We start from the raw sequence: 144,179 nt of genomic DNA, 5'->3' as shown, positions 1-144,179 counted from the left end.
AACTGATATTAATTTTGATATTAGTTTGGTTTAAATATTTGTAATGAAATACACCTCTTTTGTCACGTCTATCTCCATTCAAGATTTCTTTAAATATGTATACTTGGAAACTCTTAATTTCAGATATAAATTTTTACCTATACTTTCTTTTTTAAGTTTTTTGTTGTTGTTGTTGTTTATTTGGTTTTAAATATTTAGTCTACCTTGTATTTATTTTGGTTTGTCTTCATCATCCCTTGCCTGGATTATAAAATAATAATTTATTTAGTATATCTCTTCTGATTCTACTTTCCTTACATCTATTCACTGTCTTGCTGACAGCATGATCTTCCTAGATTTATAGGTCTGATCACTTCTCTCATTCTGTGTTTCCTAAAGTTTCAAGTTTAAGTGCTTTAGGTTATAAGGCAAGCCCATGCTCAAGATGGACTATCTAACAATCCAGTCATATTATGCTCCTCCCCCTTCACTAAATATCTTTCAACAACAGGGAGGGTTAATTATTAAACATGTTATATTGTTTCAAATTTTAATGTTTTCTCATACTGTAACAGATTCAGTGCTTCTTTTCTTTTTTTTAATACTTGGTCTCAGCTAAAATTCAGAAGGCATTCCAGAGAGGTAAACATAGACTTGTTACTTTAAAATTTTGAACATTTTCATTTCACTTAGAGCAACATTCTCATTAATGCATCTGAAAAAGAAAGGTTTTATTTTAAGGACATAAACTTGTATTTTTTCATAGTTTTATTGTTTTTAACTTGTTCTAATCATCTTTGGCCAGATTAATTTTGTTAATTTGGGGAACTAAAATACACATTTTCTGGCTAAAAGAAAACACACATTCAATGTTACATCTCAAGGATGTTGACTTGCAGAATGGATTCGGATTGACCTGGATCTGAACACTGTCAAATGAATAGTGAATTGGCTGAACAAGTCTAAACATAAGATAATGATAAATGGCAACTTATCAAGACAAAAAGAACTCCATATTGAACTACCATAGGGATTAGCTTTAGAGAGTTCTTAAATGAATTTAGGGCAGCTTAATGATGTTCAAAGTGGATACATATTTTGATAAACAAATAATATCAAATTTCACAGCTTCATTGCTGTAAATTGGAATAAAATGTTGTTAAAACAAAGAGATTCCCTAGAGGAAGACTGATCTATCTATTACAACCATGACAGAAATCTTAAAAGAATAGACCCTAAATAAGATTCTAATGTATCACCTCCTTGTCAATCAATTGTTTATGCAACATACTTAAAGAGCAAGAATAAATTTAATTAAATATATTAAATGTTGGGTCCATAAAACCTGGGAAAAAAAACCCTTTAATCTCATAATTCAGATTACAAAACATTCAAGTTAAAAATAAATTCAAAAGTGTATAGGTAGCATGCAGATAAATTTCCCACATTTCTTCATAACTTTGTTGACATAGCATAGATAAATTGTAGTCTTACTTGCTAGTTCATTATTAAAATACATTACATTTCAATTTATAAATGTGTAAAATGTACAACTTGTATCATTGTATAAAAATTGTCATCTGTTTGTATTAAATTTGAGTACAGTAGGAGACTTAACATTTAAATTACCTAATAGCAAAATTCTTTGCTAAGAGAAGTCCCTTAATTTACTTGTTTATGAATGAACTTTTAGATTTTTCTTTTTTGGACAACCTACTGAATGGGAGAAGATATTTACAAATGGCACGCCTGATAAAATGTTAACATCCAAAATATATAAAGAACTTATACAACTCAAAATTTTAAAAATCCACTATAAAAATGGGCAGAAGACATGAACAGACATTTCTTCAAAGAAGAGATACAGATGGTCAACACACACATGAAAAGATGCTCAATATCACTCCTCATCAGGGACAGGCAAATCAAAACCACGAGAGGTCACCTTACATCTGTCAGAAATAGCTAAAATAAAAAACATAGGAAATGGGGCCCCTTGTTGGCTCAGTAGTTGAGCATCTGTCGTCCTTTGGCTCAGGTCCTGGGATCGAGTCCCATATCAGACTCCCTGCAGGGAGCCTCCTTCTTCCTCTGCTTGTGTCTCCGACTCTCTCTCTCTGTGTCTCTCATGAATAAGTAAAATAATAAAATCTTGAAAAAAAACTTAGTAAACAATTAGTGTTCGTGAGGATGTGGAGAGAAAGGAATTCTTGTACTCTATTGGTAGGAGTGCAAACTGGTGTAGCTGCTGTGGAAAACAGGATGAAGATTCCTCAAAAAATTAAAAATAGAACTACCATATGGTCTAGTAATTAAACTATTATTTACATAAAGAATATGAAAACACTAATTTGAAAAGATATATGTACTCATTAAAGCTGAATATTACTCAGCCTTGAAAAATAATGAAATCTTGACATTTTCTACAATAGGGATGGATCTAGAGTATAACATTAAGCAAAATAAGTCAGAGAAAGATAAATACAATATGATTTCACTCATACATATAATTTAAGAGAACAAAGAAAAAAAGAGACAAAAAAACAAACTTTCTGTGTGTGTGTGTACGTGTGTGTTGCATGAGCTGATTTTTTAAATTTTTATTTATTTATTTATTTTTAAAGATTTACTTATTTATTTATTCATGATAGATATAGAGAGAAAGAGAGAGGCAGAGACACAGGAAGAGGGAGAAGCAGGCTCCATGCTGGGAGCTGATGTGGGACTCGATCCTGGGACTCCAGGATCACGCCCTGGGCCAAAGGCGCTAAACCACTGAACCACCCAGGGATCTCTGAACTGATTTTTTTAAAAATTTAATTTGCCAACATATAGTATAACACACAGGATCATCTCGCCATGTACCCTCCTTAATGTCCATCACCCAGTTACCCCATTCCCCTGCCTAGCTCCCCTTCTGCAATGCTTTGTTTCCCAGAGTTAGGAGTCTCTCATGGTTTGTCTTCCTCTCTAATTATTTGCCATTCAGATTCCCCCCCTCCCTTATGGTCTCTTTTACTATTTCTTATATTCCACCTATGAATGATATGAAATTGTCTTTTTCCAATTGACCTATTTCACTCAGCATAATACCTTCAAATTCCATCCACATCAATGTAAATGATAGTATTCATCCTTTCTGATGGCTGAGTAATATCCATCATATATATGTGTATATACATATATATGATGCATATATGTGTGTGTTTATATTTATGGTGTGTGTATATATATACATACATACCACTTCTTCTTAATCCATTTATCTGTCAGTGGACATCATGGCTCCTTCCACAGTTTGACTATTATAGACATTGTTTCTATGAGCATTTGGTGCAGGCATCCTGTCGTTTCACTATATCTGTATCTTTGGGGCAAATACCCAGTAGTGCAATTGCTGGGTTGTAGGGTAGCCCTATTTTTAACTTCTTAAGGAACCTCCAGACTGTTTTCCAAAGTGGCTGCACCAGCTTGCATTCTCACAAACAATGCAGGAGTGTTTCCCTTTCTCCATATCCTAGCCAACATTTGTTGTTTTCTGTCTTGTTAATTTTAGTCATTCTCACTGGTATAAAGTGGTATCTCATTGTGGTTTTGATTTGTATTTCCCTGATGGCCAGTGATGTGGAGCATTTTTTCATGTGTCTGTTGGCCAATGTGTAGGTTTTCTTTGGAGAAATGTCTGTTAATGTCTTCTGCCCATTTCTTGACTAAATTGTTTGTTTCTTGGGTGTTGAGGAAAAACCAGACTCTTAACTATAGAGAGCAAGCTGATGGTTACCAGAAGCGATGTGGGAGCTGATAAGTGGAATAAGTGAGGGAGATTAAGAGTACACTTATCATAATGATCACTGAGTAGTGTATAGAATTGTTGAATCATATATGGTACACCTAAAACTAATATCACACTGTATGTTAACTATACTGGGGTTAAAAAATTATCTTTTGTTGACTACATGTGTGTTAAGTAAAACAGAATAAAAGAACTGATACAAACCAAAAATATTCCTTTTGATCTTGCTTAGAGTTTACCTTACATAACAAAAAATCATTACTTCTGGGTTGACAAGATTCTAAAACTAAATTCCACAAGTTTTTCAACTAAGGAAAATACTAAAAATAATGTTATTTAAAAAGGGAAGACTGTAAATAATTAGCTTCTTTGTAGTCTTATTGTTTTAGCCAAAATACATTTCAATTATTTTTAAAACTAATTTAAATCAATATTCAAATTTGTGAGAATAATATTAATTTTGTTTATTCTAAAAAGAGTCAAATTTAGTAATTCTGTCTTCTTTTAACTAGAAAGTTATCTCAGTATAAAACTCTCAAATTTTAACCTTTCACTTCTTTTCCAATTATATATATACAGTCAGTTGAACCTAACTTGATATTTGCATATTAGTACATAGGGAGAAAAAAAATAACATTCTCATTTAAGATTAATTTTTTATATATATAGTAACTAATGCACAAATCACTAGATGTGCTTTTTTCGCTATCAAATTTCAGGAACTACATGGAAAGCCACAAAGAGGGGATCCCTGGGTGGCGCAGCGGTTTAGCGCCTGCCTTTGGCCCAGGGCGCAATCCTGGAGACCCGGGATCGAATCCCACGTCGGGCTCCCGGGGCATGGAGCCTGCTTCTCCCTCTGCCTGTGTCTCTGCCTCTCTCTGTGTGTGTGTGTGTCACTATCATAAATAAATAAATAAATAAATAAATAAATAAATAAATAAATAAATAAAGGCACAAAGAGAAGGTGTTTTCAAATTACAGAAAAACTACCATATCGATAATAATAGCAGCAAGAATTTGTTTAGATTTCCTATATCATAGAACCTCTTCTATTTGCCACGTACATATATTACAGCATTTGACACTCCAGGAAACCATATAGGGTGTTGTCATTTTCTGCACCTTATTCATGGTCACATAACTACTAAATAGTGCATCCTAGATTTGCATGCATGTTTACCTGATTTCAAAGTATATGCCATTTCTCATCCATGTCATTCCTTAATTCTAAGTTGTCCATTCACATTAGCATTTTCTAGAAAACTGATGGTGATGATCTCAGGTATATAAGAGAAAATCATATATTCCATCAGAGATTTGGGTTCAGAGAAGAACTGGTGAATAGTGCTGATTCTGGGAATAAATGTTTATCATTCTTAGTCCTTCTACAGATGGCAGTAAGTGTCTAGACTTCAGATTGCTATCTTTCAGAAAGGGGGAATCGAGTTTCGAATTAGAGGAATCACTACACTCATTATTCTCCAAAAAGATACTCTTTCAGATTAGCTCAATAGAACCATAGAAAATCAGAATACAACTCTAAAGCTACAACCTAAGGTGATTTGCTAGGGACTGTGGTCAGGGCAACCTGCATCCACTTTGCCACCAATAGAACTGACTCGTGTCATGTTGCTTTAAACTATCAAACAATGACAACATTTCAAAATATTTTTATTGTAATCTTGCTATGAAAGTGAGAGGTTATCCCTATGATATTATTCCATGATACCATCAATATATACATTTATGTTATACTCATAAGGTCCAAAGAAAAATGCTCTTTAAATATGAGCAATGTGATACTTCTCAAATTGATATTCTATTAATCAAAATGATGTGTCCCAGTGCCTGAAAAATCTGAAATGAAACACGGGTCGTGTATGTACCCACATCAAGACTTAGACAAAACAATGAATAAAAAAATCCAGCATCCAAAACAGCAAACGATGTTTCATGGAAAATCAGGACAGCAGAAAACTAGCAGTTAAACATCTAAATAGAAGGTAAAATTTAATAGCCAATAGTAAATAAAGAATGGCATATCTAGTTGTGCAATACTATTTACAGATAGACCTCTAAACACAAGGTTCCAAATTTATATAAATTGATTCTAATAATTCATTTTAAGTGAGTAACTAGAGATGAAAATATTAATTCCATTTTAGACTTACATTGCCATTTGTTTTAAAGTATAGCTATTTAAGAAAATACTACATACCCTTTAGTGAAAAACAGTAAAATTAAGACAAATAAAAACTGCAAATGTTGATTATGATATAACATATTTACATAATCAGAAAAGACAATAAAGATATTTTATCTAAGTATACTTGCAAGGAGGAAAGTTAGTCACATGTTGTACTATCAGTAATGCTGCTGAATATAAATACCCAGACCATTATTTAGTTTTGGAAACTGTTAGAATCTCCATACTGTTTTACAAAATCAAATTATTTAAAGAAGAAAAATTACCACTAGCTGAGCACCCTTAAATGCTATCAGTTTATGAAATAGTCTCTGAAGTCACTGACAATGACAAATCTTATTTATGTACTTTCACAATATAGTTCAGTTCCTTTCTGAATGTAGGATCTTCATAATGGAATTCAATATTGATTAAACACACAATTAATAAATCAATTTAATTCTAAGGCATTGATATTTTTGTTTGTTTGTTTTTTCAGTGAGATATCTTTTCTCAGTTGAGAAATGTGAATATAAGAGTGCCTGTCCTTTGTTCTTAGAAAAATCGGTGATTTATAGCTTGTTGTTAAAATTTGAGTTTTCTTTCTAACAGATGGATTCCTTTCCCTTCATAGAAAATATATCTGTTTTAAAATTATATGTACATTACATACATTATATATAACATGTGAATTATTTATGTGTAATATATATAGGCGTATAGGCACCTACATACACAAATAGTTTTTTTTTTAAGATTTCATTTTTTAGAGCATTTTTAGTTTTAGACCAAAATGGAGAGGGGAGTACAGAGACTCCCCCTTTACCTCCTGCCTCAACACATACATAGCGTCCCTCATTATAAACATCACTCACCAAAGTGGTCCATTTGTGCAATTGATGGAACTACACTGACACATCATAATCACTTAAAGTCCATAGTTTACCTTAGGTTTCATTTTTGCTGTTGGACATTCTATGAGTTTGGACAAATATATAATGACACCCATCCATCATTATACTAACATACAGAGTATTTTCACAGCCCTAACAATCCTGCCTATTCATCTCCCCACTCCCATCCTTATTCCTGGCAATCACTGATCTTTTTGTTATCGACAGTATTGCCTTTACTGGAATGTCATACAATTAGATTCATACAAAATGTAGCCTTTTCACATTGACCTCTCTCATTTAGTAATACGCATTTAAGATTTCTCCTTGTCTTTTCACAGCTTGTCTGCTCTTCCCATTTTCCTTTTTCTCTTTCTCCTCCTTCCCCTTCCCTCCCTCTTTATCCACTACTCTTCTCCTCCTCTTCTCTCTCTCCCACCCCTCTTTCTTTGAGCACTGACTATTAATCCATTGCCTGGGTAAATCACAATTTATTTATATATCCGTTCACCTACTGAAGGACATCTTCGTTGCTTCCATGTTTTGGCGAATATGAATAAAGCTGCCACAAACATCTGTGTGCAGATTTTTGTATGGACTTAAGTTTTCAAATCCTTTGGATAAATACCAAAGGGTACAATTGCTGGGTTGTATAAGAGTACATTTAGTTTGGCAAAAAAGTACCAATCTCTCTCCCAAAGTGGCTTCAATATTATGCATTCTCACCAGGAATTAATGAGAGTTCCTGTTGCTCCACGGCTTCACCAGCATTTGGTGTTGTCAGTATTTCAATTTCAGTAATTTGAATAGATGCGTAATGGTATCCTGTTGTTGTAATTTGTATTTCCCTGATGATATATGATGTGGATTATCTTTCCATATGCTTATTAGCCATCTGTATATGTTCTTTGTGAAGTGTCTGTTAAGCTCTTTGGACCATTTTTTAAGTTGAGTTTTTTTTTTTTGTTTTCTTATTACTGAGTTTTAAGAGTTCTTTGTATATCTTAGATAACAGTTCTTTATTGGATGTGAATTTTGCAAATATTTTCTCCCAATCTTGGGCTCATCTTCTAATTGTCTTGGCATTGTCTTTTGGTTTTGATTGGTAAGTATAGCTTATTAATTCTTTCATGTCTTTCATGGGTCATATCTGTGGTGTTGTGTCTAAAAGGAATCACCACACCTATGATTTTCTCCTATGTTACCTTTTAAGAGTTTTAGTTTTGTGTTGTACATTTAGAACTATAGTCCATTTTGAGTTAATTTTTGTGGAGAGTGTAAGGTCTGTGTCTAGTCTTTTCTTTTCTTTTTCTTCTTCTTCTTTTTTTCTTTTTGGTGCATAGATATCCAGGTTTTCTAGCACTGTTTCTTGAAGAGACTGTCATTGATCTATCACACATACTTTTTTTTTTTATAAAGTGATTTATTTCAGCCTTACCAAGTAAGAGTGTCCATAAAGACATCTAAAAATACCTTTATCTATTATAATAACAATGCTCAGGAAGACTACTTGATTTTAGTGTTCAGCCTTTTTATTTTTCTCCATCAATAGTAGATAATCAATTCAAACCGATTTTCTTCTTTTCTAATGCATTTATTTTCCAGTGATTTATGTGCTCATTCCAAACAATTGGACCAAAGAAACCTCCACCCCTGAGCATTAAAGATTTGATCAATATAAGAGTTTCATTGTAGAAAGTAGTGTTAAAAGTTTATTCATTCAGTGCACTCTTTAGAGATGATTAACTGTCTTTATTATATTAAAGCAAACCCAAAGCCATCTGCCAAAGGCGATTGTGTCCAAGCACTGAAACCATTTCATGTGAAAACTCATTTTCAGGCTCCTAATTATTTTTCATTATAGTGGCAGTGTGGAATAGATTGGAATTGGACAGTAATTGCCAGGTCTGAGCAGTGTGGACCATTGCAATGTATCAGTTTAGATGAAGTGTGACAAGGATACATCTAGCTACTATATAACTTCCATTAACCAACTTCCCTGTCCCTGATCATGTAACACTTCATAGAATGTGGTCAGCACAAGGTCATAATAATGGCTTTCTGACTGACTTCAAGTATTTTGTATAAGTGCAAGCTGTTAACCCCCTGTGTTAGCATTGTTCCAGGAATGTCCAGTTATTACAGTTGTCAAAAATAGCTATTTCCTCAAGAGGGACAAGCAAACTTTTTTAAGTACAAATTTCAAACTCAAGTTTGACTTCTTTCATATGTAATGTCCCTAAAGGGAAAGCATGACTAAAATTGCAATAATTTCAAATAATGTAATTTTAAGTGATCAATATTTTCCGTCAGTCCAGTATACTGATCATAAAAATTTTACCCAAGCAGAAAACAGTCTCAAATTATTTCTAAATATGCAACCAAGTATATATCATTTTTAAGCAAACTGACTAGTAAAGTAAGACAGCCATACCTACAGATAAACCCTTTCCATAAACAACTTTTCTCTATGGCAGTAACACTAATGGAGTACATGAGTGACTTTCAACCAGTCACTCTCAACCAGGTGATCTTGCCTCCTCCCCACCACCAGACATTTTTTTGCTCATTGCAGCTGGGGGCAGGAGTCCTACTGGCATCTAGTGGATTGAGTCTAGGCATGTAATTAAACAGCCTACAATGCACAGGATAGCCTTCCCACAACACAGACAACAAAGAATTATCTGGCCTAAAATGTCAATAGTGTCAAAATGGAAAACCCTAGAATATATGTGTTAATGTCCTATTTGTTTCCCTCTTCCCCAAAATATAAAAATTATTTTTTGTTTAATGATTGACTTTTCCCGCCATAGAACATCAAGTTATTAATATCGTTTAGTAATAAATTTTCCCTCTATCTTAGATTTTATTTTACTTATTGCAAGTTCACACAAACTACAAATTGGGATTTTTAAGCCATAGTCCTTTTTTACCCTCAGTTTTTTTTAAATTTTATTTATTTATTTATTTATGATAGTCACAGAGAGAGAGAGAGAGAGAGGCAGAGACATAGGCAGAGGGAGAAGCAGGCTCCATACACCGGGAACCCAATGTGGGATTCGATCCCGGGTCTCCAGGATCGCCCCCTGGGCCAAAGGCAGGCGCCAAACCGCTGCGCCACCCAGGGATCCCTTTTACCCTCAGTTTTATTTCAAAATAATTAACCTGATTCACTGTGTAAGTTTAAGGCATACATTTCACATATATTGTGAAACGTTTACCAGGATGGATTTAGCTAAGATGTGTCTTCTTATATGGATACAATGAAAAAAAGGAAAACAAAATTTCTTTGTGATGAGATCTCTTAGGATTTACTCTCTTAGCAACTTTCCTACATATCATACAACAATTTTAGCTAGAGTCATCAAATTGTACATCATATCCCTGGTATTATTTCATCTTGTAGCTGGAAGTTTGTACTTCTTGACTACTTTTACCCTCACCCATTCTTTGCCTCTGGTGGCCTGAAGTCTGATATCTTTTTATATGAGGTTGGGTTTTTTGTTTTATTTTTTTAGATTCCACATTTAAGTGAAATCAAACAGTATTTGTGTTTCTCTGATTCATTTTGCTTCGCATAATGCCTTCAATGTCCATCCATGTATCACAAAAGGTAGGATTTCATTTTTATGGCTGAATAATATTCCATTATGTATATACACCATAACTTTTGTATCCATTCATCCATGGATAGACAATTTATTTCTATGTCTTGGCTATTGTAAACAATGCCACCATAAACATGAAAGGCAAATACCTTTTCAAGTTATTATTTTCACTTCCTTTAGATTCCAGAAGTGGAATTCTGGATCATATGGTAGTTCTAGTTTTCCTTTGTGAGGTCACTACATACAGATTTCCTTTGTGGCTGTACCAATTTACAATCCCATGAACAGTGTACCGACAGGATTTCCGTTTTTCCATATCCCCACCAGCATGTGTTATCTCTTTTTGATAATGGCCATTTTGACAGATGTGAGGTGATATCTCCTGGTTTTTCATTTGCATTTTCCTAATGACTACTGATGTTAAGCATCTTTTCATGTCCTTGTTGATCTACTGTGTATCTTCTTTAGAGAGTTTGCCCATTTTTAATTGAATCTTTTCTTTTTTTCTTTTTCTTTTCTTTTCTCTCTCTCTTTTTTTCTTTTTGCTATCAAGTTGTATGAGTTCTTTATATATTTTGGGTATTAATTCCTTATCAGAAACATGGATTGCCAATATTTTTTTCCCATTTCATAGTTTTTCTTTTCACTTTATTGTTATTTATTTATTTATTTATTTATTTATTTATTTATTTATTTACAGAAGCTTTTTAGTTTGAGGTAGTTCCACTTGTTTATATTTGATTTTGTTGCTTACGCTTTGTCATATCCAAAAATCATTACTGATATTTTTATGTTTTCTTCTAAAAGCTTTATGGTTTTATGTCTTACATTTAAGTCTTTAATCCATATTGAACTAATTTTTGTAGGTGGTGTAAGATATAGGTCCAATTTCATTCCTGTACATGTGAAAATCCAATTATCCCAGCACCATCTGTTGAAGTGTCTTTTCTCTATTGAGTATTCTTGGCTCTCTTGTCAAATATTAGTTGATCATATATGCTTGGGTTTGTTTCTGAGTTTTTGATCCTGTTCTGTTGGCTTATTTGTCTGTTTTCATGCCAGCATCATACGCTTTTGATGACTATCAATTTATGGTATAGATTGAAATTTGAAAAACAATGCCTCCTGCTCTGTTTTTCTTTCCCAGAATTTCTTTCACTGTTCAGGATCTTTTGGGATTCCATATAAATATTAAGAGTGTTTTTAGTTTACTACTCTATAAAATACCACTGGAATCTTGATAGACATTGCATTGGATCTGTAGATAGCTTTTGGTTATATTGACACTTACTTGTGTCTTCTTCAGTTCTTTCATCAATGTCTTATAGTTTTCAGTGTACAGGTCTTTCATCTCCTTGTTTAAACTTATTCCTAGCCATTTAACCTTTCTGATGCCATTGTAAATGAGATTGTTTTCTTGATTTCTTTTTCTGATAGTTTATTATTGGTGGATAGAAATGCGTGAGATTTTTGTATATTAATTTTGTATCTTATTGCTTTACTGAATTTATTTATTCATTCTAACAGTTTTTTGATGGAGTCTTTAGGATTTTCTCTTATAGGGATGCCTGGGTGGCCCAGCAGTTTAGCACCTGCCTTCTGCCCAGGGCATGATCCTGGAGTCCTGGGATGTAGTCCTGCATCGGGCTCCCTGCATGGAGCCTGCTTCTCCCTCTGCCTGAAGACTGCTTCTCCCTCTGCCTATGTCTCTGCCTCTCTCTTTGTGGGTCTTGTGAATAAATAACTAAAATCTTTAAAAAAACACACACACCAAGATTTCTCTTATAGTATCAAGTCATCTGCATACAATGACAATTTCACTTCTTCCTTTTAAATTAGTTTTTTTTTTTTTGGTCTAATTGCTATGCCAAGGATTTCCAATACTATGATGAATAAAAGGGACAAGAGTGGGTATTATTATCTTAGGGTATTTGATAAAAGCTGCCAGTGAAGCTGTCTGGTATTGAGCTTTCCTTTATTGGGAGATATTGATTTTTGATTCAATCACCTTCCTTGTAATTGACCTATTCAGATTTTCTATTTCTTCTTGATTCAGTCTTAGTAAGTTGTATTTTTCTAAGAATTTTCCATTCCGTCTGGGTTGTCAAGTTTGTTGGTATATAGTTGTTCATAATAGGTCCTTATGATTTTATGAATTTCTGTCATACCTGTAGTAATGTCTACTTTTCATATACAATTTTGTTGATGTAGGTCCTTTCTGTTTTCCTTAGTCTTTAATGATTTGTCAATTTTATCTTTTTTTTCTAGAACCAACAGTTAGTTTTTCTTATTGTTTTTCTATTCTGTACTTCATTTATTTCTGCTCTAATTTTTATTATTGACTTTCTTCTGCTAACTTTGACCCAGTCTGTTCTTTTTTTTTTTTAATTTTTCTTTACTTATTTAAGGCTTAGTTAGGTTATTTGAGATTTTTTTTTTTGTTTCCTAATGCAGATATTTATTGCTATAAGCTTCTCTCTTAGAACTACTTTTTTTTCTGTGTCCCTGAAGATCTGGTATTTCCAATTTTGTTTGTCTCAAGAAACTTTTTAATTTCCCTTCAATTACTTCTTTGATACCTTGATTGTTTAATGCCATGTATTCATGAATTTTCCTCGTGTTACTGATTTCTAGTTTCATGCCATTGTGGTCAGTGAAGATACTAGGTATGATTGCAATTTTCTTGAATTTTAAGGCTTGCTTTGAGATCTAACATGTGGTTTTAGAAAATGTTCCATGTGCTTGAAAAGAAGGTGCACACTGTTGTTGATTAGAATGTTCTGTATATGTCTGATAGGTCCACTACGTTTCTACTGTTGTGGAAATGTGCTGTTGCCTTAGTAATTCTCTGTCTGAATGGTCTCTCTATTGCTAAGACTATCTGATGGTAATGAACTTCCTCAGCTGTTGTTTATTCAGGAAAGTCTTTCCCCCTTGCTCATTTCTAGCTTCACAGTATTCAGAATTCTTAGTCAACAGTTTATTATGTTTCAGTATTTTGAATATGTTATCACATTCTCTCCTGGCCCAAAAACTTTGTGTTGAAAATCCACTGATAGTCTTCTGGAGGTTCCCTTATATATAATTTCTCTCTTTCCTCTTGCTGTTCTTAGAATTCTTTCTTAGTCCTTTGACTATTTATAATGTGTCTCAGTGTAGTCCTAAATAGGTTCAATCTTTTTGGAATCCTTTGGACATCATAGATCTAGATGCCTATTTCTTTCTCCAGGTTTGAAAAGTCCTCAGCCATTATTGTTTTAAATATACTTTCTATCCCTTCCACTTTCTCTCTCTCTTCTGGAATTCCCAAAATGTGGATATTGTTTTTTTTTCCCCATTGTTACCCATAATTCCCATAGGCTTTCTTTACTCTTTTTCATTTTTTTATCTTTTTGCTCTGCTGACTGGGTAATTTCCAAAGTATTATCTTCCAGGTCACTGATTCTTTCTTTTGCATGTCTGAGTCAACTTTTGAAACTCTATTGAATTATTCAGTTCAGTTATTAAAGTATTCAACTTTGGGACTTCTGTTTTTCCAAGGACAGGACCTGGGACCTATATAGCTTATTGTATGGAGACTCAAATCAGGTCAGTGCGTGCACTGAATTCTCTGGTCAGGAGCAGCCAGGTTTTGCTCTAAAGATATGAAAAGCCACAGGCTCCACTTTCAGTTCAAGTACAACTGTAGGTACTGCTGATTGGGCTCCGCAGCTTCCTGTGGGTACTGGTTAGGTTCTCTGCTCAGACAGGCTGAAGGCTGTACTCATTGATGAACAAGGCTACAAATTAGATTCCCTCCCAGGCACAGCAGGAATGGGTGACGGGCACGGAGGGGGACACTTGACGGGATGAGCACTGGGTGTTATTCTGTATGTTGGTAAATTGAACACCAATAAAAATTAATTTATAAAATAAAATAAAAAAAAAAAAAACAACACAAAAAAAAAAAAAAAAAAAAGAAAAGCAGCTCTAAAGCTAGTAAAGTTCTTTCTTAACTCCAGCTGACTCACATCCCAAGTTCCTAACTGAACAGGGCCACTGGCTTTGCTCTGCCAACTATTAACTCTGCCTCCCATCTCTCAGCTGAAGAACCACTGGGCTGCACGTTTTCCAAGTGTTGTGGCCAGCCCTTCTGGTCAGATGGGGGCAGAAGGACACTCTCTGCAGCACGAAGAGCTCTGCCATCACCTCCTTGTCTTGGGAGAATGGGCAGGGGCCACTTCAAGCTACTCTCAATTTTCCAAATAGGCTCTCTAGTTGGAAGTGCCTTGAAGCTGCCCTTAGCTTTGTTCTGAATGAACTTTCCCACCTATGTGTAAATGGGAAGGATCCACACCCAGTACTGGATTTGATCTGAGTGAGGGCATTTGGTTCTGCCCACCTGTCTCTCAGTTTGAGTGCTGCTGGTCTACACTGCTTCCAGGACTTGTCACCAGCCCTTTGTGCTCAAATGGTGCTGGAAGACACCTTCCATGGTGGGTGAGGCTATGCTTCAGCATCTTCCATGGGCATGGGCAAATTGAGCTCTAGGGCCAGCAAAGCTCTTTGAGGATTTCAATCAGGCAGATCTGCAACCCCTCAAGTTTCACGGTAACAGTGCAACACTGAGTTGATTTTGTGTGTGAGTAGAGACACTGGGTGGGGTTAATATTTAGGCAATTTGGCCTGACAATGTCTCTGTGCTGGTTGTTGCCAGTCCCTCCCCATTTCTCTGTCACAGTCAGATTCCCAGGGGTTGAGCCCTGCAGATATCTTTGCAATCTCCACGGTGTGAAATCTCAATAGGGATTGCCACAATGAAGCCCACAATTGTGAGGGGAATCCTGGTTGTCCCACTCAGGTTCTCTTTCTCTACTGGAGTAACTGCAGGCTTGGTGAGACTTCTCTGCATGGTAATGTGCTGGCCTGGGACAAGAGCAATACAGTTAATGTGTAGCCTCTTCTTTTTTTTCTCTTCCCCTACTCATGCAACTTGTCTTGGTCTCTGTGGCACAAGGTGGGAGGATTCAGCCTCACTCTTGTGTTCTAGGATTCTCTCAACCATGTCCTATTATTTTTTTAATATTTTATTTATTTATTCATGAGAGACAGAGACAGAGAGATAGAGAGAGAGAGAGAGAGAGAGAGGAAGAAGCAGGCTCCATGCAGGGAGCCTGACATGGGACTCGATCCCCGGTCTCCAGGATCAGGCCCTGGGCTGAAGGCAGCACTAAACCACTGAGCTACCTGGGCTGTCCCATGTCTTATTCTTAAATAGTTGTTTGTGGTTCTTGTTGGGAGAACAAAGTCAGGAACAGCTTATGTCAATGTCTTGGTGACATCACTTTCATCATGGTCCTTTAATTCCCTTTCTGGGCTAATCATTTCACATGATACTGTATGTGTACCAGCAAGAGACTCCTAATGAAAGGCTTTCTTTTCCAAACAGAGTTGAATCATACCCATCTGAGAAAAGCAGCCTTTCTAATTTCATGTGTGTCTTTAAGATGTTCTATAAGTAGTGGAGTGGAATAATCTACATTTAGGTTCTGGATGTGGCCATGGAAACAATCTTGTAACTTAGGTATTTTTTAAACAATTTTTCTTTGTATGTATTTCTGTAATAGTCAAATAGCCAAACACAGTTATCCAGCATTATAAATATTTCTTTTATGTGCTTGGTGTCTTAGAATAGTTATTTTTTAAGCGGAAAAAAATATCTTGACAGTTATTCTGTACCTTTTAGAGTGACCAATGTCTTTGTAAGTATTTCACAGGGTGTTTACATTTATAGTCTCCTCCATCATGCTTCAAATTATTTTAAAATGTTCAAGGCATCTAGATATAATTATCTTAAAATCTATTTAAAAAGCTAGCTTGTCCCATATAGGTTTAAAACTTAAAACATGCTAAACTTTGAGAAATGTCTTCACAAATTTATAAATGAAACATTTTTTTTTCCTTTGCAAATAAGCTTAACAAAATGCTGGAATTTACGTAATTGCAACTATTTGAATAACTCAGTGAGAAATGAACTATTTGAACCACTAATTGAGGAGACTAGTTTTGATGAATAGAACTGCCCAAGTTTGAGAGCCATAAATCCCCACTTTCATTTAGTATTTCCAACTCTCTTCTTGACCTTATGCTCTGTTCTGGGCAGTCTATTATGAGTTTAATCATAGGTTATAAATATATGTCACAACTGAGCTGATTAACACGTAGATCTACCAATGTATAGCAGAAAGGAACATGACCACATGACCTAGCTGGAGTGCTGTAGTCCACAAAATGCACATTATAGACCCTGTACACTATTCAGTCACTTTTAATTCCATTTTATTCAAATAAATCTAGTCATATTTCTTACTTGATGTAAATTATATTTGTCTTATTAATGTATAGCTTATGGATTCATCATCATTTTCATACAGACACGTGTACCTATGCACACACACATCAAGTAACTATTTGTACTTGGTACTATGTTAAGCAGTTTAAAAAGACATAATTTCTAACCTCTAAAATTCCCAATCTATAAGATACAAGTAATGTTTTTAAGAAGGATATGCCTAACTACAATAAAAAAGTGAGTAAAGGGCATAACTTAAGATAATAAGGGAGTTAATATCAATATATTTAATCAACTTATTTACTCTAACATATAAACAGAAAAGACAAATGGTAAATAGAAAAATTGCTGTGTAAGATGAACAATGATTTTTAGGTCAAATAGATAGACATGACAAATAAAAACATGAAAGTAATTCATATCATACTAGTAACCAGTAAATCGCAAATTAGAATTAAGAAATAATCATTTTTATTCATTAGAGTGAGATTATTGAAAAGATAAATACTAACTAAAAAAAACTAAAAAAAAGATAAATACTAACTAGTGTTTGATAGACTATAGGAGTATAAACTAGTAAAACAGTAGAAGTAAAGTAACTTGACAATATATCTATCAAGCTTGAGATACATATAATATTTGATGTAGATAATGTAGTCTAATAGTATATTTTCAAGAATACTTACCCATTTTCAGAGAGATTATTATCAAATGATATTTAATGCAGCATTATCTTAGTAGCAAAATAACATAAAAACCGGAAACAACCCAACATGTCTTTCAGTTAGATAAAGTCAAATAAATTACAGTTATATCTATTTAATGGAATGCTGTATAGAAATTTTTAAATAAGTATATGTTTCAGCAAAACTGTTAGTGTTTTTTATGGCAAGGAGAAAAATATAGTGAGAAAATAATGATAGAAAAGAATGTTCACTTTTTTATTAGCTCTCATTTTTAGTTTCTTTTTTTCACAATGAATTTGTTTCATCTAAATTGATAGATGAAAAGGGAAGAATGATGTGGTTCTTATACTTGCAAATGTGACTTTAGTGATCATATCCAAGTAAAAAGACAAGAGTCACTTGTTCCCTGGCAGGCCTTTTGGCTTCCTTTAAGCCTTTAGAGAACAGGGCCTTAATGGAAGAGTAAAATCCCATGTTCTTCACCTGCCTGCTTCCTATAGCAGACATTTCTTACTGGCAGAGAGGTCAGCCTGTATTTTTATCCTAATATTTCTTTGCTTTATCAGTTCAACATAACTCTTCACATGTAAAACCACAAAGTAATATTGAAAGACGATATATATCCAGATATACAACTCATCTCCCCCCACATTTTAACTATTATAAACAAAGTTAAAATTCATCCTGGTTTTATCTAGACTTGAGTAGAATGCTTCTTTGTAATTTATCCTAACACTTAATTTAAGATTAAAAACTCTCTCTGGACTTACAGCTTCACTTATACATAAAGCAGCCTTTGACCATGGTATTAAATCAGAACACAATGTCCCCTTGGCAACAGTACTTTGATGGCAGTGTTATGGTACACTTTGGCTTTTTTTAAGGAAACATTTTCTTTTTGGTAGAAAACACTAAAAAAAAAAAAAACACCCTAAAAGGAGAGAAAAAGTGACTAAAAAAGGAATGCATTATTATAAGGAATATCTCCTAACTCTCAATGTTTCGGAAATAGAAAATAAATGGAATTACAGGGAATGGTTTGGTACTGAGTTGAGCTGCTGAGGAGGATGTCATAAACATGGTGCACATATGTAAGTAATTCTCCGATGCCTGAAAACAGAGTTTTAAGTTCAGTGAGTTCCTGTGTCAGAACCTTGGTTCACAGATTACCCCATTCCTGGGATGATTGGTTGATCTTGACCAAGAAAGTGTCTAAGACTCACTTCATCAATTGTCATAAGTAGGTAATGCCAGTGGGTGCTTCTGGGAGTATTAGGTTTAGGGAATTGTGAGAAAAATTGAATAAACATTTTTACCATTACAATGATTACTCGAAAAAAGTTTAAAGCAGAGTAAATACATTTTCAAATGCAAATCTCCCTTAAAGCAATGGGGGGAAGTCTGGAAAAATATATTCTGCTTTCAGGGTACTATCCTAGAAATAAATGGGTTTTCACCATAAAATAAGTCATATGAGAGAACTACAAATGTTTTGCCAATTTTTCAGTTTCTGTAGTTACTTTAGCTACTTGACAAAAGTCATATTTTAGAATAAATAAAACTCATGATGAAATGTCCATTTTTTGTAATATTTACAAACTTCCTAGAAAGAATTGCAATCACTGGATTAAAAATAATCTTGGACAGCCGGGATGGCTCAGTGGTTTAGCGCCACCTTCAGCCCAGGGCCTGACCCTGGAGACCCAGGATGGAGTTCCACGTTGGGTTCCCTGCTTGGAGTCTGCCTCTCCCTCTGCCTGTGTCTCTGCCTCTTTCCCTCTCTGTGTCTCTCATGAATAAATAAATAAAATCTTTAAAAAATAATAATAATCTCAAAATTGAGTGATACTTGCATTTTTGGGAGATCAAAACAATAACAACAAACTACTATCACCAACAATAATAGCAGCAAATCTTAGGCCCTACCAGTACTCATTTCCCCAGTGTGGACATGAAACATGTAATAGTATTTGATGCCAATGTAATTATAAACAAGTGTTAGTGTACTTCTGAATTCACGTAACTGTACTTAATCAGAAGGCAGCTCTCCTTTTTTTTATTTTTTTAGAAGGCAGCTCTCCTGATGTTAGCCATGTATATTAGGTTTTTAGATATTTAAGAAATGGACTATACATTTTAAAGTTTCTTACAGCTTATCAATTGTTCTTGGAAATAGTAGTCTTCAGCAGAGCTGCAATGGGTTATCATACCAAAGTCTGTCTCCGTATAGTTTTTTATAAAAGTTATTCTCCTCCTAATAGGAATATTACATATGCTGTCTGTAAATAATCCTACAGACCCAAGCCATCTCTTTAGTGACACGGTTAAGGAGGGGAGCCAGAGTAGTGCCTGAAAGTAATGCTCAATATCTAGAAGACCTTTTTCAGGGTAGAAATGGATCTCTGAGAGGAGGGAAAAAGAGAAAAATAAATGTTTGAAGGTAGAATGGGGGCAGTGGGAGAACAGAGCTAAAAAAGGACTGTCAGAAGCTCTTTCTAGATTTATATGCATTAAAAAGTGATTTGTGGAATCAGTGAAGAAATAATTTGGATCATTTTCTGGATTTCTTGTTTGCTCATGACTGACTTTCTAGAAATAGATTTTTAACTGTAGGGTCTTTAAGACATTGAGGCATAATAAAGAGATTAGGTAGTTTAAGTGAGCCAGTAGAATATTTGTTAACTAAAACATCCTAGAATTTTAGTCCTGAGAGGACCCAATTATTGAATAACTCTTTCTCTTAAAAAACAAAACAAAACAAAACAAAAAACAAAAAACAAAAAAAAAAACACAAAAAAAAACCTTTACTCTTTTTGGAACTATGCAAATCAATAGATTGGGTAGATTAATTTAAATAAGTAAGTTTTACAGAGAGAAGCTATTTTCACAGAAATTAAAAAAAAAAGGTATACTACACTATTAGTATGATCCCCTCTGTTGTGTAGCACATAATACAACAAAAGCAACTGGTGATAAAGAGAGCAGTCTACTGGATATTTGGACCTAGTTTATTCCATTCTCTAAATCTTAGTTCCCTGTCCATAAAACAAGATGAAGATACAATTTATAGGCTCGTTACAAAGAAAGAGAAAAAAATACCGTGTGTGTGTACCTATATATATATGTGTGTGTATACATATACTCATGTACCTATAACTATATATAACTATATATATAGTTATATATATATATATATATATATAATTTTTGATATACAGTATGCTGCTGAGCCACCTGGCAGATAAAATAACTTCAATAAACTTTATTCCTAATTCCTCTTCTACAACAATGATCAATTTGTTCTTAACTACCTGACATTACATAGTATTCTCCTTTGGAAATGATCTTTATGAGCATCAAAATGTGCAGTCTTATCTTGTCTTATTTAAAGAAAGAGTACTTTTAAAAAGAATTTTCCTTTAATTCTGTTACAATGAGTGGAAAAACATAGATTTGAAATTCATTCGCCAATATATACATTTTCTTTAATGTTGAAGAATGCAAAAACTGATCCCAAAATGCAGTTAATGAAATAATCAGTCATCAATGATCCTGCAAATTGGAAATATTCACAGATATGCAAGATAGCTTGTGAATTCATTAAGATATTTTAAATCTATGATCAGTCAATTTTCTCAATAGTTTAACCACCGTAGCATTTTCAGAAAGACTTTTCTAAATAGATAATTTCATTAGTAAGCATTTACAAAAAAAAGTTATCTAAATGAATCAGAACACAAGTATAGTGTAGTTATTACCAAATCATTTCTGAAAAGTAGTATTTTCTAACTTATCCAATATAAGAATCTGAGAGAAATATCATTTTATCCGTTTAAAGCTTATTAATGCTTATATTATTCACTAGAAGAATATAGTTTAGTATATCCTGTATCCTCAATATGATAAATAATGCAACATCATTCTTGAAAAATGCATTTCTTTTGCAGAGATGTCTGCTGCAAAAATTAAAACTTAGACAACAATTAATATAGGAAGGAGTAATATTTTTCTATTCCTCATAATAAACACACATTTACAAAACTGACCAAAAAATGTTTCCAAAGTTTCTAAGAAGTTACTGATTTAGCCACTAATATTTTCCATAAAATTCCAAACCCATTATATAATTTTAGGGTTCCAATTAATTCAAACATAAATATGGAGAAGAAAAATATGTTCTATGGTGACCTTTATGCTCAAGGGGCTTATTCAGCCCCCAAATAACCTAGACTTAGAATATTGTTATTCTTTAATACACTCACACCTAACAAATGAATGCAATGGTATAGAATGCAATCTTGTAATAATTACAGTTCCAGAGTGCTGAATAATGGTAATAGTTGTCACCACCACCACCTTTGCCTGAGAAAGTCAACCACTGAGGGCATTCCATCTCTGTTTTTAACCTTGGAAGAAAAAATATCCTTGTGGGTCAGCATTTAGACTTTTTATTCCTGACTAGCTTCTCTTAGAAGTTATTCTGTATTTCTTCATCAAAACTATTGGTAATAGCAAAGGTCAGTGCAAAATTTATACAGAGAGAAATAGTAATTTTTATCATTTTATTCTACCCAAAGTATTATCAGCATGACTCTTCCATTTTCCTGTGACCTAATTGTTCTAAAACCTTGAAAATTCCCGTATGTTCTTGGCTATATTAAAATTGATTATATGTGCACATCAACAAGGTATCAAGGTTTACATGCAAAATAAAATCCAGTTTCTTCCTTTTAAAATTGGCTTTAAGAAAAATTAAGTTAAAATATGTGTATATATATATATATATGTATATATCATTTATCATTATGTGTGTGTATATATATATATAAACATATATATGTATATCATTTATCAAAGTCAATAAATCTGGTATCCATAGAGATTTGCTAGTCATAATCCAGACAGCTGTATATACAATGTATATGTTGAAATTTCTATTAATTGTTATTCTCAGCATGTATTGAGAGCTAAATGTTTTTCCTACAGCAGTTCTTCAAAGTCCTGCAAATTTTCCAAATGAAAAATGAAGACCACATATTTGAGTTGATTAAATTCTATATCTGTATAAACAGGGCAGGCCAAAACAAATATTGATCTTCCAAAACCAAAAACTTAACTTCTTGATAATGAAAATGATCATTTTCATAAAAGACTGACTTTAAATGGAAACATAACATCAAATTCACAATAAAACTTTAAGAGAAAAGTTTATGAAAATGGGAAGGAAAATATAATTACATTTTATTAATTTATTTTTTAAAGATTTTATTTGTTCATGAGAGACAGAGAGAGAAGCAGGCTTCCCCCAGGGAGCCCCATGTAGGACTAGATTCCCAGACTGGGATCACACCCTGAGCCAAAGGCAGACGCTCAACCGTTGAGCAACCCAGGAGTCCCAAAGGCTATAATTGCATTTGAAAATAATTTCCTAGGCATCCCTGGGTGGGTCAGTGATTTAGTGCCTGCCTTCAGCCCAGGGCGTGATCCTGGAGTCCTGGGGTCGGGTCCCACATCAGGCTCCCTGCATGGAGGCTGCTTTTCCCTCTGCCAGTGTCTCTGCCTCTTTCTGTGTCTGTCATGAATAAATAAATAAAATCTAAAGAAAAAAAAAAAGAAGAAAAGAATTTCCTATGTAAGAAAATCATTTCATTTTTAAAACTTAACGATTTTCCATAAAAATCTTTCTGAAGCAAAAGTAGTGCTGCTGATTAGAACTTAACATAAAATTTTAATTTTTGTTTCATAAGCACATGCATGTCAAATTTATTTGAAAACTTCAAATTCATGAAATCTCTAGTGTTTTTAATTATTAAATATAAAATATAGCATATTTTAATACCAAATTTCTATTTGTTTACACTTAACCTTTAAAATGATTGGAAAAGTACTAGATATGTTTGTTTTAAACTGAGCCCTGAGTTTCATTATTGGAATGTATTGTAATATCTTTTCACTTTTTCTATTTTAGTGAATCTTCATGGCTATAATGACCACCACTTCTACAGTTATTTCAAATGATCTCCCAATTGACACTGTATTCTTATGATCTGCATTAATTTTTTGCATTAATTTTTAACATGGTTTGAGCTACTCCAACTGAACACCTTGCCTCCACCTCCAAGTCAGCAGTCTGTCACCATTCTTACCAAATTCCTCTTAAAACTAATTACTAACTTCTTTATTTTTGTGATTGCACTGCTTCTCTAAATCACAAAGTTTTAACTACTTAATTAATATGTAAGTAAATACATGAATAAATAAGTTCTAGTTCATTTTAATATGACCTTGTCAAGCAGTCCATTGGAATTTAAGAGTAGATCTCTATTTATATTATTTTTGAGTTATGTTACATCTTCATGTGATGGAAGCATGAGTATGCACAACATATGTAGTGTCTGCTAGGTCTTCATATAGTGTCAATTTAATCTGGATCCGAATACTAGGGAGACAGACTTAAACTGTTTAACCAACCATAAATGTCTCCAGCAAGCCTAGAATACTCTTCCCTGAATGGTGCTCAGTTAAAGTTGGTTGCAAGAAATATTTGCACAGGATTTGGAAAGTGGAACTGCAGTAGACAACATATTTATGCTGAGAAGGTCTTTGTCAGCTCAGGCATTGTTGCAGTTCACCCACACTGTGATGAATGTGCTGACTCACTCAGCCAGCAGGCACCAGTCATGTCTGCAGGTCCTACAGCTCCAGTCAATTTATCTCCTTCGGCCCCACTGGATCACAGTTCCAGAGCAGTTAGAGCTCTGTAAGGAATATATTAGCCTATTTGCAGCCATCTGCATCACCCAAGATGGAGGCTTAGAAGATGGGGCAGGTGGTTATAGGCTTCAATGTGTCCTCTTGAGTTCCAGTTTGTCCTTAGAGGTTCTGATGTGTCCACACTGTCCTCCACTTCATATTTAGGTACATGGGGCAAATGATTTCAATAAATGGTCTAACCAGCTCCCAGGATCTTCAAAATGAATCCCAATGAAAAATCTTTTGTATCATTATGATACACTTGCTTCTCTGATTGGATTATAACTGATGTAATTGCTCAAAAAAGTTAGTAATGAATGTAGACAATTTGGATTTTAAAACCATTCTTCTATGTAATTTTGTAGTCTATTCCTTCCCAGTCATTCCCATGAGCAACCACTTTAGAGTCTGATCATCTTTTCACCTGGATGACTGTGGCAGTTTCTTAACAGATATTTCTGTTTTCACTTCTGAAAATTAGGGATAGATAAACAGAATCTCATTAGATATTCTTGGAGGATTAGAGGTCACATATGGGCTTAAAGCCACAATATTTGGACGATCACAATGGACTAACCATGAGTGAGTGGGTAATGAGACTTATCTGTTGAAAAATTAACCATCTTTTTGTTTTCTACCATGCTTTAGCAAAAGAAACAGGAAGACTGATGTTTTAGTAGTAATACAAACTTGCTGCTTGAGGCCAAGAAGAACAAATCAGATGTTTTATCCTCTCAGGATATCATCAAGAGCTTTGTGTATTTGCCTAACCATTTCATACCTATATTGTGTGACGGCCATGCTTTCCTCTTTCTGGTTAAGTGCTCAATAAACTGTTCTTCCATTGCCAAATATCCATAAATATCCATGTTCTTTTCTATCACCTATCCTCAGACTAATCTAAAAACTTTTGTTAGAGGGGAGAGGGGTGGAAAGATGGATGAAGTAGGTGAAACGGATTAAAATATATAAACTCCGAGTTATAAAATAAATTAGTCACAGGGAAGTATAGTATGTGAAATGTAGTCGGTACTATTTTAATAATTTTGTAGGTGGCAGATGGTAACTATACTTACCATGGCGATCATTTTGTAATATATATAAATGTTGAATCACTATGTGGTACACCTGAAACTAATATGTCAGGTATACTTCAATTTAAAAAAATGTAAGGGCAGCCTGGGTGGCTCAGTGGTTTAGCACCATCTTTGGCCCAGGGCGTGATCCTGGAGTCCCGGGTTAGAGTCCCATGTCAGGCTCCCTGCATGAAGCCTGTTTCTGCCTCTGCCTCTGCCTGTGTCTCTGCCTCTCTCTGTCTCTCTCTGTGTCTCAAATAAATAAATAAATAAATAAATAAATAAATAAATAAAATATTAAAAATATACATATAAAGCAAAACAAATATTATTTTCCTCTATTTTTAAAATATTTTAACACCAACAAACCTCTTTAGCAAGGTAGATTAATGTGTTTGCTTTCTTTCCATTCACTTGCACAGGCCATGTCCTCTGCTCTTTCCCTGCCAAAACATAGCTCAAAACCTTCATCATAAATCATTGGTGATTGACCCAAATGTGAGCAATATCTGACACAAATCAATGGGCATATGAGTTTATGTTGGAGAATATGAAGAGTGGTGAGAAAATAGAGGAATTAGTTATGTAATGTCCTACTTCTTTAGTCTTTATTTCAATCTAAGTTTATAATCTTTGTGATATACATTTAAGTGAAAAATTACACAGATTTTAAATTAAGGAACTAGCACTAGGAAATAAATTTTAATAAAAATAATTTTTAAAATATGCAGAGATGAAAATCATAGAAAATGTGTACTAAAGAAGTAATTTCTTGGGAAAATATTAATGTTCAGATGTACATTTATTTTTTTCTGTATAACTCCCTCTCCCAGGATGGATTGTGACAAGAGATATATGTTCAATAAACACAGGCCGACTGAATGACTGAGTGGGTAAATCATGTAGAGCTAAGTATAAATTAATCTTGTAACTGAAATTAATGATATAACAATTACTTAAATTTAGGCTGCAAATAAAAACATCAAGAATTCCTTTGTATGATGACTTTTCCACTGCCTGTAAAATAAATCCAATGCCTTACTCTGGCATCCAAAGCCTCTCGTACCATGGATCTAATTTTATGCAAACCTTGCATTACTATCGTGGCTAGTATTATGGGCAATTTCCTTGCACTTGGTCATGTCTTGTGTTATTCAGCCTTCAAGCATGCACTCATTCTGACTGCTTTACTTTCATCCTCCTACGACTCCTACTCATTAAATTATATATGTGTGTATGTGCATGTGTGTACACACACAAATGTGTAGTTATATGTTGATGTATATATAGGCTTGATTGTATTTACATGGTATATTTAAGGAAATCAATAGTCAGAAGACAACTGAGTACATATGGGAGAAAGAGAATGAAACAACTAGTGAATAGTTTTTGAGGATTTAGGAGAAAATGAGATCAAAAGTATAAGAGGGATAATTAGCTTTGAAGGGTGGAAGTATTCCATTCAACTGAGACTAATAGGCAATGATGGGGATTGGGGAAGATATGAAGATCATTAGCTTGAGAATAGGACTTTCACTATATTAACTCTGAGAAAATGAGTTTGTGTTTTCTCTATGAGTTATGGGGAATGTCCTCTTTAGAGTGAGGGAAGCATAGATGGGCTTAGATATTATGTTGTCATTGAGAAATATCTGGAAAATATTAATGTCCTAAAGGCACTAGGAACTACACATATTAGAAATGAATTAGAAATTTCCCCTAAAATTTTTATATTCTGATTAATAACCCCAGTTTCCATTCAATCAAGTGAGAAAATTATCACAGCCCATTTCTTTTTTCTTATCTCCATATTGAAAAAAAAATAATAGCATATATTTTCATGGATTTGTAGATTGGCTTAGGGGGCTGAACTAGGCAGGACATGCATGGGTAGTTTTGCTGATCTTAGCTATGATCACTCATGTGTTTGCAACATGATAGCCCTGACTGGGTGGATTTGTTTCGTGTATTTTTCATCCTCCACTAAACCAGCAAGTCATTCTCATGGTGCTGACAGAGGTGCGTGAGGATAAGCCTAGCCTTGCAAGTGTTTTCAAGTTCATGCCTATTAATATTGCATTTGCCAATGTAAGTTCTATGGCTAAGATCAGAGTTGAGATAGGGAGCCCTAAAAAGTTACATGGCAAAGGCATACATGCAAGAAACAGTAAAGAATTGGGAGCTGCATGACAAAGGACAAAGACTTTGTCAAAAACAAGGCAAAGACAAGAAGCAATGAAGAATTGGGAGTATTAATACAAATTATCACTAAGAAATAGATCATACTTTCATTCAACATTTGTACCATGGTACATAAAGCTGAAAAGATCAATGCTTTTGGAATTTAAACAAACCTGGTTTCGTATCTTGGCTCTTCTCTTTATCTGCTCAGTTTCGATAACTATAAAATGAGGAGAAGTAATAATACCTACCCTGCTATTCCCCTACAACTTTATTGAGATATAATTGACATGTAAAATTGTATATATATTTTTAATTATATAAGTTTAAGGTGTACTACTTGTTCATTTAATACACTTATATGTTGGAAAATCATTGACATCATAGCTCTAGCTAACACTTCCATCATGTCACAGAATTATCATATTTAAAAAAATATTTATTTATTAGAGAGAGAGAGAAAGCATGAGCAGGAGTGGGGGCAGAGACAAAGGAAGAGGGAGAAGCAGACTTCCTGCTGAACAGGGAGGTCAACACAGGGCTCATTTCCAGGACCCCAAGATCATGACTTAAGCTGAAGGCAGATGCTTATCTGACTAAGCCACTCAGGCACCCTTTTTTATGAGAACATTTATCTACTTTCAAGACTATAATACAATATTATTAGCTAAAATTACCATACTAAAGCTTCAATCCCCAGGACTGGAAGTTTGTACTCTTTCACCACCAGTATCTCCCCATCTTCCCCACCCCTTAACCCCTGGTAACTACCACTCTTCTTCCTGTTGCTATGAGATCATCTTTACAGATTTCACATATAAGTATCATACAGTATTTTTCATTCTCTGTCTCATTTATTTCACTTAGCATATTGTTCTCGAGATTCATTCAAGTTGTCACAAATGATAGGATTCCCTCCTTTCTTATGACTAAATGAAACCCTTTGCCTCATACCATAAAGCTCAATACATACATCTCAACCTCTTTATTTATTCATCTATTGATAGACTTGAATGTTGTTTCCATATCTTGGGTATTCTGAATAAAGCTTCAATAAATATGGGAATGTAGATTAAAACTGCAATAAATGTGGGAATATCTCTTTGAGATACTATTTTCATTTCCTTTGAATAAATACCCAGAAGTAGAATTGCCAGATCATATAGTAGCTCTATTTTTAATTTTTTGAGGAACCTCTATACTATTTTCTATGGTGGCTATGCCAATTTATATTCCCACCAACAATGCACAAGTGCTCCCTTTTCTCCACATTCTCTCCATCACTTGTTTATCTCTTGACTTTTTGATGATATCTATTTATCAAGTGTGAGATTATCTTTCTTTGTGGATTTTATTTGTGCTTCTCTGATGATTAGTGACATTGAGAACCTTTTCATGTACCTGTTGGCCATTTACATGTCTTCTCTAAAAAAAAAAATCAGTTTTTCTGCCCACTTTTAAATTACACTATTTGTTTTTGTGGTTTTTGCTACTGAGTTGTGTGAGGTATTTATATATTCTGAATTAACTCCTTATCAGATATATGATTTGCAAATACTTTTCTTTTTGTTGATCGTTTCTTTTGCTATGTAGAAGCATTTGGTTTGATGTAGCTCCACTTATTTATTTTTTTCTTTTGTTGCTTGTGCTTTTCGTGTAATATCCAAAATAATCATTGACAATGCCAATGTCAAGGAGATTTTTGTCTATGTTTTCTTCTAGGAATTATATAGATTCAGATCTTATGTTTAAATCTTTAAACTATTTTGAGTTATCTTTTGTAAATGGGTATTAAAAAAGTGTTGAATTTCATCTTTCTACATCTGGTTATTCAGTTTTCCTACTTATTGAAGAGATTATCCTTTCACACTGTATATTCTTGGTTTCTTTGTTATAAATTAATGAGTATATATGCATGGGTTGATTTTTCTTTCTCTATTCTGTTCTCTTGGCCTATATGTTTATTTTTAAACCAGTAGCAGGCTATTTTGATTACAATAGCTTGTAATATAGTTCAAAATCAAGAAGTATGATGCTTTCAGCTTTGTTCTTTCTCAGAGTTTCTTTGGCCGTTAAGGGTCTTTTGTGGCTCCATATAAATGTTAGAATTGTTTTTCTATTTCTGTGAAAAATGACAACTGAATTGTATTGAATCTATAGATGGCTTTGGGTAGTGTGGACGTTTTAACAATATTCCTTCCTCCAATTCCTGAACATATCTTTCTATTTGTGTTTTCTTCAATTTCTCTCATCAAAGTCTTGGTCTTAAAGTTTTCATTGTGCAGATCTTTCACTTCTTTGGTTAGATTTATTCCTCAGTATTTTACTGTTCTTGATGCTATTGTGAATGAGATTGTTTCCTTTGTTTTTCAATTATTTTGTTGTTAGTGTATAGAAATGCAAATGACTTATGCTTGCTGATTTTGTATTCTGCAGCTTCACTGAATTTGACAATTAGCACTAATAATTTTTTAGTGGAGTCTTTAGGATTTCCTTTATATAAGATCATGTCATCTAAAGGGCACAAGAGTGGCTTAGTCAGTTAAGTGTCTGCCTTTGGCTCAGGTCATGATCTTGGGCTCCTGAGATGGAGCCCCGAATTGGACTTCCTGCTTAGTGGGGAGTCTGCTTCTTCCTCTTCCTCTGCCCTCCCCCTGCTGTCTATCTATCTATCTATCTATCTATCTATCTATCTATCATCTATCTATCTATCATCTCTCTCAAATAAAAAATAAAATCTTAAAAAAAGATTGTGTCATTTACAAATAAATAGTTTTCCTTCTTTCTTTTCAATTTTGGTGTCTTTTATTTCTTTGTCTTCCAGATTGCTCTAACTAGGACTTCCAGTGCTGCGCTGAATAGGACTGGTGGAGTGGTCACCCTTATCTTGTTCCTGATCCTAGAGGAAAACTTCCAACCTTTCACTATTGAGCATAAGATTGTCTGTGGCCTTGTCATATAAGACCTTTATCATATAGTCTAACTCAATTTGTTGAGCATTTTTTATCATTAAAGGATGCTATATTTAGTCAGATTTTGTGCATCTATTGAGATAATTGTATGTTTTTTAAATGTTTTATTTTATGAATATGGCATATCATACATATTGATTGTCATATGTTGAACCATTCTTGCATTCTGGGGGGTAAGTTACACTGAATCATGGTGTATAACTTTTTTAATACACTGTTGAATTTGGTTTGCTAACACGTTGTTGGGAATTTTTGCATCTATATTCACTTAAGATATTCATCTGTGATTTTGTTTTCTTGTAGTATCCTTATCTGGCTTTGGTATCAGGATAATGCTGGCCTTAGGAAATTTTATCTCCATGACTAATTCATATTTGGATATTCTTAAGTCTTTGCTAACTTGGCTTATTCCTACTATCTATCTGCTCACTACTTTCTGTGCTCCCAAACAGGCTTGCATGGATATATAATTCCTGCCTAGAGTATTGCTGCTAGTCCCTATTTCATCATTGTCTCATTTTCTATCCCAGACTCCTTATCTGGGGTAGAACTGAATATTCTTTCCAAGAGGAATTCTGCTAACAATGGTTGAGATAATACATTTTTGACCTTCGATACATTTGTCTATGTGCCTATCACCTCCATTTGAGTTTGTCTTCCTTAACAGGTGTTTTTCGTGTCATATATTTAGCATCAAGTACATGATAGATAGTAAAAAAAAAATGTTAAATAAACAAAAATATGCATTTTTCAGTTCTCATATTTCAGGTCTAATTATGTTGCAGAAAGATATTACAAGACTACAGCTAAAGTAAAAAAAAAACTGACTTCATGCTGGTGAAGTATAAGCAAGAAGCTACTTTCTTTTAATATCTTTTCTGGATTGAAACACCTTATCTTGCTGAATAGTGGACTCTATTAATGATCGAGTCCCATAATTTTTAAGTCTTATCAAGTCTATTTTAAAACTTTAATTTCTACCTCCAGGATAGGCTAGACCTTTAAAAGAGAAGTGGAGAGACGGCTTTTATTGTTCTCCAAACACTGTCTTCTTCTTTTTGCCTATGCCTCTCCAAAGATGTTTCCTTTTGTTATTGCCCTTGGCAAGTAAGCTGTTCGTTTCTTTTTAATTATTCCTCACTTTAACTGACTTATTTTAAAAATCCCAAATGAGCAACTGTGAAGCTGCTGGGCCCTTTTTGTTTGTTATCACTGTCTATTTAGATGAGTAAGCATCAGACATAAGGGAGTCAATTCTGAACAGCTCCTTTTGGCATCTGTAGTCTCCACAAAGATTTGTTGGGACTTAGCTACCTTCTAGCTGACAGCATCAATCCTCCTTTTTCCTAATATCCAAATAGCTTCCCTCCATTCTTCAGTGATGTCCACTAATCCTGTATCCTTATTTTCATTGACTTTTTGGGAACTAAAAATCCAAGACAGTGATCCTTACTCTTTCCCTGGACTCACCACAATTTCCTCACAAATCTTAAAACATAAGAAAGCCCAAAATTAAATTGTCTAACAAAATGAAGAGGGAAATTATAGCTACTTTGAGATATTTTCCAAATGAAATTCTCTTATGGTCAATATAATGAACAATAATATATCAGTTATGTATTAAATAAGACAGCATGTCACATATTTAATATTGCTAAGATTTATTCTTTTAGGGTTTAAGGCTATGCAGACAGATGTCAAAGGAAAAAAGCTTGACTTTGTGAACCTCTCCTTTTTAATGTTTAATTCCATCCCTATTTTAAAGGAAATTTAATTTAAGAGAATTATATCCATATGATTCAAGTTCATTTGTATTTAACTGATCAATGTGTTGTTTTACAAGGCCTGTTTGATGTCAAGAAAGCAAAGTGAGTCCCTCTTCCCCCTAGGCTTTGAAATGCATTTTTTCCCCTTAGAAGTATTTGGCAGTTTATAAATCCCAACTACCAAAGACTGAACTTGGGTTTAAAATTCAGAGCATTAAAACATGGAACAACATCCAAAAGGGCAGTAAATTTCAATTGAGAAAATAGCCTTTAACTTAATGATTTTTCATGTCTTTCTGCTTATTTTAATTTTTAATTACAAAACTAATTTCTTAAGCAAAAAAAATTCTTAGTGAAAGCATTAGAGAAAAGAGAGCTCTATCATATTAGAAAAAGAAGAGTAATAAATAATTCATTAGATAAGAGAACTTTGAAAAGTTGGTGTCTTTCCCTGTTTTAATTATCTCTTTCTATGAAGAGAAAACATGTTATATTGAGAAAAACACGGACTTTGAAGTGGGACAGTTTATGCTCCTCTGACTTAAAAGACACAAGACTTCAGAAGAGTTTCAACCTTAGTTTCATCATTTAAAAAATGTGATAATATCACTAATATCTGAATATATTCAATATGAATTCATGCCTTTCCCTATTCCTAAATTTTCCTTTACTTACGTGTTTTTGTTATGTACTATAGAGACTATCAGTCTTAAAGCTGATTGTGTGTTCTCCATTGATTTTAGTGCAGGGATGTTCAAAAGTATACTTCAAAACAATTTTTAACAACAATTTTTAACACATCATTTTATTTTTATGTACTGATTTTAACCTTTTCTAGTCTTGATTTTCTTTGATTCCTGTAACAATATATCATTGGTTTGAATCAGAAATATTTTTTAAGGTTTTTTGATTAGTCAGGTTGAAAACATACGGACAGATGCACACATACATACATAAACAGTTCTGAGGCTATACCTATACAGTGCAGAGGAGCTACAACTTACCTTGAGAATTCAGATTATAATGGAGCAAGGACAGAATATCTGAACAAAAGTGATCGAGGCCATGTTCATATTTAAAGATAATATTAATCTCTCCCATCCATGATTTACCAAAACATTTTTAAACTTACCTTAAAAATTCTTTTTCTTTCTAATATATATCCATGTTGCCACAATTTTACATGGTAACTGACTAACCCCCAAATTCACATAGTTCAAGTTATATAAGCAATCAGTGAGTACTATATTAGACGTTTTTGCAGGCTTATAGGGAAACAAATATCTCAGATACCATGTTTGTGACAATTCTACTTGGGTTGGGACAAGAAAAGAGAAGCAGCTGTCTCTCTTCAAGATTTCTTTTTTCTTATATTTTTCTCCTTGGCCTCAATTTATTATGGTTATCATATTGCCAAGTCAGCAAGAGGAAGAGAATCAACACTGATCAAATAAAAAGAAATGGTTACCAATGAGAGTATTCCTACTGTCAATATGGCTAGAGTTTCAAGAATCTAGGCCCCAGGAAAATAAAAACATTTGACTCATTGCTCAATATTCTAGTCCAGAGAACCATGAAGTTTAATGTAGGAGGAGATACAGGATAAAATTAGATCAAATTTGGGAATTCTGGAAGTGGAAGATCCATTTCCTAAACCACTTTTTATGTTCTAGCAGCTTTTTCTTCTCTTCAATTACCGTTCTTTGTCTTATTCCCTCATGGTATTCCCCAGCCCTTCTGACCTTTCAGTGACTATATTGCTGGTGCTGATGTGTTTGAAGTAAGGAAATAGGATATTTAGGAGCTGTAATTATGTTATTTACAGCTGTCACTGTATACTACGACATATCCTAGAATGTGTAAATACAGTAGGATCTCTTATCCCAATTCCATTTAAACAACCTGCCAGATTAATCAATGCTCTCATTTCCTAACTTAAATCATAGTAACCAAGACCAATAATCCAGTTAGCAGGCAACTTGTTAGTATAGCTACACATTTCTCTTAGCCATTAAGTTGTACTTAAAAAAAGACAGTGCCTATACCAGATGTAGTCAGTATTATAATTAGCTAAATAGTTAATGAATGAATGAATGAATGAATAAATAAATAAATAAACAAACAATGTAAATAAACCAATGGAATATAAGTATGACAAGAAAGGCTATTTCAATTAATTGGAATGATTTGGAAAAATCTCAAAGCTGAGTCACTAAAACAAAACAAAACAAAACAAAACAAATAGTATTGAATTAGATGTGGGTGAGAGAACTAGAAAAATACATTAAGATTGCATCTTCTTTCTTTGTAAAAATCCCCTGTGTTAGCCAACTTTTTGCTTAACTGACCAACCAGTGGTCCCAACTGTGCTGTTTAAGATACGTACTCTAAGTATTTGGTGATGGAATGAAAATAATTGATTCAATCCATTCATCCAAACCAATGGAACAGACGCTCAGTAAGCAGTTGATTGTATCAGGGCACATTTGCTCTCTTTCCAGTCTTAGACAGTGTCTGATTAGGCACAGCTCAACTGTACCCAGCCATGCATTTCTGAAGCCATAAAAATGAGCATTATGCATAAATATTACTCTTTTCAAGAGATATTTTTAAATAGAAGATTTTTGAAATTTAGATCAGATTTTGGAGTGTTTTCTTTTTAGTCTCAAAGCAAGTAACAGTTTTATGTTCCTTCACTCCCATACAGTGACCCCTTTTGATTTCCTTCTTGCTGTCAAAGGCATCCCAGTTATACACACTGGATATCTAGAGATCCTTGGAACCCTCCTTCCATTGCACACATAACACTTGTGCATAGTTGGATTCTCTGGGTTTAGACTCCTTATCTGATACCACTCACATCTTACTGTTTCTTTCTGTTCTTAAATCTTGTTAGGCTCTTGATTTTCTATGGAAGACACAAAAATATCAATTGGTTTATACATGTAAATAGGCATAGAGATGGTAGAAATATGTCCAGAAATAATCCAACAAGGAAAACATGTATGAGAAAACACTATCTAATTTCAGCCCTGATATCTTTGAGCATGTTCTTTTTTTTTCTGTTCGCCTAACCAAGTCAATCCTCCCAATAGCATGTTTCCTACCCAAGGCCTTGCACATGGCTCCTAGTGATGGGGCCAGGAGAAGCTTTATTCCAATGTCTCATAACATCTTTTCAGCTCTAGCTCACCATTGAATCACTTAAGTTCCCATTCTGCTTAAAAGCTCCATAGCCATAAGCTAGCTTCCCCAATTTCCCTTCCCTAAGTTTATCTTCTAAAATCCTGATGAGTATGGTTCTCTTCATCCAGCTTTCCTAAGGTAAGTAATAAGAACAAGCTTTCTGAAGGAAATGGTATCCAAAGTAAATTTAACAAGTAAAAGTCAAACACGATCTTTAAGGAAAAAGGAAAGATAGATATCTCTGTCAACTCAGTCGTATTGACAGACTTTCATGTGAACACGGTGCTTCTGTTAACATTAAAATTCTCTTCTTTCTCTCCAGTTTGGCTCTGTGAGATCACATTTATTTTCATAGCATTAAATACCATCCATAGGATGAACACTCTCCTTTGAGTATATAACTTTATTCTAAATTCCTCTTTAAGATTTTCATTTGGATATCTCTCAGATCTCACACTTAATACATCCCATACTGAACCCTTAATTTCCCTGAAAGTTTATGTTTCACTGATAACTTTCCTTTCTCAGTAAATGACACGACCATCCACACTATGGGCACGATCCAATCCCAAATCTAGGAGTCATCTTTGATTATTATCATCCAAACCAATATGCCAACAAATCCCAAAATTAAGTCTCCAGGGTAGATCTCGAATCTATCCACTTCTTTCTATTTTTTAAAAGATTTTATTTATTTATTCATGACAAACACACACACACAGAGAGAGACAGAGAGAGAGAGAGAGAGAGAGAGAGAGAGAGAGAGAGGCAGAGACACAGGCAGAGGGAGAAGCAGGTTCCATGCAGGGAACCTGAAGTGGGACTCGATTCCGGGTCTCCAGGATCACACCCTGGGCCTATGGTGGTGCTAAACCGCTGAGCCACCGGGGCCGCCCTATCCACTTCTTTCTAATCCACTGTCACATTTTATATTCTTCATAGGAATTATTCTTATGAGAATTATTATCATCATCATCATTATTATTTTGCTTTATTGTCCATTTGTCCCAACTAGAATGCAAACTCCTAGAGAGCAAGGCTTCAGTCTGTACTGTCCATTTGCAAATTGTAAGGGCTTTAAAAAAATGACATACAATAGATGTTCATTGATAACTATCGACTGATTGGGTATTGCTATCCAAGGCAAAGTTGCCATCATCCTCCCCGGGATTTCTGCATTGGCCATTCCATATTCCTACTCTTATACTTGCAAAGCCATTCTCCACACAGCGAACAAAATGAACTTTCTATGGTAACAGAATGTTTAACAGGAACATTTACTGTTACCTTAGAAAAAGCATAATGGCCCTGGGCCAGAGGCCACAAACTAAATAATAAACAAAAAGCAGGCACCAAAATCCAAAAAGAGTGCCCCTAAACCGAGTCTGACTAATTAGATGCTTATGGTGAACTACCAGGACTGTCCTGACCAACATCAGTTCCTTCACCAGCCTCCTGCTACCAGATCTTTCGAGCCAAGAGTTGTTGGCCTAATAGGAATTACAGTGACTTTGGTGTGGAAAGAGAAAAAGTATGTTCCCAGCATCATAGAGCCAAGTTGGTCTGTATCCTATCCGAGGATGCTTGTTCAGCTTAAGGGAATACAACTGTGAGTGGGAGTTTAGGAGTCTGAGGGGCAGGATGAAAGTGGATTCCTCATGTGTCTGGACATAGCCATGGACAAACTCTCTAGAGCCCTTTGAAGGGTTCACAATACCTCTGAACATGCCAGCACTGGAAGTTCTGCCCTGAAGAGGGCATCGAGGCCCAGTTCCTGGTGACCAGTGAAGCAGCAAAAACTACTGATGGGCGAAGCAAAATAGCCCGTGGAAAGAAAGGTCTGGAGTTTGTCCCACAACCACTGAACCACTCCCCTTGCCCCCAACTGACTCTGTGCCTTCAGGGAGCTGGTTCCAGCCCACTCTCAAATCAAGGGAGAAGATGCAGGCTACAAATCTGAGAACAAAGATTTAAACTGGCCTAGACTTTAGGATCTGAAAGTGAGGGGTTTGATCAGGGTTTTTGTTTGTTTTCAAAGGAACACAAAAGAAGGAGTTACCAGAGTATGATCAAAGAATAGACCAAACTCAAGGTAAAGTTATATGATCAATCAATAAATTAGAAAATAAAATCAGGTTATTCCATGCTTTTGCTCAAAACTCTATGGCTTTCTATTACTTTTAGAAAAAGTCAATTTCCTGGTCTGGCAGTGCTGGGTCATCTGGACCCTGGCAATTTGTACATTTAGCCTAAACTCTGTTTTCTAGCCAGACTGGCATTCCGGCTTCCAGTTCCTACCACCTTCTTTTTCATCTCAGTGGGCTTTTGTCATACTTTTCCACTAACTGCATTGTCCTCCTCTGAAGCTTTTTAAGACCTACTCCACTAGGATTTAGCTTAAAAGGATCTTTCAACTCCTTTATGTGACATCTTTCACCCCTGCTTGCACCACCACCAATCTTCCCATTCCCCAAATACATCCTCATTTCCTAACATAGTACCCAACACGATGTACACATTCAATGAATAGGCAATAAATAAAAGACTTCTATACTTACCACCGTGAACAAAAAATTACCAGAAACTTCATGTCTCATATAACTTTTTAATAGAATCTACTTTTCAAAACTCTTTCTTGGAAGAGATTGGCATTTCTAATAAAATATTTTATTTTCTGATGGAGCTAAATGACATTATGACCAAATAAGAAGTTAACAACTCACCCATCCAGCTGACTCTCAACTGACCATGACCTTTTACCTTTTACCTTATTTTTTTTCCCTTATCTTTCACCTAACTATTATTATCTAACCATTCCCTTGTCCCCAAAAGAACATCTTTTTGGAGAAGAAATTTTGAAACAGACCTGCATGATGCTCTCATTTTGCAGCAGGCTGGAAATAAACATTGAAATGTACAAAAAATAATTTGTCAAAAAATATTTTTGAATTATTGGAAGTATTTCACAAATGTTTGCTTGCCTCATGGGGACCCATTCAAGTAAAGCCAGTGCCATGACTGAACTGAAGTTTTAAAAAGTCCCAACAAATTTGATGTTACGATGATTTGTGTCTCTCCTTTTTTTTTTTTGATGCTGTGATCAATTAGTGAAGTTTTGCTGCTACTCAGCAAACGGAGCTCATTTTCAGAGTCCTTGTTTATTAAAATTTTGTAGCTTTCTTAAGGATGTTTGTTCTGTTGAATTTGGGATCAGTCCAAACTCAGGATTTGAATTATGGTTTTGGTCGGGAGGTAAACAAACTTCAGAGTGAGAGTCTACAGAAGTGGTTTGATATTGGGGGGGTCTCCATGGGGAGCCAGGGCTGTACAAAAGGTTTCTTGTCAGTGCTTTATGTCTGAAGAATTCCTGGATCTTTGAAGAATCACATGACTAATTATAGTTGACCACTGTTTTATATTTGAGAAATCTCATGATTGTTTTTGAAGAATCCCATGGCGGGGATTATATTGTGACTGAAAAATGACCAACTCTTTCGAAAGGCTGGGATGGTTGTGTAATTAATTCAGAAATGTTTTGGCTGTGGGAAGTTATTTGTGTTTTGCCTGCGGGGCTTTTGTTTGTGTATGTGTTTATGTCTGCTTTTGCAATTATCTTTAGCTAATTGTATAATTGCTTCAGCAGTTTTTTGTATATTTGCTTGTCTCTGAAAGTAGTTATTTAGAGTCCTTTATTTTGATGGTCAATGAGATTCTTTGGGCAGTCTTATACTTGGAAGTTAGATCCTCACCTAACGAATTGCATAGAGAACTAGAATAAGGAATTCTAAGGGTTTTTAGACTTTCCTTTTTCATATACACTTTAACAATGATTAGCTAACCATTCTCTTCTATGGAAAATGTCCCTACTAAAGAACATTTTGATTTGGCCTCTTCAGCCTTTTCTTCTTGTGGCATTCTGGAAATGAAGCATTTATATATGCACTGGTTTCTCTATGTACCTAAAATGTATTGTTGTTTGGCATTTATTTTGTTCTGTTTCCTTCTCATTTGTATGTCCACTTACTGAAATGAGTTTTGCAACTCTATTTTCTCAGAGTATGAACTCCTCAATGTCAGAGACTTTATTCATCATTTACCTCTGACACATAGTAGATACTCAGTAAATATTTATCATATAATTTAGGTCTACCTTTTTCACATTGTATCCAATGTTCAGCGCAAAGCTTATAATACAGAGAATAACTTGTTTTTGAATGAAAGATCTAAAATGAATTCTTGTAATCTACATAAATCTCATCTAGTGCCTACATAAATTTGTCTACCTACATAAATGTCTTTGCTGATACATTAACATGAACTGGAAATAACTTTCTACATCACCTTTCTTCACTTTCTTTTCTGACTACAGTCAACAACTCATCAACAAACTATCTGGAGTCCTAATGTTTACTCTAGTTTTAATATCAGCTTCTGGTCCCTTTAGTTTGTAGAATTCTTGAATTATCCTCTTTCCTTTTTGGACTTGGCTCTAGCTCAGCTCTTGGTTCTGTTTACCTGTCTGGCTTTGCTACCTTAGGTGTTCTCCCTCCAAACCATAATCTAAGCCTTGAATCTGTGGTAATCCACAGCCTAACGTACTGATACTATTTCCAGAAATTAAGTACTAGCAAATAAAAAAAGTAGACTTGGTTGTCCACTGATGACACAAAATCCCAAAAAATTTTCCATGTAATGACAGGACATAAATCCTACACTTTTTAATGAAAACGACCTTCTATAAAAATTCATATTTTTAAAATTTCAAAAAGTCTTAGTACCCTACAAAAAATAAGTCTTAATTTACCTTCAAGATAAACTAATTTTCTTACTCCACAATTACCCAGAAACAAAATAAATAAGTCTTTATTTATAAAAATATGATGCAATTATTTTTTTAGAATAAGGACAAAAACAACTTTTATTTTAAAGTATGATATTCAAAATAACTAAAATGTGTGTCAATTGATAAGCCTTAGAACGTGCATTGTCCTATGTATCATTGTCCTATTTGTTACTTTACTGAAAATCCAGGCATTTTTTTTTAATGTTTCAAGTTTTTATTTAAATCCTAGTTGGTTAACGTCCAGTATAAGATAGATGAAGGTAAGGGACTTTGGGCCTATGATTTCAAGGACAAATTGTACTATATAGTAATATAAAAAAAGTTTTTTCATTAAGGACAGACTTGCAACCCTGAAAAACAAATTTTCCTTAGTAAAACATTTATTTTATAAATTTGTCTATGGAGTTCACAGTCTTTAAAATTATTTTGTTTATAAGAAAAAATATAAGTATATATTTGTGATTATTTCTTTGCCTCACATTGTAGCACAGTACTTGTTGCATCTCTCATCCTCTCATTTTTCTTAGAATATTTCTGCTACTCCATTAAAACTGCTCTTGTCAAAGTCAACAGAGACCTCTGTGCCTCTAAGCCTGATACTAACTTGTCATTACACAAATTATTTGATTTCTCAACAGCATTGGCACAGTTTATCATTCCCTAGTCCCTGATAAACTTTCTTCTCTTAACTTGAGGATATCATTCTCTTTTCTGGTTTTATTCCTATATCCCTTGTCTCTCCTCAGTCACCTTTCCTGGCTCCCATTTCTTTCAAATCTCTGATGTTCTAAAATTGCAGAGCTCCTTTTGGTTCTCTTTTTCATCTACTTTCTTGTCCCTCTTATCCCTTGATGGTCTTGTCCAGCATTATGAAATTTAGTGTCCAGATATGTCTCTCCAGACCTCTTTTCCAAGCTTCAACTTCATTTCTCCATCCAACTTTCTGGGCTCTTACCCTATTGTAAAATAGATATTTCACATTTTTCATGCAATGAAAAATGCAATGTCTTCCTAGCTCCTCTGGATGCCTCCACCCTTCTTCTGCTAGAGTGTAATCTTAAAAACAATCAGAGTTATTCATGAAAAATGCATGCCAGGTTATGCCAACCCTCTTCACAAAATTCAACCATTTCACTCAGAATAGAAATCTAAGTTCTTAAAATAGCTTATGAACCCCATATAGGTGTTTTCCATTACATCATTGAATTTGTTTCCTTGTGCAGTCCCCCTTGTTTGTCATTAGAGTTGATTTCAACTCCTTTTTATTTTCCAGACACATCAGGCATGCTCTCACTTTAGGGTGTTTGCATTGCCTGAACAGTAGTTTTCCTTTATCTGAGGTTTCGGTTACCTGGGGTCAACTGCGGTTCAGGCAGATGGTCCTCCTCTGACTTATTGTCAGAAGATCAATAGTAGCCTAACGCTATGAAACAATGCCTATGTCATTCACCTCATTTCATCTCATTACAGGCATTTTATCACCTTACAGCATCACAAGAAGAAGGATGAGTAGAATATAGTAAGATATTTTGAGAAAGATATAACTTTTATTACGGAATATTGTTATAACTTCTATTTTATTAGTAGTTATTGTTGTTAATCTCTTACTGTGACTAGTTTATAAGTTAAACTTTATCATGTATAGGCAAAAACAGTATACATGAGGCTCAGTACTATTGTGGCTTCAGTCATTCACTGAGTTCTTGGAACATGTCCTTTATGGATAAGGGGGACTATGGTATCTATGTTTTACAGTGCTCTGTCTCCAAGTATTCGCTATGTTAACTCCCTCAGCTCTTTCAAATCCTCTTCAAAAACTACTTTCTCAAATGGAGCCTGACGATCTTCTTTAAAATGTATCTTTTTCAAATGCTCCTTAGAGCCTTACTTGGCTCCATTCCCTCCACTTTCTTCCCCATATCACGTAATACCTTCTGAAAAGCTAAAAAATTATGTATGTTTATTGTCTGCCTCCTAGCATCAGAATATGAATTCCACAGGAAGTTGTTATCTTCATTGATTGTGTTGCTGTTACATTTCAAGAGCTAGCAAACATTCTCACAACAAGTAAGTACTTCATAAATATTTTTTACATGACTGCATGAATGATGTATTCAAACACTTTTTCACAAGAGCCATATCCCCAGCATGCAGCCAAAACTTTATCTTTGAGTGGGAGGAGAAACTGTTAAAAAAAATGGAAACATACTGATCTTTGATGTCCTATGTGTAGTGGTATTTAAGACTGAATCCCTTAGATCTTTGTGGAGGACAGTGATATATTGGCTTTCTCTTATTTATTGTATTGACTGATTGAAGCGAAGTAACACCTCAGGGTAATGGCAGGAGTTTCCTCAGGAAAAAGCAGATACTTGTATGAAGAAGTATATCTTGAGAGACATAAGTAATAAGGCTCTGGCCCTACTTACTGGTTCTGACAGAGATAAGAACTTAGATGGTAACTAGATTCTGAGTAGAAGCATGCTGAAAATTGCTTCCATTTTCAGGTAAACAAGTCACTTCCAAGAGCAGGTTCATGAGCTTAAAATATAGTCATAAAATGAGAGCAGGTAGGGAACCGATCTGATCAGAGGTAGGCAAGCTAGGAGCTGGACACAGAAGCACCTATTAGTGGAGCCCTATAAAGGGCTTGCACTTTCAGAATAGAAAAGTAGCACTTTTAGTGGTTAATTATAAATGTATTTATAGTGTCATTAAATTTTTAAAATCTTTCAGCTTTCAGGTAGGTTTTGTTAACTCTTGTGTAGCCTAGATTTTGTTTTCACTATGTAAATTGGAGAAAATAATTTTTTGCCTACATATAAGCCAAAGAAATATAGGGGAGGACAACTACAGCCTGAGTAAATCTAAATTAAGATGGTGGAGATATCACACTGCAAAAAAGGATAAGCAGAACGTAAGTCTACAACCAGATAGGAGGCTGTGAATGCAAATATGAGCCAGGACAGGTTAGTGGAACATGTTAACACTACCTTGGGATTTCCAGGAAGATTATTGGAGAAGACTGATGATCCATTAAGCTTTTTATAGAACAATGATAAGGAAGTTCAGGTTTTTATGCTTAGGCATTGAAAAGAAATATGGATGATGAGCTGATTTTTTGAGAAATTTGTATTATATTTAGAATGAAAAACCTTAAAGATATGTGTAGGCAGAGTATAAGCATCAAGTTAGAGTGACAAAATTGATGACCTGAGAGAAAATGTCATTGTATGATGGGTAAAAAATAAACAAAAAAAAAACTTAATGAAAGAAAATAATAGAAACAAAGCAAATCTACTTTTGAAACTGTTCAAAGAAAAACAAAAGCTACTATAAGTATGAATGTTAGAATGTAGAGAGATGAGATTTAAGGTAAATCTGAGCCTGGTAACCTCCATTCTCTCAAAAAAGGAGGTAACATTAGCAGAATAAAGAAAGGGAGACAAGGTAATTCCTGGAAAATTAGATGAGCTGCTAAAATGAAAAAAAAAAAGAAAAATATAATCAGATTGAGGAAGAAAAAATATAATCAGATTGAGGATTTAAACTTGAAAAAAAAACTTCTCAAGATACTGTAGTGAGGAATAACTTCCTTATCTAATATCCCCAAATGCTTTGCCACCTATCTATATATAAAGATATATGTAAAAACACGTGTAATAACAATAGTGTATATAAGCAGTTATGGAGACTAATATTCTATTATACCAACAATTTTATGTGGCAAAATGCTTACAAATATTTTTACACAAAATATATAAAATTTGGCAAGATATAACTACTCTCCCAGTTTTTTATAACTTGTTCCCTTTATTATAAAACTGTATAAATGAGTCAGAGGCACCTTAATGTTGATACCAATACCTTTGTAAAGACAATGGAAGAAATCAAAGTAAATATGCTACAAGCACTCCTTAGGGTTCTGCATAATCCCTGGGTGAGGGGAGGTAAGAATGATTCACAGCTAACTGATGGTGGATGTTGAAGTGAATATTTCTGGATCCCTGTGAGCCATTCTGTCTTTTTTATTGGACTTTCTTACATAAGATATTGTTTCAAAGGCTGTCTTAAGGAAGGATGATAACCATGGTATAAAAATAGAGCAATACAAATTCAGAGGAAGTCTGAATATATTTGGCATCTATTAAGAAATTAATGATGTATTAGTGCAACTTTTTATTTTTTTAATTTTATTTTTAATTTTTTTAAATTTTTTTATTTATTTATGATAGTTACAGAGGGAGAGAGAGAGAGGCAGAGACACAGGCAGAGGGAGAAGCAGGCTCCATGCACCGGGAGCCCGACGTGGGATTCGATTCCGGGTCTCCAGGATCGCGCCCTGGGCCAAAGGCAGGCGCCAAACCGCTGCGCCACCCAGGGATCCCAGTGCAACTTTTTAATTTAAAAATATACATGTTGGGCATCCCTGGTGGCGCAGCGGTTTAGCGCCACCTTCATCCCAGGGCTGATCCTAGAGACCTAGGATCGAGTCCCACGTTGGGTTCCCTGCTTCTCCCTCTGCCTGTGTCTCTGCCTCTCTCTCTGTGTGTCTCTAATAAATAAATAAAAAAAATATATGTTAAATAAATAAATAAATAAATAATATACATGTTAATTTTACATTAAATTTTTTCTCAGCCATTTCTATATGGATTTAAGTCACTTCTAAACTTCCTTCTTTTTCTTCCAAAATTAGTGATTAAGCTCATATGTTTGGACTGACAACTAATTTAATTATCCCTCAAATGACTTCAGGTAGATTTAGCTGAGTAGACTCAGGAACAGAACTTAAACAATTATTTTGAACTCTGGGTAGTCATATCCATACAAAGTACTTGCTTTTACCATTTAATGGTAAATAATTTCTTGCTAAAATTTTATAATAATTGAATTTAACATGTAAACATATAAATTTTTTGGATATGACATTTGTAAAATAATTTTAAAAGTCAACAAGCATCAAGTGAGTAGTCCATAAATGTTAGCTCATTATTTTTTAACTCATTATTAGGATTTTTGAAATTCAGACTTGGTACAATTCATTTATTATTTTCAAATTCACATGAATTTCTTCTCTCATTGAGTTTATCATTTTTATGAAGACTACTTCTAATTTTCACTTTCACTGAATCAATTTCATTTAAATATCAATAAAGATTGCATTGTAATATTTTAACATTTATATGAATAAATAAATTTTATAATCATATGCACTCATTTAAAGGACCACAGGAAATGTTTTTCCATCGTGCCTTCTGCATTATGCTTAATGTAATGTGTGCCCTGCAGAAAGACTTCTTGGGAGCCTGTAGGTCACTGATCTGAGAAACAAATGAGACAGAGGTTGAAAGCAATAAAAATGATGTGCATTATTTATTATTTATTTTATATTTATTTTTAATATTTGCAAATATGCACTGATGGGAGAATCTCTGAGTTTATTTGCAAAAATTAAATGAGAATAATATCAAACAGAGATGCTGTATCGCTACGATAAATAGAATAATAGTTTTTTATAATTCCCTCAAATGGAAAGAGATCAACAGATACTAAGAAGCAATTAGAAATACTCTCAAATTCTTAGAAGTCAAAAAAACAATTCATAATAAGTTCTTTTACATTTTCTTCCTTCAAAGTAAAAGGATACTTTATATGTACTTTATGTAAGATAGAACACATTTGCATACATGTTGTCTATTTTATTTTTGTTTTTCTCAATGCTCTGTGTGAGAAAGAGCTTGCTCTTTGTTGTAATCATGTTATTTTTATGGGGTTCAGGTTGTGTTAAGGAGCTTACCAGACTTCAATGCATATCAAAAATGGTATGAGAACTAAGAATTTGGATCTTGAACCTGCATTTAAGAGATGTTCCAAGTTAGGCATAATTTTTTATATATTCTGGTTTTGGGAGAGATCAAGATTACTGTTAAACTGGGAATACAATTAATTAGAAGGCATCAGTGAGTGACTTCTAACAGTTGAGCTGTTTTGATATGATCCACCTCCTGTGATCAGCCTTCCCATAGTCCTCACGCTCTTTTTTGCTTCTCCTAAGCCTGTTTTCCAACACTATTATTCTGATCAATGTGTGTCCAGGTCTCTCCCTGTTACCATCTTTGAGGAATCAAAAACCCTTGTTCAGTTTGAACGCTTTTGGCTATAAGAAATAGAATGCCCAGCCAAAAGTGGCCTAAACAATGAGAATGTTTCATTAAACTCATACTGCAATAAGCTAGAAGGTAGACAGTTCCAGAGGTGGGCAGTGGCTCTCAGCCTTATGGTGTGTCCTGACCTTTCCTTCAATGGCTGCTGTCTGAGGTGCCCACCTAGGGGACAACCCGTCATGAGGAGCTACCTCGATGGCCCCAGCTGTTACCCATGGTGGAGTTGGATTCAAGTGGATATAGCTAGACCACTGGCATTTCACAAACTACCCATTTAGTCCTTTAGTTAATTTGAATAGAACTTTTTCACTTTAACCCTAGATTTATTTTTTTTTATTTGTATTTATTTAAATAATCTCTAGACCTCATGTGGGGCTCAAACTCATTACCTTGCAATCAAGAGCTGCCCACTCCTCTGATTGAGACAGCCTGGCACCCCCTTACCCTTAACTTCTTAAGAGCAAAGGAGAATAGGATTGTCAAACCCTGGTGACCATATTTCTTGAGCAAAAGTTCCCCTTAATACCTAAGTATATATAGAACAGAAAGATAGCTATCATGTTAACTAAAACTGGATGGCATAGATCAAAGGGCTGCCAATGATGGACAATACTAAATGTCAGTGGTATTTACTCCTAAATTTGCATTGGCTGATGAAAAGCCACATGCATGGTGAATTGAAATACTGTCCCATATGATAAGATTGTCACAGAAATTTCAACATTATGCAAAGCTAAATTTTCTCAGGGTCATCATGCCAGGTTATCATTTCTCTACCTGTGCTTGAGGGATTATTTTAATAAATAAAGTCTCCCTAGCCTATCGACACAGTAATTCAAGACCATATCCAGGCTCTGGATGTTTCTGAGAGGCCAGATAATCATGGGAGTTTGTTTGTTTATTTTTACAAAGTTTTCATTAGTTGTAAGCCATCATTCAGTGGAACAATTCTGCATTATTAGTGATTGCTCTAAACATTTCTCTCCAAGGCAATTTGACAAAAAAATTGGGAAAGCTTCTTTAGAGTAGATTTCTTGACTGTAGACCAGACTTCAAACATCCTTTTGGCTGTAAGAGCTCCTCAGCACTTACTGTGGATAACTCATTCTAATAATGACTGTACCTGATGTAATCAGGTCAATTGGAAAATTTGAAATAACTCACGGAGTTTAGAACAGTGGAAAAATATGATTTTGAGTGCCCTAATTAATGAGGAGTACAAATTAGATTGGATCCTGTAAAGGGAGGAGTGCTGATTGGTTTTATTTATGTATTTGTTTATCTATGTATGTATTCATGTGTTTACTTTTATGTGCTTTGAGCAGAAAAAACTTCACTGTGTTCATCGGGGAGTAAAGATGCTGCATATCACAAAACTGCAACTGAACTGGCTTTTAATATTGAAATGGATTTATTGGCTCAAGTGACTGAAGAACCCAAGGTTATTTGACTTCAGCTGACTTGATCCAGGGCTTAACTGATGTCACAAGGAACTCGTTTCTCTCTCTCCCTCTCTTCCACTTACTCCATTTGAGTATTCTTTTTAGGTCTCAAGCAGTCACAAAATGAGCTGTGTAGCTCTTGTTGCTATTGTTCTTTTAGGTTGCAATTTAATGAACAGAGAGTGAAGTTCTCCTTTCTAGAACCTCCAGCAAAAGTCTCATTTAATTTCATTGGTTAAAGAAGCACATGAGTAATCTGCCTATCCCTATCAAATCAGTATATGAAATGCTTTGATCGTTTATGCCCGAGTAACCAAGGATAAGGTCAAGTCCCTTGCAAACACATGAAATAAAAATGGGGATAGACTTGACCCTAGAAGAGAAAACTACTAAAGAACAAAAAAGAGAAGACTGAATGGTATGTGACACAAACAGAAGTTATTTGTAGCTTCCATATTTTTATTGTTTCTCTCATACATACAAAGGTACATGCACACACATTCTTATGTACGTATCTGTAGAAACACACACACACACTTCCCATAAATATGCCAAAACTGTTCACATCTCTAAAAAGCATTTGCTGACTGCTTAACCGAGACAAAAGTCTTACTCCATTCCTGTGCACAACTCCAAATGCCAGAGATTTCAACATCATGCCACGTAGTCTCTGCAGGCATCCCATCCCATCCAACATACATGGTAGAAAGATAATAATTAAATATGATAAAATCAACTCCATGTGAAATAGGGGAGCATAGGAAATGACACAGTAGTCATCAGGGCACAGCACATATTTTGTCATGCTGGACAGATAGTAAATGATTTAGGCTTTTCTGGCCACATAAAGTCTCTATTGCTTATTCTCCTTAGTTTTACTTTACATTTGAAAAATATAAATGCCACCATAAGCTGTGGGCAGTACACCGCAGACTTATGTGGATACAATTATTAGGCTCATCTCTTTATCCCAAGGTTGCAAAAGTTTCATTGTATTTAAGTACCTCTGATTGGGTCCTCTTTCTATCCCTATTCAAATCACTTTGGCCATAGGAATGGGATGTTCTCCCTTATTAGGTCTAAGTAACTTTCCTGGAAAAAGGGAAAGAACATTGTCCTTACCACATATGGACTGAAGGTTGAAAGGGAAAGTTATGCTTAAATGGAAAAATGGAGTATTGTTATCAGAATAACAATAAGAATAATAACAAACATTTATATATTGCTTGTTATGGGTCAGGCACTTGTAAAAGCTCTTCATAAGCTTTGACATATTTAATTCTCACAGTAAATTTAAGAAATATTACTATTACTTTAATCATTTTACAGCTGAGAAAACTGAAGGTAAAGAGGTTAAGTAAATGGCCTAAGGCCTCACGGCTGGATAATGCCAGAGTTATAAAGAACCCAGGGTGGCTGGTCGTAAAGTCTATCCTTTTATCTAGGGTACTTGCCCATTCAGAAATCCAGAAATCACAATATACCTAAAAGGACTTTAAAACACAAGACTTGATGAAATTACAAAATGATTTATTGAGGATGATTAACCCTATATTTTATTTTAAAAGGGATACATTTCCACATTAATATCAAATTCAATAAGAATAGGCCCAGTTCCAATATAAGTCTGTAGTTACCACATTAACACAATATAACAAAAGGAATAATTTCTATATGATCACAATTTGTTTATTCATTATTAAGTTGTTGACAGAATTTGGATTGTTTCCAAACACCATCTGTGTTTCTGATCTCTTGGTTAAACACCTAAGAGTAGAAGGGCTGGATCATATAGTAGATGGATATTTAACTTTTTAAGGAAACTGCCAAACTGTTTTTCAAGGTGGTTGTACCACTTTTACATTCTTACTAGTATTAAATGAGAGTTCCAGTTCTTTCACATCCTCATCCAAAGTTAGTATGGTCAGTCTTTCTTATTTTATTCCTAATGGTATATCATTATGGTTTTAATTTAATTTAGTTTATGAAATGATTAATTATATCGAGTATCTTTTTATGTTTATTGATCATTCATGTATCTTTTTGATAAACTTTCTGTTCCAATATTTGTATGTTTATTGTTGTTTCCTTAAAAATTATTTTGAGTCAGTTATATATGCTAGATACAAGATTTTTTATTACATCCATACTTTGCAAATATTTTCCCCAATTCTATAGCATATCTCTTCATTCTATTTGTGTTTTAAAGAGAAGTATTTAATTTTGATGAAGTCGACTTAATTATTTTATTTTATGGATTGTTATTTTGGTGCTATATCAAAAAAAAACTTAGCCTGACTCAGGATCAAAAAATTTTTCTTCTATATTCCACTAGTTTTATGTTTTATATTAAGGTAAGTTATCCATTTTGGTTTGTGCATGGCATGAGATTGTATATTTAAGTTCATACTTTTGCACTGGACATCTAAATATTTCAGCAGCATTTGTTGAAAAGACATGTATGCAGCTCTGTTTCTGGATTCTTTATTCTTTTTCATTTATCTATTTCTCTACCCTCAAATTAATACCACACTCTCTTGACTCCTGCAGTTTTATAATAAGCCTTGAAGTTAGGCGATGTTAATCTACTAGCTTTGTTCTCTTTCAAAATTAGTTTGCTTATTCTAGGACTTTTATGTATCTATATGAATTTTAGAATCAGATAGTCAATTTTCATAAAAAATGTGTGTTGGAATTTTGATTGAAATTATCTTAAGTCTATAGATCATTTGGAAACAATTTACAACTTAATAATCCTGATGTTTCTGAGTAAGGAAAAACTTTCTTCAGTATTTCATACTCTTTGAAGCTACTGAAAATTTCAGTTCTTTAACCTTGTTTAATTCATATTTTTATCTTCATTTTTTGCTGATTTCTTTCCTTATTTTTGTTTGCAGATTTCTTTAGATTTATAATTTGACTTTGTGTCATCTGCAAATTAAGACAGATTTAATTCTTCTTTTCCACTATTGATGTCCTTTATTTTATTTTATTTTTTTTTGCCAAATTAGGTCAATTAAAGCCTCCAATATAATGTTGAATAGAAGTGGTAAAAGGAGACACCTTTTTTAAAATCAGGTTTTTTCCTGATTTTAGAGGGAAATCATTCAGTGATTTACCAGTAAGCATAATGTAAGTAAGTTTTTTGTAGATGGCTTACATCAGGTCAAGAAACTCTCCTTGATTCCTAGTTTATTGAGACTTTTTGAACAGTAATACATATTGGAATTGGAAATGGAGATTTTTTTACAGTAAAATTTATAGAACATAAACTATGTATTTTTCTGTAATGCCAGTGGGATCAACTTGGTTGAGAGTCTTGCTAAATCTTCTATATTAGATACTCTAATTCTATCAATAATTAAAAGTTATTTTCAATTATTAAGAGATGGAAGTATGAAATCTCTAACAACAATGTGGATTTATTAGTTTCTCCTAGCAGTTTGGCCTGTCTTAGCTTTATGTATTCTAGAGCTCTGATACAAGGAATGAAATGCTTCCAATTGTTATATTTTCTTGAGGAATTGTTGCCTTTATCATTATGAAAAGAGCATCTTTATTCCTAGTAACTTTCTCTGCCCTAAAAGTAACATATTTCCTGACTAACATTAACATAGCCATTCTAGGGCAGCCCAGGTGGCTCACCGGTTTACTGCCACCTTCAGCCCAGGGCCTGATCAAGTCCCATTTCTGGCTCCCTGCATGGAGCCTGCTTCTCCCTCTGCCTGTGTCTCTGCCTCTCTCTCTGTGTCTCTCATGAATAAATAAATAAAATCTTAAAAAAAAAAACAATAGCCATTCTAGCTTTCTTTTAATAAGACTAACATGGTGTAAGCTTTATATAGTCTTCCTACTTTCTTTGTATTTTCATATCTGAAATGTACTTCTTGTGGTTAACACATTGCCTTATCTTGCTTTTTTATAGACAAATTTTGTTTTTTAATTGGGATATTTAGACTATTTATATTTAATGTTATTGTTGAATATTTAAGTTTATATTAATCCTTTTTCTATAAATGTATTTGTCTTATCTGATTCTTATTCCCTTTTTTTTCTCAGACTTCTTTTTAAATTAATTGAGTTTTGATGAATCAATTTTGTTCACTTTTTTGGCTTATTATCTGAGTTATTTTATTATTTTATTTGTTGCAACAGGATTTATGACATACATATTTAACTTAATACAGTTATCTTCAAAGGATTATACCACTTGACCTATACTATAAGAACCTTAAGATAATATGCTTCCATTTCTTCTCCAAAAGGGTTTCTAAACCTTTTGCTTTTACACATTATAAATTCTACACTACATTTTTTATTGTTTAGCTACTGATTATTTTTATTTATTTTTATTTTTTTAACTACTGATTATTTTTAAAAGAGATATAAACAGTAAGCAAAAACCTCACAGATATTTACCCACATAGTTAAAATCCTCAATTATTGATATTCCTTTGTATAGATCCATATTTCTCTCTGCTATAATTGTCTTTTTGCCTTAAGGACTACCATAAGCTTTTTTTTTTTAATAGTATGAATCTATAGGTGATGAATTCTTCCAGTTGTTTTATGTCTGAACATGTCTTTATTTTATCTTCATTATTGAAAGATATTTTTAATGGGTATAAAGTTCTTGGGAAATAGAATTTTTTCTTCTGGTATTTTAAATGTAGTTTTACTTGTTGTCTTAATTATATAATTTTCTGTAAGAAATTTGTCAACTCCATTTCCCTGTATGTAATATGACCCTTTCCCTCTGGCTACTTCTAAGATTTTTTTCCTTATAACTTCTGTTAAGCGATTCAATTGTGATATGACTTTGTGACATTTAATTTTATTTATTTGTATTTTTAGTGGCTGCATCTTAGATAGTTTATTTAAACTCTTTCTAGGCTTTGTCTGGATGAAAAAATTTCTAAGCATCTTTTAAATGTTTCAAAATTTCTAAATAAATCTGATAATAATCATTATTTTTAACTTCTCAGAATTCACAACTTATGGCAATCTAAAACTATGAGTCAACATGGAGTTGGTAATGGAGATTTTTTATACAGTAAAATGTGTAGAATGTAAACTGTATTTTTATAGCAGTATAATTAACATTCAGTGTCATACTAGTTTCAGGTGTATGGCATAATAATTCACCAATATTTTAAAATATTTACTTTGAAGTATAGTTGACATACAATGTTATATTAGTTTCAGATGTGCAATATAGCAATTTGACAATCTCATACATTACTCAGTGCTTACCGTGCTAAGTGTGGTCACCATCTGTCCCCATAGAACATCATTATGATATTATTTACTATACTTCCTATGCTATGCTTTTCATTTCCATGACTTATTTATTTTACAACTAAAAATTTAATTCCCTTCACCTATTTCACCATTCTTCCACTCCGGCAGCCATTAGTTCTCTGTATTTGTAAGTCTGTTTCTGTTTTTGTTTGTTTTGTTTTTTTTTTTTTTTTTGGTTCCACATAGGTTCTCTGATTTATTTCATTTAGCATAATACCCTCTAGGTCCACCCATGTTGTCACAAACGTCAAGATCTCATTTTTTATGGTTGTGTAATATTCCATTGTGTATATATACTGTATTTTCTTTATCCATTCATCTATCAATGGACACTTGGGTTGATTCAATATATTGGCTATTATAAATAATGCTGCAATATACTTCAGGGTGCAGATATCTTTTTGAAATAATACTTTTGTTTTCTTTGGGTGATTACCCAGTAGTGGAAATACTGGATCATATGTATTTCTAATTTTAACTTTTTGAGAAACCTTCATGGTGTTTTCCATAGTAATTGCACTAATTTATATTCCTATCAACAGTACCTGAGGGTTCCCTTTTCTCCACATCCTTGCCAACACTGATTTCTTTCTTTTTGTTATTAACCATTCTAACATGTATAAGGTGATACCTTGTGGTTTTAATTTGCATTACTCTGATGAAGAGTGATGTTGAGCATCTTTTTAGTGTCTTGGCCACTGTATGTTTTCTTTATAAAAATGCCTATTAGGGAAGTCTGTCCATTTTTAATTAGATTATTTGTTTTCTTGGTGTTGAGCTGTACAAGTTCTGTATATATTTTGGGTATTAACCCCTTATCAGATATATCATTTTCAAATTTCTTCTCCCACTAAGTAGGTTACCTTTTTGCTTTGTTAATGGTTTCCTTTGTTGGGCAAAAGCTTTTTATTTTAGTTTAGGTTCAATAATTTATTTTTGCTTTTGTTTTCTCTTGCCTAAGGAGACATATTCATAAATACGTTGCTAAGGCCATTGTCTGAGAGATTACTGATTGTGTTCTCTTCTAGAATTCCTGTGGTTTCAGATTTCACCATTTATATTTTTAATCCATTTTGAGTTTATTTTTGTGTATTGGGTAGAAAGTGATCTAGTTTCATTATTTTGTGTGTAGCTTTGCAGTTTTCCCAATACTATTATTAAAAAGACTGTATTTTTCCCTATTGTACATGCTTGCCTCCTTTGTTATAATTGTAAACGTGGGCTTATTTCTGGGTTCTCTCTTCTGTTCCACTGATATATATGTCTATTTGTGTTCAAGTACCATATCATACCATACCATAATATACCATATTTTTCTTTAGGCTCTGTGTTAGCTGAATATCTTAGACATGTTTGTTTATAGTTTTCATTAAATATGAATATTTTCATGTCATTATTTCTTTATATATTATCTTCTGTTCCTTTCTTCTCCTTCAGTTATCACAGTTACACATATACTAGATTGTTTACAGTTGTGTCATAATTTACTGATGACCTGCTTCTTTTTTTTTTAAATTTATTTATTCATTTATTTATGATAGACAGAGAGAGGCAGAGACACAGGAGGAGGGAGAAGCAGGCTCCAATGCGGCACTCGATCCCGGGAACCCAGGATCACGCCCTGGGCCAACGGCAGGCACCAAACTACTGAACCACCCAGGGATCCCCTCATCTGCTCTTTTTAAAATTAATTCCTTTCCCTCTGTATTTTATTTTTAGTTTCTATTGTTTTGTCTTCAATTCTTTTCTTCTATAATATCTAGTTAGCTGTTAACCCTGTCTAGTATATTTTCATCTGATATGTTATAGTTTTATCTTTAAGTATTCAATTTGGAGATTTTATTACCCAATTGTCTACTTAAATTGGAATACACAGAACAGTTAAAATGTCATTTTAATGCCCTTTATCTACTACTTCCAATATAAGCGTAAGTTCTGCATTAGTGTTGATTAATTGGTTAATTTTCCCATTATCATATACATTTCCTCCTTCTCTACATGTCTGTCAAATTTTGATTGTATGACAGACATTGTAAATTTTAACTGTTTAATGCTGGATACCTTTGTATTCAGTAAGAATCCAGTTTGATCCTTTGAGGGTCTTGCTTTTAAGATTTGCTGTGAAAGACCAGAGGTATGCTCAGTTATGGGTTAATTATTCTCCACTACTAAGGCAAGACGGTTCTGTTTTTGTGCCCAGTGCCCTGTAAATCTGAACTTTTGCCATGTGGTTGATGAGAACAGGCACATTTTCTAGTTCTGTGTGAATTCTAGGCCCTGTTTCTTCTCATCATTTTTTGGTTCCTTCCCTGGCCCCAGGCCACATAAGTTCTGATCAGTACTTAAATACTCTAAGAAAATCCTTTGAAGACCTTAAGAGTTGTCTTGCTGTATAGCTCTTTCCTACCTGGTATTTTATTCTATGAACTCTTAGCCACCTTAGTCTCCCTAGACTCTGAATTCTAACTCCTCACTCAGAGAATCCACTGGGTTTTGCCTGAATTCCCCTTTCCTATGCCAGAGACTAAAAGCCTCTTAATACCATATGCTAAGTCAATCATAAGGCTATCATATTTGTTCCCCATCTGTCAGAAATCACTAGCCTTTGTTGCCTTATGTTTGGTGATTCCTATAGTGGTGTCCCTGTTTTTTATTGTCGTTGTCATTGTTTCAAATGGGAAATTCATATTACTCTAAATGGCCCTCATTTGTTGTTGTTGTTGTTGTTGTTTTATAATAATTCAAATGTGACAGTTGAATGTCTAGGGATTTGCTTTATCACATGTAAAGATACACTATAAAGTTACAACAGATTAAATTTCTTGGTTGGTCTGGTCTGCTGCTTCCTATAACACTGGTTGCTGAGTAGAATGGGTCTCCCTTAATAAAATGTTCCTATTCCTTCAGACCCACACTTGGCTCTACAGCATATACAAATTTCTTTAAATACTAACTGTGACATTGTTTCATAAATGAGAGGAATAGTTAAGTTGTATATCACAATGAGATTTTCAGAGTTCAAAAAGAAAACACTTAAATAGAATAAGAATTATCTTTGCAGGCTTAAATTCATTACTAAGCTTAATGATCCTGCAGCACACCTTGCTTCTTCAATTGCTCCTTGCAGATTGTACTCCCCTGCAAGAAACCTCAGTATAACAAGGAAGTAATTGCTTGATTTCCTCTGTACTACATTAGCATATTCCTAAGGTTTGATTCCTCTGGATAGCACATAGGAAACTTTACCAGGACAATCTATTCCTATTGATATCCAAACTTCTAAGAGTGAAGGATGAGAAGGAGGTTTTATAGTTTTAGGTCTCTTGGGTGAGTCCACTTTCTTAGGTCTATCTTTCACTGTGTCTTAACCAATATTGCTTAGTTTGCTTGTTTTTCAGTAATTCAAATGCATTACAGTTGTATAACCATAAACTTACCACCCAAAGCACATTATTTGTGAGAGTGAAACAGCACTTGTAAACCATTATTTGCCTTAGGGAAAAGAAACGTAAGATTGCCTTATTTAGAATTTTGTTTACCAAAATTCCATAATCTTTAATTATATCAATACAAAATAGTATCTGTTTTCCTGTTTCTAATTATAAGCACTGCATCGGTGTGCTTATAATTAGGTGGCGTTCCTGTGGCTCCTCTTTTATTCCTGAAAACCTATACCTCCCTTCAAATGCAGGTAAAGAGCTAAGTAAAATCCTATATATAGTCATGATATACTGCAACCATGGAAGAGGGACATGTGTTACATATTAAGAGATAGCAAGGAAATATTTCTTTCCTTACTATTTGTTGTTTAGGAGCATTAGTTATAAAGACTTTCTGTTCTGGGAAATGGAAGAGTTAAACTAAAATAGAATAACTTGGGATGCCTGGGTGGCTCAGCAGTTGAGCACCTGCCTTTGGCCCAGGGCGTGATACTGGAGTCCTGGGATTGAGTCCCACATCCAGTTCCCTGCATGGAGCCTACTTCTCTCTCTGCCTATGTCTCTGCCTCTCTCTTTCTATTTCTATCATGAATAAATAAATAAAATCCTTTTTTAAAAATAGAATAATTTAAATAAGATAGTTACATCAAATGTGGCACAAGAACAGATAATCGTAATATGATCCACATATTAAAAAAATGCTAACATTTACAGTCAAAAGGAATGAACAAATAAGGAACAGAAAAAAATAAATCTAAAAGTCCTATGCACAGCTGAATAAATGTTCTCTGATTTTTGAAAATTAAAACAAAACAAATTATTTTTTCAGTCAAATTGGGGGTAGGGGAACATTCACTTTCATAGACTGATGATAAGAGTATTAATTAATCAACTTAATCTTTCCAAAAAGCAAATTGCCATAATCTGTTAGGGGCATTAAAAAGTACCCAGAGTTTAACTCTAGAAATTAACCTGAAGGATTGAGATAATTTTTCTTTTTTCTACTTTTCTATATTTTCCCAATGCTATGTCTTTATACTCCAAAAGGAACAGTAAATATTACATTGAAACCCTACAGCAAATATCACCATCTAGTTTAGCTGATACCCTTCAGAAAAATTAATAAATAGATCTAATAAAGTGAACTTTCCTTTCTGTTATTGCCATTACATCATATGTTAATAGGAAAATATACCTCGACATACAAATGCAGGTAATTATAGACACATACTCAAAGTAAAACCTTATCTATTTAGAACTGTTGGGAACTGAGCTCTTTGAGACAGGTGAGATTTAGCTGAGCTTCTGATTGATGAAGAACAACTCTATGCTTTTGAATTGTTGTTTATAAAATTACCCTCCTACATACATATTTTGGAGAATAAGGAAGTAGAAAAATGATGTTTGGACAAAACTGATGACAATGCTCAGACACTAATAGTTAAAACTATTTATTCATAGAAGACATATTTTAAAATACATAGTATATGTCTTAGAAGTGGCAATAATAATAATAGCTATTTATTAAAATTTGTCATATGCCAGGAACTTTGTATATACTAAATCTATTTACAAAAAATGGTAAAGGCAGACATTAAAATGACCTTTTATTAAATAAAAGGAAACTGAATCAAGGCAATTTTTAAGAAAATTACCTAAATTATGTAATCATTAAATGATGAAGCCAAAATTTTAGAACAGGTCTCTTTTTTTCTGAAGACAAGGTTTTTTTTGGTTGTTGTTGTTTTGTTTTGTTTTGTTTTGTTTTCCTGTTATTTTCTGTAGGTTCCTAGAGTCTTCAGTGTCAATAAGAGACTTCTTGGTGGTTCTCAGAGACCCAGTCCCAGGACACTCCAATCCCACCCAAACTTCCCCATGCACACTTCAATAGGAGTAACTCCATTTTATCTGCCTTAACATGGAGTTCTTGGCAACAGTAAGGTTGAAAACAATCAAAGGAATCAATAAGGAACAACGCATTAGACCAAACTGCTCCTCTTTATTCTTCTCCCTCTCTCCCTCCCTCCCCCACCATCCCACTCTCTTCCTTCCCTGCTGCTCCTCCTCTTCACGATTTTTATTCCCCACATAAGGATCCCTGAAGTCAAACAAATAATTACATACACATATAAACATGTAATCAGTAAACATTTATTATGTAGGGGGAATGGGGAAAATACTTATTACTGAATCTATTTGTTTCTAAAACCTGGAATTCAGCTAAATTGTCTATCTCAATAGTAGCTTTGCAACAGCTTTTCTATAAGAAGTCATTTATCTGGTCTAGGAGCAATGGTCGAAAATTGTGGCTTTATTAAATGTCATTGAGGTCAATGCAAGATTTGTGTGCTGATGGCAAATATGTGTCCCCAATGTCTTGCCAAAATGACAGTTCTGAGTACAATTAGAGAAGTATATGGGAACTGCAACTGGATTTAGGGCTCTAATTCGTATATTAAAATTGATGTACTTAAGTCATCTGTGACATAGAACCCAGATTCTCAGCCCTGGGGGTTCAGAATTATCTGTGACACTTTGAAAAACAAGTAAGCATGAGATTCCTTTATACTCACTGAATCAGTATCTTCATGAATTACCTTTGTATCTCTAATTTTTATTCATTTCTTTTAAGATGTATTTATTTATTTTAGAGAGAGAGAGTGCAGAAGCTGGGAAAGGGACAGAGGGAGAGAGACAGGAAGAAGCCTTACTGCTGAGCCGGGAGCTCTACCATAGGGGTTTGATCTCATGACCCTTAGATCATGACCTGAGCTGAAACCAAGTGTCTGACACTTGACCAACTAAGCCAGCCAGGTGCCACTGTATTTCTAATTTTTGAAAACTCTAAGGTATTAAGATACATAAGCTCGAGAGCAATTTAAATAGAAGATCATTGAAAGTGGCATACATTGTATAAGTGAGTGTAGATGTGCATCCATACACACATGTAATCAATGTTTACATTCAAGTTCTACAGTTAGTATATTAATTCCTAGGTCTCCCAGTTAGGGACGCTCTACCTTTCACTTTGCTTTTACTTTGTTCTTAATAGCTTAGATTTAATTTTGACCCAAGTCAAAATTTAAAATTGACAAGGTCAGTGATAATTATAATGAGACAGATCCTCACTGAGATGTTAATGTGTTGAATTGAACTCCCTTTAATATTAATGGGAGCTCAATAGGGAGATGACAGTGATAAGTATGTAATAAGAGTTTTCTTCCTAAAATAAAAACCAGTTTTAAATGTGAAGCCCTTCTATTTGTTTGCAACATAAAAGGAAAGTCTTCTTTTATCATTTCAATCATTATTTTGAATAATTAACTAAAATTTTGCAAAGGTAAACAATTACTTTGTATGTTTAACACTTCCTTTACTCTATCCCCTTACAAGTAACATGCAGGCACAAAGTGCTACAGATAAAAACTAAAGAGGTGTTGGACGACTACATATATCTTCATGAACCAGCATAATGGGAATCTAGAAGGAGGGCAGAAGTTCTATTAATTTAATAATTAAATTTACTCTGGTGCAAAATGAAAACCTATTTTCTAAAACCTAAAAATTAGGACTCTATTTTTAGTAATTTAATTTACCATGAAGGTTGCAGATAATTTTTAGATATCCAGTTACTAATTATTCACAGAATATGTGGATCTAGGCTTTTCATTTTCTAGCATATAATATTTCATTACATCATCACATGACTGATAACATAAATTCAATTTGTGTAACGTAATTCAGGAAATGGGTTTCTTTTTTGTTGCAACATTTAGTTCCTATGAAAGTTCTGTAAAGTCGGTAGAAGAATATCATTAACCCAATTTTGTAGATTAAGAAATTGACTACACTTAGGATAAAGGCCAAAGCTTCCAGTTTAGAAGAGCTAATGTCAAGGTCAAAACAAAAGTTTTCTGATTCCAAGTCCATAAAATTAAGGGCAAAGATTACAAGAAGAAATAAATTAAGTGCCATTTTTTATCAATTAGAAAAAGTTTTAAAGGGATATGATTGAATCGTAACATAAATGAATTGTGGAATTATCTTTGAATTTTATTGACCTAAGTGCTTTTTTCTGTTTTCCTAAATAAACTTAGTTGGCTAGCAGCAAGCTGACTAATGATATGAAAGTTTACACAAGTAATCTAACTTCATAAGGATATATTTATCAACTTGTTCTTAGCCTCTTCTTATGGCTAGTATTCCTACACAAAATATTAAGAATTCAGCACAGTGCCTACTATAGAGAAAGCACTCAAAAGTTTGAAATGTAATTTAATTATAGAAATATTATTGGTTATTTGAGTTACACATAACCTATCATTAACTATATCTATGGGTGTAAATCATCTACCAATCTCCTAAAGGAAAATTTATCACATTTAGTTGACATGCTAATATAGTACACAATAATAGAGTTTAGTATTATGTATCATATGTGAGTAAGTAGGATATAAGTATATACTTGACAATATTTGAACACAAGCAAGTTCAAGGAGGTCACTTTGATTCTACTCCAAAATTTATATTTAGTGGAAATGTGAAGACTTCTTCCTCTCTAATCTCACCCAATCTACCCAAGTATTACTCTCCCTTTCCCATGATGTTTGTCATATCCCCTTAGAAGTTTCAATAACTCGTTAATGAAGTTTTAAAACTAATTTCCCTTATCCTTTAATAATTTTAGTCAATAGCAAAATGGCTTGCCTACAATGCCCCATCATACATAAGTAAACAGTAAACAAATGAATAATACTTTCTAAAATTAAAATTAATGTGTTTTATAAAAATTCTACACTTAGAAAATAACACATGCTGATGATTAGTATTTGGTTGAGCTAGGAGTTGGGATAGTAAATGAGAAAGGGGTCATTTTGAGGCTGAACTCTACATAAGAAGAGAGAAAAAGGTAAGGCTAAATAGATAATGCTTAAGATTATTTATATAAAGTACATCCTACTTGAACATAGGCTTTGATGTAGTTTTGTAAAAAATGTAGCATGCATTTGTTTATAACATAAAGAATTTTAATATACTGCTAAAACTGGAATATATAATCTTGAAAGACATGATTTAGATTTTCTATGGAATATATTCAATTATAAAGTTCATTATGGGGGATCCCTGGGTGGCTCAATGGTTTAGTGCCTGCCTTCAGTCCAGGGCGTGATCCTGGAGTCCCGGGATCGAGTCCCAAGTCAGGCTCCTTGCATGGAGCCTGCTTCTCCCTCTACCTGTGTCTCTGCCTCTCTCTGTCTCTCTCTGTGTGTCTTTCATGAATAAATAAAATCTTTTTTAAAAAAATTAAAGTTCATTATGCCTTTGGGCATAAAATGGGAGACTAAAATATCTGTATAAGAAAGTACTCCCAGAGGGTAGGAATGACCACAAAGCCACTTATCACAAGAGAACATAAGTACAAGACTGAACAACACTTCTCAGTGTGCAGTTTAAGAAAACAGGGTTAGAATTGAGATATTTAGTATTAGCTGGAAGAAAATCACATTATTTCATTTACATATATGCACTTCATACATAAATCAGATGCTAAATAAAAGGAGAAAAATAAAAGAAAAATTGAAATTCACTCATCAGTTCTTTCGTTTTTGAAGCAGTTAACATCTTAGTTATTAGTTCCAATGAAGAAAGTATGTTCTGAATTATGGTAATTACAATCACGAAGGATTAAATTATTATGGTGAGCCAGTCCATTTCATAATTAACAGTCATTCATTTAAGATATAATTTCAAATATTTAAAATGTGTTAATGTAATAATTATATGATTGCCACTTTTTCAAAGAAACAGACTTATGATTGAAGCTAATGATGAATCTTAGCTACCAAAAATATTATCTTTTCTTCTGAAGAAATTGTGCAAATTAGTATTATAGGTAAATTGTATGATTATTATTGATTCAGCGAAATTGTTTTTTTAAAAAAAGTTGCCTCTAATGAAACAATGTATCATGTTAACTGATATTTTGCCATTCTTTCCTCTTGTATAATTATTAAAAATAAACTGGCATAAGTGTTGTAAGTACAAACAAAATTACAGTAAGTCTTTTGTGTCCAAGACACAATTAATGCTCAGGAATAGTGAATTCTTTCTCTTAGGATCCTGGAATACCTTTGATTATGCTTAACGAGTGCTAGTTCAGTTTGTACATAAGTCTGTTTATTCTTATTTTAATTACATTGTTTAATTATATAAAACAAAAAAATGGACATAAAAAGAGACATTTCTAACTCTGAAAATTATGTTAAATTACTTCAGAAAACTTTAAAAAGACAAGACACTACTTTAAAAATTCTGCTAAAATATACATGGATGATACATTCAAAAAAGAAGATGAGTTGTAATCTAGAAAGATCTGCTATTCAGATTTGCTTCACAAGTCTCCCTTCACAGTAAAGAAAACAACACTGTAATTTGTTGAGATGAAATTATGAGTTTTATGGAAAAATAACAATCCAGAATCAAGAGCATCAGATCCACTTAAAAAGCCAGGAAAACTCTGGTAAACAAATTTTCATTTAGCAGCTTTTCAGCTTTCGTGAAAAGTTATGTTAAGTATCTAAGTCTATATTCACCCAAACTAATCAACATTACTTATATTCAACAAAGAACTAGTCTTAACCACTGGAAGAAAGGAATTCAGCTATATTCTTAAAAAAAACAAAACAAAACAAAACACCAACTGAAAAATGAGTTTACCAAGACCAATAAAAAGTTATTGGGAGGATAGTGGTAAAGAATGTAACATGTGAACAAAGTTTCTTTCATGATTATGGTTGAGTGGGGAAAAAAAGTTATTTAGAATGGTCTAGTGTGTATGATCCAATGGGATATTGTCCACAGAGATAGGATGCTCAGGCACTAAACACTTAAGCAGCACATTGGAATCCGCAGCTACTGCCAAGTTAACCAATGCAATGCTGCCCAGCTTGCCTGCTCTCCTATCCTTTCAACACAACTAAAGTGTTGTTAGATTTTTTCTGTTAGTGATCTTTGGTGCTATGCACATTAATTACAATCTATTGGCTGTAGTGTTACACAATAAAAAGTATGAGGATTTATCTTGAGAAAAAAATAGCTATCATTTATAATTTTTATCACCTCCTTTCCTTTTTTCTCTTCCATCTTTTTTTAACCTAGTTACAGAAGTTTACAATATGTATACATAGCATATAATCATTTATCCAAATAATGGCTCACTGTTGAGAATGCATGTGTCTTTTTTATTACCATTTGTTTTTCTCTCCTAATGCAGCCAGTGGCTATCTTACACCTTTATTATATTTTCTTTTATGTATTAAATGTGTTTGTTGTATGTGTATTAATGAGATTAAGCTAAATTTCTATAACAACAGCAACAACAAACAAAACTAGATGCCTCAAACCAGTGGAGGTTTATTTTTCTCTCTCATGTTGCAGTCCAAGTGGTTGTTCTAGATCTGAGTTCCCAGGTTTCAAATAGATAATTAGTGATCTGGGTTTTTTCCATCTTGTTTCTGTGCCATTCTCTTCAGAGATTTCCTTTTAAACTTTAAGGGGGACTAAGAGATTGGAGCTGATATGAAAGAGAAGAGAAAATGGAGAAGTCAATCTACTGCTCATGGGCCCCAGTCCAGAGATGGTATATATGAAGCCATTCACAATCCATTGGCAAGAATGGATTGGGAAAGCTCACAGTCCACTGTATTTTTATCTTATGGTCTATGATGTTAAAGTTTTAGCTGAGAAATCTTACCTCTCATACTTCTTTTCTCCTAACTTTGTCTTTAACATTTGTGTCTTTTAGTGCCCTTGGAGTCCCTTCCAGGAGTATTACTAGGAATTCATGTTTATGTTTTCCCTAAAATGGATCGGTTTTCAAACAACATATACTAAGAAATCTTCATTTTTCTCCAGTTGATTTTTGGAGCCATCTTTATCAAAATACCAAGTTTTTTATATTCATGAAGAAGCTCCAAGAAGTTTGAGCTATTCATTTAATTATAACAATGGCTTTGTAATCTGTCTTAAAATTTTCTGAAAAAAAAAATTGAGATATCTTTTCCTCAAGGGTCACAGCTACATATTGATATATTTCATGTAAATTTTAGAGTAAATTTATTAAATTTCTCAAAACACCAAAATATTATGGAATATTTTTATAATATGTTACTATGTTTTCTAATTGCTTATTGCTAATTGTAAATACTATTAATTCCTATTAACTTACCATGTATCAATAAAATTATTGAACTCTCATTTCCTTAAATTATTTATTGATTTTTTTTCTAGGAAATTATAGCAGTGGCAATAAATACAACTTACTTCTTCCCTTCCAAATGTTATGCCTGTGCTTGTTATTTATTTTTCTTTTCTTATGGTATTAGCCAGGGTGTCAAATATTATGCAAATTGTGATGAACTTAGGCATTTTATATCTTTCCCATCCATAAAAATAATATATTTATTATTTATCTCTATGATATTTTTCTGTAGGTTTTAGTGTTTAGTTTTTACCTCTATTCTTAATTTCTATGCATAAATTAATAAAACTTTTATTGTATATTAAATAGGCACATAAATAAATGTACTGGGGCACCTGAGTAGCTCACTGGTTAAACATCTGCCTTTGGCTCAGGCCATGGTCCCAGGGTCCTGTGATTGAGCCTCATCAGACTCCTTGCTCAGCGGGGAGCCTACTTCTCCCACCCCCTCTACCTATCACTCGCCCCTGCTTTTGCTCTCTCTGTCAAATAAATGGATAAAGTATTTTTAAAAATAAACAAATGTACTTAAAAGATTATCTACATCATTATTTTCCTTTTTAATGCATTAAAGTGGGACCATCTTTGTATTCTGACAATAAGCCAAATCTAATCATGATGCACACGTATTAATTACATATTGGATTTATCATCCATTGTTTTATTCAGTTTTGCTTCTACACTGATGAGTCTATAATTAACTTTTCTTATATTATTGTTACAGAGTTTTGAATTCAATATTCTATTACCTTTGTAAAAGAGTAAGGTATAGGTAAAGAGACAATGAAAGAATTAAAGTGGAAAACCAACTCATTTTATTATACATTGACTCAAAAATAGATTAAAGACTTGAGTGTAAGAACTGAGACCATAAAAAAGTTTCTTGACATTGGCCTTGGGAAAGATTTTTTTGAATTTGAAAGCAAAAGCAAAGGCAATAAAAACAAAAATAAACCAGTGAAAGTGCATCAAACTAAAAAACTGCTAAGCAGAGAAAGAAATCATCAAAAAATGGAAAGACAACCTATGAGATGGGAGGAAATATTTGCAAAGCAGATATTTGATAAGAGATTAATATCCAAAATAGGTAAAAAACTCATAACTCATTAGCAAGAAACCCAGAAATATCTCAATTAAAAAAAAGGAAAAAGACCTGAATAACCATTTTTCCAAATAAGATATTCAAATGGTCAATAGAGATGTGAAAAGATGTTTCTAATCATCAAGAAAATGCAAATCCAAACCAGAATGAGATGTCACCTCACACATGTTAAGACTTCTATTATCAAAAAGACAAGAGATAAATGTTGACGATCTAGAGAAAAGGGAAGCCTTGTACATGGTTGGTGAGAATGAAATTGCTACAGCTACTGTGGAAAACAATATGGAGGCCCCTGAAAAACTTAAAAATAGAACTACAACCTTGTTTCTTCAAGTTGACATAGGATGTGCTCTGTGGTTACAGATGGTCTCAGGCAGACTCCCTGGTGGTGTGAGACTGGTGGCTTTGCTCAGCAATTGGGCCAGACTGCAGTCTTTGTTTCCTGTCTGGGCAGGGCTATAGAATGGCCTCCAAGGCCTGGAAGGTACGATTTGGCTGGAAACCCAAGCCAGGAAGAACTGTTGAATGAGCTCCCTTGCCAGCTGGGGCCACCATCCTGGTTCTGCAAATGGACTGATGTGCTATGTTCTCTTCTTGAGCACTGCTGCCTGCAAGAATACAGTTTGCTGAGATCACTAAATGCTGGTCCTCTACCGATCCCCAGTGGTCTGGCCTTCAGATTCCCCCAGTGTTTCCTGTGAGGCAAGACCCAAGTGGGCCCTGTGGAAAGTGTCCTGTAATGCTGGGAAAGCTAAATGTCCACCTCCAACTCTGTTTTTCCACTAGAGAAACTGTAGGCCTAGAAGAGCCCTCTTGGTGTGGTGCCCTACTGGCCTGAGAGTGGAAGACATGCAATCAAAGTGAAAGCGTTCCTCTTTTCTCTGTGGTCCTTCTTTGTCTCTGTGGTAGTGGTGGGGTTGGAGGGCTTCAGCTCCACCCTCAGGTTCTGGGATCTGCACAATGATATCTTGCCTAGGGATAATTGCTAGAAAGTCTCTTTGTGAGGGGGGCTGAGGTTGGGAATGTAATATTTTGCTACCTTGATGACATCACCACTCAATTTCTTTTTTAACAGTTTATTGAGGTGTAATTCACACATCATATAATTCATTTGTTAAAATTGTAAAATTTGATGGGTCTTACTACATTTATAGAGTTGTATAGTTATCACAATTAATTTTGGAATTTTTTAGTACCTCAAAAAAAAAAAAAAGAAAGAAAGAAAGAAACCCACACAAAACACACACACTTTAACACACCCCATCAATTTTCCCTGTCTTCATCTGTGCCAACTCCAGGTAACCACTTTTATCTCCTTTCTGTCTTTATATATGTCTTATTGTGGGCATTTAATATAAATAAAATCATACGATATGTGGCGTTTAGTGACTGACTTCCTTAGCTTAGCATGTTTTCAAGTGTCATCCATACCAGGTATCATACTTCATTCATTTTTATGACTAACTAATGTTCCATCTTATGGACATACAACATTTTTCATTCATTCATCACTTGTTGGTCATTTGGATTGTTTCTACTTTTTGGCTAATATGAATAATGCTGCTATAAATATTCATGTACATGTTTTTGTGTGGGCAAATAAAACCCCAAGAGTCTGAGGTCCCTAGGGGACACAGTCAGTTAAATGACTAACTCGATTTCAGCTCAGTTTATGATCCTAGGGTTGTGAGATTGAGCCCTGCATCAGGCTCTGTGCTGGGGGTTTAACCTGCTTAAGTCTCTTTATCCCCCTTCTCCTTCTGCCCCTCTCCTCACTCTCTCTCCCCCTCTCTAAACACAAAACCAAAAACCAAACAAATAACCACCACCACCCCCCAAAAAAAAAAAACACGAAAAAACACCTAGGATCAAATTGGTATGTTATGTAGTAACTATGTTTAACCTTTTAAGGAACTATACGACTGTTTTCCAAGGTGGTTGTACAATTTTATATTCCCACTAAAAGTGTATGATTACTGATTTCTTCCTATAGTGGTCAATATTATTATCTGACTATATAATTATAATTGTATTAATACATGTGAAGTGCTATTCATTGTGGTTTAATTTATATGTCCCTAATGGCTAATGATGTTAGACATCTTTTCATGTGCTTATTGGACATTTATATATCTTCTCTGAAGAAATATCTATTCAAATCCTTACCCACTTTTTGATTGGATATTTTGTTTTGAAATTAGCTTCTTATATAAGTAGGTAATTTTGATAATATTAATCATCTTTGCCTCCTTGGGATATATTCTACTCAGTCACGGTGGGTAGCACTTCTCATATAATATTTAACTTTCCTTACTAATATTTTATATAAAAAATAAAATTCAGTAGTGAGACTATATTTTTAAGCTATAAATGTCAAATTTTAATATCAGGGTTTTGCTAGCATCATAAAGTGAATTTGATAGATTCCTATCTTTTTCAATGCATGGTATTATTGAGAGCTTTTGCTTGAGTAAACTCTATAATAAAACAGTCTCTGCACAGAATTTTCTTTAGAAAAAATTGGAGTATTTAGGAAACTTGGGAATGTTGAGGTGAATCTGAGGCAGTCAAGAAGGCTACTGGACTCTGAGAAAATTGAGAAGCATTTAAGTTGCACTTACCTTTTAACTTCAACCATTGGAGCCAGCTGGGAAAGCAGCTCTAGGAAAGGAGACATCACTTTGGAGATTTGTGGAAGCAAATGATGTGCGTCAAGAAACCCACCACCTCCTCCAAATCCACAAAGGTGCATAATAAGGATGACAGCATCCTAAGAAGAGAAGCATGAGAAAGGGATACGGTGTGTGTGAAGCACCTTGAAAGGCTGAGCATTTTTAGCCAAGGGAAATTAGAAAATCCTTTAATGGACTTACTAAAAACTGCTCCAACTCCAGGTGGACAATTTTTTTTTCTTTTCCTCAACTTGGCAAATAGCAGTTGTGCTAGAAAGTAGATCAGAAATAGACAAAGAAGTTGCATTTCTCTGAGTTGTAGTGTGATGTAAAATTTGTAGTCCCACTAAAACTCTGCTCTCCAAACTTAGAAGAGTGGATGTCAGTGCCAAGTAATTATGACTGTCATTATCCTCATGGATATTCCCCTCATTTTAATTTAACTGTAGGACTTTAGTTTTCAGTGGCCAAGAAGAAATGAGAAACAATTAACTTTACATTAAAGATAATATTTTTTTACAGTAGCAATTTAATGTAAAAGCTGTAATGGGCAAACAAATCAGGTTAGTTTTTCCGTAAAATGTTGATTATGTTTCCGGGCCCGAGAACATGCATTTTAACAAGTTTCCAGTCTTTGCTGATACTGCTCATCTATTGAGCACACTTTGAGTACTGAGGCTTTAGAGCAGGTGATTCTCACTAAATTACCCTAACCAAATCACCTGAATACTATTTTTAAAAGACAACAGCTAATCCCATTTTCTTGCCATTCCTCACTTCTCCAAATAGAGCTGAGGATGGCTCATCAATGATGTCAGAGATGAGGACCTGGCCATACGAATTTAGAATAGAATAAAAATAGGGGGGAAAAAGCCCAAATAGTTCTAACAACGTATCTTCACTGGTGCTTTAGAATAATTCCTTGGTAATTGTAAGAGTAAATCTTCAAAATCTAGAGGTGAATCTATAATTTATTAAGTTCAAAATAGCTTTACTAAATTTGGGATGAATAAAGAGTAATTCTGATTTTGATGCAATGACAAATTGGAGATAGGCTCCTTGGAAAATAAAGAAAAGCGCCAAATCATGAAGCCAAATGCCATATTGCATTAAACACAAGAAATGCATGAGTTTTGCTAATATGCCATGGCTTATGTGATTCTAATTGTAACCACTGTGGGTGCATTAATGAGTTTAGCCTCATATACATTACAATGACATTCAAAGACAAATTAGATTATTCACTCATGACTTTATTTAGGAAGAAACTTATTCCCATTAGGAGCAACTTCTCATTTTTTCTCCATGGAGTAGCAGTGCAGTTCCTAGGAGAAATCACTTGGTCAATGCCAGCAGTCTGGTTCAATTTCCTACTATCCAGGGATCCTGAGATTCAAACATCTGTGAAATTTCCAATGGCTTCTTCATGCCAGTGGAAAGTAAAAAATTTCTTGCTTTGATGGTGTTTCCAGATGTTCTAAATGCCGCACATATGGCAAGGGCCATTCTTTCCTAATAAGCTGAGGTTTTCAAAGAATCACACTAGGCAACTGAAATGCAACAGACCCTGAAATCTATCCATAGATTGGCTTTATCTGAAAAGCATTTATATTCTTGACAACCAATATAATGATCTCAAAACCTATATGTAAGGTCTTCCACAGTCATAATGATGAAACAATTTGTAAAATATCCTTGGTTTCTGGCAAAGAGAAGCAGCTTAATTACTGAAAAAAAAAACTGGTTTGCTAGAATTTCCTTTCAAAATTGTATGTTTTTCTATTGTTACAGTCTTTGAGGATTAGCTATTGGGAGATATTTCTGGGGCATAGACCTGGAAAAGTGAAACTGCCTTTGGTTTGTCACTCTCCTTTTAATGTAAACTTATCCAGGTCCTCAACTGGTCTACTCAGTTAATTCTTTTTAGTTACATTTTAATAAAAGCAAGTTAAATTGTTTGGATGGAAAATAGTGTAAACTTTTCCAATGCCATAACAAATTGTCCAATTGAGGAAGCAGATACGATACCTAAACTATTGAAAGAGTCTCTTAAACTCATTAGACCAGTGTGTTTTAGACGAGATTGGGCGTGTTCAGGGTGATATGGCTGTAGACAGATCAGTGTTTTTTAAAATTCAGTCCCCGACCAGCAGTGGAAACATCACCTGGAAACTTGCTAAAAATGCAAATTCTCTGGTGCTACCGCAGATCTACTGAGCTAGAAACTCAGGTGGGACTCAGCATGCTGTAGTTTAACAACTACTTCCAGGTGATTCTGAGCAACGTAAAGTTTGAAAACCATTGCCTAACTCTGGGAAACGAACTAGGGGTGGTGGAAGGGGAGGAGGGCGGGGGGTGGGGGTGAATGGGTGACGGGTACTGAGGGGGGTACTTGACGGGATGAGCACTGGGTGTTATTCTGTATGTTGGCAAATTGAACATCAATAAAAAATAAATTTATTATTTAAAAAAATGAAAACCATTGGCTTAGACTCTATCAGTGCTAGAAGAAATTGGAAAGATTGTGGTGGGACACTTAGGGAGAAGTTAGCTACAATGAAGAAGATCCAGGACGCCTTCATAGTGAATGTGGAATTTAAACAACTTAAAAAACACCTTTTACAAGTTCAGAAAGACTTTACAGAAGCAAAATTTATCAAAATTGAAAAGGACATTAGGTTCTCACAGAATGCACGATCTCTCTGGGGGACATGGAGAAAATCTGAGTAGTTAATTAACAGGGCTACTTACGGGAAGCAATGACAAGAGAGGATGGAGAGAGTTGTCTGGCTCACCTTGTGAAAAGTTGTTTATGGATTTTGTCTCAACAAAAATTAACCATCAGAGGTTTCAGAACACAAGAGTGACATCATCACATTTGCTTTTTAGGAATATGACGTTTGGCAGTAGGGTGGTAAACTGAGATAGAGAGTTGAAAGATACCAATCAGTCATTTTGATATCAAAATGAGAATTAATGAGGTTTAAAAAGATAATTAGGGAAACCGGGGACTAGTTTTAAGTTTTTCAAGGTAGCATTGCGGTCAGGTAAAATAGTAGAAGATCCCTTCTACCTAATGTGTAGAAGGTAGCAAAAGACCGTTACTCCATCCAAACTCTCTTTGGATCTGGGAATTATTTCATCTCTGATGATAACATCCACATGTCAGTTCACTTGATATTTTTGCGTGTGTTATATAGATATGCATAAAAATATGAGTTACCTTTCTCCTAAATACAGTAATTTGGATTTTGGGTTCCTGTGTAATGATGGGAAAGGGTGGTAAGGATACAAAGAAACACAAAATAAAGAAAATAAAATAAAATAAGCACAAAATGGATTTTAAAAAAATCAGCAAATCTAAGATGTGTAATAAAATTGGATTCCCGGGTAGTTTAGCTCTGTAAGGCACATATAGTATGGTGTTCTGGAAAAAAAAACACTGGTTTCCATTTCAAATTCTGTCACTCTTAACTGTGTATTGGAAAAGGTCATCAAAAAACTTGATCACCAGGCCTAGGTACTCAGAGACTCCTTGGAGAAGGGTTCTGCTTATCTTTTCTGCTTCCAGCTGCCGCTCCAAGAAACAGCCTTGAGATAGTGATGTGGTGGTTGTTTGTTTGTTTTAAGATTTTATTTATTTATTCATGAGAGGCACAGAGGCAGAGACATAGAGGGAGAAGCAGACTCCCTGTGGGAAACCGTATGCAGGACTCAATCCCAGGACCCCAGGATCACACCCTGACCTGAAGGCAGATGCTCAACCACTGAGCCACCCAGGTGCCCCCTGGGATGTGATGATGAGGACACCTGCACAGAATACGTGATGGAGCCCAGTCAAGACCTCTATATAAACTGAGGATCTGGCAGTTGGGTGTAGGGATCTACTTGTCTTGCTGCTCCTGGAGGTAAGCAAGTATGTAAGTTCTCTTGTGTATTGAAACTGCTACCTACCAACCTGGAGTGGCTTGTCTCTTTCTTCATCTCTCCCTACCCTGGGTCCGGGGGCCAGTTTCAGATTATACCTGGGAAGTTCCCAAGGAGCTCACAAATCAACACTGTGAGACCATGGTCAAATCACTTTCTTTTCCGGGTGAAATTTATCCACAAGTTAAAGGAAATGGGGTGGATTAGATGTTAGAAACTTAGATGCGTGGTTAAGAGGAGAGTTATCTGATTTATTTTGGCTATTGTAAAATTCACAAATGTTTTTCGGGCAGGAGGTTGGAAAAAGTCAATACAGTTGAGAAAGGAAAATACTTATGGAGAACTATTTGTTATCTTCCGTCAAAAAATCTAGAGTAATGTGTCTGGGATCAAAAACTGGACAGACTTTGATTGGATCGGATGATTATAGCTTGGTTCGGTCTGAAGGCAGGTGACATTTCTCTCATTTGTGTTCATATGCTTATTTTATCTTAGCCCTTGAAGGCTATCTTGTAACTGTCTACTGTTCTGCAAACCCAGGTGTTTGTCTGATTTACTATGTATTCCCGATATTATCACATGCCTGAAGAAAGTTATATTTGATAAATTAATGAATCAATGAATTATTAGCTATGAAAAACAACCTCTTTGTTAGCCTTGGACATATTTACTTACTTGAAACAGGCAATTTCTCATACAAAACAATATGATAGTATGTCTTTATTTTCATAACCTTTCTCATATTTATCACAGTATTAGAAGATACATGAAAAATTAATCTTAAGTTTTCACCATGTCAGATATATTGCATGGCATATACTAAGGTTCTCTTTTAACCTACATCACAATCCTGGAAGTATTAACCCTCTCGTTTCTAAATAAGAAAAATTACACCCAAAATTTCAATTAACTGGCTCAAGAGGTTATATGTTTTCAGACCTACCACATTATCCTGATTCTTCTTTTGCCATAATTAAAACTAAAATACACTTCATAATTTCTGTGGATTGTTGATCTTGGCCTTTCTGATTATATTCTTTATAGTCGACACACAACGTTACATTAGTTTCAGGTGTACAACATAATGATTCAACAAGTTCTACATTATCCTATATTTGCAAGTGTAGCTACCATCTGTTCATATACATCACTAATGTAGTAACATTGACTATATTCTTTATGTCCTCCCTTTCATTCCCATGACTTATTCATTCCATAACTGGAAGCCTATGTCTCCCACTCCCTTTCACCCATTTTGTTCAACCACCACTCCCGTCCCCTATGGCAACCATTAGTTTGTTTTCTGTATTTATAGGTCTGATTCTGCTTTATGTTTGTTGATAAATTTGATTTTTTGGGGGGAGGGGGATTACGCATGGAGTGGAATCAGATGGTACTGGACTTTCTCAGTCTGACTTATTTCACTTACATAATACTCTCTAGGCCCATCCATGTTATTGCAAGTGGCAAATCTCATCTTTTTATGACTGAATAATATTCCATTGTATATCTATAAACCACATCTTCCTTATCCATTCATATATCCATGGACACTTAAGTCGCTTCCATACATGGGCAATCTATAAATTGAATGCAACCTCTATCAAAATATCAAAAGAATTTTTACAAAACTAGAACAAACAATGCTAAAATTTGTATAAAACCTCAAAATCCAGGGCAGCCTGGGTGGCTCAGCAGTTTAGCACCACCTTCAGCTCAGGGCCTGATCCTGAAGCCCCGGGATCGAGTCCCACGTCGGGCTCGTTGCATGGAGCCTGCTTCTCCCTCTGCCTGTGTCTCTGCTGTGCACTCTCTCTCTCTCTCTCGTTAATAAATAAATAAAATCTTAAAAAAAAAACCCTCAAAATCCTGAATAGCTAAAGAAATCTTGAAAAAGAAAAACAAAGCTGGAGATATCACAATTCCAGATTTCAAAGTATATTACAAAGCTGTAGTAATCTGTTGTTTATTGCTAATGAACCTACCCTAAACCTTGAATTATGCCTTCTCTTATGCTACTCTGGCCTTCTTCAATCAGACCTTACTCCTTGGTGTGTGGTTAGACCATGTTAAGGTAGCAAAGAACATGCCTATAGATCTTGTACATTGAGCTGATAAAGTAGTCTGTATAGCTTATGTATTAACTGTTCAATCTGTCTTTTCAAATTTCCTTCTGTACAATAATTGGAACACTGCTACTAAGAGTAAGTTTAGACTTTATTTCTCTTTATCTTTTTTAACTTTGGGAATAGCACAGTAATTCACAGGATAGAGACCATTTTAGCATTGACTCCATCAGTTTGTGGTATGACCTTATAAAGTTAATCAAATATTTTGCTTAATTTTGAGTGTGTATAAATTTTTTTTTTTTTTTTTTTTTTTTTTTTTTTTTTTTTAAACATTTGTTTTTTTTTTTTTTTTTTTTTTAAATTTATTTATGATAGTCACAGAGAGAGAGAGAGAGGCAGAGACATAGGCAGAGGGAGACGCAGGCTCCATGCACCGGGAGCCCGATGTGGGATTCGATCCCGGGTCTCCAGGATCGCGCCCTGGGCCAAAGGCAGGCGCCAAACCGCTGCGCCACCCAGGGATCCCGAGTGTGTATAAATTTATTGGTGAAAATGACATCAATATTTTTAGTGAAATATGTGAAAGCTTGGGAATGCTTGGAGCTGTGAGATAAGAATGTAGATGTCATAAATCATTTTATGTAACTGTCCTGTTGATTTAAATTGATGATCATACACTATCCACAGACTTAGAATATATTTGTTTTTCTCCCATGAGAAGTAGAAAAACCTCGAAATTAGTGCTAAACATCTGTATCTATTATAAGTTGTGAACTGAATCTCTTTGATAAATGCAAAATGCTTTTTTTTTTCCAATGTGCTATCAAATTTTCTTCCGGCCATATCACTGGGACAGTTGCAGAATAAATGAGGATATTTAGCTGGAACACAGAGATGGCTCTCAACTAATATTTGTTATAAAAAGCTTAATAGTATTGTTATGAAAATGTGAGATAAATATTGGTACTATGGAGGTGCCTTTTGGAATTTAGTGGGCTTTATAGTTAAAGTGAGGTAAAATTGTCAGGATGATTGATTACTATGTTTCATCATATCTGCTATAGCCGTATGATTTGAAGGCATTCTGCGGAGTTAGGAAAATCTATAGACTTTTTTTTGCTTTCCTTTGCACCACAATGAGCTATTTGGGATTTGCCACTTTCTTTGTAATGTCTGATAGGGTGAACACAAAGGAAAAGTCAAAGGTGAGTCCTTCTGTTGAGTTAAAAGGAATAGATTTTTGGCTGTGTATAAACACAACTGCAAGATTGACTATTCTCATTGAATTGACTGATCAATTTGGTCCAACAACAAATTTGAGTTTTATCTTCTTTCACTATATTGATTAAACACACTGGTTGTTTTTGTACACTTGCTTGTATGAGAACAGCTGCAGCATAGCTAGTTAACGTGGGCCTTGGAGTCAGACAACCTCCATTTATATCTTGCCTCCTCCAGAAATAACAGTTATTTTGTCTCGTTTTCTCCTATGTAAAATGTAGTTGATTATGGAATGAATTTCTTAGCGTTATTATGAAAATTAAATTAGATAAGATATTTAACAGGCTTGAACAGTACTTGGCACAAACTAAGCCTATTAACTATTGCTTTATCATCATAATTACATTGTGTGTCTACATATATAGATACACAAGCTCCAGTATCAAGTTATGCCTATAACAAATTTACTCACGAAATTCAGCTTAAAGACTCATTTAACTAAATAAAATTTTAATTAATTTATTTTTACTTGTTGCTTAAAATCATGTGGAGAAAATAACCAGATGTTTGACAACTTACATTGTGTCAACTTGCCACAGAAAAGCCAATTCAATTAAAAAATGTAATTATTCATTCCAATGGTCTGTTTACACAGTACAAGTCATTTAGTTTGGCCACATTTTTACTTAATTGTTCAAATAATTGGACTTTGGGTAGATAGAGCCTGGAATGGTCAAATTTGATGCTACTGAATGATTTGGTTGTTTAGATTTGTCATGACTCATTAACTATAAGTAGCAACAGAATTATTTCTGGTTTCTTGCCATTCACAGGACCATGTAGTTAGGTTGCAGAAAATTTTAACAGAGAGAACATTTTGTTGTTGTATCTAATTAATTGTATTTCATCCATGAAGATACATATAATTTTTTAACTACTATATAATAGATTTTGGAGACTACATATATCCACACAGTATATTTTAGATAGCTCTATGTAGACTCCAAATTGTGCCCTGATATATGTACATATGTGTAAAATACCTATACACATATGCACAATTACACTCATTACCTGAAATCATCTTAAATTCTTATCAGGAGTGTGACAAACAGTAAAGAGTGAAATTTAGTCACTGTACTAAAGCCAGGCTACATGTCTATGTATCCGGAAAAATATTCTCAAATATTTAAAAGGCAAACACTCATATTTACTTATTTAAATAACATGGTACTGTGATATTCATGTGATTTAGAATTACACAAATAAGGCAATAACAATCAATGAAGAAATAGAAGTATATGAAAAGCAATTTATAGACAATCCAATTACCTAAAATAAAATTTGCCATCAAAGAGAATTCAAATATATACAATCCATTAAATTCATATTTATTTAAGGGTTACAGTTACCCCTACTTCTAGAACCAATATGTAAATGCTGCTTTTTGTCCCCAAACTATTCCTGATGTTCTGTGATATTAGCTATAACACAAACTAGACCAAGCCATAAAGAATTTCCTCTATATCAAGAACTTAAATGAGAATTTACATAGCTTGAAAGTCACTTGTGCATTAGCCCTCTTCAAAAGAACTTTAAAAGAGGAAGGAAAGTTCCAGGCAATAAAAAGTCCAATCAAAACACCAAGAGAAACTTGTGCAGTTTCAGGGTTTATATTTTTCTTTTGTTCTTTTGTCATTCTTTTCCTGTAAATCATCAAATACAGAAAGCTTTTCTAGTTGTATTACCAAAAAATATATCAAACTATGTACATACACAATATGTCCACTCATTACCTGAAATATTGTTATAAGGTGAAAAATAAATGGGAAAGAAATAGGAATGTGCTTGCCAGACCACAGTGTTCCTAAGTAAAAAACTAATTTCTTTTTACTGAGAAATACCTCATCTTTTTCTAGTTTGTGGACAAGGTCTTTGGTGACCATGATAACCCCCAAGAGGATCTGAGGTGAGGAAAGAATATCATTTAAGTGGAGTTGTTTTCCTTCAAGGCATGAAATAACTGGTAAGAGTCTGTACCTTTTTACCTTTTCAGCTGGAGTGGAATGTGTATGAATCTGATGTGTCAAAAATATTTATAATACATGACTTGGGGCCTGATGCTGCAGCCCTCGGGCAGTTCAAACTCCAATTGACTTCAGTGAGAACTTTACCTGTCCAAGGTCCAGCTTCCTTGTGCCTGTAGGCTAAAAGGAAAAGCTTAAATGAAGCACCAGTTCAGGGTTTCAAGAACTATAGACAAAAAGTCTTAGATGACTGGAGAAAGAAATCTGCATATGGTTGCCTGTCTAAAAGCTTTAACTGACAAAAGTTTCTTGATCTAGTAAGAAAGGAATAATTCTGATTGATTCTCCTCCACTTATTTATGAGCATAAAGTCTGTATGTTTGAATAGCAAAAAATAATGCCAACACTTGTAATGCCTGGGTGGCTCAGCAGTTAAGCATCTGCCTTTGACTCAGGGTATGATCCTGGAGTCCCGGGAGCAAGTCCTGCATCGGGCGCCCTGCATGGAGCCTGCTTCTCCCTCTGCCTGTGTCTCTGCCTCTCTTTCTGTGTTTCTCATGAATAAATAAATATTTTTTTAAAAAAATGCCAACACTTCCCAGACTTTTTAATTCTATTTTGATATCAAAAGCTCTTAATAAGTATTCATGGAGAGCCGACCAACTTCTTTCCTCTAGAAAGAAGTGGATATGCCTTATCAATTACAAGGCATAATGAGAGAAATACAGTTAGTATAAATTAAGGGCTAAAAGATCACTGCATGAAACTTTAAGAAAGGCTTTCCATCCACAGAAATTAAAGGTAAACTGAGGCAGGGCACTTTTGAGATTTGCCAGTCCTAGCACTCCACTGTGTGTATGAGCAAATTAGAACTTCTTTCCACTCTACTCCAGTGGGAAGACTTCTTTCCGCTATACTCCAGTGAGCTCTCCCTTTGCCATACTCTGGTCTCCACTATTTCTCTTTCCCTCCAAAAAAAAAAAAAAATCCTTTTATTTGGGGAAAATTTTCCATTTTAGTTGAAGAGCTAACACATGTTCTGATTTTTAAATCCAATTGCTAACTATTTAAGTAACAGTGTCTCTGAGTCCTCTTCTTTCTCTATTAAATAGGGTGTTTGAGCTAGATTACTTCATCAGTTAACTTCCAAACATATTATAATTTATTCAAGTTTATTTTTCTACTTTTGACTTCTACATTATACTAATAGAACTGCTACAGGCAAAGAGCACTTGGTAACAGTGGGTTTGGTGAATTCCTTGCTTTTCTCTTTAATATCTCCCTCCTTTATTTCAGGTACCCTTACCTTAACACTGCCCATCGAGTGCAGTGAGACACACAGGTATCTTCTGCTTCAAACATTTTGATATAGAAGCACTTGAACATTTACTATTACCTACAATAAGAAATAACCTATTTACATTGCAATTTAGTGTGTGCATTCCCATTACTCAACTTTTTTCTGAATTAATACTTGCCTTCTTATGTGTAATATTAATTAGAATTTCATTTCATTAAAAATGAAATGAGTTTCTGGAAACTGATTTTATAACCCACTCATGAGTTGCAACCTACAGTTATTAAATAGTAAACTCTATTATTTTTCACAACTGTTAATTTGGATCATCATCTTGGTAATATGTTTGCACTTGAGAAAAGATAAATGGAGATCTGGTGCTTTTTATGAAGTGCTAATCTTAACTGTGAGTTCAATTGTCCTGGGGCAATAGTGGTAAGAAAATTTGAGAGCAAGAGGTGTTTTTAATTGTTGACCTTTTCCCAGGTATTCTCAGATATTGATAAATTCTTCATGGTCTTCAGTGAGGCCTCTCCATGTGCTATTTCAGAATTTTAGAGGTACTTATCATATTGGAAATACATCAATGTAGTTATCAAGTAAGATTTTATTTTACCCAGTAGTAGGTTTCTCAAAGAGACCACTGCTGACATGACTATCTGGTAAATAAGAACACTGATTTTTGTTTATTAGACATGGCATGGTCCTACCTGTTCTGACAGTCTTTGTTTTTACAGTGTATCTAAGACTATCAGGAGTCAAGTTCTGCTTCTCTTTTTCCCCCAATATTTCTTTATGTTCTTGGAATTCTTCGAGAGTTTTGATAAGTTATGGAATCTGAATCAAGGAGAAACTTCTGAGGGAATTAATAAATATTTTTGTGTTTTATATGTGTTAGAAGGTAGACATTTGAGGATAAGGGAGCCTTTGCTTGAAGGGGCAGCTATGTCCATACCATCACTACCTTGCCAAACTGGGTACATGAAGAACGATTATTTAGCCAAGAACTGGCTAAGCATTATATGAAATAGCCTCATTATCATAGCTCATGTGTTGGATAGATATGAAAATCTACAAAAGTGTTCATTTGTAGTGCCTTTCATTTATTACATTCTTATTTATTAGGCACCTATGATGTACCTGGTGATGTGGCAGGTGCGAAGTGCTAAGGAATAAATGATGTGAAATGCATGCTTGCAGCATGAAGAGCTTTAGGCAGAAAAAAAATCTCTAAGACACCTATAAGAAGCAGCATTGCCACCAGACTAATTCTAATGATGGTATTTCAGTACACAACAACCAAAGAGGGTTGTTTCATCTCTTCACACTTGTATTTTACTCTGAGCTTCAGTAATGCTGCTGACAGAAAAGGAATGAAAAGACAGAAATCAAACCATAATAATTTTATTTTATGCTGAAAATTATAAAGCAGTCTTTAAAGTTATTTTGCTATCAAAATAATTAATTTAAAATAGCAAGTGGAAATTCTACAGTTACTGAGGACCCATTATTCAGAATTCATTGTCCAACAAAGCATTTAAAAGACTGGTTTTGGCAGTACAAAATGAGGGAACAAAGCTTAAGAGAGAACAAGTACTGATAGGAGGTGTAGATAATGTTTCCTAGTGGGAAAATACATTATCATAAGAAGAAACACTTACCATAAAACATTCCAGAAGGGAGCGATTGGAATTATGTCCCCTTCCATTGTGTTTACATAATGTGAAAACTGCCAGTCGAATCAGTTCTGATTTTTAATTGCACATAATAAAACAACCAGACAACCATTGATGGCATCAGTCACTTTTCAACTTTTGTGTGAGGAGGAGAAAACTTAAGTCTATCTTTCAGTCAGTTCTTTACACAATTTCCGTTTAAAATGTCAAAGGTTGGTTTGGCTTATAGATTTTACTTAGGCTACACATCCATTTTCTGTTAAAAACTCTTCATTCTCTTGATTACTTGGGACTTTAATTGTATGCGGGGTTGTCCTCCTGGAAAGGCAAATTGATGCAATTGGCCACAGACTATCAGGATCTATGAGGGGAGGGGGAAAAAAAAAAGTCAGCTAGCAGCTGGTGGCTAAAATATAATTAGTGTCAATATGTAAAATACAATTAGCATCAGCATGCAACCTGCTCCCTAGGCCTGCCTCAGCTGTCTTTGGTCTTCTGTGCTACCTCTTTCCTCAAATCAACCACCTGCTGACCAACTGCTCTTCTTGATGTCTGTGGTTACTAACTATTGGTTAAAATATTGACCCTAAAAAAATTTCCGAATTTTACTTTTATAAAAATATTAGTCATAGAACAAATGACTTAATATATTCTAGGTCCAGTGGCTCCCAAGACAAGGTCTACTAAGACCTGAACTTGGCTATAAAGGCTTATTTTATTAAGACTTATCTTAATTTGTCCTAATCCCTGTAGTTTAAAACCACAAGGACTGTTACTACCATATTATCATGTCATCAAAATCAGACAGTTGAAACCTGGAAATATTTATATTTCTAAAAGAATAACAAGCTAGTATTTGATAAGGACATCACACTAACAAGTTAACTTTTCAGATCCAAAATGAAAAGCCTGTTTGGCATCATTAAGATGAAAAAAAACAACTAACAAACTTTTCCCCTTCAAGAAAACTAATTAAGGCATTTATCAAAGAACAGTGAATTAGCTTTAAACATTTATTTGAAACCTCAAGTGTTTTCTTAGAAACTTTGGGTTTAACAAGGGTTTAATTTTACAAGGGAGTAAGAAAAACCCTGAAATCTCTAACATACATGGGGATAACACATAGGCCCAATAAACAGGGCTCTTTTTTGAGATTTACAATCTTACAACTTCTTGCTGTTGTAAAACTCTTGAAAACCTCCTGATTCATATGGAATTTCTTTTTCCCTCCCTCTCTTTCCTCCTTTATTATGATTATTGTTATTATTTGTTAGTATTTCAAATTCAATAATTTTTTCATTGATTTACATTATAATCTCACATATTATTTTTTTATTGACTCTCATGCCCTTAAGTTTAAAATTTATATTAATTCATCAAATTATTTGTTTTAAGATTTATTTGAGAGAGAGCAAGTAGAGGAAAGGACAGAGAGGATCTCAAGCAGACTCCCACTGAGCATGGAGCCCAACTGGGGGTGTGATCTCCCAACACTGGGATCATGACCTGAGCCAGAATCAAGAGTCAGATGCTTAATGACTGAGCCACCCATGCACCTCTCACATAATTTTATTTAAAATAAAACCTTAGGGATCCCTGGGTGGCTCAGTGGTTTATCACCTGCCTTTGGCCCAGAGCATGATCCTGGAGTCCCGGGATCGAGTCCCACGTCCGGCTCCCAGCATGGAGCCTGCTTCTCCCTCTGCTTGTGTCTCTGCCTCTCTTTTTTTCTCTCTCTCTCTGTGTATATCATGAACAAACAAATAAATAAGTCTTTAAAAAATAAAATAAAACCTTAATATACTGGAGGACTTCTATTTGGGATTTCAGTGGCTTTCTTTAGAAGGGGGAAAAAGCCTTATGAAATGCAAAGATAAGTCACTGATTTATCTATTCATTACCTCCAATACTGTAGATATTTTAATATTAGTCCCAATAAGTTTTGAGAAGGACATATGTGCTTAGTGTCCGGTATGATGCCAATCATCATACAGAAACATTAGGTGTGCTTTTTGATGGATACTTGGATCTCACTGCTACTTTTGTATTCAACGATAATTCTGCATCATCTGCCAGATGCTATGATGTGGAGAGTTAGTTCCTAAAGAGGGTCATTCAGACTGAATAGAATAGTTATGACATTGTACAGTCACAAGATGTCTATAAAGGCCTTAACTACTTGTAGGTGTGTAGATGTCAAGTTTCATGTGTGCATTGAGGAAGAGACAGAAACCAATAAAAGCTGGGCAAATGAGGTGCCTTATAATGGATAAAGTAGAATTTTGCCAAAATATCTCTCTAAGCATGCTTAAAAATTCCTGTTGACTCCTTAAAAAGTACACTGATTAAATAGAATGTTTTGCATCAGCCAGCAAGGAGACTGGAGAGAATACAAGCAAATGATAGACAAGAAGTTCCAAGTTAGTCCTACATGCAAACAGGACCGAAAAACAAAGATATTTTGATTCAGAGCAGACATACAAGGAAAGATGCTGATTCCTAAAGCTGAGTTACAAAGCCACAAATACCTTTAAGCATATATTTTTCTCAATTTGTGCTTCTCAGTTATTTTAAATATGAGGAACCCTTTTAAATTTAGCCTCAATTAAAAAAAAATAGTGCTGTCTCCACAGGATAGGGCAGTCATTGTATTCTTTGTATTCATTGACTTAGAAATTACAAAATGACAGAAGAGGACTATGAATTTAATAACTTTAAATGTCTCCTCTTTTATTCAATGTAATGGCATCTATATAAATATGAAAGAGGTGAGCTATGCATTTCTTTAACTAAATTTTATTTATATACGAATAATTCTTGACACATGAATTGAGAATGCCTCGAGAATTTTGGTGTCTCACAGAAGTCAAAACCTGGAAAACAGAATTCAGGATAAAACCTTTAACCAATTATACATGAATACATACAGGAGAGCTATTAGAAAAACCTAAATAATATCCCATAGTGTTTAGATTCTTCTCACCTAATTGTCTCTGATACTTTGTCGAAATAAACACAAAATATTTTAAATATTTTAATGTGAAATGTATAAAATGGAGTAGATCCAATCTCTCACAGTCAGCTCTGGCAGCCTATGTATAGTCAGGTCTGCTTACTCAAGTTATTCTGGGGCTGAGAAGAAAAACCAGTTCTGGTCACAAATGAGATGTAGTGAACCAGTGATAAACAAGCTTGAAACACAATTATAATTTATGTATCCAACTTATATCCTATACATGAGTTTTTCTGAGATCTACAACATGAAATAGCCTCTTGAAAGTAGGAGTGGTTTGTTTCTTCAAAGTATACATTTATTCTACTTAAATCTCTTATTTTCTTCAAATGGGTTTTTAAGATTCTCAGGCCTTTAATGGAAATCATCAAAATAATTAAAGCAAGCCCATACCAAGATTAAAGTCAGAGCCAACAGAGAAACAGGAGAAACATTTCACATTTCGTCAAAAACAACAGAGAAAAAAGTCAAAGACCTAAGATCTGCTCACAGAGCACTTCCCAAAGGTTACATAACAGCTCCAGGCAAATAGCAACAGAGAATCACCTTTAAATCTTCTAGATTAGGACCAATAACAAATTAAGCAATAAAACAGGGAGCACGCGTTCTGCATATTCTCTAAATCAAACAATAACAACAAAAACATAGTTTGCATTCATGTTTCTGTTGAATCACACAGCTTCCTCTCTCTCGAGAGTGCTGCCTTGTACTTTCAGCTTTATAGTCAGCTGACCTTTTTCTGTTCTTCTCTAATATATGCCTGTTTACAGACTATTTGTTGAAATGATACTGACACATTTTTAAACTATATTCCATGACTCTATTTTTAGAATATTTCTTCGTTGTTGTTGTTGTTGTTGTTTAATGTCAGCAATTCTTGATTATTGGTTGTTTCTTAGAGCTTGCAGAAATCTGACAAGAACGTGGCCTATTATCTTATTCTTTTTGCCTGGTGCTGTCTCAAAAACTGTGATAATTTTTAGGTTTCTTTATCCTTGCAATGCATTTTATTTAGCTCCTATTGGATGAGAAATATACAATTGCAGCCTTTAAAACATTTACATCTTAGTGGGCTGATAAAATGGGCAAAATAAATAACAGACTGAAATATTAAGTGCTAAGAGAGGCATTAGGTTAGGTGGGGTTTCTTGTAAAGATGGAAAATAAGAGAAAAAAACAAAGAAAATGGGCTCATATAAAATTTGGACCTAATCAACTTTTACCACTCTGTATCTCTGGTACTTAAGTCCATTTTCTTACATCTCTGAGATTCAGTGATTTTTATCAATAAAATGAGGGAACCTTGTATTCTTTAGAACTATTTAAGGCATTAACTGAGTTTATTTAAAGTATTTAGTAGGTACAAAATGATTACACAATTATAGGAAATTTCTTAGAGAAAAATCTGGAACAGAAAGCTGAGGCAACATAAAATTCCTAAGTGCCAGTTAATGTATATGGGATGGTATTCAATTGGCAGATCAGAATTCTTGAATGTTTTAAACTGGCTTTATTGCATAAGTAACCACAGAGAAAAAACTAAAAGGACTAGAGAGCCAAGTTGGTCTCCAGCTATGTTTCCTGCCATATAAAAAATGTCCATGCTACCGTGCTTCTTTTTTCCATATTCTATATACTTAAAAAAGGAATTATATTTTTGATAGTAATATCATATACAGTATATACATATATATAAGTAATATACATATATAAGTATATATATGTAATATATAAGTAATATATATACAGTATATATATATACAGTATATATATTAATATTATATATATTATATGCATTGGCAGGTGAAGAAAATACATTTAAATATGTCTTTGGGCATAGGTAGTTTACTTTTCAGTTTACATAGCAATATCCAGATCAGTGCCTACCACAATGTCAGTATTTAATAATAAAATTTGGTATCTGAAAAAATGCACTCATTTAAAAGCATTTTCTAATGTTATCTAGTTCCAAGTCATTTTTCTGTTACAAAAAGATTATTTTTACACAAAATCTTGCTTTCTATGTGCAAACTAAATGCATGACTTACTTGATATCTCCTTGACAATATTTCTGGCCTAAATTACTTGAGTATCTTTCTTTTTTTAGGATTTTATTTATTTATTTGAAAGAGAACACAAGCAGAGGGGAGGAGCAGAGGGAGAGGGAGAAGCAGATTCCTTGCTAGACAAGGAGCTCCACAGGAGGCTCAAACCCAGGACCCTGAGATCATGACCTGAATGGAAGGCAGAGGCTTAACTGACTAAGTCACCCAGGTGTCCTTTTAATATTCTTTTATATAAACTGAAGTATAGGAGGAAAAAGCATAGATAGAGCTACATACTTCATCTTTGCACATTATGAAAAGAAGTCACTATACCAGTATATTATAATTACAACTATATAAAAAATGTTTTGATAGCTGAGGATAGGAAAAGACAAAATGGAAAAATAATATAATTTAGTGGCTTCTAAGTAGAAAGCATTTTACATACATATATCTGCTAATATTGCCTAACATTCCCATATTTTAGTTAATAATAACCCTATTTCACAGAACAGAGAACTCAAGCTTAGGACAGAATAACATAAAAAGTGGCAATAATGGATGTGACATTCCAACCAGATCTGAATGGCTCAAAATCATGTATTAGGTTTTGATTAACCATGCTACCTTGGAAAATTTTACCCAGTGTTAACATAATATGTGTACATTGGCTAATGCATGGAAATTATTTATCTAAGTTATCTAAGGAAATGGTTTCACAAATGTGACAGTCATAACTGAAACAAACATTTGACTAGCAGAGGCATCTGGGTGACACAGTTGGTTCAGCCATTGACTGGGTTTCAGCTCAGGTTGTGATCTCAGGGTCATGAGATCCAGCAGGCATCCGGCTCTGTGCTCAGCATGGGGTCTGCTTAAGACTGTTTTACCTTTTCCTTTCCCCCCAAACCTCCTCTCAAATATATAAATCAATCTCTTAAAGAACATTTGTTTAGCAAAACCAAGTAAGTAGAAGTCTCAAAAATACTAATATTTAAGTCTTCCATATGTTGATAATTTATGTCAAGTGATAGAAATGGAGCCAAAATTATCCCAGAACATACCGTAACATTCTTTCAAAGTGAGCATTTGTGGCCTTTCTGGGGTTTACCTATGACTTTTCTCTGCTAATCACAACTAGATACATGTACATTTATTGAGACACATAAGTTATATTTACTAAGAAATTAAATCCATAAATGATAATTATTTCAGAAGGTTTTTACCATCCTGTGAATATAAAGCATCATTCTGCTGCTTATGTTGTAAAATACCCTCTGATGCTTGGGGAAAAAAAAAAACAAATATTGCCTTTCACTTTATCTTATAGAATATTTGAGAGTCATTTGTTTTATAGATGAATTGAAACAATATCATGCTGCAGTTTCTTAAAAACAAACTTAATATGTACTTTGGGAAATAAAAACCAACAAAATATTTTTCTGCTGACATTTAATTCCACCAAAGTTAAACTAGAGAAGAAGAATAGAGTTGTCAAATGACATTGCAATACAAGGAAAACGGCAACATTGTGGATATTTTTCCAAGAAAGCATTCTTGATAACACCATAGTTTAGAGACCACATCCAAATGCCTAACACAGAAACAGGTACATGTTATGTGTTCAGAAATGGTCAAACTACTTCATGTTTGGGTTATACATCAATAACAGAAAGGGTCTATGTGAAAAGATGTTTTAGACCTATTACCTCAAGTCAAATGAATACATAGTTGGCAGATACTGGTTGAATTAGAATCTTGTATCTTGTGTAAACAGAGAGGAATACAAATAACTGGGTGAAATCTGAGACAAGTATATACACAGGAAGAAGAGTGATGTGAGCAAAAGTACTGAAAAAAAATTTACTTACAAAAAGCTATACATACAGAGGAAAACTTTTCATAGCAATCTATATTAATGACATCACTGAATCACCAGGCCACCTCTGTGATCTCTAAGCTAGAGATCAGATGCTGAAGACTATAGAACAGTAAAGGTTGCAACAGAGATTAAACTTATTAATATGTTATTCCTAAAGTCGACTAAACATAGAAACATCAATATTGCATTCAAATGAGCAGAAATAGACTAAGATGTTGTATAGTACTGAAAAATAAATCTCATCTCATACTAGATAATTCTACAGTTTACAACTACAATAGCACCAATCACAAATAGATATGGACAGGGACATAGAGCTAGATAGATTTAGAGATGCTATCCTTGTTAAAACATTACATTCAAAATAGTGGAGTCAGACCAGCTGTGGAATTCTTTGACAGTAAATGCCTCCCAAGGAACAATAGAACAAGCTTGCATAAAATCATCAATTATTATACCCAGTCATTTCTCACCATATCCAAACTCCAGAGTAAGAGCTTCTAAGATTTGTGGTCTCAGAAAGTTAATTAGTTCAGAATTTTATTTGCAAGCTTCAAATAGATGCCCTTAATAATGAAGAAATAAACAATCCATTTGTTTTTACTGATTATTACAAGGTGTTTTTTAGGTACTTAGATAAGTAAATAAATTCACCAACTACTTATGAGAAACAAATTGCTGCTTATCAGCTTAAGTAATGAACATAATTATTGATATAAAAAAGCCATACAAATTTTCATTATAAAAAAGGAAATCAGGTAATTTAAAAAGATTTCAGACTTGTAGACTACATTAATGAAGAAGTATTAAGGATGGAGGGAGGTAGATGAAAAAGCCAAAATTCCTGGTATTACAAGTTAAGACCTCAAAAATGGTTTTTATCATATTAAAAAAAATGAAAATGTAGAAACTTGAATGGGAAAACTTGGTAGATTGTAGATTGCAAAAATGGCCACAATGATTTGCAGCATCTCCCATCAATAGGTGGAGGTTGTTTTCCCAGCCTTTGACTCTGGGCTGGCAGGTTGGTTGCTTGACTGATACAATGTGGCAGAGGCTCAGACCTCAAGAAACCCTGCAGCTTCTGCTTTCACAGCAGCAAGATGCTGGTCAATCTAACTAGTTGAAAGAGATATTCAATAATTTGGCATTTTAAAACAGACCCAGGGGCACTTGGGTCATCAGTTAAGTGACTGATCTTGATTTTGACTCCAGTCATGATCCCAGAGTCATAAGATCAAACCCCACCTAGGGTTTGCACTCAGTAGGAGTCTGCTTCCAATTCTCTTTCTCTCCCTCAGCCCTTTCCCCTACTTATAGGCAGGCTTGTGCTCTGTCTCAAATAAGTAAGCAAAATCTCTAAAAATAAATAAATAAAACAAACCTATAAGGAAATGGAGGACAAAATATTCATACAAAGTAATAGAAATCTAAGCAAAAAAATCTCAGAAAAAATTAAACAGTATAATTTAAAAATGCATAAAATGTGATCAATTAAGACAGCTGAAAGGTTCCACACTCTTGATGATACAGCTTTAGGTATTTACAGTGTATTGAAATGATAGACGGAGAGTATAGGTCATATCATCAAATACTATTTGCATGCATTACTGGATTTCTGCATTACAGAAGATAAAATACATGAGTCTGTACTTTCATAACTAGTCTTATTACAAATGGTATAGCTTTTAAAAGTAGAAAGCAAAGGAAAATACTACACATTTCTTTTCATCACAACATCCGAGGATAATAACGGATACAACATCTGTTCTCTTAGTAGTTTTATATATATATATATTTTCACATGAACATAATTTCTAAACTTTTATGTTTAACTCTTTAATTTAACAAAATACTGCTTTATTTCGCCCAGAATATGGTCAGTACTTAAACTCTAAATCTCGTGTGCATAGTTTCTCTGCAGAAATACTCTCATATAGTTGATAGGAGTACAAGCTGATACTGTCTTTAGAAAGGGAAATTTGGCAAAATAGTTCAAAATTGTCAACGTATGTAACATTTGATTCACAAATTCTGGGAATTTATCTTAAGAAAACTATGACAAATATATGCAAAAGGTAAGAATCCCATAATTTAAATGCTAAAGTTTAAAATTTTTAAAGCATTATATCTAACCAGAGGACATTGGTAGGTACTTTTTAGTCCAATTGAATATTATGAAATCATCAAAATAATGGTATCAAAACGATGTTTGCATGTTGTGATGTTAGGTGAAAAAGTTAAAAAAAAACCCAACAGTTTCTCTAACATTATGGCCTCATTTTTGAAGGATGTTTATTCATTTAAAATACTTTTGCTATGTATGAAGTATTGTTCGAAACACTTTACAAATATTAACTCTTTCCATCTTAAATCTTCCTAACATCCATGTTAAGTAGGTACTTTTGTTTTTCTCATTGTACCAATAGGCACACTGAAGAATGGACAGGGTAAATAATTTTCCTGAGGTCAATAACTACTAAAGAGCAGACATTCAAACCCAGCCACTTTACTCCAGAGCTGCTACTTTTTAATACATTAGCATGCTATGCTGCTTCATATTCATCTGCATGTGTATACACATGTGCATATCCACACACATGTAGATTTTTTGTGTAAACACATACTTAAGATAGTTACATACAAACATAACCATTTTTACTTATGTTTGTTACTTTTGGGGTCACTATATTGCAATCTAAATCAAACCAAATGATGAAACTTCATGGTTCTGAATACTATTAGAATCTGCTAAATAAAATTTAAAAGGCTCTACTAGTGATTATCTAAGACAATAATACATAATGCAGTCTGTTCCACTGTTCTTTCTAACGCCTTGTATGATCTTATACAGTATTGATAGACTATAAGGAATCATCCACCAAATTTCTTTGCAACTGTAGGTAGAATCATGAAAGGGAAGAGGGAGGAATGACAGTTGTGTGCATGGTAGGTTGTTTGCCCTTTCTCTGATATTCTTGCATGTAGTCTCAAGTAATGTTCCTTATAAATCTCTTGTTGATAGATGTTATTATCCTTAATTTACAGTGAAAGAAACTGACGTTCAGACAGATTCATTTCTTGGGGTGATCCAAATAGTAAATAACTAGGCAAGCTTTCCCCGTCCCCAAATTTCATGTTGAGTTTTACCTTGGTGTGTTTTTCAGTTCAAGTCTTACAATTCTCTGCATTCTGATTAAAAGTTGAGATGAGAGCCAGAATTTTCCAAAGTGCCTGATGTAAAATAAATTGTTTCCACTAGAAAATGTTGCCTTTTCTAATAAGGGTATCTGATATTTTAAACAATATATGTGTGTTCACCCTCTTTTCAACATTATAACCACTATAAATTTATTCTGTGGGAAAATCTTGTATTTAATAAGAAGTCTAAGATTCCTTGTGTGATTGTTCCATTATGTTTAATTGAAGCAAAGAAAGCATTACTCTGAACTACTCTTATTAACACAACTAATTTTAGAACAAAAACTGATGTTAGACCTCTTTTCTATTCTCAAACTCTAAAAGCAGTACTGGGAACTAATCAAGAACAAAATGAAGCACTTTAACTTGTCCCATGAGTTATGCATGCATGTTCTGGTAATGAATATCTCAAAAATTTTAATTAGCACGTGTTTTCTTCTATCAATTTTTAGAAGTCATCTATAGTATACCCATTTATCAATGATTTCCTTACTAGCTTATTTGACCAAAAACAATTGTCCAGAAACCCAGTGTAAAAATCAAAGTATAACCTTTGAGGTCAATTTGACATTTTATTCTGATTTCTTTGATTTTATTTAATTGATAACTTATGACGATTTTAGAAGATTTTTTTTTATTTTATCATGTTGTATGTATAGCAACTGAAAAAAATTATCAGGCCTCAGCAAGTGGGGTTGGATATTGTCTGCCCTAGACCATGTAGAGCCAGAATTATATCTAAAGCATGATTAACAAGTGTATCAGGGATAATATTAGTCAGTTAAGACCTGATGCCTCTCTCAGTTAAAAGGAACACACCTGTTTTTCTATTCATGAGGTAGTTCATGGAAACAAGTGTTTCATAAGTAATGAAACACTTGTTTTGCACTCTACAAATGAGACAAAGTGAATTAAAAACAATATTTTGCAGTTGCACTCCAAAGACATAAGGGGAGCCTGGGTGGTTCAGTCAGTTAAGTGCCCAACTCTTGATTTCAGGTCAGGTCATTATCTCAGGGTCCTGAGATTGAGCCCTGCATCAGACTCTGTTTTCAGGGGGGAGTCTGCTTGTTCTTCTATCCCTACCCCTCTCTATGCTCTCTCTCTCTTTCTCTTTTGCAAATAAATAAAATATTTTTTTTAAAAAAATGGAAAAAAGGGACTCCTGGGTGGTGCAGCAGTTTAGCGCCTGCCTTAGGCCCAGGGCACGATCCTGGAGACCAGGGATTGAGTCCCACGTCAGGCTCCCTGCATGGAGCCTGCTTCTCCCTCTGCCTGTGTCTCTGCCTCTCTCTCTCTCTCTCTCTCTCTCTCTCTCTCTGTGTGTGTCTATCACGAATAAATAAATAAAATCTTTTTAAAAAATGGAAAAAAGGTCTAAGTATCACAACACTGTAAATATGTCCTTATATATTCATCCTAACATCTTAATCTACATACAATGACATATTTGCTGTTAAAATCTTCAAATTTGGAGTTTGGTGGCATTGCATTTGGATTGAAATAAGACAGGGGATGGTGGTTATCTCACCATCTCAATTAAAATATATGGAATTAAGGGGATCCCTGGGTAGCTCAGTGTTTTAGTGCCTGCCTTTGGCCCAGGGCATGATCCTGGAGTCCCAGGATCAAGTCCCACATCGGGCTCCCTGGACTGAGTCTCCCTCTCCCTCTCCCTCTGCCCGTGTCTCTGTCTCTCTGTCTCTCTCTCTCTCTCTCTCTCTCTCATGAATAAATAAAATATATGGAATTGTGACATGGACAATGAGTCAGGGAAGTAAAAATTCTTAGACCAATTAAGAAATTATTTGTGAAAGTGATCTGAGAAAAATGGTGAGTAACTAAATATAATTTCATGCTGTTTAAATTCTAGGAAGCTGAGCTATTTGGTAAATATTCCCAGATCTTTCTACTTCTGCATATTTGACAGGTTTACCAAAACTTCTGTAGCCTTTCTATAGTTATGTGAGGCAATGTGGCCATTCTGGCCAGTGAGTTTTTAATTTCACTTTTAGAATAGAACATTCAAATCCTTGGATGGAATCTCCAAAGCTGTCTTTTCACTCTGACACAGAGACTAGGAACATAAGAGATAGCTACTGTTCCATTAGTCTGGATACCTGTAGGACTCTATAGAGTACAGTACTCTTACTGACCTCGGAAAGACAGATAGCCTAAGCAAGAAAAGAGTATCCTTTTAAAACATTGATATAGGGGCACCTGGGTGACTCAGTTGGTTAAGCACTTCTTATGATTTCAGCTCACACCATGATCTCATGGGTTCTGAGAGATCAAGCCCCATGTTGGGCTCTGTGTTCAATGGAGAGTCTGCTCGTGGATTCTCTCCTTCTCCCTCTTCCTCTCCTGCTGTTCTCACTCTGTCTCTGTCTAAAAATAAATACTCTTAAAGCCCTAAAATGTAAGTCATTTGGTTAGACACCAGACTGTAGATTCTAAAGACTGATACTGAATGGCTAAGAAATGGAAATATGTGTTGTTGTATTACAGTGGCAAAATATTTGGTAAAACTGAAACCTGTAATAACTTGCAAAACTAATGATAAATATGACTATACATTTTATATATACACACATCCACAAATATAACACATTATAGGAAAAGAGATAGGAAACCAAAAAGTTCGTAGCACATGTTAAGGCTGGTGGCATTGAAAAAATGCTCTAAGAATGATGAGAGGTCTTAAAAAGCATCACCCTATTTATAAGGAGGAAAGAAAGAAAATAGAGTTTAGAAATTCATAATTCTGTAGTTTTAAAAAGCAGTTACTTTTCATATGAACCCAGTAAAAAATGCAATGAAAATGACCATTGAGTAACAAAAACTTACTAGAACTTACTATATGGCAAAGATCAAATAAAGTATAGCTGTCACACCCACTATTAAACCTCTGGATGAATTAATGTGGCACCCAGTAAATCTTTTCAGTTGGAAAAATAGCTTTAGGAAAAGAGATTGATTTACTGGAAGCATGCTGAGAAAGTTGCTCAACCCTTCCAGGGAACACATTCTCTAGTACCAGTTTAGATGGAGCCAGGAAAGTTCATAAAAAAAGAAAGAGTCTTTCAGAGGGTAGAAATGAAGGCCAAGAGAACAATGGATGGGATGCCCAGAGAGAACAAAAAGAGAACGTGCAGGATGATGCACCTTCATTCATCTTTGTAGCTGGATTTCAGAATTGTTATGGAACAGTAACTTTTGTGTATTTCTCACTCGTTTCCTTTGAAACAGAAAAAAAGTATTACGGTTATCCAGACCCTATTTTACCATTATATATTGGGTTTCTAGTTCATAGATTTACAACTAACACTGATACTTTTAGTTCATATATTTCCAAATTTAAATAACCCACATTTGAATTTGATAAGGAGACCATCATGTATTACCAAGAGATTCCTAATTTTGACCTTGATCGCGTGACTGAACAGGGTTACTATTCACTTGAGAAATAGGTGAATGTCTTTATCATGTGGTAGTGAGGTTAATGGGATATTTAGTAACTAGAAGAGTGGACTTTGTCAATAACTATCTCTATTATCAACTTTTCCACTTAGTTTCTTCCCTCAAACATGATATCATTGTGCTTTCTGGGTTCCTGTGTATCGATAGGGGCATGTAACTGGTTATACTCCATGACATAATGCCTATTCATTATCCCTTGTTTAGGTAGCATAGTAATTTTGGCTGTGTCCTACCTTTCTTTCCTTACTGTGATGCAATTTATTGTTCCTACAGTTGAACGAAAGATGGGTCACAGGTATTAGTTTATTTTTCTTAGAGAGGGACAGATGCTTTCCTATTCTTTCCAGGAAACTTAAGCTCTGTTTCTTTACTCATTGGCTATATTTCTGCTTCAAATGAGTTATATGATATTATCATAATATTTTTGCTTGCCTGACAGCAGTTAGCACTATCTTCTGGAGATTATGATGATTGTATCATACAGCAGCTCAACATGTCAAGGTTTTGTGGATTACTCCATCTTGATTTTATAACTCAACTCATATTTGAAGGGCAATCCAAAATATAAAGGTGAGGAAACTACAGGTTAAAAGTGCAGCTGAAGAGATTATAAAATGAAATGATTCTGCTTGGAAAGGTCTTGCTTTAGGAATCTACATTTTAAGAAATAGGAGCAAAAAATGATAAATGGCTAAGAATGAGGGATCAGAGAGAAGTAGACTTTAGAATGTCTGATTGAGATATGGACTCAGTGAAAGGAATTATGTAAAGGCCAGAAAGCTTTGGCCTGGATTTGGTTATGCCATATCAGGACAAAAAAAATATATGTCTTAAGAGTTGGACCTGTATGCTCGGAAAGGACACAAAAATAGATTCACTGAGTGTTTTGAATCTAAACCAGACTTAGTAAAGTAGGTCATGCTTATATAGTTTGTACTTTTCAGAACTCCAATTTACTGGAACCATAGTAAATTGCCCACCTGCATTATCTATGAGACTAGCCCAGAGTGGGCTAGTGAATTGGGATGGTCAAGTGAGATTTTTGATGAAGAAGACAGGGAAGTATCTAGATGTTATATTCTCAGGGTCATTGTTTCTGGAAGGAGATTTTTCTCCCCACATACCATTTTCTGGCTGATAGTAAAGAAAAAGATTGTTTCAGAAATAGAAATTTACTTAGGGTTATTATTTATTTGGGGAGTTCCATTTTATATATGTCCCGTTTTATCATAATTGTTTAGGTATGTAGACACTTGATAGATGATTAATAAGGAGAGAGGGAAGGAGAAGGAGAAACAGAGGACAGAGAGCTATTTGCATAACAAAAATTGAATTTGGTCCCTGAAAAAAGAATGGAGGCAAAAATCTAACATGGGAGTTAAGAATCTAACATGAGAGACACAAGACTGAGTGTATACAATATCAATTCTTGAACTTAAAGGATATTGTGTGTGTGTGTGTGTGTGTTTGGCAATTGATGAAACATACTAGTTTAACATTTTAATAATTCAGTAGTAAATGAAATCAAAAGAATTAACAAACTCAATTGGTTCCATTTATAAGCAAAGGAATTTGTAATTTATAAGAGTTTCACACTAAATCTTTGAGTCTGTGGACAAATTCACAATTTATATTAATATTGCACACTTTAAGCAATTTCATACATTGCCTGACTGCTCTTGCATTAATCTTCACTTCTTTCTATGGGAAGAAGACTGCCATAGACCTACTGAAACCTATGTCTCCTGATGCTTAGTCCATTGCTCCATTCAGTAGGTTTACAGTCATGAGAAACTTCAAAGAATTTTCAAGGAAACCTAAAACATATTCTATGCTGTCCCTGAACAAAAACTCTCATTAATGCTAGGGAGAAAGAGACTTGTTTTGTAGTTCAAGTAAGCACTAGGCTAAGCACGGATAGAATCTTTCTTGTTTATACGTTTTTAAGTTCTTTAGGAAAATAAGTGAGTGACCATACTTTAAGAGAATCATTTTGCTTTAATATACTGTGGAAAGAATATTCGGTTTACAGTTGAAGGGAATTCACAAGCAGGCTCATTCATCTTTTCTTTCTTTTTTCTTCCATCCTCCATCCCCCTCGCCTGCTTCTCATTAAGCAGCTTGTGTATATGAACAAAGCCATTCTGGTGACTGATAATGAGGAAAACAGAGATGTGTAACATGGTTTATATGATTTGTCAACCATAGCGTGAAAACATGTTTCTGCTTCCAAATAAAATTAAACAATCTGCACATGATGAAGTTTTCTTCACTTTTATATGAAAATACTATAAAGACATTCTTTAGGTAAGCTTTGTAATCTCTTCCTATCTTATATTTACAATACCTTCTTTTTTTTCTTTTGCTCTTTATCCCCAAGAACCTTTCTACAAATATTCCCAGCAGCTGCTGGCACCATTTCTCTCATGGGAATGTTCATGCTTTACTTATATCTAGTAAGGGGTTTGGAGAAAACAATTCAGTCAGTAGGACTTCCCATTATACTAGGAATTGAGAAAGAATAACTTAGGAAGGTACATATTCCTTGATATCTGAAAAATCTATTTCATTAATATGAAATGCTTGGGCGCAAATTAGCCTACTCTTGCAATTTGGTCCTCTGCACATTAATGTAAGCTCTAGAGAGAAATGATTTGCCATATTAAAATTATGAAAAAAAGCCATTGAAGTTTAAATTGCAAAGCAAAACAAAACAAAACAAAAGTATTAGGTGGTTTCCCCCTTTAATTTTGCTGATGGAACAATTCTTGTACATTATCCCCATGGTGGTTTCTAGTGCTATTAGAAAATCTAATTAGCTATTTAGGGCTATATTTGCAAAGAAATGGTTTACTTAATAAAGAAAAGTAAACAATTGACAATGTGAGTTTTCAATTTGTGGCAAGAAACCTGTGGATTTTATATTTAAAAAGAAAATTTAGCTTTTACTGTTAAAAAAATTACAGTATGACACTAGAAGAAAATGTAATGATAATAAATTTTTCTTTTGCAAAGAGGAGATTCTTTGCGAAAGAACTTTTTATTTATTTAAATATCTATTTTACCTTATATAAACATAAACATTAAATACTGTATGGGGAACTTACTTATCCAATATATTGCAGTTAATCATTATACCCTACTTAATAGAGACCTCTAATATCTTTATTGAACTTCTAGTATTAAAGATTTGGAATCTTTATTCTTATAAGCCATTTAAATATACCTTGTATAAATAAATCATGAATGATTCTGAGTGAAAAATATCTTTTACATATAGACTTTATGCACATATACTCATTTTCAGTCTGAAAATACAAAATTTAATCTTAAAGTGAATTTATACTTTATTATGCCATAGTTACAGTGCCATTTTGTGGATTATCACACATATACTGATATGCAAAATAACCATTCACAAATCTTCAAAACTTTGAAAGAACGGGTAATGAAGGACAATAAATTAAGTGTAATGGCCATTCAACATATTCAAAGAGTGAATATTATCATATATATAAGTAGGTTTGTTGTTAAGATATCTGCATAACACTTACCAATCCTATTTTATGACAGTAGAAAGTCACCTCCAAGGTAACTTTATATATATGTATTTATAACCATATTTTGGATGCATGACTATCAAATTAGATACAGTGTGAGTACAAATGAGATTGAGGTTACTTGAGCACCTACAAGTAAAGTTATTGTTATTGAAATGTATGGAATACATATTAAATATATATGTAATAGTAGCTTATGTGTTTTCATCTCTGTTTTGTATTCAATTGCAAGAATATGCTACAATTTATGTACTCATTCTATTGTTGAGGAAAAAAATCTTTGAAACTTGTTGAGATTTGTTCTATGATTCAAAATAGTTTCCAATTTGCCAATTGTTCCATCTATATTGGAAAGGAATAAGTAGTATGTTGAGTGAAGTGGAATGTTCTATATATCAAATAGGTGGGTTTGTTTTATCTACCCTACTGATAATTTTATGTTTATTTTATCAGTTACTGAGAGAGCCTTGTTAAAATCCACAATTCTGCTTTTAAACACATGTATTTCTAATTTGCAATACCTATTTTCATTACTAGATTTTCCATATGACTTTTTTTTATAAATGTGAGTTTTTGACAAAATTATTTTTGTTATTAGTTTTTCCTGATTATATAAATTACAGTTATTTTAGTTTCCCTATCTGATGACTCTAATAGCCGGATCATCTGTGGATCTGTTTCAATTTTCTTTTTTCCTTCATCCCATTTCTTACTACACCTGGTAGTTCTTTATTGAACATCCTACATATTATGAAAAAACTATTAAGTTTATGGAGGGTGTTATCTACCCTATCTACTTACAGAAATGGCATACCTATCCTAACCTCTGGCAGTTCCTCAGGGCAGTTTATCTCAGTCCAATTTGGGAATTAAACAACTAAATGCTGGATTACAATCTATAAATTTGAGTTGCCATCCAATTAGACCATTTCCTAAAATGTAGCTGTCTGAGGTTCTCAGCTGAATAGATTGCTTTCTAGGATCTTTCTAGGATCCTTTCTTTGGCAGGTCTTGAACTCCAATTTGTATTCTCAACATGGTACAACTATGGAACACTCTGCTTGGCTTTTAAACTACTCCTATCATATAGAACTTTAAAAAGCAGCAAATTCTTCGAGGGGAATTACACATGAGATGTTGGCTCTTTTCTCTTGATTCTCTAGATAATCCTGAATTCCATCTTTTATCTCACGGTTCCATAGATGTCCAAAAAGTTTGTTGGATGGCTTCTATGCCTACTAATTCTTGCCCTTTTCTTGGCTTCTCAGTCTCTTGCCCAGAAGCAATAACTTCTAAACACTGAAGAGGAAAACAGAACTTAGAAACTCATTTCAGTGAGTTTTCTTTTTTAAGAATCTTGGTCCCTCAAGTCCTAGCTGTCTCAATAGCTCTCCAAAGTTGACAACTTCACAGTTTCTTTTTAACATTTTATATTTTACCTAGATAGTTTAGATTAGAGAGTTTTATATTTTATCTTGCTTTTATTTATAGGTTTGTTTTCATGTAGGGTTTTTTGTTAAAATAAAAAAAATTATTAAACAATTTTATAAAATAAATATTATGTCCATGCTTTGAAAACTCAAAGACTTTTCTGACTCAAAACATCTTATAGAATTCTCTGTAGCTATAAAATCAACCATTGAAAATAAAATTTAGTGCTATTAACAGAGATTGCACCAAAAATGACTGGACTTAGTGAAGAATTCTGATTACTTCACTAATAATATTCAACATTCCCTCAAAATAAGCATGCAAGTTGTGTTGTTGCTATGTAGTCATAACTTCAGGACATACTTTCTACCCTTTGTCATGTGGACCTGCCTCTCACTGTTAACCTAATTTCTACTTAAAAAGATTTTATAGTGTAATTTAAAATATTTTTTAAATAGACTGATTTTTAAAATCCTAACAATCAACTCATTTTTTGCATTGATAAAACAGTTATTGAGAAGTTCTGCTCTACCTTCTTTCAAATGAGTCCTTCATAAAGCTCACATCATATATTACATGAATTAGAATACACAAAAAGGCAAATTTTTCTCTTTGATATCCCAGTGGGATTGAACTTTACTGGGAGAGAGATATTCATAAGAACCATTTTGTACATAATAGTCTCCTTATTTAATTAGTTGGTAACAAAAATCATGAAAATCACTTTTTAAGGCTTCTTATAATATTCTTGCTTTAGAAACTAAGTTGAATATATTTTCTAAGACTTTCCAGACTTGAAAAGAGGAATATAAGGGAGTTGTGAAACACTGTCAATATTTTAGTTTTATAGATTCCAAGTAAAATTAGTAGCTTTACTTGAAATAGTTCATTATTATTGTCTCACTCCCAAGTTACTTCAGTCTAATTCTCTATTAATATTTGGTTGTCTCCTCAATGCCCTTTATTTTAAATATGCCAAAACACTTATATAAATATTAACCCAAACTTCCTTCCTTTCCCCTAGTTAGTTCCTCAGGTATACAAAGGAGCTTAATCCTTGAGAAGGATTTTTCTCAGTCCTTCAAATGACCTTTTGAAGGATATAGATTCGGATACCTGGAAAGATAGTTAGCTTCTATTGTGGAAGAGGTTTATGAAAAAGTTTGAAAGTTTGATTAGATCCACATGAAGCAAACAATAATATAAACACTCAAGATCATAGATTATAAGAAGGCAGCATTTACTGATCTGTCAGCATTGCTAATGTTAATAATAATGGTAGCTAATTATCAAATAGCACTATTTCAACATTCTCTACTATAAATTCAGTGTTAACTTAGAAGAAAAATTAGAAAAGTAAAAATTTACCCTGTTTTTCACAATGTAAAAATTGAGCTTCCATGAAATTTTATTTATTTAATTTCACATAGCAAAATATGGGACTGAAAATAAAATATACTGAGTCCCAAGTTTATTTCTTTCCACTATTGTATACAAATCAAATTTTCAATACAATATCAACAATATCCCCATAACCACAACAACTTAAAAATACCTCTAACGCAAAAAGTAAAAGCTACAAATGGAATAAATAAATAAATAAATAAATAAGAAAACCATGTTACTATTTTGCTCTCTGATTCCTGTCAGAGTATGAACTCGATTCCCCAGTCTAAGTATGTTCTTGTAAAATTCAGATACCGACAGGGACCAAAGAAGTAATACAAATTAGCGAAGTAGGTCACACATAACGAGTAGGGAGTGGTCAGGACTATAGGGATTATAGAGCTCATGTCCATGAAAATTGAATTTTTAAAAATATTAACCAGAGTGTGGGTAATAGATGACTGTAGATAATTGATAAAGGATAGTTCTAGGAATACAGGCAGGAGATGACTGACAGGAGAATGTGTTTGTCTTATGATTAAAGGCTACAGGTTAGTAAATTTCTGAGATAGCTGCTGATGATTATCTTAGAAAACTTTTAAAAAATTAAATGGCAAGAGAAACTGTAAAAAATTAACAAATCTATTAGGTTAAATTGATACTGACTGCTACCTTTCTCAAAGAGTTTGGAAACAATTAGATAAGAATATATTTAAAGGTGAAATAACACTATTAAAGACAAGGAATAGTAAAGTTTTAAAGTGTGGATATGGTAATAATTATTGCTTTGAGGAAAGAGGCAAAGAAACAGGATTAAGGTCAGAAGAGCTTAAAAACAGTTTTGTAAGGGTCTTTCTGAGATTGTCTTCTTCAATTCACAGTTAATATTTTATGTTTCTATAAAATATTTCTACCAACTTATAATAGGACAGAGAATATATTATCTACTGATATATGACATTTCATTTTAAAAAGATCTAATACTCAGAAATGTCCTTTACATGGCAAGTGGAATATTTATCCCTAACTTCCTGTCCTTCCGTTTTGGTTTGATTTTATTCTTTAAATTTACATTAGACTAGAGAGGAGTCAATGTGGTAGAGGAGTAGGGGGACCTTAAGCTTGCCTAGTCCCTCAAACACAGCTAGACAAATATCAAATCATTCTTAACACCGAAGAAATCTACCTGAGGACTGATAGAATAAACCACACGCATAGAGGTAGAAAGATGGCCACATCATGGAAGGTAGGAGTGCAAAAGTTGATTTAGGGGAGAAAAGAATTGGTGCTATGGAGGGGAGGGGACTCTGATCATATGGAGAAGAACAAGAGAGAAGGAATGAGGGAGGAATGGAGGGGGGAAGGAGAAAGAGAGAGAGAGAGAGAGAGAGAGAGAGAGAGAGAGAGAGAGAGAGAGAGAAAGCAGTGCTGAGGGGATTGCACAAGAAAAATTCTTCTCCCAAATTGTTGACTGTGGAAAGTGGAGGGACTGACTACCACAAGTTTTTATAAATAACAGAGCTCAAAGTCTGATGTTTCAGGAGTCCACATCATTGTTGGGGTCATGCCTGTCAGCTTAGAGGTACTCCTGCAGGAGGAAGGTGGAGACTTGTGAATGGGCAGCAAGTGGTCTTAGGATCCCTGGTGGCATGGGGAGAAACAGTTCCCCTTCTTGTAGTGTATTTGGGAGGGGTGACGACAAAAGAGGTGGCAGTCACCAATGTGCTGAGTTCATTAGCATAGGAATAGACATCTACTGAGGACTGCAAACCTTGATGCTGACTTTTTTGCTGCATTTTACCATACACTCCAAACCACTGCATGGTAATGACTTCTTTTCTGGGACAAGCCAGTACTGGCCACAGAGTGGTGAGACTCTACCCCAGAGGTTCAGCATGGGTTTACACCATGTGGATCTCCAGAATATGGAGTTCTGAAACCCAGCCACTTATCTGAAATAAAACGCTGGAGTACTTCGCCACCTGGCAGACAGACAGCTCAGACACAGACAGGGCAGAGGCAGGGATCTGATAGAAACTGAGGACACAAAGGAGGAGATTGTTTGGTCTTCTGTGAGGGCTTCCCGAATTGTGGCAGGTGCAAACTACCTGCTTCAGGGATAAGGGAACAGGGCCATGCCATTTCCCCCCTCCCATCAGCACTGACCAACTTCAGTGAGTAACACAGCGCCCCCAGTGGAGGCTGGAGCAGTATACCAAGCCCCGCCCCCTGTGCCCTGCAGGTGCACCTCCACTGTGGCAGGTTTGCCTGAGAATCAATGCAGCGGGGCTCTCCCTCAGAAGACCAGCACAAACCCTTCGCACACACCAAGTCTACTGATCAGAGTGCTACAAAGCTTTAACTCTAGCTTCTTTTAACAAGCAGACAAAACACACCTAATTAAAACTTACTACACAGTGGACAAGGTCCAAACATCCCTACTGCAGGCAAGGAGAAGTTCTGCAGAGGACTGACCTGAGGAAAGGAGCAACAAAAATGCAACAGCAGAGCACACACTCTGAAATACCTCCTGCAGCAGCAGGCCCAAGACAGTATATGACCCTTTCTTAATATGGCCATTACTCTCAGGAGCAGGAATATAACAGGCTTTCCTAACAATCACACAAAACACAGTGACCTAGACAAAAATGACAAAAAGGAAGGAATTCACCCCAAAATAAAGAACAAGAAGAAATCAAAGCCAGGGATTTAATCAAACTAGATATAAGTGAGATGCCTGAACCAGAATTTAAGACACCAATTGTAAGAATACTAGCTGGGCTTGGGGGAAATATAGAAGAAACTAGAGAATCCCTTATTGCAGAGATAAATGAATTAAAAACTAGTCAGGCCAAAATTAAAAGTGCTATAAGTGAGATGCAAAACCGACAGGATGCAATGACAACAAGGATGGGTGAAGCAGAGGAATGAGTCAGTAATACAGAATATAAAATTATGGAAAATAATGAAGCAGGAAAGAGGAGGGAATGAAGAGTATTGGATCACAAATGTAGACTTAAGGAAATTAATGACTCCTTAAAACATAATAACATTCATATCATAGGAGTTCCAGAAGAAAAGAGAGGGAAAAAGAGGCAGAAGGTTTATTTGAGCAAATTATAGCTGAAAACTTCCCTAATCTGGGGAAGGAAATACACATCAAAACCCAAGGCACAGAGACTGCCCATAAAATTTGACAAAAGCTGGCCCACACCAAGACATATCATAGTCAAATTCACAAAATACACAGACAAGGAAATAATATTGAAAGCAGCAAGGGAAAAAAAGTCCTTAACCTACAAAGGAAGATAAATAAGGTTAGTAGCAGATTTCTCCATAACTTGGCAAGCCAGAAGAGAGTGGCAGGATCTATTCATCTTGCTGACTGGAAAAAATATGCAGCTTACAGAATACTTTATGCAATAAGGCTGTCATTCAGAATAGGAGAAATAAAAAAGGGTCCCAGACTAACAAAAACTAAGGAATGTGTGACCACTAAACCAGTGCTATAAGAATATTAAAAGAGACTCTTTGGGCAAGATCAAAAGCCACAAAGCCTAGAAAGGAACAACGAACACCATCAGAAACACCAAATTTGCAGGTAACACAAAGGCACTAAATTCATACCTATCAATAATTACTCCGAATGTAAATAGACATAATGCTCCAATCAAAAGACATAGGGTATCAGAATGGATGAAAACAAAAAAAGAAAAAAAAAAAGGACCCATCTATATGTCGCCTACAAGAGATTGATTTTAGACCTAAAGACACTTGCAGATTGAAAACGATGAGATGGAAAACCATCTATCGTGCTAACAGACATCAAAATAAAGACAGAATAGCCATACTTATGTGAAGTAAACCAGATTTTAAACTAAAGCCTGGGGACGCTCAGTGGCTGAGCAGCTGCCTTTGGCTCAGGGCATGATCCTGGAGTCCCAGGATCAAGTGCCACATTGGGCTTCCTTCATGGAGCCTGCTTCTCCCTCTCCCTATGTCTCTGTCTCTGTCTCTGTCTCTCTCTTTCTCTCTCTCTGTATCTCATGAATAAATAAATAAAATATTTTTTAAAAAATTAAAAAATAAACCAAAGGCTGTAACAAGAGATGAAGAACACTATATCATAATTAAGAGTCCATTGAGCAAGAAGATCTAACAACTATAAATAATTATGCCTTCAACTTGGGAGCACCCAAATATAAAAACCAATTAATAATAAATGTAATGAAATTCATTGATAGCATTACAATAATAGTAGGGGATTTTAACACCCTATTTACAAGAATGGATAGATCATCTAGGCAGAAAATCACCAAGGAAACCATGGCTTTGAATGACACACAGAACCAGATGGACTTAACAGATATATTCAGAACATTTCATTTTAAAGCAGCAGAATACACATTCTTTCCAAGTGCATCTGGAACATTCTGGGAAGAGATCACATACTGGGTCATATATCAGCCCTCAACAAGAACAAAAAGATTGAGATCACATCATGCATATTTTTAGATCACAGAACTATGAAACTTGAAATCAACCACAAGAAAAAATTTAGAAAGACCACAAATACATGGAGTTAAACAACATCCTAGTAAAGAATAAATGGGTTAGCCAGGAAATTAAAGAAGAAATTAAAAAATACATGGAAGCAATGAAAATGAAAACACGATAGTCCAAAACCTTTGCGATGTAGCAAAGGCAGTCCTAAGTATTTTAGAATGCAGGCCTATCTAAAGAAGCAAGAAAGTCTGAAATACACATCCTAACCTTACACCTAAAGGATCTAGTAAAGGAACAGCAAGTAAAGCCTAAAGCCAACAGAAGAATGGAAATGATAAAGATTAAACAGAAATAAATGATAGAAACAAACAAACACATAGTAGAACAGATTAATGAAACTAAGAGCTGCTTCTTTGAAAGAGTTAATAAAACTGATAAACCCCTATCCAGACTTATGAAAAAGGAAAGAGAATGAACCCAAATAAATAAATTTATGAATAAAAGAGGAGAGATCACAACCAACACCACAGAAATCCAAACAATCATAAGAGAATAGTAAAAAAAATATATGCCAACCAACTAGGGAATCTGGAAGAAATTGATAAATTCCTAGAAACATACTATCAAAACTGAAACACGAAGAAATAGAAAGTTTGAACAGATGTATAACCAGCAAAGAAATTGGATCTGTAATCAAAAATCTCCCAACAAACAGAAGTCCAGGACCAGATGCCTTCTACCAGAATTTAAAGAAGAGCTAATACCTATTATTTTCAAACTGTCCCAAAAAATAGAAGTGGAGGAAAACTTCCAAACTCCTTCTATGAGGCCAGCATTACCTGGATTCTTTTTTTTTTTTTAAGATTTTATTTATTTATTCATAGAGACAGAGAGCGAGAGGCAGAGACACAGGCAGAGGGAGAAGCAGGCTGCATGCAGAGAGCCTGACGTGGGACTCGATCCAGGGTCTCCATGATCACGCCCCTGGCGGCAGGCGGCGCCAAACTGCTGCGCCGCTGGGGCTACCCCATTACCTTGATTCTAAGCCAGACAAAGCCACCACTAAAAAGGAAAATTATAGGCCAATATCCCTGATGAACATGGATGCAAAAATTCTCAACAAGATACTAGCAAATTGAATCCAATAGTACATTAAAATAATAATTCACCAAATCAAGCAGGATTTTATCAATGTGATACATGCATTAATAAAAGAAAGGGTAAGAACCAAATGATCCTCTCAGTAGATGCAGAAAAAGCATTTAACAAAGTACAGCATCCATTCTTTATGAAAAACCTCAACAAAGTAGGTGTAGATGGAACATACCTCAACATCATAAAGGCCATATATACAAAATACCCACAACTAGTATTATCCTCAATATGAAAATCTGAGAACTTTTCCTCTATGGTCAGGAAAAAGGGATGTCCACTACTTAAAACAGTACTGGAAGTCTTAGCCCTAGAAATCAAGCAACAAACAAGAAATAAAAGGCAATCAAATCAGTGAGAAAGAAGTTAAACTTTCACTATTTGGAGATGACAGGGTACTCTAAGAAGAAAACCTGAAGGACTCCACCCAAAAATTGCTAGAACTAATACATGAATTCAGCCAAGTCACAAGATATAAAATCAATGTAGAGAAATTTGTTGCGTCTCTATACACCAATAATGAAGCAGCAGAAAGAGAAATCCAGGAGTCAATCCCATTTACAATTGCACCAAAGCCAATAAAATACCTACTAATAAACCTAACCAAAGAGAAAAAAAGATCTGTACTCTGAAAATTACAAAATACTTACGAAAGAAATTGAAGAAGACGAAAAGAAAGGGAAAATCATTCCATGCTCATGGATTGGAAGAACATGCTAAAATGTCTATGCTACTACAACTTTAATGTAATACCTATTAAAATATCACCAGCATCTTTCATAGAGCTAGAATTACTCTACAATTGCACTACTAAGTTTCTACCCAAAGGATACAAAAATACAGATTGGAAAGGGTATGCACACCCTAATGTTTATAGCAGCAATATCAACAATAGCCAAACTATGGAAATAGCCCAAATATCCATCAATTGATGAATATATATTTTCATTACATCTATAACTTTGTTATATTCAATATATATTCAGAATATATATATATTCTTGTTTATCATATATATATAATGGATAATAGTCCAAATTAAACATATTAGTCCAAATATATATTTGGACTATTGCAGCCATCAAAAAGAATGAAATCTTGCCATTTGCAATGACATGGATGGAACCAGAGAGTATTATGCTAAGTGAAATAAGTCAGAGAAAGACAAATAGCGTATGATTTCACTCATATGTGGAATTTAAGAAAAAAGAAAACAGATGAGCTTATGGGAAGGAAAAAAAAAAGAGAGGGAAGCAAACCATGAGATCCTTAATGATAGAGAACAAACTGAGGGTTGATGGAGGGAGGTGGAGGGGGGATGGGCTAAATGGTGATGGATACTAAGGAGAGCACTTATATGTAAGTGATGAATCATTAAATTCTACTCCTGAAACCAATATTGCATTATACATTGACTAACTAAAATTTAAATAAAAACTTGAAGAAAAATAAATAAATACATTTGCATAAAGTAAATCTAAACTCATATCATAATAAATCATTGACTTCATAGAGAGGGAATTGGTTAGTTTCCCAAGAATCTTCAAGTCTCTGAGTTAAAAAGTCCTGAGTTCATAAAACATGTTCATGATTCTTCTCCCTTCATGTTCCTTCTTGACACTTCTTACATGTTCACAAGCAAAGGTTCAGATTTTTTAAATGGGAAATACAATTTAGTAATGGTTGGGTGGAGAATTATGGCCAGAAAATAAGTCTAATTAAATCTCTTGAAATCAATCATGAAATTTACCTAGGATTTTGATAATAAGTAGGGAAGATATTTAAGACTGTAGATTGGCAACATAACTATTTAATCAACAAATATTTATTGAAGACATATTAGGCCAAATCAATGTTTTAGGCCCCAAGGATATAGTGGTTTTGTTTACCAGTTAAAAAAAAATAATAAAAGGAAATAGAAGGAAGATGAAAAGAGATAAATGAAAAGAGGGAAGAATGTCAAGGAACTCAAATTCTAGGAATATTAATGATCTAATCTAAGAAATCTGAGTATGTATCAATCACAGAAATGCAAAATTCTAAATATTTTGTCAGATTTGGCGATCTGAAAGGAGCCAAAATCCACCCCACTAATGTTCATGAAAACATAGCCTTTTTTAAACTAAACTGAATGACGTATGTGATTGGTGGTTGTATATAATTTAAAAATACCAAATCTAAACTCCGTTTTAAAAAGTAAATTTGTTGCTGGTGTCTTAAGAGATTCTTCAGGTTGATTTCACAGCCAATCTTATCAATGGTGAAAAAAGTGGACATTTAAGTAGAAAAGAAAATATCATGACTGGTAAATTTCACAACCGATGCGCCCTCCAAAGCTGAGCTGTAAGCACAGGCTGAATATGTAAATAGCATCTGCTTTCCTAAACCTGGGGAAATCTTTCCAAGATACACAGTGGAAAGATGGCAGCATGGCCACATATAATAAGTAAAAGATGAATATTCTATATGTGCAGATAGATATAAAAGTGAATTTGTATACATACACATTTGCATGCATATGGGATACGTACTTATGTACAATATATGGATTTTTTTTTTTTGCCACAGTTCTGTCAAAAGCTCTGCTCTGGAGGAAATGATAGTACTTAGTTAGCTGTTTATAATGTTGCTAGTTCTAGAATGTTTGATATTCTATTTATCTGCTACCACTACTATGTGACTGATAAATGCATGCTTGTCTATACATTAGTAAATAATTTGGGTTTATTACTAACTGAATATGAGGCAGAGCACTTTAATGTGACTATGATGTAGATTATTTTGCTGTCATTCTATATAAATAAAAATTTGATAGACTGGAAGAGCTATGTAAAGTACTTGGGGCTTATAATTTTTATTTAACACCTTCATATGTTATTTCAGATCATTGTCAATTGCAATAAGGTATTTAAAAAATGGCTCCCTGCCTTCAATATTTCCAGATTTGTGAATTTACAAAATATATTTAGTTTTTTAAGAACTTTTAATTATTCATGCAACAGAGAAACATTGCATGCGTACGCTCTCAGAGGTTTTTGTTTGTTTGTTTCTGTTTTTTTTTTTTGTTTTTTTTGCAAATTCTAAATCATAGTCTGACTCTATTAGCGTGTGTTTAGTAAGACACGACAGGATGTTGTAGCCTGGCTATAAGAGGAAGGTAAGAATCTATGGATACTAGAGTGAACCAGCTGGTCATGTGCCAGCTCCATATGCATGCATAAGCGTGTGTATTTTCCTGGCTAAAGCAGAACTAGTGGTTCTAATTCCAGCCTCAATTAAAATAATCAATTAGATCATTAGAACGAAGGTATTGTTAGTAAATTACATTCATTAATGATTTTAGTATGAGATAATGCCTTCAATTGCAAGAAATAAGTATAAGAGCTCCAGTCTTTCTATTTTCTAGGCAATTTCCTAAGCATCATTAAAAATAACACAGAAACAGAAGGAAACATGATACCTACTTCACAGCAAAAATTTCTATCAAAGCTAAGCATTTATGAACTTTTTCACAGTAGTACCGTGAATAAGAATGTTGTTCATAAAGTGCTAATTTCTCATCACACATATTGTTTGTGCTCACTTCTTTATTAGCTTCACGTATATTTGTCGTTGTGCAGTTTATTTTCCTATAATTGGAGAAAAGCTCTGTATCATCTGTTTCACCTCTCGTCAAAAGGAGTTCATTCTAACTTCTAGGTCATGAACGAATCATTTTAGATTGTCTAAAAGATACCAACGTTCTTATCAGAGACTGCTATCAAGGGAGAAATAGCAATTAGTAATGCCATATTGTGTGAGGCCTATTTCTAATTATGTCATCATTCATGAATGTTACTTTAGGAAGTAAATTCTCTCCTCTAAAAAAGACTGAGCAAAAAGTCATAAATAACAGTAATTCTGATGTTTGCTTTTTAATGCTAATTTTCTTTTCTGAAGGAATTTAAAAACAAAACAAAAAAAAACCTTCACCAAGAGCTCTTGGAAATTAAAGTGAAATGTCTATTTTCTGTTTGCTGAAATTTCCAGCATCTTTGTGGAATTTTGTGCAAACTTTATGACTTTCTTTAGATGAGTCATAGAACATATGAAAGTTGGTTTTAAGGGGTCTTAAAGAACTCTCACTACTAATCCCAATTCATCAAAGAAGCACTATTCTTTTTTCCCCAAAATCTGTCTCCTCTCCCAAAAAGAGAAGAGGTGGTTTAAATATATAAACTTATATATTTATATATTTATATAAATACCTCGTTTGGGGTAAATGTAGGAGACAAAATTTTGTTTTCTTATAGAGTCAAATTATTATGATGTGGTTTGAACTCCTGGAGCATTCTAAAGATCTACCTCCTATCCTGGATTCTTTTCATCAACACATATTTCCTCAGGTCTTTCCCACACCCTATACCTGCAAAATATTAAAATAATAAAACCTTCCCCTTAACTTGATTTCCTCCTGCTGCTACTGCCTCTTTTCTCTTCTCCATCATGGATAATTTGTTAAATTATCTAAACACATCCCCCTTTGCTCAGTTCCTCAATTCCTTTGTCACTGTTCTCCATCTCCAAAGCAGATCCTGAGATGGAGTTTGGGATGCGAGATATTAATTGGAGATTCACACCGGTGAGAGGAAGGGATGACATGTCAGATAGGGCAGAAGGAGAAACTGAACTGGGTGCTGGCTGGTCAAAATCTCAGCCAAGCCAGCAAGAAATGTGGGAGGCGTACTGACCATCAGAATGTTCCACACTGGGCTGAAAACTGACGTGCCTTGTTCAGCAATCTGGCACAGGTTGTCTCTAGAAGAGTCTGGCTTGGGGCCAGTGGCTCTCTGAAGCAGATGCCCACCTTGAAAGGACAGATGGGGAGAGGCTGTCTGCTAACTGTACTCCCCTCAAAGAGGGATCTGGACAATAGTTCTCCCTACCACACCATTCCTTTATGATTTTTAGAATTTTTTCAGCATAGCTCCTTTACCAAAGATCACCAATGACCATCTCTCTAATAAACAGTTTTCAGCTTTATGTCATTTTACCTATTTCAAGCACAATCATTGTATTCATCCTGTCCTGCCTATTTAAGCTCATCACAAGGGAGGCCTTAGTTTACATCGTCAAGGCCTGCTCTCCAACATCCTGCTTACACTGATACTATATACATGCAACCCATGAAATAGAAACATTTAGATTATCCTCTGCAATTTTCCCTGAATGAAAAAAATGATAGAATTTTTTTTTGCCTTGCTTTTTTAAGTTTCTAAACTGTATAGTCCATGGAGGAAAAAATTAGCCATTCTGTTCAGGATGTAGTTAAGGAGAACCAAGCTGATATGACAATTACACCACAATCAATAGAAATATTCTGCAAGCCCTGATTTGCAGTAAACTCTTGGCTTAAATTTAGTGACATTCTTTCTTTCCATTGTTCATTTGGCTGTTTTTATTGAACTATTACAAGAATTTGGGGGTGGGGTGGGTGGTTGCAGAATGGGTCCTTAGAACATTTTAGCAGTCACGGACCTTGCTTCTGGTTTGTTTGTTACTGACTTGTTCAATTAGTCGAGATTGATACAGAATATCTGGTTTCCTGGATATTGCTTATTGCTAAACACAACCATCCCATTCAACGTTGCTTCATAAAGTAGAAAAACCAAAATACATGATCAATAGCCTGGGATCAAACCAAGTCTAATACCATGATAGCCGGGAACAAAGAGGATTATAATAATTGTTGCTACCTACGAAGTGCCTATATGTAAAAAGCATATGGTTCTTGGTTTACGATGTAATTGACTCCTCCAAATAACAAGGTAGGTGTTATAATTCCCATTTTCCAAGAAAATTGAGGCCTAAAGAGTCTTTTTTTAAAAATGCCTTATATGGCAGAGTCAAAAATTAAACTTGAAACCACTATGATCTGATACCTTTAACAATTCCTAACTCACTTTGAAACCAGGAAGTTGCTTATTGTCACCTCTCCTTTGCACCCCTCCCACTCTTGTGCCATCCATTCTGAACTCTCTGGAACTTTTTGTGAAAGGTAGATGTTGAAAACCTGTTGCTCCTTTTGCCTTAACACTCATAAACTCCCTTTCTCCCTGTGCCCCTGTGCTCCCTTTTACCTTGCTACTCATCCTTAAGAGTCAGCCTCCATATTCCTTGCTTAGGGACGGAATGGCCAACCTCCCAGGAATGCCTGAGATCCTCTGTATTCACATGGACAATATTCCTGACAGCCCCTTTATAGCACTTACCTCACACACTTAGTGTTCTCTCAATTAATTTGAATTGCCAGATGATATATATGTTCTGGATTAAAACCTAAGTGTTAATGAAGAGCCTAACCAAAACCAAAACTTTCTCCTCCCTCTCCCTGTTTTACTCCCGGAATTGATATTGGTAAAAGTTAGCTTTTTTAATACTTTTACTCCCTTTAAATCAAAGATACGCATGCATATTTAGAGTCTTTTTTTTTCAAATGGAATGATTATATATGTATATACAGTTATGTATTTGTACATGGGTATATACATATATATATATATGCATATATACTACTTTGTATTTTTATCTTACTTTGCAATATTGTATGAATTTCCTACCTACCTCATATCTATCTAGAGATATTTATATATGTACCTATAAATATGTCTTATTTCCATTTTATTTCAAAGCTTGGGCATGCCAATATTAGTCATCCTACTATTGTTAGGAATTTAGTTTATCTCTAATTTATTGCTACACTAAATATCCTTGGGTGTATGTCTTTATTATTTCTCATATATTTTGAGTGAATTTCTACAAACAGAAATGCTGAGTTAAAGGGTGGGCCCACTTTTTGTTTTAATATCTATTGCCAGAATTTATTCCAGAACTGTTATTTTAGATTAAATCCCAACAAGAGTATAAAAGAGTATTCTAAATCCCCTGGATCTGCCATCACATTCCTGTTATCGCTGGGAGATTTCAGCCCTTTTATTTATTTTTTCTAATTTAAGAGGAGCAAAACATTGTATTTCATGATTGTAATGGATATTTCTCTGATTATTGGTATGATTCCTTTTTAAAAATTGATTTTATGTTTTTAAAGAAGTTTTAGGTTCATAGCAAGATTGAGTGGAAAGTACAGAGATTTACAATATAACACACTCATACATTCATAGCCTTTTCTACTATCAACATGCCTCACCACAGTGGTACATTTGTTCATCGTATGATGAACCAACATTAACACATCATTATATCCAGAGTTTATAATTTACATTAGGGTTCACTGTTGATGCCATAAATTATTCTAAAAGTTAAGACAAATAAATACTAGTATATATCCACCATTATGATATTATATAGAGTAATTTCAAAGCCCTCAAATTTCTCTGTAATTCTCCTATTCATCCCTCCTCCCATCAATCCCTGGCAACCACTGATCCTTTCAGTCTCTATAGTTTTGCTTTTCCAGATGTCATAGAGTTGGAGCCATACAGTACGGAGCTGTTTCAGATTGGCTTCTTTCACTTGGTAATATGTATATAAGATTCAGTAATTTTTTTTATGACTTTATAGATCACTTATCTGTATAAAATCCATAGTCTGGGTAGACCAGTTTATCCATTCACTTACTGAGGGACATCTTGGTTGCTTCTAAGTTTTGGCAATTACAGATAAAGTTGCTATAAACATCTGCATACAGGTTTTTGTGTAGACATAGATTTTCAACTCCATTGGGTAAATACCAGGGAGTGTAATTGCTGAATTATATAGTAAGAGAATGCTTAGTTCTGTAAGAAAATACCAAACTGTCTTCCAAATAGGTTGTACCATTTCACATTCCCACCAGCAATAAATGAGAGTTCTGTTGCTAACATTGTCACCTGCATTTGATATGTGTTCCCAGTTTTGACCATTCTGCTAGATGTGTAATGTTGTCTCATGTTTGTTTTAATTTACATTTTCCTGATAGTATGATACATTTTTATATGCTTATTTACCATCTGTGTATATTCTTTGGTAAGATGTCTAGTTAAGTCTTTGGCCATTTTTAATCAGTTTCTTTTTCTTGTTGAGTTTTAAGTGTTCTTTGTATGTGTTTTGTATAGAAGATGTATCTTTTGCAAGATTTTATTCCAGTATGTGGCTTGTTTTCTCATTCTCTTGATATAGTCTTGCACAGACAGAAGTTTTTAATATAAATAATGTTCAATTTACCAATTATTTATTACATTTATCATGCCTTTGGTATTGTAACTAAAAAGTTATCTCCATATCCAGGGTCATCTAGATCACCTCCTATGTTATATTCCAGGAGTTTTATAGTTTTGCATTTTACATTTAGGTCTATGATCCACTTAGAGTCAATACTTGTGAAGGCTATAAAGTCTTTGTATATATTTATTTTTTTGCACATGAATGTTCAGTTGTTCCAACATAATTTGTTTAAAAGACTATCTTTGCTCCAATGTATTGCTTTTTCTCCCTGTGAAAGATTAGTTGACTATATTGGCTCTACCTTTGGGCTGTCTATTCTATTCCATTAACAAATTTGTTATTTCACCAGTACCATACTTGTCTTGATTATTGTACCTTTACAATAAGTCTTGAAGTTGGGAGGTTTCACTCTTCCATCTTTGTTCTCCTTCAATGTTGTTGCTTACTCTGGGACTTTGCCTCTCTATTTTTTTTCTAAGATTTTATTTATTCACGAGAGACACAGAGACAGAGGCAGAGACAGAGGCAGAGGGAGAAGCAGATTTCCTGTTGGAGCCTGCTGTGGAACTCAATCCCAGGACCCCAGGTTCATGACCTGAGACAAAGTCAGACACTCAACAACTGAGCCACCAAGGTGCCCCCACCCTGCTTATTTTTTAAGATTTTATTTATTTTTCATGAGAGACTTTGCCTCTCTATTTAAACTGTAGAATCAGTTTGTTGATATCCCACAAAATAACGTAGTGGGATTTCAACTTGGATTGCATTTAATCTATAGATAGAGTTGAGGAAAAACTAATCTTGACAATATTGAATCTTCCTATCCATGAACATAGTATATTCTCCACTTATTTAGCTTTTTGTTGTTATTGTTGTTATTCATCACTTTTAGTTTTCCTTATATATATCTTGTATATATTTTCTTAGATTTATAGCTAAATATTTAGTTGTTAGGGGTGCTAATAAAAGTGGTACTGTGTTTTTAATTTCAAATTCTGCTTTTTTAGTATATTAATGTGCATTTTGTTTTACTTCAAATACTCTTTTCTCTTTCAAACCATGGGTCCTGACTTTTAATTAGGAAAGTCTGATCACTGCAAACATCTGGTTTATTCTACCTTCATCCTGGAATTGTACTTTCTCCCTAATATTGCACCAGTATCTTTATCTAAAAAGTAAAAGATTTATTGAAGAGCCAACAAAAAGTAAGCTTACAAGCTCCAACTTACAAGATCACATTTCTGTTCCTAATTTGTAGGAAAATTTAAAATTTCCCCTTGGGGCTCAGAAACTTCAGGCTCTACCTACATCCACCATTCTAAAGTTTACTCCTGTTTTGCTTATGTCCCATCCATCTTGATCTCTCTTTTGCATTGGATTCTGTTGATTTTCTCTTCATTGCTGAAACTTCTTGGTACTTTTTAGTTTCCTGTAATCTTATAGTAGTTTCCTATGAATTCTTTTCTGATTTAGTCAGTTCTGGTTCTCCATTTGAAAAGTTTGGAGAGTCCACAAATAAAATATTGTTTGCTATAATTCCTCATCATTATCAACATGCTTGGGATGATAATTGGCCCTATCATCATTCAAGAAAACAACAAAAAAATTCAAAATTTTGTATTCATTTAGTATCTCTTTATTTTTAGTTACTAAGCCTATTAATTCCCTCCTTCCTTTAAATCCCATATCTATGTGCTGTAACTTACTATCTATACATCATTCTGCACTTGTTCTCTGTATCAATGTCACTATTGCCTTCTTAACTCTACAATAATTCAGCTGACAGCTACTAAAGGAGTTTTTACTGAATAGCCATTTTCAGTTATTTGTTCCCATATTTAAGAATTTGTATTCTATTGCACATATCAAAATAAATTCAAATTCCATAGTCAAACTCAGATACATAATCTTCTTCTATTTAATAATATCAAAATCTCTATTCCAGTTTCCATGCTAAATTTTATCTCCATTATTTTAAATGAGGCTTTTCCAACCTCCATGTAACTATTGTCATTTTAGTCTGGAGAATTTCTTTCTGTGCTCTGCATTCTAGAAAAATTAGCCACTTCCCCAGCCTCTACCACTAAATGACAGTAGCACTCTCCCCACTCCAGTTTCAACAACTAAATATGTCTCCAGACATTGCCAAATGTTCCCAGGGAGAAAAATCTCCAGCTGTTGATAATATAAATTATTACGAGACACTTCATGTTTTACAATAATCTCCTAGTTTCCTTTTTTTACATTTGTTTGCCCACTCCTTCTTTTAAATATAACCTTTTTGTATTTAAAACATTTATTCTATTATGCTCCTGCAATTTTTTATACATTTCATACATCTTTACCTAAGATAAGATTTAAAAAGAAACTCTGAATTGAGAATTTTATACACACTTGATTACTGACTAGTCAACACTATCAAAAAAAGGAGGTATTCAGAAGCCATTAAACTTACTCATTTCTTTCAATGAGTGGAATAATCTACTATGTAAGATGTATTTTTGAAACATAATGAAAGACCTGAAATATTATACACTTAGAAATGATATGTAATGAAGCAGAACCCATAGTATTGGTAGCATTATTTTAGTTCCTTAATTCTATAGTAATGACACTAATTTTCCCAGAAAGAAGCATTACTTTTCTTTTTTATAAATGATTCATCTTTTCATTTTGTAAGATAGTTTGAATTTAGTTTAGCATAATTGGGGCCAATTATAAAGGGGGAATAAATGTTTCCGATATTATTATTAATAGAGAACAATAGTCAAAGCTGTATTATGAGAACAGGAGATTGCTCAAACATACTTAGTCTATTTAAAATCTAATTATGTGTTGAACAGAAATCTTTAAAATATGTTTGGCTATTAAGAGTGGCTTCTTATTTTTAGTTTCTAAGTAAATAAGATTCATTAAACAAACAGAATATATTCATACAATACATAAATACATATGTATGTGTGTGTACATATAAATATGTACCATGCACACATCATTAATCATACTGGATCTAATTATTTATAAAAAGATGTATTCTCTTTGTTCTTTCCTATCAGATATTAAATACATATGAAAATCAAATTTATGGACATTTCCCAGATTGTGTTGAACTGCCCCATGAATGTATATGAATTTCTATGTGTTCAGCATATGACACAGAGACTGCCAATTTGAGCATTAGGAAAAATGCAACGAATTTTCCATTAAGTGTGCTCCCTCAGTGAACACCCTCTGTTTTTCTGGCAGGACCCAGCAGGATCTGAAAAATAAGCAGTGCATTGGGAACAATAATGAATATTTATGCTTTATGGAATCCTTTTACATTCATTTTCCATCTGTACTCCTAGACCCCAAAATACTAAAATAGTAGAGGGGGTAAGGAGAATAGTGTTATAATTCCTTGGATTAGTGATAAGTAAACATCAGTGAGACTGTGCACCAACTGATACCTAAGCTATGTGGAGGCACAAGTGATGCAAATGAAACATATTGGCCATTTGCATTTCTATTTAACACCTCTGCATTATGTGATTTTTATAAAATTAACTTTGTTTCTATAAAATTGTGAAAGAATAGATGTTGGAACACACAAAGGTCATGTAATGAGGAAGAAAAAGTTACTAAGAATGTGAAAGGAGATGAGAAGGGTCAATAGAGGAGATACTGGAGAAAATAATGGCTTGAAAGAGAAAACAAGATATTCTACATGTATAGTTTTAACAATTAATATGTTAACTCATAGACTGAAGGGAAAAACAAGAAAAGCAAGAGTGAAAAACTATAGATGAAGCTGTGTTGACTTAAAATAATTTACAAGAACAAACCCGAGATGCATTTTGGCTAGTGGGTGTCTTTTCATTAAATATTTTACTCCATTTTACTTCAAGAGGCTTGTCAATTAAAGTGTTTATGGCAGTTTCTTGCTTTCAGTTTCAGTGATCTCTATTTGGTAGTAAATGCCAGTGGATTATACTTCTAAGTAACCCCCAGCTATAGACAAAAGAGTGCAAAGCATCTGGATGAAGATTGGAAAACATTTTTCTGACAACTCTGTATTTTAGAAAATCCAGAGGATAGATGTCACTGTGAAAATAAAAAGAGGCATACCACATTTTATTGTGCTTTACATTATTGCCCTTATCAAATAATGTGCTCTTTATTAATGAAGATTTGTGGCAACCCTGTGCGAGGCAGGTTTGTTGGTGCATTTTTTCACAAGCATTTACTCACTTCATGTCTGTGTCACATGTGGGTAATTCTCTCAATATTTCAAACTTTTTCATTATTATTATATTTTTGATGTTGACTTATGATGTTATGTTTGTGTTCTGTCTGCTACAGAAACCATCCATTACTCTGTTTCTCTTCCTCTCCTTGGGCCTCCCTATACCTGAAGACACAACAATATTGAAATTAGACTAATTAGTAACCCTACAATGGCCTCTAAGTGTTTAAGTAAAAGGAAAAGTCACACATTTCACTCTAGCTCAAAAGCCAGAAATAACTTTGTGAGGCAAGCATGTTTAAAGCTGAGATAGGCCAAAAGCTAGGGCTCTTGCACCAAACAGGCAAGTTGTGAATGCAAAGGAAAAGCTCTTGAAGACAATTCAAAGTGCTACTCCAATGAACACACTGATAGTAAGAAGGCAAAATAGCCTAATTGCTGAAATGGAGAAAATGTTAGTCATCCGGATAGATGATCAAAACAACCAGAACATTCCCTTCAGCCAAGACCTAATCCAGAGCAAAGCCCTAAGTCTGTTTAATTCTATGAAGGCTGAGAGAGGTGAGGAAGCTGCAGAAGAAAAGTTTAAGTTGCAAAGTTTGGTTCATGAGATTTAAGGAAAGAAGTCACCTCCATAACAGAGAAGTGCAAGGTGCAGCAACATGCACTGGTGTAGAAGCTGCAGCAAGTTATTTGGAAAATCTAGCTCTGATAATTCATGAAGGTGGCTACACTAAACAATGGATTTTCAATGTTGATGAAACAGTCTTATATAGAAAAAGATGCCATCTAGGAATTTCATACCTAGAAAGGGGAGGTCAACACTTGGCTTCAAAGTTCCAAAGGACTGGCTGACTTTTGTTAGGGCTAATGTAGCTCATGACTTTTAGTTGAAGTCAGGGCTCATTTAGCATTCCAAAAATCATAGGCCCCTTAAGAATCAGGCTAAATGTACTCTGCCTATGCTCCACAAATGGAAAAACAAAGCCTGGATGCTAGTACATCTGTTTCCAACATGGTTTACTGAATGTTTTAAGTCACTGTTGGGACCTACAACTCAGAAAAAAAAAAGTCCTTTCAAGACATTGGTGCTCATTGATAATGTACCTGGTCACCCAAGAGCTCTGATGGAAATGTGTAATGAGATTCATGTTGCTTTCATGCCTGTGAACACAAAATCTATTCTGGGACCCATGGATCAAGGAATAATTTTAACTTTTAAGTCTTATTATTTAAAAAATACATTTCATAAGTGATAGCTGTCACACGTAGTGATTCCTCTGATAGATCTGGGTAAAGTAAATTGAAAACATTTTGGAAAGGATTCACCATTCTAGATGCCATTAAGAACATTTGTGATCTGTGGGAAGAGGAATAAAATATCAACATGAATAGAGGTTTGGAAAAAGTTGATTCCAACCCTTATGGATGATTTTTAGTGGTTTAAGAATTCAGTGGAGGAAATAAATACAGACGTGGTAGAAATAGCAAAAGAACTAGAATTAGAAGTGGATCCTGGAAATGTGACTAAATTATTGCAATCTCATGACAAAACTTGAATGGATGAGGAGTTATGTCTTATGGATGAGCAAAGAAAGTGGTTTCTTGACATGGAATCTACTCCTGGTAAAAAGAGGAGAGGAGTACCTGGGTAGCTCAGTGAGCTGAGTCTCCAACTCTTGGTTTTGGCTCAGGTCATGATCTCAGGGTGGTGAGGTCGAGCCTTGCATTGGGCTCCATGATCAGCATGGAGCCTGCTTGAGATTTCCCCCTCTCTCCTTCCCTTTCAATCTGTTCCTCCCTGCTGCTTATACTCAGTCCCTCTCTCTAAAATAAATAAATCAAAAATTTTAAAAAATGTTATGAAGACTGTTGAGATGATAACAGATTTCAAATATGACATAAACTTATTTGATATGGCTGTAGCAGGGTTTAAGAGTATTGACTCCAATTTTGAAAGAAGTTCTACTGTGAGTAAAATGCTGTCAAACAGCATCACATGCTACAGAGAAGATATCTGTGAAAGCAAAAGTCAATTGATAAGGCAAACTTCATTGTTATCTCCTTAAAAAAAAAATTGCCACAGCCACTCCCACCTTCAGCAACCACTATCAATCAGCAGCCATCAACATCAAGGGAAGACCCTCCACCAGAAAAAAAAAAAAAAAAGATTATAAATCTCTGAAAAGATGATGGTTGGCACTTTTTAGCAATAGTTTTTTTTTTTTAAATTAAAGTATGTACATTGGTGTTTTAGACATAATGCTACTGCATACTTAATAGACTGCTGCATGGTGTAAACATACCTTTCATAAGCACTAAGAAACCAAAAAAAAAATTCATTTAACTCCTGTAATCTGGAGCCAAATCTGTAATATCTTTGAAGTATGCCTGTAAAGGAAGCCTCCTTTATAATGGAGCTGGGAAGCCCTGAAGGAGGAGTTCTCATGGACCACTACTTGCTGTAAGAAGCATAACTCATATTCCCCAAAAGGAAGATGCTTAGTTTGCATACCCCAGCAGGAGGAAGGAAGAATTTCTCCTTGCCCAGCAACAGTGCAGCCAATGAGAACTCAGCAAAAGAGCCCCTCCCAGCTTCTTCCTTTCCCATACAAAAGTAAGCTCTCCTTTATTCTCCAGACTTGACTATTGTTCACCACAGTTGGCCCCCAAACTGCAATTCCCCCTATTCCCAAGTAAATTTATTTTGCTGATAAAATAGCTGACTCTTTTGACATGCATTTCTAAATAATAAATATAAGTATTTTAACAAAATGTCATAACATTTCTAATCAACCGTAAAGTCTCCATAATTTCAGAATTATGACTAATTTGAGGTGCCTCCAGAATTATAGTACCAGGATAGCAACATATTAGAGAAAAACAAAGGGGACAAATATTCAGTCAATTTTAAAATTCTAAAGCCTAGAGAGGGTGCCTGTAATTCATTTCTCAATATGGAAATTGTGGAGAAGGACTCTATTCTTAGACCATGTGTATGGAATCTCAAAGCACTGAGTTTAAAAATATTAACTTTCAGTTATGAAAGGCTATGGGGCTTATAGAACATGGTGCTCATTTTAAACTTTGAACAAGCATAAAATAAACGAAAGAAGTTTTCTCCACTTGGCATTTGGTATCTTCTGAAATGCAAAAGTGTGACTTGATCACATACAGAGCTTAATTAAAGACCGCTTGCCCCACAAAGAAAGCCACCTTAAAGGAAATTGTCGCTCTGGTGCCAGTATCTTTCTGTCCTGTTAAAAAGAAAAATAATTGAACAGCAAAGACTGTGACAGAAAAGTCTAAATGTTCTAGGGACTCTCTCAGACATTTGTTTGAAGTTTTTCTCAAGCATTTTAAGCCTAAGCCACCGCTGGATTCTCCCTGTTGGGAGGACAGACGTGCTAGAGATCACATGCCCAGGATTGAGCTCAAGATGTGCCGCATCAAACTGTTTACCCCTTGACCTCCTCTCCCTCCTCTGCTGGGCTACACATATTCCGTTTCCTCTAGATTAAGAAAAAAATCAATTTCACCAGTGAAAAAGGCTTTTAACTTGAAGCTAAATTCCCTAAAGTTACAAAAAAAAAAAAAAAAAAGGGTGGGGGACGAAATCTCTTAACTTTTTCATAAACTACACCAAAGACCAAATTTCTTGTTACATTACGAGGAAACTTTCACCTATCTCTCCAATTCTCTCTGTTTCTGACTTTCCTAAATTAAATAGAAATATGTTGAAAAGAATGAAACCTCTAATGCCTCCACAAGTGAAAAGCCTATTTCACTTTGAAGCAGTGTATTCTATCACGAAAGTATAACCTTTGAACTTCACTAGACCTTTCATAATCTTTAAAAATACATTTAATTTTATTAAATATTTTTAAAACATTCAATTATGTTATACTTCACCTCAAACACTCTTGCAATGATAACAAAATGCCTGGTGTTCTCATCATGACTTGAAAGTCTACTGTTTATAGATTGAGTAAAAGTGAAAGAGAGTAAAAAACTAAAACCACATCAGCCTGAGAAAATAGGTCATCACATTCCCTCCAAGCCCTTTTGGAGGGTTCCACTGTCATTGGTTTGTGTACCTGACCATGACAGAATCAATTTGACTGAAATATTCCTAACATTCAGACCATTTTCATTCTTTAAGACTTTTGTAAAACAAACAACAAAAGTATATTGTTTAGGCTGTACTATGATGTGTGAAATTTTGGAGCTGGCCAGGATGGATTATGCTATGAAGTATTAAGATCTTATGCATTTTGTTTTACTGATCAGAACTCAGTAACCACCTATTCATCAACAATGTGGTATTGGAAAGCGTGTTCTCCCGCTTATGAACCAGAAATACTGGCATATTATGAAAATGGCCCATATCAAAAATATTCTAAATTATCTTAAAGTTGGAGGTACAGAATTTAATTTAATGAAAAACACACACACATTTGCACATGCACACATTTAGAAGCACTTGTTACATAATAAGAAATATTATAAAAGGCCTATCTTCATAATTTCTATATTTTAGTGTGATTTTATTAAAAGTATATTTTATCCTTTATATTTTCTTTTTAAAAAATGCACTTATTTATTTGAGAGAGAGTGTGTGTGAGCTAGAGAAGGGGCAGAGGAAGATGGAGAGAATCTCAAGCAGACCCTCTGCTAAGTGCAGGGTACTATGTGGGGCTCGATCTCACAGCCCAGAGATTATGACCTGAGCCAAAATCAAGACTTGGATACTCACCTGACTGAGCCCTCCAGGTACCTCTATCTTTTATATATATATATTTTTTTCTTTATATTTTCTATAGCTAATTGCCTCAAATGATTTAAACAAGAATTGCCTTAAACAAGGTATTTTTTTTCCTCTTTCAAAGTCTGGAAGGCTTTTCTGCCTTTAGTCTCAGACTGTCATGTTATAAAATATATATTTTTTTTCTAAAGGGGAATGTTTCTATGAAACTATTTCCACTGATAGGAAATTGGAGCACTTTTCAAGTAACCTCATTCAATATAGGAAAACTAAAGAAACACATTCACAGGAAAGCTGTATTATCTCGGTTCAATAGTTTGGGGCAGTAACTAAGCACATAAATATGTAATGAATAATTGATTGATGAATAATTAAATCAATGTGTTCCAAAAATTTTGGTCTACTATCTAGACACAAGTTAAAAGAAATGATTTCCAGGCTTGCTGTAGGCTACTCAAAAATTCTGCTAGCAACTTGTGTGTACCTAAAATTACCCAGTGTAATGTCATTTTCTTTACCTTGGAATAAATGCTAGCAAAATGCACATACTCCAAGAATGAGAATTTCCCTTAAATTCTTCTATTCTTTGTAAAATTTGTTATGGTATGAAGTTAAGTGAATATAAATATTAAAAAATCACATGGTCTTTTTAGCCCAATATGGAAAGATCTTGGATGTCATAATTCTCTTCTTTGGAAGAAGGAAAACTGGAACAAACTAAAACTTAATGACTTTTCTTGAGCTAATCAGAGAACTGAGGTTGCAGGACAAAAAGCAAAAGGCAAAATGAACTGCATATAAACACTGGACACTAGTTTTGGGAGGCAGTCAAGCTGTTTTCCACAGGATAGAGGTGACAAAAATTTTGAGGTTATAAATTCTGATATTGCTAATCATACATCTTGGAATCAAGCAATTAAATAAACACATGGTAAATAATGAGGGCCAGGTTTCTTCTACTATTGGAGTAGCAGTTTGCAGATAAGCAAAAGAATGAGGCTAAAATTATTCATGTGGTAATGAGTTAGAGACAGAAACATTACTATGAATTCATGGTTAGTTTAACATAGATATAAGTGGTTACATAAAGAAATATTTATAGGTATGTGTATATAGACTGGTGTACATTTCCTGGCTGCATCAGCTGAGGGGGCCTAGAAGCAATGACATAAACTTCACTAGCAATGAGTACACCTAGCTCCTAGATTTTTGGCTTACAATATCATTCTCCAATGAAAGGAGCCAGGGCTTCTTGGAGAGGTAGCTGGTACTAAGATCGGGTAGGATGTATGTAAGATAGGCCTGGAGCACAGTATTGTTCCAGAAAGTAAGAAAGTTCTCAAAAAACAAACAATACATTGACAAGGATATGTGAAAGTGACACAGGATCTGACTGGAGGAGTTCCCAACTGCTGCAGTTAGAGCAATAAAATAAAACAGTATTAGATTATAAGCCAAAGTTTAAATGAAATATATCCATGAGTCCATGTTGATATAAATGAATGATTGAATGATGGATAAGACACAAATCTCCTGTGCAGAATTCCATATAATTTATATATACACTCTGCCCTCAAGGAGATGGAACATAAATCTCTACTTCTTAAGTGTGGACTATGCATAGACCTTATTCCAAAGAGAGTACAGTGTGAAAACAGGGAGAAAAGAGTGACTTTACAGTGGAGAAACAGTACACTTTCTAAACCAAATGAGGAAGGGCAGCATAGTGTGTACTTTTGATGTAATGTGGCAAAACTAGCACTTTATCTCTATATAGTCTTTCTCCTACAGAACACCGAATCCCAGTCTAACCATGAGAGAACCACAATACAAATCCCAGTTGAGACATTCTACAAAATACTTGACCGTTAACTCTCTAAATTAGGGAAGGGTATCAAAAATAAGCCAAGTCTGAGAAATTGTCACAGCCTAAGGAGTACATGACTATTGTACATAACTGTACAATACAATTTAGTTACTGGATGAAATCCTGAAGAGGAAAAAGGTGCAAAGTGAACAAAGTATTGACTTCATTTAATAATGTATCAAAATTGGTTCATTAAAATAAGTGGACTGCAGTAATGTAAGATAAAAATGGAGGAAATCGGGTGTAAGGTACATAGAAACTCTGTAATAGCTTTGTAATTTGTCTGTAAGCCTGAAACTGTTTGAAGATAAATAGTTTATTAAAAAATAACATGCTCAAAATGAATGTGTAACACAATACTGTGAAAAGAGCCTCTTATAATCCCATATCAATATGGCTAAAACACTTGCAAGGAACTCCTGTCAGTCATGAACTTGATTCTTGAGGACTCAAGGCCATGACCTAGTTCCAAAGACAGCATGGTGCATTCATTACAGCATAAATCGGACAGGCAGAAAGGGCACCGTTTAAGGGATCCAATGGCAAATATTCCTTAGACCAAAGATTTTCAAGACATGGGGAGGCTTGTAACAAGAACTCAATTCTTTAAGGGGACAGGTAGGGAGAATTTAAAACATCAAAGTTATTGACTTTTTGAAGTGGGTAGATGATGATGCCTGCAAAAAAAAAATGTGATTTTTTTTTTCCTGCTGGCACAATATTTGCGACATTGTCTTCTTTGGTTTATGAAGCTATTTGCTGAGAGTGTGTCTAAGAGATTTAATACTGAGCAGTTAAATGTTTTTTAATGCCGGCAAATATTTAACATATAATGCACAAAAGGTTATTTAAGCAATTATGGCATCTAAAATTTTTAATTTTTTAATGATGTTGAATTTCAATTAGGGATTGAATACATTATAAAAGTAGCTGTTTTGTGTTTTGATTCAGTTAAACTTTTGATTAGCATTATGCTTTATGTGCTTTTTCAAAAAAGTCCACAATACTTTTGCATTCCTCATGGCAAACTAAAATTAATTTCAGTTCTGTAGAAAAAGAAAATTATTTAACCAGGTTTTCCATTTATTATAAATACATTAAGTGTTATAGAAATCAGTGTTTAGACATAAGACACAAAGCAAAGAGCTGAAAGAAGTTATGAATGAGTGAGCACAATCTATTGGGCTTTCAGAATACTCTGTCTTCAGCACTAATTTAAATATTTACTGAATGTTAATATTCAGATCTAGATGTGTATGTTTTTTTTTTCCTAAAGGTCTAGGAAAGAAATGATGAATGTTGGGCTCAGAATTAAAATAGCCTATTTAAGAGAGAAGAGGTTTCTGGTGTCCTATTATTGTTCTTTTATGAAACATGATTTATTTTTCCTACTGATCTCATCCCTGATGCTTACATTTCAGTATTTAACTATAAACTTCAGATTAAAAGTGTGTTCATGTACATTCTGGTAAGGAATGAGGGGTATCTGATGCTATACATGTGAAATACATTATAGACCAGGGTGTTTGTAGAAAAGGACACTGAGACAAACTTGAATTTAAGAGTTTTTTCCCAAGTTACCATATTTTCCAACATCTTGCTCTGGTCCTCCTTCAACTGCACTTTGCTCCAGTGTCTGGACCCAAACCTGTGTTCCCCAAGACCTCCCACCTGTCTGGAAATGTGCTCTGAGTCTGGAAAGAGCAAACAGGGCTATGCTCCACGTCTCCTTCTTGCCACTGCCATTGAAGTGTGCATCCAGAGTTCTGACGGTGGCTGTGGCCACTGGGTGGTTATTTGTAGGAGCAAGGGCCTAGGCCTTAGACTTTTGGACTGAAGAGTCCATAGGCACGTGTAAATAGCCTTCACCAAGCAGAACAGAGCCATCTAAAGGAAGGGAAAGAAAAGAACCATTGGCAAGGACCTCCATCTATGGGCACTGAAATGTTAGGGGTGGATGTCTTCAGAATTCAATTTTTTCCCTGCTATGTGAGAAATATTAGTGTAGCTTGGGGGAAAATATTTTGAGTGTAATATCAAAAAGGTGACACTATATAGGATTTCAGAGTTGCCTATAAATAACCGAATTTCTGGGGTGCCTGCTTAGCTCTGTTGGTTTCACAACTGACTCTTGATTTTGGCTCTGGCCATGACCTTGGGTTCCTGAGATGGAGCCTAGAGTTGGTTCTGTGGGGAATCTGTTTCTCTTCCTCTTCCTATCCCTCCGCCCTTCCTTCCTTTCTCCCTTTCTCTCAAATAAATAATCTTTAAAAATTGAATGTGTGTATTATTTAACACTTTTCCTAAACTGAGTTCTTCTTAATTTAATGTGTATATGAATCACTTGTGGATCCTGTTGAAATTCAGATCTCCGGGGCCTGGGATTCTGCATTTCTAAGTTGCTCATCTACAGGCAGTGTTTTGAATGACAAGGTTGTAGAAGACAAGACTAACAATGAAAGGCTGGTTTTGTATGGGGTGTAGTTATTTCTAAATGCATTATAGAAACAGTGATGGAACAGTGTATTTTTCTAACTGAATTATAAGAACAGTGATGGTGAGAGACAAACTATTCATTTTTTTATTTATATCCTTTTTAATCAATGAAAATATTACTATGCAAAAAAATGTACATTGTATTTCACCCCTTTCCTGCAAAGACAACCAGTCATTGCAGCCTGTTGACATTTGGCTAAGATATTACATATACCTTTGTTCTCATTCATCAATGGTATTTATACCTAAAAGTAAAATAAATAATTTGTGAATTTTCATCTATGTCTTATTACTCTCCACAAAACCTGGACTTACTGTATCTTTGTAGAAATAATGATGATAAGCTCAAATAAAAATGCTTCTATTATAATGTTTTGTTGAAAATGCAGACAAAAGAATAAAAGGCAGAAAAAAAATGAAAGAGAATAAATAGTAGAAGCTCAACAATATCCAAATTACAAGACATTTTGATGTGGAACTCTTGCCTGGCTGTAGCCATTGGGACATTCACACCTAGAGTGCAGCCTCTTCATTCCTGTTTCTGCTTCCACCCTCTATTAGAATTCTCAGTCTTCAATCAACTTAAAATTAACTGACTTTGTTGTACTCTCTGTTGCTGAGAGGGACAGTTTGGGGAATAAAGACATGAAAGTATAGCCTAAAAGGAGTGATACTCAACCAGTTGCACAAGTTTTGGTGTACAGGTGGTTTAGTTTGTGTCCATTCTGATTTGGCCATCTTCCAGTCTGATTGGTCAGTGCAGCTCAATATGTTGTATCCTCTCCCATCCTCCACACTGCTCCTCCCAAATTAGAAGTCTCTAAATTTGAATGGCTCATACCATTTCTGTTTCCTGTTGCCTTAACAAGAGGTTATTGAAATATGTATTAAATTCAAATTCTTATTTGAGCTTAGTCTACTATAGAATATTTATGAAAAATGATGAAAGGCAAATCAGTTGAAATACTTAAGGTAAATTAGAATTTAATGAATATGTTCTATCACGTTATCATCACAGACTCCTGGGGTGAATTACCTAAGACAATTTCTGTAAATCTTCAAGGACAAATATAGCTAAAGTTGATTGTTCTTTGGTTTCCTTAATAAGGAATATTTCTTCTTTATATTAATCAAAAATATTAATTTTGACGTTGAGAACATAATTCTAGCTATAATAGAATTGACAAAAATTATCCTAAAATGTAGGATTAATAAAGAGGAATCAGGGACACCTGGGTGGCTCAGTGTTTGGTTGTCTGCCTTTGGCTCAGGGCGTCATCCTGGGGTCCTGGGAACGGGTCCTGAATCGGGCTCCTCACGTGGAGCCTGCTTCTCCTCCTGCCTATGTCTCTGCTTCTCTCTCTGTGTCTCTCATGAATGAATACATTTTTAAGATTTAAAAAATAAAGAGGAATCAAATGTAATGCTATATTTCCTAATTAATGCAATTTGCTGATGGATTTTAAGTAAACGGTTAAGTTACTGATTTTTGTCATAGAATATAGTTTTTTGGGGGGGTGGGGGGAGGGATTTATATGTTCCTAATTATACATTCTTTAGAGATTCAGGAGGTAATTTTGTATTGAATGGTTCACTAAACAAGTTACATATTTTAAGAATAAAAGACTTAAAACTTTTAACAAATTTAATCCCTTCATGGCTATAGACTGGGGAAAACCTTAGATGGATTAGCTTTTATTTCATAGTTCTTAAAAGAAAATATTTCAATCTGCCTCTAATGCCATATAAGAAGAAGAACAGATTTTAAGATACATAAGAAAGAAGTGGAAATAGGGATAGGGAGTTGAATGCATACATAGGGGTGTATATGTTATTAAGCTAAAACCACATAATACCAACCTATCCTAACACAAATAACCTAGATTTGATATTGCTTCTTAGTATGACATTTAGATAGGAGATTTTGATTTGTTTAAGGATACCCAAACAGCTGAATTAAACTTGAAGAGATGTATACCTAAGTCTGGATTTATTTAGCATATAATAAAATAATTACATACAGACACATCATTATGTTACAGATGAAGAAGAGAATAGTTTTTCTATTCCAGTTTTCCTTGTGTTTTGCAAATTATGGTAGAATGTAGAGTGTTGATATCTCTGTATTTCTAATTTTATGACTCCAAAACTTGGTTTTAAATTCTGATATTCTTCTCTGAATCATTGTTTTAGCTAAATCCTAGAGGAAAGTATAAGCAAGTACAGGCAAAATAAAGGTAAATACCAAAAAAGAAAATACAGAGAAAATTAAATTAATTCCCCTTTCCTGATTATTTTATATTCTAAATTTTACCAACTGGTTCCTTCGATATATATTGAAATTTCTCCCTCTCCCTCTCCCTCTGGTAAAATCCGATATACAGTCTCTTTAGTTACTCCTTCAAGAACAGTTTCCATAGCTTATTTTCCATCTATGCTTTCAGTGAACGAGTATTCATTTGTCAAGCTGATTCCTATCCTTTGATATGCAGACTATTGCACTCCATGACACTGAAATCAGAGCAAAGTCAGTAGAGTTATGACTTTTTATGGTAACACAATTATTTCCCTATTAATAAAAAGCCACAGCAAACTGTTAGCTACTGGGTGATCCTTGGCTACTGTGAACAACTTAGCCCAAGCCCCATTTCTCCTACCCTTAGAGTTACATGTTTATCTTTAAAATTAACACATTTTATCCCAATGTAGAATATGATCAATGTTAAGAAATACTTAAAAAGACAACAAAGGTCACATTTTTGTCAACATATGTTTTATATATTTATAAAACATTTATATGACAAAACAAAAAAATACATATATTTGTGTTTTTTCCTTTATGTTGTGATGTTGTGTTATTATATAGGTCTTTTAAAATGGATATTTGTGGCTCTCCAATATTTCTTATGCATTAATTAAAACATCTTATTCATGTTTAATATTTATGATAAATATTAATAAATCAAAAGGGCTGAATTTATAAGTATTGATGTTATTATTATGGATATAACCTCTTTGCCAAAAATATTTATTACAAATTGTTGCTGGTTTGTGAGATAACTAAGAAAACTCTTAATAGTATATAGTTATTAACTAAACACTCTAATTAGTATCCCTATTAATTATATTTTTTCTCTCTGATTCTCCTTTTCCTCTGGATCAAATAAAATAATCTATATATTTAGAAATAATACTATTTCACAAATTCCTTTCAATTGCTGTGCCTCTTATTTCTATTCCATATCTCATTGCATTGGTTAGATTTGATGAAACATAGTGATAAGAGAGTACAAACTTGATATACTCCAGTGTCTGAAGAAATGCTTGCGGTGAGTCAATGTATGATATTTACAATATATTTATTTAACTGTATTTCTTTTTGTTTCAAGAATATCTTTGCTGTTGTTGACTTCTGTTGGAATCCTACACTTTCCTGAATATTATTAACTTTAATCCAAAGAAAATATACCTTGTTTCTTAGATAATTGACTTTGTTTCCAGGGACAATAGATTTACCTTCACTCCCCTTTTAGAGTTTTCACCTCTGTGATTTTCATCTTCATTTTAGAATATCTTCATATCTTCAGTATCATAGTTTTCGACAGACTTCATCTTGTTGACCCTGTGTCCTCAGCATTGAGCAGAGCCTTGCATGTATTAGAGTCAAGATTTATATGTCTAATGAAGGACTTTATGCAGTGGTAGGTGTGCCCTTTCCCATACATCCAGTATTGTCTCTGATCCTTGCCATTTCAACTTCCTAGAAATTCTGCATCATCTTACACCAGCTTCATTTTTATCCATTTCAATTTCTCTTCCTATAGTTGGGACAGACATTTTGACATGTTTACCACATACCTTCTTTCCTCATTATGGTTGATTTTCTTCACCTCATGACACCAAATATTTATCACATTTTCTTCCAGTTCCTACACCATCCTAAAGAGTAAATAGGAGAACACAAGGATGAAGTTCTTTCTCTTTTCAAAGATCCCACATTTGTTTTCCCACTCATAGGCCCCTTGTTTGGTTAACTAAAAGGATATGGCTATATGGCTCGTACTTTACCTTATCCAGTGTCTCCCTCTATAGGTTAAACATCAGTGGGAGAAATGGGGCATGGTAGATTTCTGTAGCAACCTGCTCAGTTTGCAGTTTATTTTGTGTCTCTACTAATGGAACTGGTCTTTTCTACCATTTCTACTATCTGGTTCTTGGGTTCTCTGGACTAATGGCTCCCATGATATCTTTAATTCACACAATATCCTGGTCTCCCTTTGGACCTCCACATTTTACTAGTAGAAAGAGCATCTTAGGATGAAAGGACCACTGGCAAAATTCATTCCCCACCTTTGTTTCCAGGAATTTGCAGTGGCCAAATTGATTTTTAAAAGGTGGGAAATGGATGCAGTTTGAGATCACTGCTCTGGCTACTCAGCATGCTATGGGAAATGGCAGAGTTTGGTTTTCTATTGATGCTGAGACTAAGGGATAAAGTATGTGATGGGAAAGAAACAAAATATATACTTTTTTGGAAACTGACATTTTAGAAAATGAAAGATACATTTTATCAATTCAGGGCCACTGACTTGATAGTTAAGGTGAATTCCCCAAAGGTTCTGGTTATAATTTGTATGTAAGGTATAGTTTCCACTTGTTCTGTGAATTGGTAATTTTTTAAAAAGTCTATTAGCTATTTAGGTGAGCAGTCGAAAAGGCTGTGTTAAAGGTGATTTAAACTAGAAGTCTGTACTCATGCTCAGTTTTCTTTCTCATTTTCCATAAAACTTTCATTTTTCTGATGACTCAAGTAAAAAAAATCAAGTATGGTGTAATGTGGAAAATGTATAACATGAAATATTAAAATTTCTAAATCTCCCATTTTCTAGGATGGCTGTTGTTAATTTCGTTTCTGTCTTGGCAAATTTTTATTCCTATGCACGCACGGTAACATTTTCGAAAGTGAAACAGAGTAGTAGACTGGAGATGTTTCAACGAATTATGCAAAACACAAAATCAAATAATTTTAGCAAGTAATTTGGACTAAACAAAGTTATTTTGTGGACAGGTTTTGAAGAACCTATAATGCACTCATGTGCCTTGTAAATCTCAAATAGAGATGAATAAAATATGCATCATTTCCCAAACAATTTGATTATACAGATCACATAACTTTTTGTGGAACTAATATTCCATTGACACACTTTGAAAAATACCACTCAGATCATATTATACAAATTCCTCTGTAATCTGCTTTTTAGACAGTATAGGGTTGATGTCATTTTCATACCAATGCATTGTTTTCTCAATATTTAATATGTTTGCATATTATTCGTGAATGGATGCTTCACAATATCAAATTTGCTATTGACTAAAATTTTGATTGGTTTGGGGCTTTGCTACTAAAAACACTACTCCAGTTTTTGTCCATTCATCTTTAACTTATAATCTCCTCAGACAAATCCGTAGAAGGGAAATTGGTACATAGAGTTAATGCCAATCCAGAAAGATGGTGCCAAATTTTGTGTTTCCAACAATAACATATCAGCAGGTCAGACTTTGAACACTTGACAACAATATTTCAAACATTTTAACCTATATTAATGTAATAACTAAAAAAACCCATTATTTGAGTTGGATTTTCTGTTTCTTCAGTTTTAAATGACGTAAGTGCATTTTTGTATGCTTATTGTCCATTTGCCTTTTTCTTTTTTGAATTCACCGTAAGTGCTTTATGTTCACTTTCTTATTTCAGCGTTAATATTTTTTAAATAAACAATAGCATTTTGTATTTTAAGGATAACCTATGGTCTTCCATACGCTTTTTAAATATTATTGTGCTTGTTACTTATATAATTCTTTATTAAGTATATATAATATATGTGTTATATATGCTTGACATGTACTATTTTAAGGTGGTCCACATCCTAATTTTTTCTTAGTTTCTACTGAGTGTGGTGTCATTAAAAATTACCCTCTATACTTCTATTCCTTCTATGTATAAATTATATAAAGCATTTTTCTTATATTTTTAGTACTTCTATGCTTTTAAAATATATACTTAATTAAAGAAACTTGGTTTGATACACAATATTGTGTGTTTGATTTTCAGATCTAAATACAACATTGTACTTCATTCCATCTAGTTTATCTTGTTGGATAAAGTACTATATTAGAATCTGATTTTGTGTTGAGTATCAATTCTGTGGTTTACATCAATAATCACTGTTCTTGGCTCTGTTTTTTTTCCATTTTCCTTTCAAATTTTTAATAAAACTACCCAGTATCAGAGTACTTCTTCATGCAAGAAACCTCAAAGTACTTCATGTCATAAACGTCTCTAGGGTGAAATGTCAGATAATGATCAAAGAAAATTAAAATTCAGTATAAACATATTATATTGAACCTATGCTTTGCCACTATAGCTTACTAAATTTGACATTTTCCAACCCATAGTTATTGTTGATTTTTTAAACAAATAACATCTTTTGTATTTGTTGCTTTTCTAAAATTATATATTTTTTCCAGACAGCTGCCTCAATGAGTTTATTAATTGATTAGTTCCAGTCTTAGATAACCAAATTTTAAGAAGTCAGAATTGAGGTGGGGGGAGGAAATTAGGCAGACCATTTTTATCCTGGCTTGCTTCAAATTGTCAATTATGACATATTAGAGTGACATGGCAATCGATAATCTGACTCCTCATCCTTTCATTTCCAAACCGTGTGAGTGCACGTTGACATGTATACACAGCCATAATATTTTTTTCTCTGAAATTCTGCTCATGCTACTCAAGGGTCTAGAACATTACCACCTGCCCTGTGCACCCTCAATAAATATTAATTACCACCACTAATTAGAAATGTTGACACATGCACTTCTAATTACAATTGAGGTTACATCTGAAGAGAAGAAGGTTTCAGTTAATCAAATATCAGGGAATATTTTCACGAGATTGGAGACATTTGACAAAACAATCAAGTCCTAAGCATATTGTGAAAGTTTTTGAGTCTTAAAACATTGCTTTAAATATTCCAAACTAGAAATAGACCTGCTTTGGAACAGGCTGTTTAACACCCTAGAGGTATATGTTTTCCATTCTTGGAGGCTTCTATTAACCTATGCGCTGATTTAAGAGCTTAAATGGAAAAGGATTATACACATAATTCATTGTTATTATTATTTTTTTATTTTTTAAAAGATTTATTTATTTATTTATTTATTTATTTATTTATTTATTTATTCATGAGAGATACACAAAGAGAGAGAGAGGCAGAGACGCAGGCAGAGGGAGAAGCAGACTCCATGCAGGGAGCCTGATGTGGGACTCGATCCCAGGACTCCAGGATCACGCCCTGGGCTGAAGGCAGGCACTAAACCGCTGAGCCACCCAGGGATCCCTCATTGTTATTATTTTTAAGTCTTAAAATTCTTTGTCCTGTCAGAAGTTCTCAAGGTGTCAAAATAATGCAAAATAACAACAACAACAAAAATAATGTGTAATTGTAAAAAATTTGAGACAATTTTTCTCACATAATGAATCAAATGTCCTACTGTGGTATCATGGAGTCTTCCTGGTCAGATAACACACACCATTTTCCTCATTACTACAGGGAGAGCTGGTGAACTCTTGACTGACTTGGTATATGTTGGAATACGATTCCTACCCACCTCTAGCTAAAAAGGAATTCTTGGAAAACTGAACCTGTGTAATATGGCTGTGTGACTGCATGATCTGAAACAAAATCTTCCTACTGGGTCTATATACCACTGCACTATTAAATTTCTGTTTTGGCAACCAAAGCTTAGAAAAAAAATACTGTTTTATTTATTCGCCAGGTAACACTGCCACGTGTATGGAAAAGCAAAAGGACCTTAATAAAGAATCAGAATTGAATAAGATATTCTACGAATGTGTGGGAACACATCTTTTGTCTGTGAATTACCATCACTTAATTTGTAATTTAAAGATATCCACAATTTCATTGTGATCTAAATTAATGAGTCCACACAGATCTACATGTCTTGAGAACAGAGTAACTGACAGCTTTTCTTCTAGGCTATCTTTTCAAGGATGTTTGCATAGAAAACAAAGCACACACAGTTTGTAAAACCTTGGTAGATAGAAATAGTGTTTTTCTTTGGAGCACAGAACAAATATGTTCTCTGTTCAATAAAATAAGGATAATGTCTCCCACAAAGTAAAGTTGCAAGCAGCTCAGTATAAAAACTAGGCTTTCCTAGGTTTGGTGATCTTCAACTATAACACAAACCCACCACCTGCTTAGTATCCACCTTCCCGCTCTCTGTCAACCTTGTTTACCTTTGAGAACAAGATAGGTTGATGAAAACATAAAGTTAATTCTGTCTGCTATGCAGTGAGTATTAAAGTCCCTTGTCTCTGATGAGTGGGTCTCATGTCTTCTGTCAGTATCCATGAAACCATGGCAGGCTAATTTGTTAGTTTGTAATGAGGATGAAATCTCACCCCTCACAGTTCTTGACAATTACATTTAGGATATATGTTCAGTTCTCTCATATATATCTTACAAGGAAATTGAAAAAAAAAAAACCAACAAACATCTGGAGTTGGATGATAGTCTAACAAGTAGAAGAGAGAATCTAAAGAGACAAAGATGTATTTCTTAAAAACTAGCCTTGAAATGACTCCATGACTATTTTTATAGATCTAAAGGATTGCTATATAAAAGAGGGAGGAGACTTATTCTGTACCTTTTCTGAATCTGGAAGTTTTAGGAATACAAATTTTCACTTATAAAATGAATAATACTTGTAACTGCTGATATTGAAAATATTGCCTAAGTTATTATATCAGTAATGTTGCTTCTAGTCAAACTAGGGATATTGCAACATTGTAGTGAGAAATGTGGAGACTACTGAAATCTGTGATGGGGGTACTTGTCTTCAAGCAGAGTGCAAACTGAGTTATAAAATATCATATATTTTCATCTAACACTGACTGGCATAAAACCGATGCTAAGGAGAAATATTTAAGTGTGAATACTGTGGAATCTGAAAAAATAGAGGTTGGCAAGAGCTGGGAAACATAATGAATATAGCATGTAAAGGTGAAATTTGTAGTGGTCCCTACAAATTTTTTATATTATATATACGTCTATAATATGTATAATCTTCATAAAACATATATTAAAACATGTAAAGCAACATAAAGAGCCAGCCTAATGAAATAAGAGGTGAGAGAGAGGTGTAGAGGTGCAGATGTTAACCCTTGGTATTTTGCATGTATTTCTAAAAATATCACTTAAAAAAAGAAGACAGACAAAGAAAAGGGAAAGGCATGGAGGCCTGAAACAGCTGCTTCTTGTGGAGGGAGGAGGATGTTGGAAAGAGGGAGAGGGCCAAGCCCACCTGCCAGTCTGTGGGGGAACCAGATTCACCAAAAAGGATGGGAATGACCAAGAATCTTACCTGCACCATAAAGTTGAATTTGTCTTAAGAGAATTTGTCCAAGAGAAAACTAACTGGAAAGGAACTCATTGAGAAATAATAGAAGAGTTACTACTGACACAGTGAAAACATTTCATACCTCTGGAATGGTTTTTAACATCAATTAGTAGTATTACTTGATGACTGCCTAATTTTTTGCAGTTGTGAGCCTCATAATTCTTTCAAATGTAAGGCCATTAACTGTATTTTGCAAAAGAGTGTCACTATTTTTACTTATTTATATTTAATTCATTATATACTCAATTAATCATAACCTCATTATAATGAACCATATTAAAGAACCACCTAAATACTGGCAAAAAGTTTTCAAATCTATGCATTATGTTTTAAGTTATCATTTAATTTCTTTGAAATATTTCTGGCTAGAACAGAGACTTTCTCCTCTACACATCCTATGACATTTAGAAAGACAGTGATCACAAATAATTAATATTTCAAAAACTAACAAGTCCCTAAGGTAATAATGCTGATTTTTAAGTTCTTTCTAAAAGAGGTAGCAATGTCTTTTGAACATTCTAGCAATTAGCAGTCCTAAAAAGAATATTCACAGATACAAATGAAATGAACAGTTCTTAAAAAGGAAAGACTTTATAAACTCTTCTGAAGCTATCTTGACTTCTACACAGGTGCTGATATTGAGTGGGTGTTACTAGTATAGTCAAGAATCATCATCTTGAGTTATCTATAATATCCTGAAGCATACAAATAAGTAATTATCTTGAATAAAGAGAGCTCAATTGTAAAATTAAATTTAAATCTAATTTCTCATGACATTTTTGTAAGTAAAATAGATATTTTTATACATGCAAAAAATGGTAAAAGTAAAACAAATTCATATTTGTGAGATATCTATATTTGGGGTTTATATTTTATTACAGAAGATTATATATTTGATCAAAAGATACTCATTCTTGTAGATACAAATATCTGATCATTTAACCATAAAAATGCTTTAAAATAATGGTTTTTTTCTCATTCTTGGTCTGGTCTCTAAATATTGATTTATAAACATATGTTGAAACACACTTGGCTTCATGAAAGAAGCAAGAGATTTGGACATGTGCAGAGTATCAGAGACACAGTGCTTATTGTAGGAGTCTATCGAAAGATGGATTCATGCATCTGTATGTCAATCTATTCTGAAAATGGTAACTATATCTTCATTTGGGAAAATGCAACCCTGAAAAAAAGCCATTCTCTTGCAAGGAATAGAGTGAACTATTTTTTAAGACGAGATTAATTCCTGCATAACACTTTTGCCAGAATTCCCTACAAACTTTCTTTAATCTGGTAAAGAGACAATAGGTCATGTAAGACTATGGATATTTCTGTTCCTGTAGCATCTATTAAGTTGAATACAACTGCAAGTAGTGAATATAATTATATAAATTATATATAATTTTGATTCCAAATGGACTAGAAAATACATAGACTTCTCACTTGGATTAAAAACAAAGATTGGGAGGAGCCTTGGTGGCTCAGTCAGTTAAATATCTGCCTTCAGCTCAGGTCATGATCTCAGGGTCCTGGGATCAGTACTGCATTAGACATCCAGCTCAGCTGGCAGTCTGCTTCTCCCTCTCCCTCTGCCCCTCCCCCTTGCTCATACTCTCCTAAATAAATAAATAAATAAATAAATAAATAAATAAATAAAATCTTATTAAATTTTTTTAAAAAGACTTTTCTCTTGGCAAGGAAAGGACAGATCTAGCTCACTAGCTCACTAGTAAAGCTCTTTTATTTTTTATTTTTTGAAGAAAAAGTATTTTATTCCAAAGTAAAAATAATAACTATCTTCTTACTGGTGATAATTCAGGTTACAATCAATATAAAGCTCCCATGTTATTAAAGAATAATAAAATAAATAAGCAAGCAAAGAAAAAACACAAATTAAATGAAATAATAACAATTGCCAATAATTTCACTTTACTCCAATTCTTTAATACATACCTACTCTGTGTAACTTGATTTGGATGCCTCCCATGATTCTGTGAGACTTTACTTCAACTACTCCTTTTGATGCTTCTCCATAAAATCTGCCACCAGTTGCCCTATCACTCAAGGACTCTGCCAAATATACTTTCTCTCTGAAAGGCCACTTCTGAAGTCACTGAGACATTAGTCAAGGAAACTTTGTAACACTAATAAAACAAAACTTCCTTGATTGTTTTAGTTGGATGTAGTAGAGGCCAATAGAATGGAAGACAACAGAAAAATACCCAAAATAGCCATTTGCTGTTTCAAAAACCCAATTAAAAAGAATTGCTTAATATGGTTCTTCAGTTTCCTAATGTATTATTCTTGGTAACTAATTTTGCTTTATGCATTTTAAACAAGAGAATACACCTGTCAGGGATCCTGGGAATAGTGATTTTCACACTTGGTTACTACTTTTTCTAGATGTTTTCAGTGAAAGACAAGATAAATTTTATTTTATTTATATATTTATTTTAAAAGAGAGAGCACTCAGGCATGAGTATGTGGGGAGCAGTGGAGGAGGAGAGAAAGAATCTTAAGTAGGTTTCATGCCGAGGACAATACCTGAGGTAGGGCTCAATCTCACAACCCTGAAATCATGAGCTGAGCTGAAATCAAGAGTTGGGGGATGCTTAACATACTGAAGCACCCACATTTTAGACATGACTTAGAGGTCCTTGTCATTCTTTTTCTCTCTTTAGGCCTCATTTGCCACAGATTTTCACCATATTAATACAGATAATACGTTTTGCCTGAAAATAAAATACATTTATAAAAGTTAATCTTCAATGTCTTCACATCTAATAACAAAACTTTAAAAATAAGAAACAGAATATGTTGGAAATCAGTAATCATTGCTGGAGATTTTTATACCACTCTCTTACCAGTTGATAGAACAAATAGTAAAATACAAAATAAGGATATAGAGGATTTAATTATCATTTTCTTTTTTTATTTTTTTTATTTTTATTTATTTATGATAGTCACAGAGAGAGAAAGAGAGAGAGGCAGAGACACAGGCAGAGGGAGAAGCAGGCTCCATGCACCGGGAGTCTGATGTGGGATTCGATCCCGGGTCTCCAGGATCGCGCCCTGGGCCAAAGACCGGCGCTAAACCGCTGCGCCACCCAGGGATCCCTAATTATCATTTTCAATTTATTTGATATTAATAAAATGTTACATAAAACAACTATGGAAAAAATATCCTCACATGTGAACACAGTATGGGCCATAAAACAAGTCTCAATAAATATCATAAATTTAAATTAGTTGAGAATATTTTGTCTGATGAGTGGTTTTATGTTTTTATTTTTTTAAGATTTTTATTTATTTATTTGAGACAGAGAGTGCACAAGCAGGAGGAGGGGGCAGAGGGAGAAGCAGACTCCCCACTGAGCAGGGAACTCAATGTGAGAATTGATCCCAGGACCCTGAGGTCATTCCCTGAGCCTCAGGCAGACATTTAACCAATTGAGCCATCCAGGTTCCCTGAGGAATGGTTTTAATATAGAAATTAATAAAATAAGATATCAAAAAAGTGTAACAAATATCTAGAAATTAATCAATACATCCTAGATAACCTGTTAAAAAAGAAATCAGAGGGAAAGGGCACCTGGTTGGCTCAGTTGGTAAAGTATGAGACCATTTATCTCAGGGTTGCAAATTGGAGCCCTAAATTGGGTGTAGAGATTACTTGAAAAAAAGTTAAAAATATAAAAAGAAAGAAAAAGAAATAAGTTAGAGGGAAAATAAGATTTGATTTGGAATGAATGATAATAAAAGCATAACATATCAAACTTGTGGAATGTAACTGATTTCATGCTTAAAGAATGATCAATAGCTTTGAAATCTTACATTAAAAATAATTCTTAGAGGAGCACCAGGGTGGCTCAGTCAGCTAAGTGTCTGTGTTCAGCTCAGGTCATGATCCCAGCATCCTGGGATGGAGCCCTCCATCAGGTTCGCTGCTGAGCAGGAAGTCTATTTCTCCCACTCCCAGCTACTCCCTCTGCTTGTGCTCTCTCTCTCTCTTTCTCGAATAAATAAATAAAATCTTAGAAAAACTCTTAGTGTAAATTATCTAAGTTTTTACGGAGACAGAAAAATAGAACAACTAAAACCTAAATTAAAAGAGGAAAAAATGAGAGCAGAAATCAAAGACATACAAAAGAGCAATGTTAGAGAAAATGAATAAAACCAAAAACCTATTTAAAAAAATACTAATTAATATCTAGCAAGGATTTTCAAAAATATTGAAAAAGAAAGGAGACGGACACAAATTGCCAACATCAGTAATGAAAAGGGACAGGTCAGCACATACTATACAGAAATATCAAAAAGGGGGGGTATTAAGAGCAACTTTGTATGAATAAATTTGACAAATTATATGAAATGGAAAAATTCCTTTAAAAATCAGCTTAGCAAAATTGCTACAAGATAATATAGAAAATCTAAATATCTATATACTTAATGAGATATTTAATTTGTAATCCTAAGTATTCCCATGAATAAAACTCAAAAACTAGATGGTCTCCAGAGAATCATTTTAAATATATAAGGAAGAAAATATACCAAATCTTTATATACTCTTCCAGAATGTAAAAGAGGAGGGTAAACATCTCAACTATGTTTAGGGGACTGTTATAAGCCTGACACCAAAACCTGACAACATTGTAAGAACAGAAAAGCATAATCCATCATCTCTAATAAACATGGATATAAAGATCTTTATTAAAATATTAGCAAAACATATAAGGAATAATACATTATAATAAGTGGAAATTATCTCAGAATGCAAGATTGGCTTAACATTTGAAAATCAAAATAAGCCATCCCGTTAATAAAATCACAGAGAAATATATACCAGATGCTGAAAAAAATGACAAAATTTAACATTCTCTTATGATAAAAACTCCCAGTATACTTCAAGTAAAAACTCCCAGTACATTTCAAGTAGAACTTCCTTATTCTAGTAAAAGATAGCTATGATAAACCTACAGATAACATTATAACTAGTGGTAGAACATTAAACTATTTTCCCTGAGGATTAGGAACAAGGTACAGATGTCAGCTTTTATCACTTCTACTCAACATTGTAGTGGAAGATCTAACTAGTACAAAAAGGTAAGATAAAAAAATATAAAGCATCAAGATCATAAAGCAAAAGTTATACTATATTTTTTAAATGAATGACATATTTATTTATTTTTTTGGAATCTATTTTTTATTTTTTTTAAATATTTTTTTATTTTATTTTTTAATAAATTAATTTTTATTGGTGTTCAATTTACCAACATACAGAATAACACCCAGTGCTCATCCCGTCAAGTGTCCCCCTCAGTGCCCGTCACCCATTCACCCCCACCCCCCGCCCTGCCCCCCCCTTCCACCACCCCCAGTTCGTTTCCCAGAGTTAGGAGTCTCTATGTTCTGTCATATTTAGAAATCCCTATGGAATCTTCAAAAAGAAAACTCCCAATAAAAATAAATTTCAGCAAGGTTGCATAGATATAAGTTTAATGTACACAAAGTTAAAGGCATTTCTGTAATGAACAAATGGTAATAAACATTTTAAAATATTTATAATAAGAAGAACTCAAATACTTAGGAATAATCTAACAAAGATGTGCAATAACTCTATATTCTAAAGTACAAAAAGCTGCTGAGGTAAATATAAAAAGACACAAGTAATTAAAGATATATCATATTCATGGATTAGGAGAAAGCATTGTTAATGTATCTCCCCAAATTGATCAAAATATGCAAAGTGATCTCTATCAATATTTCAGTAGGCTTTGTTAAGTTACCAAGCTGATATTAAAATTTACATGGAATACAAATTATGTAAAGTTACAAATACAGTCTTAAAAAGAACAAAAACAGGTGATTTGCACTATCTTATTTCCAGACTCCTTACTAGGCTAAAGTAATCAACATAGTGTTGTATTTATATAACAACAGACAAACAGATTAGTGTGGTGAGATGGAAAGCCAGAAATAGACCCACATTTATGTGGTAATTTGATTTTCTTCCAAGATACCCAAGAGAAAAGTTTCGATGCTGGAACAACTGGATAACAGTATAGAAAAAATAATAACCTTCATTAACCTAATTTGCTCCATACACAAATGTTTATTGTTAAATCAAGGTAAAATTATAGACTTAAATTCAGAAGCTAGATCAATAAAACTTCTAGAAGAAAATATAAGAAAATACTTTAATGAATCTAATGAAGTTAAATAACCCAAAAATTTTGATTTGACTTTATTAAAATAAAAAATGTATGCTCATTAAAGACACTGATATAAAAATGAATAGCCACCACAAAGATTAGGAAAAATGTTTGCAGTACATATATCAAAAAAGGACTTCTATTCATACTATAAAAATAATTTTTACAAATCATTAATAATTGTTCACTGTGCCTGCCTTCAGAAGAAATTAGTTAACCAGAGCCTTATTTGTTAGGGTATTATCAGAGCCTAACTGACCTGGGTGAAGGAAAATACCCAACTCCAGCCATCCTATGTGGGGGGAAAAAAAACATGAGAATACTTGCAAATTTCATAATCCAGCGGCATTGGCTCACTAAGAGACTGAGATCCAATTGTAGGACAATAGGACATTCCTCACCCTCTCCCTTACC

The sequence above is a fragment of the Nyctereutes procyonoides genome, unplaced genomic scaffold (assembly GCF_905146905.1).
Source record: "Nyctereutes procyonoides isolate TBG_1078 unplaced genomic scaffold, NYPRO_anot_genome, whole genome shotgun sequence".
In the NCBI taxonomy this organism is placed as follows: Eukaryota; Metazoa; Chordata; class Mammalia; order Carnivora; family Canidae; genus Nyctereutes; species Nyctereutes procyonoides.
Note: the sequence above shows the minus strand (reverse complement) of the source record.